Source organism: Microtus pennsylvanicus, chromosome 22 (assembly GCF_037038515.1).
Source record: "Microtus pennsylvanicus isolate mMicPen1 chromosome 22, mMicPen1.hap1, whole genome shotgun sequence".
NCBI lineage: Eukaryota > Metazoa > Chordata > Mammalia > Rodentia > Cricetidae > Microtus > Microtus pennsylvanicus.
The window spans coordinates 9,160,108-9,304,286 of NC_134600.1; the positions used below are offsets into that span (position 1 = coordinate 9,160,108).

A 144,179-nucleotide genomic window follows, 5' to 3' on the forward strand; every position below is an offset into this window, starting at 1 on the left:
CACCAAAAGTACAATGGGAGAAGGGGAGATGAGGTCCTGACCTTTGCGGTTAGTGGTTTAGTAATGGAGATGGGGGCCATAGAGAAGTCCAGGAAGGAGCAAAGGAGCAAGGAGGTTCTATCCTCATGATCACAAGGGAGGAAAATTTCAACAATGAAGGTGTCAATTGCGGGAACTAGCTCTTGTAGACCAGGCTGGCCTCGAACTTACAGAGAGATCCGCCTGCCACTGCCTCCCAAGTGCTGGCTGGGATTAAAGGCGTGCGCCACCACCGCCCGGCTATGTTTTTCTTAAACTTCTTAATTAGATTTATTCATTTTATGTCGTGTGTTTTGCTCGCATGTATGCATGTACACCACCTGCATGCTCGGTGCCTATAGAGGTCAGAAGAGGGCACCAGATCTTCTGGAACCTTCATGTGGGCACCAGGGATCCAACGTCTGTCCCCTGCAAGAACAAATTGTCTTAACTGCTGAGTTAAAGTTAAGTCCCTGTGTTGAAGGTTTTTAAACGGGTAAGTAAAGCGGACATCCCCTGGCTTTAGAAACAGGGCAGGTAGTCGCCAGTCCCCAACTCTGCCTTCTCAGCGATGCAGCTACTTAAAGCTGGGTCTCGGCAACTAACCCTCCGCAAGCACAGAGCTTCCCTGTCGTTGTTCTCCAAACTTGTAAACAGAGCCTCCAGTCTGCGGTTTGCACCGGCGTAGCGGAGCCCCAGCTTTCTTACCCAGGGGGGTGGGGAGACGAGGGACAGGAAGACCGAGAAGCAGCCACACCGCGCGGGCGGCGGGGAGGTGGCGCGCTCGCGGAACAGCCGGCTAAATCCCGCTTCTGATTGGCTGGTGCGGGAGGAGGCGGGGCGCCCTCGGCCTTTTCCTCAGCCCGGTGCTTTCGTTTTCCCCCCAGCGCTGAGTCTGTCGAGGCTCCCGGCGACCGCGGGAACCGCGCCCCTCAGACCCTCTTGGGACGCAGCTGAGCGGCGCAGGGAGATCTGCCCCGACTCGGGCACCCGCGTGCAGTGAGTGAGCGCCGGGTGCGGGTGAGGGCAGAGTGGGGCGCCCCTCCAGGTGCGGGGTCCGCTGCCTGCAGGTGACCTGGCACCGCGCATCACCGGGGACCCTCTGCTTAGCTCATGGCTCTTCTTGGAGCCCTTACCCTGGCCGTCCACACGGTTGGGTAATCGCAATAGACTTGTGCAATTGAAGTGTCTCCCGGAAGACTCTGCACTTTCCCACTTAACCCTTGCTCGCCTCACCGCCTGGCCACTTTCCGTTTTATTCTTTCCGCAGTTGTAGCAGCTCGGTCCCGGCTCCAGAGCCGCTGCCATCCCGTGCGCTGCACGCAACAGGCACCCAATTTGCTGTGTTTGGCGGTTGCTTGCGTTGAATCCCCAGCCTGCACCCGGAGACAGTTCAGTAAGTGTTCTTCACAGTCCAGTAAGTGTTCGTGGAAGTCAATGCATTTGGGATCTCAGTCATGCCCGTAAGCAGTTTTCTGGAACGTAAAAGTGATATGTAGTTACCGAAGCAGCACTAATAGTGTAATTATTACTTAATAATAACTCCCGGGCTACCACGGAGTAGTAAATGTACAGGTGGGTGAAAGCTGTTTTTATCTGGGCGAAACGACTTGAGCCCTGATTGCTCAGTGAGGTTGCCAGACTCAAACTTGTAGGATCGTCATGGGGTTTGACTGTTGCTGCCCAAAGCCTATTGAAACATCCCAGGTTTCAGTAGGACACACTGTTCCATGCTCAGTAACGCTTATGATTTAGGCCATATACCTGGCACTGTCTGGGGTTCAGAGGATGCCAATAGCAAAATGTACCCCCTCCGAGGCGCTGATGCTTACAATACGGTGGGAGACAGTCATGTACTTCACAGGGAAGATTGGAGCTGATGCTGGTAAGAAGCAGGGCAAGCCGATGTGGGTGCAACAGATAGCTTTAGGAAGAAGGGTCGTTTATACAGACAGACCTTTGTTGGCAGCAGCGTGGTCCAGTCTGTGCGGCACAGGCTAGATTGGGAGGGTAGCATGTTTGTTGGAGGTGCAGAGACAGCTGGTCCTAAAACTGCAGAGGAAGAAGTCACCCCCAAACTCTGTTAGAGCCAGGCGTCTCGGGTTTCATGAGAATATGAACTTGGTTCTGGGTTTGTCAGGATGGGTCTCTCGATGGACAGGTTTGTATCCAGTGGAGCTTACACAGGCGCCGTGGCCTGACAGTCCCTCATATTTGGTTTAGGCACGTCCCTAACAGGGCTGGGTAGGACTGATTTGGATGTCAACAAAGGTAAACCAGATGTAAAATATCAATTTGCTCCACAGACGTGCCACATGGTGGGTGGGCTGGAGTTCTTTTTATTGGTACTTGAAATGGCAACTAGTTTAGTAGTCCATTTTCGTGCGGCAGACATGACTTCATTCGTGCCCAAGAATGCGCAGAAGCATGTCTGAATATCCACACACCTCCAGACCCCACCGGATGCAGACCTTCCCCAGAGGTCTGGCAGGACTAGATTTGCATGAAGTGATGCTTGTGTGCACCGGTGCGTGAACTGTTATGTGATGGCCATACAAAATGTGTTCTTAAGAGTTCCTTAAGTTAGGGAATGCCGTGATGCTTCCTATTTATCTATTTTATCCCTTCAAGTGCCGTTTAGTGTGGTTGCTTTGTTCTGACACGGTGACTCCCTGCGTAACCTTGCAAACTAGGCTAGCACTCAGCACGCAGCTCAGGCTGACCTTGAACTCGCGGCCTTTTTGGCTCGGCTTTTCCAAGTGCCCTGATCTCAGGTGTGGTGTGCCAGGCACGGCTATTGTTTCCGTCCAGGGAGATGACACACCGCACATGGTTCAGCTCCGCAGGCTGGCCTCCGACTTCCACTCATAATGTGGTACCACGCATGCAATATATAAAACATAACAATCTTGAAATAAAATACAAGCTTTAAAATGGGCTGTACTTTAGTAGAAAAGTTTTAGGAAGTGCTTGCAATATCTTCATTCTAAGAATGTTTTCTGCTTGTTTGAGAAAAAGTAGAGATTCCTTTGTAAATATTATTGGATCCCCAGCTTACTAGACCTTGTTCCCTCTCCTTTACTTTAACAGAAAAGGTAATGAAGTACAAAGGAAAATATGGGATGGGTCTGGGTGAGAAACGAGTGCTCTGCAGAAAAATCTGTCCAGCGAAGGGGTAGTGTTTTCCCGGGAGGGGTGGCTATCCCTGAAGCAAGCCAGCTAGTGTAGGCCGCGCCGACCTTTGAGTAAAGACCTGGGGATATGTTTTCCGCAGAGGAAAAAAAATGATTCCAAAATTCAATAAAGATGAATATTAAATATAGATATCATCCACGTCGTGCTTTTCAGAGACCGACAGGGTAGAGTAGTGGTTCTCGACCCCCTCGAGAAACCTCTATCTCCAAAGCATATTTGCATTCTGATTCATCACATAGCAAAAGGACAGTTAGGAAGCACCACTGAAAACATTGTATGGTTGGGGATCACCACCACGGGGTACGGCTGTCTTAAAGGGTCTCCGCGTTAGGAAGGGTGAGAGCCCGCTGCTTCAGCGGCTCCGCCCGGAGCCGGAGCTGCCTGTTCACACGCGTGTGTTTTTCCCGCAGACGATGTCTCAGTGGTACGAACTTCAACAGCTGGACTCCAAGTTCCTGGAGCAGGTTCACCAGCTGTACGATGATAGCTTTCCCATGGAAATCAGACAGTACCTGGCCCAGTGGCTGGAAAAGCAAGACTGGTGAGCAAAACCCCCTGGCGAGGGAATGGAGTGTGTTTCAAAGATATCTGTCGGTGAAGTCGCTTTGGAGCTGTGTTTACAGAAACTGAATCTCCCCAGTAGCCATAAAACCAAAGCCATGAGTCTTTAAGTACTTCCCAGTCTTAAACACATTATTTGCTAATGGAAAAACTCTAAACGTTCTGGAAGTATTTGATATAGAAAGTCCAGGCCCCTGTTGGTTTTTTTCTGTCTGGGGATAAATACCACAAATAGTTTTTCTGGACAATCTCTGATACTTTCTATAATTTTTCGTCAGTTGTGTAGAATAGAAATACTATGCAAATTGCTAATAATACTAATAAGACTATGCAATAACATGGTAATAACACTATGCAAATTGCTAATAAAAGCAAGAAGAAAAAAATAAGCCTAAGAAACGTGTTATCTTTGGACACTGTCCGGAAGGGAAGCAGCATTTCTTTCGTGTGTTGTAAATAGTGTCTGGAATGAGCTGTAAATTCCGATCTCCTAGGGAGCACGCTGCCAATGACGATTCCTTTGCCACCATCCGCTTCCATGACCTCCTTTCCCAGCTGGATGATCAGTACAGCCGCTTTTCTCTGGAGAATAACTTTCTGTTGCAGCACAACATAAGGAAAAGCAAGCGCAATCTTCAGGTACGAACTGGCATTGTGCGTTACTGGAAGCATCTCTGCGCTTACTTCAAGCCTCTCCTGTACTTCCGCTCAGCAGATGCTCAGCACATACTCGCTGGTGTTCAGAGAAGTTACAGGGACAAAGGAACTCTCTTTATGTGGCGAACGCTTATAAAATATAAATCAATACAATTTCAATTCATTTTTTTTTCCGAGACAGGGTTTCTCTGTAGCTTTGGAGCCTGTCCTGGAACTAACTCTTGTAGACCAGGCTGGTCTCGAACCCACAGAGATCCACCTGCCTCTGTCTCCCAAGGGCTGGGATTAAAGGCATGCGCCACCACAGCCTGGCGTTCAATTCATTTTATAAACGCACAAAAGATTTCAGGTTTAAGCATCATGCTGTAAAACTTTGTTTCACTAAAAATTGTTGCTATTGAGACCAAAGGAAAGGGGCTTCATTTTCAGAACAGTGAGCTACAGTAACTCACTAAGCTCCAAGAAATTTTAGTGATCAGCTGAATGAATCTTAAGCCCTTGTGGGTCCAGATGAAGATACTCCAGGAAGGTCTGGCCCACTCGGGGCCCAGTGCGTGAGTGACTTGGACCAGAGCCACTTTGCCTTGCTTCTGGCAGACTTGTCTACCACTGGCTCTTCAGATGTGCCCCCAGCGTGCCCTTAGCCTGGCCACCACACTTTTTCTATAGCCTAACACTTTCTTGTTTTAACAGAAACGAAAGGTTTAGTGGGACACAACAAAACATTTCACCCTAGGTAGTTGGAAGCCTTCTATTCTGTTTTCTCTCTGAAGAGGTCTGTGAGCTGCTATCAGTGAGATGGGAAATCATATTAAGTTGATAAAATTTTGTTCCTATTCAGGCTGCTTGGTGGTGAACTTGTGGCTGCCAGTGCTTTGCACAATAGCTTTGATCATGAAAACAGAACGATTGAGATGAATGTTTTTATTCTAGTTACAAGTACAGTTTACTTCAGTTGCTGTGTTGAGGAATTAGTTGGAGACTATCACGAATAGTTCCTATGTCATGCATTGTCTCCTTATTCTAGCAGAAGGCGGTTGGCTTCAGGATTACAGGCAATGGATACTAGAGCATTTAGGAAGAGGTGTGGGTATGGTCAGTGCTCAGAGTGCCTGCTTAGCCTGCCTGAAACTCTGAATTTTTTACACTTAATACTGCCCCAGACCCTCAGGATCCACGTACGAAAATATTTTCTTTTTAAATCAAATTGCTCAGCCGGGCGCTGATGGCGCACACCTTTAATCCCAGCACTCGGGAGGCAGAGGCAGGCGGATGTTTGTGAGTTCGAGACCAGCCTGGTCTACAGAGCTAGTTCCAGGACAGGCTGCAAAGCCACAGAGAAACCCTGTCTCGAAAAAACAAAAAACAAAAAAAAAAAATCAAATTGCTCAAATTTGGTAAGACAAAGTAATTTTTGTCCTAATTTATAAAAGGAGTATTTTTGTTTTTTATAAAAATATGTTACTGGGCGTGGTGGCCAACAGTGGCACATACCTTAATCCCAGCACTCAAGGAGGCAGAGGCAGGCAGACTCTGTGAGTTCCAGGACAGTTACGACTACATAAAGACCCTGTCTCAAAAAACCAAAAACCGCCAGGCGGTGGTGGCCCATGCCTTTATTCCCAGCACTAGGAAGGCAGAGACAGGCGGATCTCTGTGAGTTCAAGGCCAGGCCTGGTCTACAGAGTGAGTTCCAGGACAGGCTCCAAAGCTACAGAGAAACCCTGTCTCGAAAAACCAAAAACAAACAAAAACCAAAACAAAATAACAACAGCAAAAAAAAAAAATCCCTTAAGTCAGATTTAGTAGGCATACGATAAGCTTCTTAAGGAATAGAAAGACTTGTACCAAACAAAGATTTTACAGACTTTCTACTCATGACCACTTTTTATCTGAGAAATTTTTCCACAACTTCATGCGTCTCAGTATATAAAATAGTTAATACTGCTCAGGCATTTATTGATAATAAAAAAAAAAGAATTTATTTTAAAGCAATTCTTTGACATCCTTGCAATTCTACCATTTAATAAAGATGGAATCCAATTTACCTACACAGTCATGAAGTCTATGTCTAATATGATAAAATTAAAAGACCTGAATAAAATTCATTTCCATAAGTAAAGCCCTTGTGTTCCCCAAAGAGCAGAAACTTTGTTTGTCGACTCCAACCCTACTGTCCATCCCAGGCAGCTGTCTGCAGTCAGGCTGTTTTGGACCCTGGCGTTGTGCTGTGTGGAGGCGGATGCTGTGCACAGCGCCCATGCTCCAAATGCTGTGCACAGCGCCCATGCTCGTGTGGTCAGAAGCAAGGCGTTGTGGATTAGACCGGTGCCACACGGAAGCAATGCCAGAATCCACTTCAGTGTCCTTATCTATCCGATTTAATGTACTTGTAGTCTGCATGTTCGGAAACCTTTCACGGTTGCCAAAATCCCAGTGATCCTCATATTCCATTCCATTACCACCTGTGGCTATTCCGAAACTTATTTTTATTTATCCTTATCACCTGTGTCTAGGATAACTTCCAGGAAGATCCCGTACAGATGTCCATGATCATCCATAACTGCCTGAAGGAAGAGAGGAAGATTTTGGAAAATGCCCAGAGATTTAATCAGGTACTTTATTCTAAGCGGTACTGTTAGAAGGGAAATATAAGAAATACATCATGTATTTCACAGATATTGCCAGGGCCTTTCTCAAGTCACTGATAAATACACCTCTGACTTTTTAACTCCAGGAAGCAAGGATGGTCAGAGCCAGGAATTTTCTAGAACCGTGCTTTAAGAAGCACCCTTGTCTAGTGGAGTTGACTCCTAGTGAGAATATGGGCTTGTAATCGAGGTGCTTGCTGGCAGAGGTGGAGATGCCACGCTGCTTGATGACACGGCTGGGCGGGGCCTGTGTGTGAAGAGGGCAGGTCAGGAATGGAGGCAGACAGAATCATCGGGTTGTGTGTGTGTGTGGGGTGGGGGGTGGCCATGGCAGGTGTACTCAGAGTTCCTGAAGACAGGAAAAGCCCCGCAATTCAGGCTGTGAGGGGGGACGGTGAAGAACCACTCTGCAGTTGTGGCTTGAGTCTCTCGGAGAATGCTGCCTGCTGAGGGAGAAGTCAGAGCAAGGCAGGACGAAGACGTTTCTAGGACACGGCAGGTTTGGGAGAGTAAGAGAAAAATCATTAGGAAAATGAAAGCTTCAGTTTGAACGAGATGAAGACGCTCACTGATGTTCAGACATCAAACCATGGATGAATCAGAGTTCTAGTATTACTGGCTTTGGGGTCATGGTTTCGCTAGTCATCCTGTAGGCCTGCCCAGCAACTGGGTTCAGTGAGGCTTTGGCTGTCGCGGCGGCATTTTTCATTCCTTTCTTGAGAAGTGTCGAGGGACTTGAGGACCAGGTAGGCAGGTGGCTGTGAAGCCAATGTCGCACGAGCTCTGGCCAAACCATCCCAAGCCTGGGAGGAGCATGCAGAGGGCACAGTAAAATCTGTGCCTTGTGTGTTTTGTCAGTAGGTAACGAAGTGAACTCCGCTACAGTGGGAAAAGGGGGCAAAGGTCAGTGCTGGCGAAGGCCTTCCTCCCTGCTTTTGTGACCTTTTGCCACAGTCCTGGAGAACCCGTGCTTCCCTCGGGCGTTTAGATACTGTTCGCCTACGATGGCAAAGACGCTTTGACGTGCTACGCATGTAATATTGTTTGTCCTAACCTGAAGCTGCATGGCTCAGTTGGTACCTGTCCTAATGTATGTATATCAGAATTACAGTGAAGGCTGGCTGCCTTGGCTCCTAGCGGAGCAGGCTGACCCCCAGCTGGCGTGTATATAAGAAGCCTGCAGAGGGGGTTTTTCTTTATGCGGAATTTCCATGTTAGCGGCAGCATGCGGTGGCTCTCCTTGTGTGTCAGATACACCAGCTTGACAGAAGGACAGACTGCCCACCTTTGCACACTGGTTTGCCACCCTTCACATTTGACCTCGAGCCTAGGGTAGGCATTGCAGGCAGCAGGGGCAATCTCCGTTCTGCCATACCAGTCCCGCCCTCTGGCTACCTCATAGGGACTTGAAGGCTTGCCCACTTTTGAACTGCTGGTTAAAAATACATACGACTTGGGGGAGAGGTTCATTTTGAGCCACCCCGATGACCTCTGAGGGTTGCACCCTTTGCCAAGGCCCCATTGGATGTGAAGGAAAGTCTCAGTTGTGGGGTCGGGTGGGGGTGCTGCTTAGGGAGCATGAGAGGCACAGTAGACACCCACGCCACGGTGCTCTAGTCTGACATTTCCTTGCCACCCCTCCCCCCACAGCTGACGTCAACATTTTCTTGTCATCATTAAGCACGGATGAGCTGGAAGACAAGCCTGGTGTGTGCATGAAAATAGTGCAGTTTGGGGACAGTGGGATCCGCGGGCTGCGGATGAAACATCCTAATACATGTGTGCGGCTCCAACCGGTTAAAGCAGCCAAACGTGCGAAATTCTGAGTTGCCCCAGAAAGTGGTGTCCCCTGCTAGTTTCCTTCTGTGTACGTGTGCCTGCGTGTGTGTGCACGCACCTATGCGTGAGCACACCGAGGCCCGAGGAGGAGACTTGAGAAGTCTCCTGTTTTCTCCGTCACTCTCCACCGTAATTTTTCAGACAGGTTCTCTAATTGAACCTGGAGCTCTCCTTGGCCTTGGCTGGCTGTCTATGACTTCTCAGGACCTGCCTGTCTCCGCCCTGGGCTTGCAGGAATACAATGACGTGCCTGGGTTTTACACTTGCTGGGTCTTTGAACTCAGGCCCTCTGCATTCATGGCAAGGGCTTTGCTCACTCAGCCGTCTCCTGGGGCTACCTCACCCCCACCCCATTGTTTCTCAATAGAATTTTTAGAAAAAAAATTACATTACACATAGTTTTCTAGGAGACTCTAATGTTTCGTCTGCTGCCTTTGATGCCTCTGTGGCTGCAGTGTTCCTGGGTTGTTAAAAGCTTTAGAGTGGTCTTAATGATCTTGGCATTAAATGGGTGCCAATATGGTCCCAAAGAAGCCATTTCCTAACAGGAGATAGGCGTAGGGCAGAGGAGCGGGGGCAAGAGGGAAATACCAGAGTCACATGAACGGACTGAAACAGGGGGATGCTTGGACTCCACCAAGCATCGTTCATCAATAAGGCAGCTGTAAGGGAGTGTGTCCCATTCTTAACATTTCCTGTCCGCACCCTGGTCACCCAGCTAGCTTTGATAGTTTGGGAGGGGACCAGGAAGTCAGGATCCTCCAGGGACCTTTTCCTCGGTTGGGCACATACGACATGGCACCCACATGGCTTTGAAGCAGACCCCAGCGAATATCTCCTAGAATGGGCAGGAACCTCCTCCTTATGGAGCTACACAGGGAAGTGACTCATTCCGAATGGCCAGAGAAGTCCCTTTCGCGTCGTCACCGTTGTGAGGTGACATACGGGACTCTGGATGCCAGTCCTTTTCACATACTTCTGAAACTGCTGGTAGTCAGATGTCTCAAACTTCTGCTGAAATGAAAACAACAAACAACAACAACAACATAACTTTCTGTGGAGCTTGATAAAAACCAGGGCAGGAAACAGTCACAGACCAGATTTGCTCATGGCTGTCTGTGTGATATCTGCACAATAAAAGGGCATGGAACCGAATTGAGTGCTGAACTATAAAAAGTGTGTTTCACGGTAAGTAGGGTTTATTAGCGGTTGCAAAGGTAGACTTCCTGGGAAATCCGTTCGTGTAATTCTCTGTCTTACAAGATACAAGAAGAAAAAGCCTTGACTTCTCTGCAAAAATTCTAGAGAGTTCTGATAAAGTCTTGAGCCCATGGTTGAGAAAACATCTTACAGATAAGAGCTGGTGGCTTTCTCATTGATGAGCTAAAATACAGTCTCTTCCTCATGGCATGCTCTAGGGACAGTAGTTCACTGGAAAATTCCAGTATGTCAGCAACACGCGGTGCGGGTGACTGGTACTTCCTCTGTGCGTTCGTGCCGTGCTGGTGGTGTTGGCCAACGCAGTTATGACAAAACCACGAGCTCAGTAATTGAAGTGGTTGTGGTGCTGTGCAACCTGTCAGTCATTCCACAGCTTGGGGGAAGAGGAAGGTCAGGCGTTCCGGGCCACACAGAATGTTGAGGGCCACCCCTGTCTGTAGGAAGCTGTTCTAAAATATCCCAAATCCCAACGAGACAAAAAAGCATGCTCATTAAGATCGTCAACTATGAGCTTTCACTGAGTTAGTTAATAATTTTAATGCAGTCCTAATAACAATTGTAATATGTGTTCTAAAGCTGTTCAAGACCATTTTGAAATCCTTGTGAAAAATGAATGGAAATTAATAGCAAGGAATGCCCGAGAAACTCAGATAGAATGGGAGAGAGTGGCAGCATACTATAGCCGTCTATAATGAACCATTCGAGGGTCTGTCTTCTGAGTGGAAAAATGAGCAGGAACAGGAACACTGAGAAATAAACTCAGCCAGAAGTGTGTGTTATGAAGACGGTACCCCAAAGTGCTGGGAAGTTGTAAACTTCCCACTAAATATGGTGAAGATAGAATATGATCGCGTTAAATGTAAGAATCAACTTCTGGGGTAGCATGGTAGTTAGTGTAAGCCTATAATCTCAGGACTTGTGCGAGTGTCTGAGGAGTTCAAGGTCACGCTCAGTTACAGTTCAAGGCTTCTCTGGGTACGGAAGACTGTCTCAGAATGAAAGAATAGATTGTAAATGTTTTGTAGACCTTCGGTTTCAAAGAGGCAGCTCTGCCATGCTTCTTCACAGTAGAGGAACTGTTCTAACGGTCACTACGTAGCCCAGAAAAGCCAGTGGTGCTCAACTGTACAGTGATGCCGAACCGTCTGCCGTGGAGAAGTGTTGTGTGTGCTTGCTCTGACCAAAGCATTACCCAATGGTTGATAAGCTGTTGAAATGTCACGTGATCGTTACTTTGTGCAGTTTTAATGGTTTTCTTTTCTATTAGTTTAAAGAGATAAAATATAAGGTATTTTGAAAGGTAATAGTGAAGACCGAGAAGCAGGAGGGGAAATACATTTGCTTACACCTCTCCGTGGGGCAAGCATTCCTGGTGCCTAGTCAAATCTAGGTCGAGTCCAGGCTGTGAAGGCCATGCAGGCACAGCTGATGGGCACAGCGTTTGCTAGGATCTTGGAGATACAGTTGCTGTCTTACCACTCACCGCTAGGTCCGGAGTATTGTCTGGCCTTGCCCCAGCTTAGGTATGACCCGAGGTGGTGAACACAGGTGCTGATGTCTAAACCCTCTGTCAGGACGCATGACTCCCTCCAGAACCCAGATCTGTATTGACTGTAGATTTTGTAGTGGAACAGCGGCCTCGCTGGTCTCGAGTGGCAGTACCTTTGAATTTTGGTGGACCCCTGAATCACTAGGATGGAGGGAAGGTGGTTCTGACTTAGCCTCTGGATTAGGGCCTGTGATTGCACTTCAGGAAAGCTGTCAGATGAAGGTGTTGCTGGCCTAGAGAGACTTTGAATCACAAGGTCGTAAGGTAATAGTTATGGACTACGTGCATAACCTGTGCGCAGAATTTGACAAACTTGAAGTAATGCTTGCACGCTCCGTTCAATTACACAGATATGTTAATGGAAACTTATACAAACCCTTGGCACGAATACGCCTACCCTTCTTTAGCTTTTATAGTAGTTTGGCAGCATTTTCCAGGGCCTTGAGAAATGAGGGATTTTTGTTCTGTTTTGTTTTAGATTCATATACGGGGAATCGCTAATAAGCCTTAGAGGTAGGCAGGCCACAGGGCACGGGACTGGCTTTGGCGTGTAGGCAAGCGAGTAAGTGTGTCAGAGAAAGGGGTGACTATTAACGGTGTGTTTCCCGTTAAAGGCCCAGGAGGGGAACATTCAGAACACCGTGATGCTGGATAAACAGAAGGAACTGGACAGCAAGGTCAGAAACGTGAAGGACCAAGTCATGGTGAGTACTGAGTGGACACATGCCTTCTTCCACAACTTCCAAGGGGACAGCGTGTCAGTTTCTCCAGGTGTGAACCTAATATAATTTGAAATTATATTAATTAATTAATTAGAACCTAATCTAAGTTGAAAAGAAAAACAATCATTCTAAAGTTCTAAACAGAAGTAGGTAAACTGCTCAGCTCTGTGTCTTATGGCCTCTGCTTTGGGTTCTAAACCCTGAGCTTCTTTCTCTTCCTGTGGCTCATGCGGTCAAGGTTGACTTTGCCCTCTCTGTCCAGTGAGCTGGATGCTGTACTTACCAGCCCTTTCTAGCCACATTTCTTACGGGGTGTCCCTGGAGTTACACGGAGCTCCCTGTGACGCATCTTCTAGAGCAGATTTAGTCTAGGGCTCGGAAGAGGAACAAAACCTATTTCATTCAAATACATCTCAGTACACTTGCCTAGAATGAGGGGTTCTCCCGCAACCTTAAGATAAAGCCCCAAGACGGGAAACAAACAACTGAGGGCCTTCCTGTCCACCCCACTCCATATGACATAAGAAAGGCCCCTTAGCCGAGAGGTTCAGTAGTGCTGGAGGTCTGGGTAACAGGAGCACCTTTCTGAACCCCAAATTCTTGCCACGGCTTTATTCTGCCATCTGTTAGGGAACTGGTCCACTAAAATAGAGAAGTACATGCCCTTAACCTGGGAATGGTCGGGGAAATCCCGAGAAAACATGTAGACACGTGACCAGATCTCAGAAAAACGAGGCTTGTTTGTAGGATGAACAGCATACACTTTGTTCAACTGAGCTGTGTCAAAGAGGACCCTGTTAACCACACAGGCACTCCTGCTGACCCCAGTCACACAGGACACACAGTTCAATGTCCCAGAGGCCCAGGGTGCCATGTTATAATATGTACAGTCAGTGTACCAGAGGGGACAGATGCTGTGTTATAATATATACAGTCAGTGTACCAGAGGGGACAGATGCTGTGTTATAATATATACAGTCAGTGTACCAGAGGGGACAGATGCCATATTATAATATATACAGTCAGTGTACCAGAGGGGACAGATGCTGTGTTATAATATATACAGTCAGTGTACCAGAGGGGACAGATGCTGTGTTATAATATATACAGTCAGTGTACCAGAGGGGACAGATGCTGTGTTATAATATATACAGTCAGTGTACCAGAGGGGACAGATGCCATATTATAATATATACAGTCAGTGTACCAGAGGGGACAGATGCTGTGTTATAATATATACAGTCAGTGTACCAGAGGGGAGAGGATGCTGTGTTATAATATATACAGTCAGTGTACCAGAGGGGACAGATGCTGTGTTATAATATATACAGTCAGTGTACCAGAGGGGACAGGATGCTGTGTTATAATATATACAGTCAGTGTACCAGAGGGGACAGATGCAGTGTTATAATATATACAGTCAGTGTACCAGAGGGGACAGATGCTGTGTTATAATATATACAGTCAGTGTACCAGAGGGGACAGATGCTGTGTTATAATATATACAGTCAGTGTACCAGAGGGGACAGATGCTGTGTTATAATATATACAGTCAGTGTACCAGAGGGGACAGATGCTGTGTTATAATATACAGTCAGTGTACCAGAGGGGACAGATACTGTGTTATAATATATACAGTCAGTGTACCAGAGGGGACAGATACTGTGTTATAATATATACAGTCAGTGTACCAGAGGGGACAGATGCTGTGTTATAATATATACAGTCAGTGTACCAGAGGGGACAGATGCTGTGTTATAATATATACAGTCAGTGTACCAGAGGGGACAGATACTGTGTTATAATATATACAGTCAGTGTACCAGAGGGGACAGGATGCTGTGTTATAATATATACAGTCAGTGTACCAGAGGGGACAGATGCTGTGTTATAATATATACAGTCAGTGTACCAGAGGGGACAGATGCTGTGTTATAATATATACAGTCAGTGTACCAGAGGAGACGGATGCTGTGTTATAATATATACAGTCAGTGTACCAGAGGGGACAGATGCTGTGTTGTATGTACAGTCAGTGTACCAGAGGGGACAGGATGCTGTGTTATAATATATACAGTCAGTGTACCAGAGGGGACAGATGCCATATTATAATATATACAGTCAGTGTACCAGAGGGGACAGATGCTGTGTTATAATATATACAGTCAGTGTACCAGAGGGGACAGATGCTGTGTTATAATATATACAGTCAGTGTACCAGAGGGGACAGATGCTGTGTTATAATATATACAGTCAGTGTACCAGAGGGGACAGATGCTGTGTTATAATATATACAGTCAGTGTACCAGAGGGGACAGATGCTGTGTTGTATGTACAGTCAGTGTACCAGAGGGGACAGGATGCTGTGTTATAATATATACAGTCAGTGTACCAGAGGGGACAGATGCTGTGTTATAATATATACAGTCAGTGTACCAGAGGGGACAGATGCTGTGTTATAATATATACAGTCAGTGTACCAGAGGAGACGGATGCTGTGTTATAATATATACAGTCAGTGTACCAGAGGGGACAGATGCTGTGTTATAATATATACAGTCAGTGTACCAGAGGGGACAGGATGCTGTGTTATAATATGTACAGTCAGTGTACCAGAGGGGACAGATGCTGTGTTATATGTACAGTCAGTGTACCAGAGGGGACAGGATGCTGTGTTATAATATATACAGTCAGTGTACCAGAGGGGACAGGATGACATGTTATAATATATACAGTCAGTGTACCAGAGGAGACAGGATGCTGTGTTATAATATATACAGTCAGTGTACCAGAGGGGACAGATGCTGTGTTATAATATATACAGTCAGTGTACCAGAGGGGACAGGATACTGTGTTATAATATATACAGTCAGTGTACCAGAGGGGACAGGATGCTGTGTTATAATATATACAGTCAGTGTACCAGAGGGGACAGATGCTGTGTTATAATATATACAGTCAGTGTACCAGAGGGAACAGATGCTGTGTTATAATATATACAGTCAGTGTACCAGAGGGGACAGGATACTGTGTTATAATATATACAGTCAGTGTACCAGAGGGGACAGATGCTGTGTTATAATATATACAGTCAGTGTACCAGAGGGGACTGATGCTGTGTTATAATATATACAGTCAGTGTACCAGAGGGGACAGGATACTGTGTTATAATATATACAGTCAGTGTACCAGAGGGGACAGATGCTGTGTTATAATATATACAGTCAGTGTACCAGAGGGGACTGATGCTGTGTTATAATATATACAGTCAGTGTACCAGAGGGGACAGGATGCTGTGTTATAATATATACAGTCAGTGTACCAGAGGGGACAGATGCCATGTTATAATATGTACAGTCAGTGTACCAGAGGGGACAGATGCTGTGTTATAATATATACAGTCAGTGTACCAGAGGGGACAGAATGCTGTGTTATAATATATACAGTCAGTGTACCAGAGGGGAGAGGATGCTGTGTTATAATATATACAGTCAGTGTACCAGAGGGGAGAGGATGCTGTGTTATAATATATACAGTCAGTGTACCAGAGGGGAGAGGATGCTGTGTTATAATATATACAGTCAGTGTACCAGAGGGGAGAGGATGCTGTGTTATAATATATACAGTCAGTGTACCAGAGGGGACAGATGCTGTGTTATAATATATACAGTCAGTGTACCAGAGGGGACAGATGCTGTGTTATAATATATACAGTCAGTGTACCAGAGGGGAGAGGATGCTGTGTTATAATATATACAGTCAGTGTACCAGAGGGGACAGATGCTGTGTTATAATATATACAGTCAGTGTACCAGAGAGGACAGAATGCTGTGTTATAATATATACAGTCAGTGTACCAGAGGGGAGAGGATGCTGTGTTATAATATATACAGTCAGTGTACCAGAGGGGACAGATGCTGTGTTATAATATATACAGTCAGTGTACCAGAGGGGACAGATGCTGTGTTATAATATATACAGTCAGTGTACCAGAGGGGACAGAATGCTGTGTTATAATATATACAGTCAGTGTACCAGAGGGGAGAGGATGCTGTGTTATAATATATACAGTCAGTGTACCAGAGGGGACAGATGCTGTGTTATAATATATACAGTCAGTGTACCAGAGGGGACAGAATGCTGTGTTATAATATATACAGTCAGTGTACCAGAGGGGACAGGATGCTGTGTTATAATATATACAGTCAGTGTACCAGAGGGGACAGATGCTGTGTTATAATATATACAGTCAGTGTACCAGAGGGGACAGGATGCTGTGTTATAATATATACAGTCAGTGTACCAGAGGGAACAGATGCTGTGTTATAATATATACAGTCAGTGTACCAGAGGGGACAGAATGCTGTGTTATATGTACAGTCAGTGTACCAGAGGATCATTCCAGACAGCAAGTCCCCAAGCTAAAGCCACTCTCCTGGTTGTTTCTCCTCTCATCTGATGGCTCTGTCAGTGAGGGGTGTACCGGGCTCCCCTCATTTCATTATCTTCAGTGGGAAGCCTCAGGCTTCTTCCGCCCTCTGAAGTGTTACATTCTTATTATGGAAGTATTTTGTGTTAAAGATGAGAGCTCTACAAGGCCGACTCATCTCTTAGGGTGGTAGAAAACTTATTTATATCTTTATTTGCAGTGCATAGAGCATGAAATCAAGACCCTAGAAGATTTACAGGACGAATATGACTTTAAGTGCAAAACCTCGCAGAATAGAGGTAAGAATTAAAACAGTGTTCTCTGTCTACAGCAGTGAACCTTTGCCAGATGTTTTCTGCATTTCTCCCGTCTACTGTAGTGAACATTTGCCAGATGTTTTCTGCATTTCCCCCGTCTAAAGTAGTGAACATTTGGCAGATGTTTTCTGCATTTCCCCCGTCTACTGTAGTGAACATTTGCCAGATGTTTTCTGCATTTTCCCCTGTCTGCAGTAGTGAACATTTGCCAGATGTTTTCTGCATTTCCCCCATCTACTGTAGTGAACATTTGCCAGATGTTTTTTGTATTTTCCCCTGTCTGCAGTAGTGAACATTTGCCAGATGTTTTTGTATTTTCCCCTGTCTGCAGTAGTGAACATTTGCCAGATGTTTTTTGTATTTTCCCCTGTCTGCAGTAGTGAACATTTGCCAGATGTTTTCTGCATTTCCCCCATCTACTGTAGTGAACATTTGCCAGATGTTTTTTTATTTTCCCCTGTCTGCAGTAGTGAACATTTGCCAGATGTTTTTTGTATTTTCCCCTGTCTGCAGTAGTGAACATTTGCCAGATGTTTTCTGCATTTCCCCCATCTACTGTAGTGAACATTTGCCAGATGTTTTTTGTATTTTTCCCTGTCTGCAGTAGTGAACATTTGCCAGATGTTTTCTGTATTTTTCCCCTGTCTGCAGTAGTGAACATTTGCCAGATGTTTTCTGCATTTTTTCCCTGTCTACAGTAGTGAACATTTGCCAGATGTTTTCTGCATTTTCCCCTGTCTACTGTGGTGAAGGTTTGCCAGATGTTTTCTGTATTTTTCCCTGTCTACAGCAGTGAACGTTTGCCAGATGTTTTTTGATTGGTTGTCTGCTTTGGGCTCCTGATGACCCAGGCCAGTGTGTCTTACGTGCCCAGTTCTGCTGAAGAAGCAGATATTTTTCTTTGCAGCACAATCTTGTGTCGTGTTTAGCAGCATCTGTGGTTCCATCACCAGATGCTCATAGTACTACCCAGAAACCCCCAGTCGTGACGATCAAAATTGTCCCCAGCCTTTGTCAGACGTTTTAAGGGAGGAGAACGCCGTCTTTGTTGACAAAGGTAGAGTGGTACCCAAATGGCGTTTCTGTGTCCTAACTCCGCAGCGCAGCTCGCGTGTGACAGCAACGTCACCTGTTTTAGTGTTGCCTTTTTAAAATGATAACAGAAACTAAAGTGACCCCAAAAGGTCAGGCTGCAGAGCATGGCGCCCGGGTAATCATCTGGTCGGTAGGGACAGATTATTAGTGCGGGGGGAGAAGATGCGGGGCAAAGGGTCCGCAGCTGCTGCTTTCTTGTTTGTCTACTTTTCAAGGCTACTGACGAGATCTGTGTACACTTAAGTAAAGTTTTGCACTAAAACCTGGACCATGACTTAAGTACTAGATTTCCAGTTTTTCATGGGAATTTATAATTTTCCAGTCCACGTGGGTTGCCGAGAACTGGTACTCAGTTTAAGCAGGATGCACTTAGCTGTTTATATACTTAGGAGACGTTTTTCTCATTTTTTTCCCCAGTAAATACTGTCTTAGTATCTTTCCCTATGGCTGTGAGAAAATACTCGAGCGAAAGCAGATTAAGGGAGAAGGGTTTCCTTTTAGCCCTCAGTTCACAGTGCAGTTCCTTACAGTGGGGTGGTCGTCAGCTTGAAGCGGCTGTCACGTCGCATCTACAAGCTGGAAGCAGAGAGAGACAAGGATGCTGCACTCAGGTCCCCTCTTCCCGTTGTGTAGTCCAGGGTCCCTGCCCAGAGACTAGTCCTGCCCACTGCCCGGGTAGGGTTTTCAGTCACTGTAATCCCTCGCAGGCATGCCAGGAGCCTGCCTCCAACACAGGCCTCTGTCCCTGGTGCAGGCATGCTGGGAACCTGTCCCCAACACAGGTGTGTGTCTGTCCCCAGCGCAGGCATGCCGGGAGCCTATCCCCGAGGTGATTCTAGATTCTGTCAAATTATCAATTTTTTTTTTTTTTTGGTTTTTCGAGACAGGGTTTCTCTGTGGTTTTGGATCCTGTCCTGGAACTAGCTCTTGTAGACCAGGCTGGTCTCGAACTCACAGAGATCCGCCTGCCTCTGCCTCCCAAGTGCTGGGATTAAAGGCGTGCACCACCACCGCCCGGCTCAAATTATCAATTAACCTCAAACAAGAGTCAGATTTCGCATTTTTATCACATTTTACGTCAACTCGTGTGACTCTTGCTTTGGTCGGATTGATCTTTTTGCACGTGTATGCCTACCTCCTCTTCCTTCTTTGACAGAAAGTGAAGCCAACGGCGTGGCCAAGAGTGACCAGAAGCAAGAACAGCTGGTACTTCAGAAGATGTTCCTAATGCTGGACAATAAGAGAAAGGTAGCGGCTGCTTCCGGTTTAAACGGGAAAAGAAAGTTCATTCTTTAAATGCATCTTTGTTTGGGGGTGGATAGAGACCACTTATAGGAGCCCCTCCCCTCCTCCCACTGTGTGAGCCCTAGGAACCAAGCTTGGGCTTAGTGAGCATCTTTGCCTGCTGAGCCACCCCACCAGCCTGGAGAAAGTAGACCTCTCCAGCTGAGAATGAAGAGAAACACGCTTTGCTTTAAAAAATCTTCCCAAGTTCAGTAGTTACCAGTGAATTTACACACAACCCTGAGGCTTCCTTTTCCTTTAGGAAATAATTCACAAAATACGAGAGCTGCTGAATGCCATCGAGCTCACGCAGAACGTCCTGATCAACGACGAGTTGGTGGACTGGAAGCGAAGACAGCAGAGCGCCTGTATTGGGGGACCGCCCAATGCTTGCCTCGATCAGCTGCAGAGCTGGTAAGCTGTGCCTGCACTGCAGAGTTTGCAGATGACCTGCTGGATGGCCAGAGAGGGGGCACGGGCAGGGGAACAGGTGCTACTACTGACCTTGGAAGAAAGATCTCAGCCCCTTTCTGGAACCGGCCTCGCTATGATGGCCCTTGAAAACGAAGCAGGCTTCTCTCTCACACAGGGTCCACATTCTCTCTGCGTCTTTGTTTAGAAAGGTCACCCTGGCAGCAGGCTGGAGGACAGAATAGAAACAGAAGCCCACCAGCCAGTTCACTGCTAGCCTGTTACCGTGGTCCAGGGAAGGGCCTCTGAGATCCGCTGAGGATGGAGCAGAGGAACCTTGGAATGGAAAGGAAGGGATGGTGGTCTTAGATGTCACCAGGCACCCCGAGCCAGAGGGCTAGTGGGGTTATTGAGATTGAACTGTTTTTTTTTAATTTATTTATTATGCATACAGTGTATTGCTGCTGGCCTGTATGCCTGCAGCCAGAAGAGGGCACCAGATCTTACTATACTACAGATGGCTGTGAGCCACCATGTGGTTGCTGGGAATTGAACGTAGGTCCTCTAAAAGAGCAGTCAGGACTCTACTTCTGAGCCATCTCTCCAGCCCCGAAATTGAACTATTTTTCTTTTTGAAGTTAAAATTAACATACATCCATTTATCTTCATCCTGTAAATTGTCCATCTGTATCCTAAGTAGCTCATGGGTAGAGGAGAGTTATCCAACCCTGTATGACCTTGTACCTTGTACCCTGAGGATGCTGTTTTCCTAGGCCCTCAGCTGGTCAGCCCTGGGCTATCTGGAGACCGTGGTGGTTGCCATGGGTCACAAAACCTCTTTCTGTGGCACTGACTCTCAGTATGTAGATTGCCATTTTCTCTGTGAGTCACTGTTGGAATGGATCTCGTGGGAGACCCTGGCAGATTCTCCACAGCAAAGCACCCACATCACGATGAGGAGCCCCCCTGGTGATGTGGGTCCGAGTTGGAAAGCCCCCAGGAGAAGTCGGCATTTTCCATGAGGGGCAGGTGTTTTCTCAAAGATTTTCTACTCTGGTTCTCTGAGTAAGTGTGTGGTACCCTGGGTGCCTGCCTCAGAAGTGGGACGCCATTAGCAGTTGACTGTCAGGAAGGAAAAGCCCCAGGGCAGTCACTAGTGTCCTCTTTGGTCAGGCTAGAGGATGTGACCTATGCCACTTCCTTCTTTCCTCTTCTGTCCTAGGCTACCCCAAGCCCAGCCCCTCATAGTGTCTCTAGGAGGCCTTGCCGCGTCAGCCTATCCTTAAAGCAGTGTTTCCTGAGGCATCAGCTCGACTGGTCCCCTGTCTGTCCTCTATGGTTGGCCCTTTTGAAATCCTAGCTACCCTGAAATCAGAGATTACCTGGAGGCCCTGCCCTGCCCGGTAGACTTGCTTTGTGTAGCTGTCTTCATCAGGGTTTCTATTGCTGTGAGAAAGAGAAAAAAAACATGACTAAAAGCAACTTAGAAAGGAAAGGGTTATTTCAGCTCACCACTCTCAGGTCATGCTCTGTAGCTAAGGGAAGTCAGGGCAGGAACCCAAAGCAGGAACCTGGAAGCAGGAACTGAAGCGGAAGCCAAAGAGGGGTGCTGCTTACTGGACTGCTCCCCTTGGCTTGCTCAGACTGCTTCTTATTCACCCCGGGATAACCTGCCCAGGGTTGGCACCACCCACAGTAGGCTGGATCCTCTCATGTTAGACACTGATTGAGAAAATGCCTACAGGCTTGCCTCTGGAGCCTCTGATGGAGGCTCTTTTTCAGTTGAGGTTCCCAGAAAAAATGATAGCCTGTCAAGTTGGCAAAAACCTCCAAGCCTGCAGCTCTCAGAACCGTGTTGCAATTCTTCAGTTGCATGCTAAGTTTTACTCTACAAGTAACTGAGCTGAAGGCTACAGCAGACTCCCACCTCCCCATCTCTCCCTGAGTGTGGATTCTGTGAGTCTCTTGAGGCCAGGCTGCTTTGGGACTGCGGCTCACTGAGACTGAGACTCGTGTCTCTCGTACCTCCCCAGGTTCACCATCGTCGCGGAGAGTCTGCAGCAGGTTCGTCAGCAGCTTAAAAAGCTGGAGGAGCTGGAACAAAAGTTCACCTATGAACCAGATCCGATCACCAAAAACAAGCAGGTCCTGTCAGACCGCACCTTCGTCCTGTTCCAACAGCTCATTCAGAGGTAAGCCCGGAGGACCGGCTGCCTTAGAAAGCCCATCGGTTTGGAAGGCTTTGGTGGGCTGCGCGAGGTTCCTGGCTTCTGCCAATGCCTCTTCTCCTTCTGCCCCTCAGCCAGTCTGTCTGGCTCAACAAGTCTGACCTCAGAATGTCCGTCCTTTCCCTTGTGCTGTGGCTTCCCAGTATGCCTGGCTTTCATATCCGGTCTTCTCATCTCCCGGGGCCCTTCACGGCCTTTCCACCCAGGCTCTGAGACCCACCGAGGCTGTTGGTTTGGTCCTTCATTCCCTGTTAGCCACATGGGTCCCTCGGGCTACTCCTCCATGGCCTCTTTCCCCATCCCCAGTGACCTGGAGGCTGCGCCACACCTAGATCAGACAGTGTGTTTCTTACCTAGTTTGTCAGACTCTCAGAATATTTTCGGGTACTCCGATGTTTTCGGTCCTTCCATTTTTCCATCTATTTCCTCTTTGGGGACAAAAATACCATTCATCTGTTTATTTTTTACCGCGTTAAGTGCGATGACAACTCTGACTTGTCTGCTTTCCTGGACATTTACAGCTCCTTCGTGGTGGAGCGACAGCCATGCATGCCGACTCATCCCCAGAGGCCGCTGGTATTGAAGACCGGGGTGCAGTTCACTGTGAAGTTGAGGTAATGAAGGGATAGTTCCGTATATGCACACGTGCCTGCTTTTTTGCTAATTGCAAAACAGTCCATTTTCATAGTAAGAGGAACTTAGAGCCTCGGAAATGTACATAACAGACCCAGTTCCCAGCAGCCTTCCCCCCATGAGCAGAGGTTCATAATGGAGCTGTGTGAATTCCAGATAGTCACCGCAACAGTGTGTGGCATGTACGTGGTCCTGTGAGTGAATGCTTTCACCAGGCTGGACCAGCGGCCTGGGATCTAAATACCCGTGCACAGCTGCAGCGACCATCCTGTGTCTATCCTCCCATAATCTTGCCATAAATATAAAACGACGTGCGTGCATATTTCACATATAGGCCCATGTACGTAAGTTTTAACAATTTCAGTTTTTAAAACCAGGGTGATATTTGTATGTAGTCTGCTTCTCTCCATGCTGGAGTCGGAGAGACGTTCTGCCAATGCTTTGGCGTATTCTGGGGAGTGGGCCGCATTCAGCAAGTGTTGCCCTGGGGATGAGCAGCTGGGCCCTGCAGCTCTGGCCTCATCTCCTCCAGGAGCGTCTGTGGCAGCACGGGCGGGCGTTGTTTCTCTGGCAGCAGCACAGTCAAGCAAGAGGGAAACCTAGAACTCAGAACCAATAGGAAAGAGGAAACCCCTGTCACCTGCTCCTGATTAGAGGTTGCAAGTCCATCCCATCCCCCACCCCCCTGTGCCGTGGTGTCTAGTTATCAGAGCAGAGGCTCACGGGATCTTAGTCCACTCTCTCTTTCTTCACGGCCAGTGATCGGGTGCCAACCTGCTTTTTTCTGACTAGGGTAGCAGTGGGAATTTCATTTCTTGGCGGTGCTTTATATTTTCTCTCGCTAGCACAGGAAATGAAATACAAGTTTTGTAAAGAGTAGTATCCACTTTTTTTGCCCATATAGTAATTGGTCAAGAGTGGGAATATTGGTTAGATCTGTGTTGGCGGGGTTCTGTACAAAAGCGTTGCTTTCACTAACTTCTGGTTAGAATGTAAAGTCGGCGCTATTAGTCCATTAGTGTTAGAATGTTGTCCCAGGTCATTGTGACTACCCTAACCTAAAAGGGAAAAGAGAGCAGCCTGTACAACTGTTTATAGTTGGGGAATTTACACAAAAAATACATTTTAGTCAACAGGTTTTTTTTTTAAGGTAATGACTGTTGTTTTTCTTTCCAGACTGTTGGTGAAATTGCAAGAGCTGAATTATAACTTGAAAGTGAAAGTCTCATTTGATAAGTAAGATTCCTTTAATCTCATCTAAGATACTATTTAAAATGTTGGTTTTATTAACGTCTCCATCCAATAAGCCAATTGGAAACTCTTCCCAGGACCTAGGGCTGGACTAAGGTCCTGAGACTGGCCGGAGGGGAAAGATGGCTGCTGAGCTGCCGCAGGGCCATCAGGACATCCTAGCAGACTGAAATCACTGGCTGCTTTTCTGAGGGCTGAGAGTGGTGCCTGGAGCAGGTGCTTCCTAGCTTAGAGTAAACAAAAGGACAGAGGAGATTGCCATTGGCAGGTCTATAGCCGGTGCTTCCTAGCTTAGAGTAAACAAAAGGACAGAGGAGATTGCCATTGGCAGGTCTATAGCCAGTGGACTTTGCACATCTCAGCCCCAGAGGAGAGGCCCTTAGTCCAGCACACACCCAAGGTCCAGGCTGTGGTCTGCAGCCAGCTGGGCGATGGTTTCTGGGTGACGTGAGAGACTGGGCTGGGGTGAGGTGGGGCTATGGAGCCTGCTGCACTCATATTAGGGACCCAGCCAGGGGCAGGATCTCTTATGGTGGCAGTCCACATGAAGGAGCCTCTGCATCTCAGTTAGCACTGACCTAGCCATATCGCTTACGCTGGAGAAACACTCTTCCCACCCAGACACCTACTGCTCTTGTCAGACTGTGTCTTGTGCTGGCTCAGTTCATTCCGGAATGCTTTGTCATGATTCAGAGAGGCTTCCTCTGACTTTCTGTCTCTCCCCACCCTGTTACGAGTATTCTTCATGGCACTCTGTGTCCGTGCCTTTCCTGTCGTCGTCTTTGGTAGCAAAACATCCCCCAAATTCAGTAGCTTGAAACCTCAAAGCGTACTATTGCTCACATCGTCTTCTCTTGTCCTCCTTTCCCTCTTCTTACCTGGTCTAGAGGAAGAATGTTAGTGGAGGGAGGTTGTTGGTTCCCGGCCGCCCTGCTAGCTCAGACCCGAAATAATCACACAGAAACTGTATTTATTTAGTATACAATATCCTTTCTGCATGTATGCCTGAAGGCCAGAAGAGGGCACTAGACCTCATCACAGATGGTTGTGAGCCACCATATGGTTGCTGGGAATTGAACTCAGGACCTTTGGAAGAGCAGGCAATGCTCTTAACCGCTGAGCCATCTCACCAGCCCTTAACTCTTACATCTTAATTTAACCCATTTCTATCCATCTGTGTATCACCATGTGGCTGTGGCTTACCTGCTAAAGTTCCCAGCATCCGTCTCCAGCAGCTCCATGGCTTCTCTCTGACTCCCCCCTTCTTTCTCCCAGCATTCAGTTTAGTCTTCCCCACCTACCTAAGTTCTACCCTATCAGGCCAAGGCAGTTTCTTTATTCATTAGCCAATAAAAGCAACACATAGACAAAAGGACCTCCCGCACCAGAAGACATATTTACTGAGTGAACTGCAGGAGGGCAGCAGGCTAGGAAGTCACTGCAGTACCCCCTGCAGCCTGTGCAGCCAGCTTTTATCTTTAATCTATACATCTGTCTAGCCGTCTGCATCTATTAAAACGTATTTCAACTCTACATGTGTGTTTTTTTTTTTTTGCAGAGACGTGAACGAGAAAAACACAGTCAAAGGGTAGGTGAGACGCCTTCTTTGTACTTTGCTCTCTTGTCTGTCTACGGGTTCGAAGCATTTTAAGGCTTTGTGTCTTGCGCTGCACAGATTTCGGAAGTTCAACATCCTGGGCACGCACACAAAAGTGATGAACATGGAAGAGTCCACCAACGGAAGTCTGGCCGCGGAGTTCCGGCACCTGGTAGGCAGAGCAGTTTGCTGTCTGAAAGCTGCCGTTGTCCTTAGGAACTCTCATAGTGTAGTGGCCCCTAGACTCGCGCTACCACAGCATCCTTGTCCCTCCTCGGTGTCCCTCGTCTCCTCACTGTGTGTTTTGACATGCTTACTCCAGAAACACTCTTGGGGCTGTACTGATCTCAGTCAAGTACGTCATCCACTCACATTAATTATGTGAGCACTTGCCTGTGAGTGGTCGCTGTGGCTCCCCACAGTGTTCTCAAGAAAGCCATTCCCACGGTCCATCCTCACCTCTCCCACCTTCCAGGTGTGTAGCAGCCTGATTGCCACTGTAGCAAGAGCCCCAGTCCACAGGTGTGGCGCCTTTTCACTGGGTCCCAGCTTATGAGCCACAGACCTCTTGGCTAGGGAGTTACGTGTGAGGCAAGAGCCTCTGCCCAGCTTGGGCATCCGAGAGTGTCCAGAACAGCCCTTTCAACTTCAAAGACTGAAGTGTGATCTGGGAGACTATGTCGGCCTGGGGTGCCGAGCCTAGCCTGGGAGACCTGGGGTGCTGAGCCTAGCCTTGGAGACTGCTGAGGCAGCCAAGAAGCTGCCTCCTGAGTCTGGGACCATGAAAGAGCTGCGGACGGTGCTGATGTACCATTGCACACGGAAGCGCCGTAGTTCAGGGGCGTCATCTCTTTCTGCGTGCCCACATCCCAGTAGGCTGCTGGAGGAGTCACTTTCCTTCCTGTTCTGCCGATAGTGTCACATACGTCTCTCTGGTCCTGATGGGACTGATTTGTGAACGAAGATATCAACTGTATTGGTTAGCCTTATGTGTAAGTTAACCATGTGGTCTTTTCTTTTACAGCAACTGAAAGAACAGAAAAATGCTGGCAACAGAACTAACGAGGTGAGCATCTCTGGTCTGTGAGGGGGTCCTGACCAGACTGATGTGTTCAGAGAGGACACATCACAGAGGTCCTTAGACCTGACAGGGAAGAGCACTGGGGTGTCGGTGAAAATGCCTCCCTGCCTTTGTACTTTTTGGGTAGAAGGCAGTGTAACCCACAGTCTCAGAGGACCCGCAGAGGCAGCCAACTGGATGGGGCACAATGGGCTTTTGTATTGTGCATATCTGGGTGAAGCCCAGGGATGACACCTACCATGGGCTTCCCCCAGCCCAATCATTAATAAAGAAAATGCTCTACAACCAGATCTTATGGAAGAATTTTCTCAAGTGAGGGTTGCCCCCCCACACTTGTGCTGGGCTGACATGAAACCGTCCAGCAGTGGCTGATACCGAAGACCTGGTGTTGCGAGGGTTCCCTGCCACCGTATCTCCTACATGGTACCATCGCCTTCTCACAGATCCCTTTTACAGCCTGAGCCTTAGGAGTTATGTTTGTGGCGATTGCAAAATGAGAGATGGTTGGACGTAGTGGCGTGCACCTTTAATCCCAGCGTTCAGGAGGCAGAGACAAATGGATCTCTGTGAGTTGGAGGCCAGCCTGGTCTATTAAGGGAGATTCAGGACCATGGCTACACAGAGAAACCCTGTCTCAAAAAAAAAGCAAAGGAAAGCAAATGACAAAAAAGAAAAAGGGAAATGAGAGATTGATAGACAAAATGCTTGTGTCTGGTTCGGTTTGCAATTGTCCTTGGTGCACACACCACTTGCTGTCATTCCACGTCACGACCAGTAGAGGTCACTGAAGCAATGAAGCAAATGGTGGTTTGTGCAGCGTAGCCACCTTCCAGTCAGCTTCCTTAGCTGTCTCTGTCACCTCCTAGGTCTCACAGCTCCCTTTGTGATCCCAAGGCACTTTGGAAGCTCTCCCTTTCTACCCAGCCAATGCGTTTATGACCGCCAAGTTAGTCCTTTCTGTAGAGGCTCTCGCTTGAGAGGCGTGTGCTCTCTGCCTGAGCCTCCATCGCCGCTTGAGCTGTGCGGTCCACGCGGGCAGGCAGATGGTTGGAGGTCAAGAGGATAAACCCATCTGTAGTGCCTTCCCACTGATGTTTCTCTCTCTAAATAGATTTGCTGTAATTACAGACACCTTTGAGAGAACACCTAGGCGCTGGGAACTTTAAAATCTGGGGGAGATTGTTGCACTCTGAAGTCTTCGGGACCACGGTTGATTTTTAGGATCTCTGCGACCTGTTCGTGTTCTGGGAGCTGCAGGGTCAGTGATCAAGCTGCCTTCTTTTCCTCTTCCTAGGGGCCTCTCATTGTCACGGAAGAACTCCACTCCCTTAGCTTTGAGACCCAGCTGTGCCAGCCAGGCCTAGTGATTGACCTTGAGGTGAGATTTACCAAGGGAGAACATGCTTGATTTTTTACTTCCACAGGGTTTTTATTTCAGAGTTAACTTACCTAATTGCAAGAAAAAAAAAAGGCGATCCCTTTAAGAACTTATTATTCTAAAAATTCTGTGTGTATGGATGTTTTATCTGCATGTAGGTCTGTATACCCCATGTATGTCTGGTGCCTGCAGAGGTCAGAAGAGGGCACCAGATCCCCGGGGATCCAAATTACAGACATTCGTGAGCCACCATGTGGGGGTGGGAATCAAACCCTGGTCCTCTGGAAGAGTGACCAGTGCCCTTGACTGCTGAGCCCCCTTTTTTGTCCCCAGGGTGATCTCCTCCAGCTAATACTAAGTTGACATTCGTGATTCGGGAAGCTGGAGGCTTGAATAAACCTTAAAAGAGACGTTTCGTAAAAGAGATGTTCTGATTGAGACAGGAGCTGCTGAGTGTTTGCCTGTGAGTCAAATGCTCTCAAGGTCTCTGTTCCCTTCCAGACCACCTCTCTGCCTGTCGTGGTGATCTCCAACGTCAGCCAGCTCCCCAGCGGCTGGGCTTCCATACTGTGGTACAACATGCTGGTGACGGAACCCAGGGTACGGAAAACACGTTTGCTTTAGTACAGTCACCCAAGGCTGAGCTGCCTGCCGCCTGCTCCCCGTGACCCCGTCCGTGGCTTCACTAAAGACTCGAGGGACTGGCAAAGTAGTCAGGCACATGTGCTGGCCAGTGATTTCCCTCCCATGGGCACGAACGCAGGCAGCCGGTGATCCGATTTCTCTGGTTGTCAAGGGAGTCCCTTGGTGTCGTTTGTTGTAAAATGTCAGCATTTGTTCAGTGAACATGCCCTTGTCTTAGAGGGCGAAGGGACTGCCGATTGGTTGTTGATTCTCAGTAGGAGAAATACTCGTGCTCTCTAAAGTAACCAGGAGCTCTTGTTAAATACAGAATCATTGCTTCCTGGGGAATTCCAGAGTTCAGCTTCATCAGCCTCTAGACACGGCATTTCCGTCAGCCCATCGACACGGAGCTGATATGCCCTTCTTTTGAAAGGCACCTTATGTAATGTATTTGACAACTTCTTACCAAGTCTCTAGCTCAATGCCACTGACGTCGTGCCTGGGTGAAGCTTTTCTAACACCCAGATCCTCTCCTCAACGGACCCCTGGCTTTCTTGTGCTTAGGCACATCCTACTACATCAGCACAGTGCTTGGCACTGTTTTAAACAATGAAGCCACCCACAAAAATCACAAAAGTTCAAAAACCAGAGAGGCCAAAACAATTGCCAGTGGAGATAAAAAGCCAGGACGTCTTCTGTTCCATCTCACTTGGGAACATCAATGCGTGGCTACAAGGTTGCCTCGAGTATCAGTTTTGTAGTTAAAAGGAAATGCTAGTGAGGAAATAGATTCTAACCGTGCTAGCTCGGAGGCTTCTCATTCCCAGCTAGAAGCCTGTGTGTCACAGAAGCTAGCACTGAGCTCTGGGGCCTGTGCTGCTGGTGGCTCCCCTGTGACCCCAGCTTCTGGGTGTTTCTTTCTAGAACCTCTCCTTCTTCCTGAACCCACCGTGCGCGCGCTGGTCCCAGCTCTCCGAGGTGCTGAGCTGGCAGTTTTCATCGGTCACCAAGAGAGGTCTCAACGCCGACCAGCTGAGCATGCTGGGAGAGAAGCTTCTGGGTAAGGTGAACGCCCACCCGCGGCAGCTTTCGCTTTCCATCTGTCTTTATTCTTTCTTTCTTTCCTTCTTTCTTTTTTGTTTTGATTTTTTGAGACAGGGTTCCCCTGTAGCTTTTGGAGCCTGCCTTGGAACTGGCTCTGTAGAGCAGGCTGGCCTCGAACTCATAAAGATCCACCTGTCTCTGCCTCCTGAATGCTGGGATTAAAGGCGTGCGCCACCACCGCCTGACTATTCTGTTTCTTAAAGGTAGGAGAACGTTAAAAATTAGTTGGCTTTTTTATTACAGCCAACTGTAGCCAAGTGAGAGGAATGCTTTGAAAACAAAGTTAAGTCCTGGCAAAGGAGCAGTGAATCCCCCCATGCACACGCAACCCCACCCGCACAGACTCCATATCACCTTCCCACGCACTCCACCCCACTCCCACACACCCCACACCATCCCCACACACCCCACACCACCCCCACGCGCCCCACACCACCCCCACGCACCCCACACCACCCCCACACACCTCACACCACCCACACCCACGCACACCACCACTCTCTTAACATTTCTGGTACAGGATTTCAGGGTAAGTTTTCAGATTATAAAATATGTCACATGAGCCTGAAATGAGTTATCGATGAGACGGACGAGCTCAGACCTGTCCTTAGGGAGTAAGCAAGGAAAGTCCCTGACACAGAATAAAGTTCTAGGCTTAAAAGCCCCAGACTCTCGGGCCAGGCGGGCCCACGTTGCAGGAGGCAGGGTCAGCTCTGTCATCAGGGGAGGCTGGACCAGGACAGGGGATTCTCTCTTAGTGGCTGATGAATGAAAGAGCCAGTCATCGCTGACAGACCTTCCAATGAACGGGAGTATCTGAACCACATCTTTAAGATTCCATCGACTCCGTTGTCCATCACAGACTGCAGCGGAAGTGGGCCCTTCTCAGCCAGGGGACCCTCCGCAGCGCCTTCTCCCCAACTTGCATATTAAGGGAGGTCTCAGGTCTTGCTCCGTATTTGCATTTGATGAGATTCAAGGATTTTTTTCCCTGCTTGTTGCTTACCTGTGGTTTTCCTTAAATGAAGGCAGTGGATTGTAACATTAGGTCAGACCGGGCTGTTGTAGTTCTATGGCTAAGCCTGACTGTGGCTTGCATTAGTCTGAGCCGCTGTCCAATCTGGGAGAAGGCAGAGGGAAACAACAGAAGTCTAAAGTCTAAAGTGAGCGTATGGAGCCAAGTACTAGTTCTGATGATCACGGGGTGATCTTGGTCTTACTTTGAACTGTTCAGCTCATCTGTAGGGCTTTTGGTGGGGGAGACTTCGTGTAGGCAGTTAGGGGAGCAACGGGAAATCATGCTGGGTGGGTTTGGGAGGGAGGGCTTCTCCAGAGAGACTTGCGGGGACAGATACCAGAGTAGCATCAGCTTGGAAGGGAGACCTAAGAGGCAGCAGACGGCTCTGTGATGCTTCAGTCTCCAGCATATTTCCATAGTCAGAAGCCCAGTAATCCCCGCCGTTCCTTCCTGCCGTGAGAATCAAGGCAGCAGACAGGCGTGCTGGCTGGTGCACATCTGTAATCTCAGTGCTGGGAGAGAGAGAGGCAGGGCCAAGGGAGGGGTGATGAGTTTGAGGCCAGGCTGGCTACACAGGGAGAGCCTGTCTTACAAAATAAAGAAGTGAAATACAACCACCACTCATAGGGTTTCGACTATTTGATGGTGTCCACTTGGTCTGTGTAGCTGCCGACCCATTTCCGGTTACTGGACCAGAGAGCCAGTCACCCCTTTGCACTAAGTTCTTCCATCTTGAGCAGCTATATACAAAGTTGTCCATCTGGCTAGAGTGTCCGATCCATTTCAGTCTAATAAAAGGGCTACTTCCCCCTTAGGTCCTAACGCGGGCCCTGACGGTCTCATTCCGTGGACGAGGTTCTGTAAGGTAGGTGCTGCCTGGGTTTTACAGCTCTGACCCCGCGTTCTTTCCACTCTGGGGCGGCTTTCCTATTTCTCGCGGTGGCAGCTCGCTGTTTGCTTGTTCTGGCATGTTCGTCCGCCCCCTCACACCCCCTAGGCCAGTTGTTTACTTTCCTTCGGTTCAGGAGGTTGTTCCAAGCCCGACAGGAAGCACCTGTCTGGGCGATAACATTCTTCCACACCCCAAAGCATCTCCAGTCCCTCACGGCGGCCACTTAATCAGCAGGGTTCTGGCTGAGGCCGTGTGAAATGTGTGCAGTGACCTGTGCAGAACCGCTCGCGCTGAGGGCACTAGAACAGGATGTTGATACCCGGTTGGGCCCCGCCAGCTGGAGCTGAGCCGCTCACACTGGCCCTGACTCCAGTCATCTGGGAGAGCATCCCTGCTGGGGTGCTGCAGTTGGGCCAGGGTGCCAGGGAAAAGGAGAGCGCCAATTAGTCAGTCAGAGGCTAGGGACTCGGGCATCCCCTGCTAAGGGACAGCTGTCACTCGTGCCTGAGCTGGGGCCTCTTTGGAAGGGACAGGGCACGCCACTGCTTTTGTCTAACCAACTGTGCGTTTCTGTGCTTGCAGGAAAATATTAACGATAAAAATTTTTCCTTCTGGCCTTGGATCGACACCATCCTGGAACTCATTAAAAAACACCTGCTCTGCCTCTGGAATGACGGGTAAGGGTCACCGAGGGCTGAACTTGGAAATGGTTTTTAGCATGTGCGCTTAAGGCTGCGACAAGGTCTAAGCTGGGCTTCATTACTTGAGAGGAACTAGGTCTCCTCACAGACGTGCACACGTACAGGAATCACAGCTGTCTGTGAGCACAGCAAACTGTAGGCCAGCCAAGGCTACCCAGCGAGATTCTGTCTTAAAAATAATAGAAGAGGTGCCCTCTTCTGGGCTGCAGACATATACACAGACAGACTATTGTATATATAATAAATAAATAAATATTTAAAAAAAATAATAGAAGAGAAGGGGTTAACTCATTTGTCCCGGGATTAATGGCTATCTCAACCCTAGCTTCCAGTTGACAGGAAGTGCCCCGCCCCGCGCCCTGGTGTCTGCGCTCTGTGCGCTGACACCCAGTTCGCGAGCTTCGGGCAAGGGGGCTGGAGGTTAAAATACACAGACACACACAGAGAGACAGCGACACGGGTCATCCTTGAATTCCCCAAGAACGCCCTCTTTATTGTGTTCAGGGACAGATTATATAGAGACAGCCACGCCCCAGCCAAACCCACCAGAAACCACTCTCCTGCCATCAGGAACTCCTGAAGGTCTCGTGCTCAGAGCAGCTGTAGGTACTCAGATCAGGGGAAAACAAGAAATTCAGGATCTGGGGTCTCACTGATCCCAACAAGGAAGTGCTGGCTGGCGTATAAAAATGCACCCTCTGAGCCCGCATCTCCAGTACGAGATGCATAGACAGTCATTTTCATGGTGTTTAAAATCAGCGAGGACCGGAAGAAGGCCCCTCACTTGTTTACGGAGCTTCATGCCAATGCCGCGTTCCTCTCGGTTCTTACTTGAGCACATCCGTGTGTAAGGGAGAGGCTTCTGTAAGCCTCGGTTAAACATTTTGAATGTGCGTTTTTTATAATACGTTCTGTTTTCTAGTGGCAGCAATTTTCTTAGATTGTTAAGTCAAAATGAAAATTAAAACTCATGGATGAAATACAAAATATTCCTATTAATCACTCTAATGTCCAGGTGCATCATGGGCTTTATCAGCAAGGAGCGAGAACGCGCTCTGCTTAAGGACCAGCAGCCGGGGACGTTCCTGCTGAGGTTCAGTGAGAGCTCCCGGGAAGGCGCCATCACGTTCACGTGGGTGGAGCGGTCGCAGAACGGAGGGGGTGAGTGAAGCGGGTCTGCGCACGCGCAAACCTACCGTCCCTGCATCCATCCCTGCAGAGCGATCAGTTTGGGTAGCTTTGGAACTGAAATCGCGTATCCTATAATTACATAAATAAGCTCCCCACCACCGGGAATACCGGTGTCAAGCTGCCCGGGACACGTGAGAATGATGCCTTTCAGAGCCCAAGGCCAAGTTTTTCCTTTCTCTCGGGTCTGTTGCCTGCAGATCAAGGATATGAGTCAACACTATCTGCACCCCAGTTGTTGGCAGGGATCACATTTCCCACAGTGTAGGATTTCAGACGCAGCCCGCTCCAGGATACCTTGCCTGGGCGAGGACCGACTTTGTGGGCCGCGAGGATGGGGTGCAGCTCCGCCCACCTTCAGGGGAGGGACTTCGTCTCTCTGCCTGTTAGATACCTGTTTAAACAAACGTAGCTCCGAACGCAGCTTTCCTGTGATAAGACGGGGCAGGTGGGAAGAAGGAAAAGTAAACAGTAACAAACCCATGGTTGCTTATGACTTGCCGCTGGAGGGGAAGCAGGGACTTCTTGTTTTCAGGAGATAGAGTCAGAAAGAAGGAATACTCTTCTACTTTTTTTTTTTTCTGATGAAAACAGCCAGAGACTTGGATTCAGGGCCAGTGCCGGCAGTGGGCTCTGAGGTCTGTCCCGTTTTGTTTTTTCCTGGTAGTTCATTTCCCAAGCCCATTGAGAGATGGGGCTAGGAGACCGCTCAAAGAGGAGCAGGGCAGCATGGGCTACAGAATTGTCAGAAACCTGAGGGAGAGCCCCAGCTTGGAGCAACAGGGCACGCTCTGCTCCGAGGTGTCCTGGGCTCCGAACACCTGAAGCACAGCTTATGCCCTGGGAGACTATAGGGAAGAAGTAGCTTGCAGCAACTTGGTTTTGTTTGGAGAGTTGCTTGTTTTAACAAAACGGGGTTTTTCACTATGAAAGAAAAGTAGGAAGGGGGTTCATCTTTAATAACACGATTTGCAGCCCGAGCCCAGTGACCCAGGCAGAGGTATCCGTGGATGGGCATTGCTTTGTTAAAGATGCAAGCTTTGCACTGGAACTAGACCCTGAGCAGAGGGCAGCAAGTGTGTTGTTCCTGAACAAAGGCAGCGCTTGCTTTTCCTCCGAAGGCAGGATTAGAACACAGAGGCCCTGGGTGGACAGACCTCGTGGGCTGTACCTGCTCCTCACCAGACTCTGCCTGCAGGAACTTTAGACCTCTCTGAGGTGCCAGGTACTCAGTCAGCCTCCGTGATTTCCTCCTCCTAGAACCCGACTTCCACGCCGTTGAACCCTACACGAAGAAAGAGCTTTCAGCGGTTACTTTCCCCGACATTATCCGCAATTACAAAGTGATGGCTGCTGAGAATATCCCAGAGAATCCCCTGAAGTACCTGTACCCCAACACTGACAAAGACCATGCCTTTGGGAAGTACTACTCCAGGCCAAAGGAAGGTGAGTGTGCAGCCCGCCGTGGTGCCCCAGATGGGAGAGGACAGCAAGGTCTGTGGTGCTTGGTTGCTCCCAAGCGAGTTCCAAACACATTGGTCCTCACCATCCTATCAGTGGCTCATGATGGCACAGATGCCAGTCCATCGCTTCTGAATTGACTGGGCAGGGTTTTTTTAGACAGCGCCATACACTCAGTACAGCTGAAGTGAAATATCGCTTGGCCTGCTGTGGCTAGTATGCAATGAATACATATTTCTGTTCTGAGGATACTGGGAAAATCCGTGTCTGGTTTTTATATGTTTTATATGTTTGTTACTGCTTTCTCCACGTGAAAGGGTAGAGGGTAGGAACCAAGGCCTGCCTGGGTTCAGGATAAATGAGAGGTCCATTCGGGTGGGCTCAGTTGCTTCTTAGAGCCTGTGGTTGTGAATCTTAGGGGCCAGAGACTTCTCGAATGCAAGTCTGCCTCTCTGGTCATGGGATCACATTCGGGAAAATTCATATTAGACCCGCCCAGTTTTGGAACATGCCAACAAAGCTAGTAGCTGTTTGAAATATGAAGTCTAACTAGCAGTACCTTGACTCTGGGGCAAAGATCCCTTTAGGCTACCCCATGGCTGTGCATATTCCATCAGCTAGACCAGCCTGACCTTGGCATTCCTGGGCTTCATTTGTCTTCCTGCAAGACGACAAGCCTTGGGAAGAGGCAAGTGGCTAGACCCCTGGCCTTCTCTTGGCCGTTTCTCCATTCCTACTAGGGTCTCAGATGACCTTGGCAGGAAGGTCATGACCCCGTACGCGAAGTTGTCAAGTCAGACAGAATGGGTCCATCGAAGCGACGGTTCCGTTCCCTTGTAATTTCTGCTAACGCGAATGCCGTGATGTGTGCTTGCTTCCAGCCCCAGAACCAATGGAGCTTGACGATCCTAAGCGAACGGGCTACATCAAGACCGAGTTGATTTCGGTGTCTGAAGTGTAAGTGAGCTCGGAAGACTGACATTGTCAGAGCCTCACGCCAGCCTGGCTCCTGGCTGGGGCCCTTGGATGGCGTTGGCTCGTAGCTTGCTTTTCTGCTGTAGTTGATGCTGCCATTACAGTTGGACTTTTTGGAAAGATCCTGACTAGCCCCCCGTGTGACTGCTTGCAAGCATTTTACTGCCTTAAGATAAACAGCAACAAAAATCCCAAGCGAAACAGCAATGAACAAAATAAAAATAAAGCGAAGTTGTATGTAAGGAATCTACTTTCTCCCCAGATTGATACTTTGGAAAAGTATGAATAAAATAAACAAAAATGGACGATTTGGGAGAGTAGTTCTTTTCAAGTCAAGAAAAGGCCAGAGTCATAACCGAGATCCACTTCCTCCACTTGCGTTTATTTTGTTGTTTCATTCCACAAAAGGCAGAAAGTTTTGGAAAAGTCACTTGTCAGTTATTTGGCTTGCGGCACTGTCTTGGGGTGAATGGATGTAGTCTTCATGTAAAAACACTCTGTGGAGCAGCCTTATCTGCATACAACCCTCAAGGTAGGGATGAGGGATTCCCCCAGACACCTCTCTGGTGCTTTTCTGTCCAGGGTAAGCCTCAGAAGACTGCCCACGCAGATGACACCGCACACCGCTCACACCGAGGCTCCACCAGGCAGCAGGGGTGTAGGCTTCAGTCTTGACAATCGCTCACTCATGTCTAAAGTTTAGTGTATCCCCCCCCTCCCCGGGGCCGGGCTGGGGACATAAACCTCCCACGATCTGCAGTCTTCCCGACATGTTTTATAAGGTGTACGCTCTTCTGAAATCAAAATACGAAGTGGTCACTCAACGGCGGATAAGAGAGAGTCTCGGTGCATTGCTGCCTGTGTAGCTTGCGGTTAACACTGCCCTCTCTCCTCTCTCTCTTCTAGCCATCCCTCTAGACTTCAGACCACGGACAACCTGCTTCCCATGTCTCCGGAGGAGTTTGATGAGATGTCCCGGATAGTGGGCTCTGATTTCGACAGTATGGTGAGTACCGTGGCCGGCTCGTCCCACCCTGTCTGTGAGGAGCAGCCTTGGGCAGAGAGAAGGCTTTTTAGAGAGATGAGCCTGTATTTAGGACAGCTGCAGCAGCAGCAGCAGGATCTCATCCCTAGTATCCCAGGTGTTCATATTCCCTTCCCCGGGCAGCAGGAAGGCCTAGCTGTACTGACAGTTAACACACTAAGAGACCAAGGTTTTCCCAGGCAGATGTATTCCCATGGCTGCTTAGGGCCTGGGTGAAGGAGTCATCCTTAGGAAGGGCAGATGCTGGTTGGTACAGCAGTTCCGCACTCGCTCACGGGGGCGGGGGGGGGGGACAAGGAGGAGGGGGTGAGAGTTCCACTTGCTATATAGGATGCTAACTCATTCTGCCAGCTTTTGAGGCTGTGAAGGACGGGCATGAGGAACGGTTCAGGGAGGGATCTAAATAGAAACACGGTGTTTGCAAAAGAGACAGTCTTCTTTGGGGAGAATGTCTTTCAGCTGCTCCAGTAGGACCCCTTGCCTTTCAGCCTGAGAGCCGGCATCCCACGTGTTCCGTCTGGGTGACTGGCAGTCTCGCTGATGCTATTTCATTTTAAGCCCCTTGCCACACAGAGTTAGGCCAGTTCGCTAAGTTCCAAAGCTTGCTTGATGCTTTCAAAAATCATTCTCTTAGCTGTAGCAGGCATCAGGCGGTTCTTTACCTAGCAAAAAAACGTGTCCCGTAACGAGAGTCAGAGATGGGGACAGGAGAGAGAGGAAGGCTTCAGCCACGGATGTCCGTGTGCTCAGGGAAAGCCTGTGTCACCTCCGCTGTTGCCTGTCCCTCACATGGGACCTCACAAAGTGGACTGGGAAGCTCAGGAAATGCTTTCGCAGAGCTTCCTGGCTGCCGAGACTGGCGGAGCTAGTGTGGTCACAGAACCGTGCGGAGTTCTGGGAAGCGAGCCTCCGGTCTGTGTACAGCAGCACCCTGATACTGCTGTCAAGGGTGTTTGGCAAATCTCATATGAAAGTGGAATAATGGCAAAGTTTGATTGAGAACGTGTAAACCTGAGCAAAGGGTCTGAAACCAGGGTGCGTTCTCACGCCTCCGCTGCTGCCCAGGAGATCTGCCACGTCACCTCTGCCGCTGTGTGCCAGGCAGAAGCTCTTGGCCTCTGTTAAGGCAAAGGCAAGGCAGTGCTGGGTGGGAAGCCTGTGCCTGGAATTTGGCATACGGTTCCAGCTGCCATCACTGTGGGTCCCCGCGACCTACTAAATCCCTAGTTCCTCCTTTTGTGCAAGGAGCACGACTTTCAGTACGCCGCAGCCGTGAGAACTGGAGAGGGGGGGGCTTCACACCCTCCAACAAATGCCAAGAAATGGGTTCGTAGCCTCCGGATACCGTTCTGTTCTAGCAATTTCATCCGTCTGACTTATGGAACAGATGCATAGGATGTATAGATACAATAAATTAGTTTGTGAGAAATATCAGCTGACCACAGTAGTCTCCAGGTGAACCCCAATGGTCTCAGAACCTCTATAGAGGTCCTGGTCTGATTGGACAAGGTGAGAATGGGATTGGCCTGCAAAGCAGCTTAACGTCACCACAGTGTGCTCCGTCCTCGACCCTCTCCCCGACTTCTGTCCCGTGGTAACTCTCGGGAGTCAGAGTATGAGGGCTGAGTGAGGCGGCTCTGCCTAGAATCCCAGCAGTTACGAGGCCAGGGCAGGAGGAGCTGATGTTGGCGGCCACATTGGGCCACGCAGACATTGTCACAAAACACATGGAAGTAGGTGTGTGCTCCGAGGTGAACTCAGCTGAGCTGGCTTATTTCCATGAGGAGGAGGCAGCCGTAGACTAGAGAGGTAGTGAGGGTGGCTAGCCAAGCCAGCCTTGGCGGTCAGACTCCTGAGGTGACTGTCCATGAGGGCCAGCATCTGAGGACTGGTTTTCTATGCTAGGACTTGGGTATTTATTTATGTAGCATAACGTTCCCATACAGTGGACTTGCCTCTTGGGGCTGGGGTAGAATCCGCTTACTTTCCTAGAGGCCTTTGTCCAGTCTTCATATCAACGCTGCCCGCTAGTTTCTTCTCTGGCACTGGACATTTTATACATGCTTTCTTCGACCAGCCCTGTGTGCTGGGCACTATTAGCCAACTTAGGGTATGAAGAACTTCACAGAGTGGCAGGATTTGGATGCAGGCCCTCTCTCCCGTTCTCCTTCTCTCCCCTGTTCCTGCAGTAGTACGCCATTTTAACTACAGATCTGTGTCAACAAGAGTGCCGTCTAAGAGACAAACCCACCAACACGGCTTTCAGTCTCAAACTGCTTTCCTAGAACTCCCTAGAGGCTTTGGGGTCTAGTGCCTAGGCTGGTGAAGTCTTCCCTGTGAGGCTGCCCTTCACTCCGAAGGGCGTTTAGCAGGACCCTGGCCTCTGCCCTAGAATAGACGCTGCTGGGAGCACCTGCACACGCATACCCTACGACGGCAGGGGCAGCAATGTCTGCAGAGCAGCCAGGGCACGGAACCATCCTGGAGACATCTGGGACCGCCCCCGCATGGGAGCTAGAGTCAGTGGCAGGCCAGTGTCCTCCGACGGACAGCTGGCTGACCACAATCTCCTGTATCCAGGGCCACAGGGCAGGCTAGGGTGGGGAGCTGAAGGGCTCTGTAGTGGCTTTACTTCTCTGACCCACATCTGAATCACGGGCTTTGTTGATTTTGCCTACCCAGCGGCCATTAAGGGACTGTCATCATTTTTCCCTTATCCCTCTCCCCCGGGTGCATGTGGCTCAGCATTCCCCCCTCCCCCCCCCCCCCCCCCGCTTTTGAATGAGCTGATTTACCAGGCTGCTGCCTCGAGACCTGCATTAACAGCAGAAAGCTTTCTGTAGTCTGTCTGGGTTGAGTCACAGATTTAATCCAGAGTCATAACCCATCAGCTTAGGTGGCGGAAGCAGCCCTGAGTAGTTCAGGGAGGCTAGGCCATGCCAGCCCTTCTGGTCCCATGTGGTAATGTGCTGTAGGGGGCATCCCCTTGCTCCGAGGGCAGTGGTGTAAGATACACGAGTCACATGTCATGGCATCCGAGTAATGACCCTAACTGCATTTTGTCTTTTTGCAGATGAGCGCAGTATAAACATGAATTTCTCTCTTCTCTGGAGACATTTTTCTTCCCATCTGTGATTCCCTCCTGCTCCTGTTCCTGTTCCTTCACCTGCTGTGTTTCTAGGGAAATGCAAGAAAGAACAACACGGTTGTTGCCCCCTGTTGCTAGCGAGTGGATATTTCTCTTCGCTAGAAACCCGTTACTCCGAAGGACTTCACGCGTCTTAACTGAAGGTGAACCGGAGAGTCACTTGTGTAAAGTAGATTCTGCGGACAGAGCAGAGACCCGCCCAAGGCGTCAGGACTAGACTGGCAGTGTCTGGGAAAGGTGAGGAGTAGAGTGACCTCTAGTAAATGCTGTGTCATCAGTGCCCAACCGCCACACATCACGGGACAGTCCGCAGTGTGATGTAGGAGCGGTTCTGTCCTGAAGATACTGGCATGCTCCCTCTGCTTTATGGCTGGAAGTCTTCCGCTCTTTTGCCTATGGCACACTTCAAAGCCAACTTTATAATGCAGTGATATGTCAGACGATAGTGGACATCCTTCATCTGAGTGTGGGGGGAACAGGGGTGTTAGCACATCTTCTACACTGGCCTGTAAAACTGCAGGCACGATTGCGCTCTTCGGTGACCTAGCTTTGTTGTTGGCTGCGGTTAAGCGAAAGTAAACACCCACAGAAGAAAGAATGTTTTCCAAATTCTCAAGTAGTTTCTGTTTAATATATACTCCACCAAGCTAAGTGGGTCTTGCTGTCATTTTGGTCACCCGTTGAATAAAACTATCTTTGCACATCCATTAAGGGAGCCAGCTTTTTTAAGGCAAACTTTTTTTTTTAAAGTTGAAATTACAGATCTAGATAAACCCAGCAGTTTTATTCATGTTCTTGAATGGGCTGCCTTTATTATTTCTAGCTGGTTGTCTTCATTAGCCACGAAATTAGAAAAACTAGTAACTGACTTGAATCATTAGCTAAATACGAGGATCAGATAATTCCAAAATACATTCTGTGTCACGGTACTGAACACTCTTTTTCACTGATAACGGGCTTTTTCTGCCAACTATGTTCATATATCGTTCCGTGGTCTGCCCTGTGTTGTCAGACGACTTTGGAGGAACAGTGTTTTATGGTGTGTGCTGTATTTCCACCTTCCTCCGTGGCCCCAGCACAGTTCAGTGGTCCAGGGATTGCGTGGGTTGCCAAGGTTCTTCTGGGCAGCTGTCCCAGACTGCTGTCCGTGCAGCCAGGCTGCGTCCCATTGTCCCTGCCACAGCCGTGTGCTATGGGCTGCACTTAGCATATGCACAGCCCTTTCCGTGGTCCCCAATGGAAGCAGAGGCCTCCTCTCTTTCCGTGTACAGCCTGGGACTGGCTGGGCTCTCACAGACTCTTAAACGGAACAAGAAACAAACCATTTTAAAAGTACTGTGTCTAGATGCTGAGATCTCACTATTGCTTACGTCGTCTACTGAGAACGGTTGCTGTGGTTTCATTCTGTTGAACTAAGACTTTAAAAAAATGTTAAAATGTTAGCCTCCTATTGGTATTTAATATAAAGATATTTAAAATGTCTAGTATTGTGAGTTGGTTTAATATGTATCTCATTGACGTATCAGGCCTATTTTAAAATAAGATTAATGACACTATTTTTCTAAGTGTTACTCTTGCTTACTGTCCTGGTAGCCACAGTGACTCTGGCAGTTTAGGGTAGGCATCATGGTGAGGTCACTCGTGAGGCAGAGGCACAGGGATCGGAAGTGTAAAGCCATTCCTGGCTACGTGGCAAGTCCAAGGCCAGCCTGGGCTACATGAGTTCATAACTCTTGAAAGAAGAGGGAGCAGGGACAAAAGAGAGGTGTCTAACTTAGTGGAAGAAAATCTCTTTAAATTCTTAAGTCACTGACGTAAGAAGTCACCAAACGTCCTAGCTTAAGGATGTTTGCGTTTGAGTATGTCCAGGATGGCATTTTCTAAGAATAGAGCATATATGTCCCACTTCGGATAGACTGATATTACTTAGGCACTGTCTGAGGTGGCATTGCATAAATGGAATCTACTGACTGCCTGAACACTAATGTCGAACATGAAGGCATTGGTCAGTAAACAGAGCAGATCCATGGTGCCCGACGGCTAAAGGGAAGGCACCAGACGATGCTGGAAAGTTGAAAAGTCTTTGACTTTTGGAGCTTGGCAGCTGTCCCCATCTTAAGGGGATGATTTATCTGAGGGCATCTTTTGTTTAAGATTCATTCATTCATTCATCAAATATGTTGAATATCTGTCTTGAACCAGGCATTCCTCTAGATGCGCAGAAGACACTAGTAGACAGAACAAATGCCCCTGTCATAAACGTAAGATGTTCTCAGATACTGGGCTATATGCTCAGCAGACACTTTCCCCACTGAAGCCCAATGGAGATTTTGTGAAGTAAATGTAGCCAGTGGTCAGTGGTTTGGAGCCCTCGTGGCTCTGGCAGTGGACCTAGGTCCAGTTCCCAGCACCCACACGGCATCTATAACCCCAGTCCCAGGAGATCTGATACTTTCTTCTGACCTCCATGGGCGCCAGGCTCATGTGATGTGCAGACGCACACAAAGGCAAAACATGTATACACATAATCTAATTTTTTTAACTAGTCAAAAGCTACTGATCCTGTCAGTGTTACAGGAAAATGCATGTAATTTCCGAGAAATAACATCTAAGCCAATTACAGGAAGCCGAGACTCCTCAGTAGTGTTTTAAAGTCTGGACAGCTCAGTGGTCATCAGCAAGGCGAGGCTCTCAAGTTCCGGGAGTCCAAGCCTGGGCCGTGGACTGTGGACTCTGACTTTAAAGGGACAGTATGATGTAGAAAAATAATCCTAACTTATGACGCTTATACTGAGTACACCAAGTAAAGCTACCCAAAAGGTAGAGATGCCATTATATCTACCATCGAACTCGTGGACTCTGTATTTCATAATGCTGCCGTACTCAGTTCGTTACTGTTGGCATGTTGGCAGCCCTTCCTATGTCTTCTGCGTAAATGATACCTTGGTGCCCTGACAGTCTAGCTTCATAGCAGATCGGCTGCTAGAATGTGAAAGGCAGCAGGAGGCACGGCTGGTCCCGTAAGGCCCAGTCAGGTCAAGCTCCAGAACAGACACGAGCCCTCTGAGCAGTCCTGCAGAGCCTGCCTTTCCGGCCTGTGGCGTTAGCTTCTGTCCCCTCCTTTTAAAACAGCTGCCGTAATTATGACAAAGCCTAGACCCTTCTGTCTCCAAACACTACACCCCCTAGCCTACCCATCCACACCCTTTCACACCCAGATGCTTTCCCATTCGTAAAAAGTGTGTAAGTGCCACCCAGTGCTTCCACGGGCTGCTTCCCTGAACACCCATGAGTTATGAGCATATGTTACCATAGGGACTAACAAATAAAACTAACCTAAACTCCTAAAAAAAAGAGTGCCATGAAAATAGAGTGATCACGGTTAGATGAACAACTAGAACGTTTCCCTGTTGGGGTTATCTGTGAGCTGTGCACTGCCACCAAGTTTCCATCTGCAGACACACGCGTGTTCAGTAGGCGCTGACTCATGTCGCAGGACTTGGTGGCCCCAAAACTCACCCGAGAGACTCTAGTAACTGTTAGCTAATGTAAGTGAAGATATGTACTTACCTGTAACTGTGTGGTAGGGTGCAGGGAGAGAATATTGACTAAGAGTTGCATACCGTGGTCCACTGTTGGGTCCCAGCTTCATCAATAAAAGTGTGGGTTAGATCAAAGAATTCCATGTGTTATTAATAGAATATTAATTATTATTATTATTATTATTTTGGTTTTTTGAGACAGGGTTTCTCCGTAGCTTTGGAGCCTGTCCTGGAGCTAGCTCTTATAGAGCAGGCTGGTCTCGAACTCACAGAGATCTGCCCGCCTCTGCCTCCCGAGTGCTGGGATTAAAGGTGCGTGCCACCACCACCTAGCTATTATTATTATTATTAAAATAATAGAGATGGCCCTAACACCACAGCCACTGTAACCAAGCCGCTTGGTTTGCGGCACAAGACTCTGATAAAATGAAAATGGGAGTGGCATGGTGTTCATAAACCTTTGTGGTTAGGAAACCAGACACTGATTTAACCCCACGAGGACCAGGGCATTCTGGAACGGAGAACCATTTCCATGTGTGGGGGACTCGGGAGCCGCCAGCCGGGCCCACTCAGATCCTGGTGTGGCGGTCCTGGGACAGCTCCCCAGTAGACGTCAGAGCTCCATGGAAACGTGATCTCGTCCAAGGGTACCTGCAATGGTGCAGTGCAGCCCGGTATCCTGATCACTTTAACTGTACAGGCACAGTGCGAGCTTCTGGAGAGCTGAACAAGCCTGCCCATCCCTAGTATCCACAGCTAGGTCCCCACATCCTTGCCCTGGGTCCACACATCCCACGTGACTCTGTGTGTTCCCTGGCCCCTAACAGGCTGGCTGTAAAACAGCTACAGACTCACAACTCAAAAGTGCAGAGAAAAACCTTAGTTATTTTAAGAAAATTCATTTCTCACGGCTTGTTTTCAATACATGTATTTATTAGGCTATAAAAAGCAACACTACCTGATCTCATTTAAAATAAATATTTCCCAATTTTCAGAATACTTACAGTTTATAGTTTGAAGATTTCATTTTGGGAAACGTCGGAAGTAGATACATTCAAAGCTTTGGACTCCCCAGGAGGGACCTAAATCCCACATCAGGTCACCTAGTCCCTGACAGACAGCAGGATCAAGAGCAAATCCAGCTGTGCGGCTAAAGCGCGGTGTATCCCCAGGCATGGGTATTACAACAGGGACAGCAGAAACAGCAGCGTAAACAGAGCTTCAAACCAACATGACCATGTTCCCATGATACAGAAAAATTACACAAGATCGTAAAGCCAAAACAAAACAAAAAAATAAGATCTTTGGAGTTTACTGATGGCAGCAGTAACAGCTCATTCAAGCATTTAAACAAAAGTGTTCTCCTTAATATCAGCCACTAGCAGAGAGCCGGGGCAAGACCTGGCACATAGTCATAACACCGTGAGGGGAAAGAGCCTATTTAACCAGGCCACAAAGACTGTACAAAACGGCACTGATCTTAGAAAAGATACAACTTCTGTTTTCAAATAATATACAGAATAACATTCAGAGAAGCCTCGGAGTCACTGGTGATAGTTAAGTCACGCATCGAACCACACAAAGCCAGTTGCTTCTGGAATAGCGTGAGCTCAGTGGATTCCAACTAAAACGCGGTCACGCCTTAACTTTGGAGCTGATGTCCCTGCGCAGAGTGTAGTGCTTGACTGCCTGTCTCGAGAGGCTTGTGGAAGCAGAACACAGTGGCAGGGCTGGATGCCTGCCCACCATCCTCCCACAGCTCCTGGAACTTAGATCCATGGTGGGGGTGCCTGGCTCAGGGAAGGGGCACTCGTTAAGGGTTTCATCAAGGGGGGCGCTGGCTAGGGAATGGCAGGGGACGGCTGAAAACGGACCACAGCAGCTTGAGGCTACTGGATACTGTGCCGCCAGGCGTCAGGAAACTCGGGTGCAGTTCTGTGTTGATAGCGAGGGTCAGAGACTCTGTGTTAACGTGGTAACCACTGCATCTGTATAGTTGAGAATTCTGCATCTTCCACGGGCAATTTCCAAGAAGTGCATTTGTGTGTGCACACGCATGCACACATGCGCTTCATCACCAGATGTCCTCACTAACAGAGCCCTCGTGTCTCGGAAGTAGAATAGGGTCCACTGTGTTCAATTGCTAGAAAACTGGGTTCTCGCTAAGGTTCCTTTGACCTGTTGTCTAAGTTACTCAGAAATCACTGTTCCAAAACAAAGACATGGGGAGTCTAAATTTACAAGGACGTCATCTTTCCTGACTGGTCGAGTCCGCCCGAGTGTTAGGAACGGGGGGGGGGCAGTGCAGAGTGACCCCCCCAGGCCTCGGGAAGGGACAGCTAGCCTATGCAGACTGTTGCCAGCAGGACTGAAGGGAAATGTCTTCTGCGGCTGTCCCTACACGTGTCCCTGCAACTTTGGTAACGGAGAGCATGTGTGAACTTTTCTCTGTTGTAGAAGCTGAAAGAACGTCCAAGTCTGCAGTAGCACTGACTTTCCTCTTAAGCTAAGTTAGACGCCTGAATCTTGGTTCCTCTTCTGTAGATAACGGCCAGGCTCTGTCTCTGGGCTAGGAATGTGAGCACTGCTGACTTGCCGAGGACACACGAGACTGCAGAGCATGCCGGCACTCACTTTCCCAAGGCCTCAGAGAGGCTGGCCCGAGGACCGTATGAAAGGAAAGGTCTCAAAGGTACTAGAACTATATCCACGCGTATGTTTTGGTCACCAAACGTATCGTCACAGAGTCCCTGATAAAACCTAGTCAGAATTGGCGAGTTCTATGAACGGCTAGCAACTATTTTAGTGTTGAAGGAGTCACCTTGACGCGAGGGTGAGAGGACACATTTTAAATACTCAACCATGTGCGTATAGTTGTTCGAACACTCAAGCTAATCTATATTTAAAGTCTTGAAAACCACACTGGTTTATCTAATGACAGCATCAACCCCGGGGGTAAACTGTACAACGAAGCTTAGCTCATAAATGCCTATGAGGATATCATCACCCGGGGATTGAAAGTTTACAACACACACAACTCATGAGGGCCACACACGTCAGCTAGCATCGGTAACTAACTATTCCTGGACATCAAATTGTGCAACGCAAGAGGTAACTATTGCTCACATTATGAAGGGAGGTTCTTTTATTTCTATTTTTCCCCAAAGACATCAGATTTTGTCCTGTGCGCACAAGGAAGGAAACTCCAGTAACACTGACATGACAAACGCACAGTGCACATCACTGCCAGACAGAAATATACATGTTCTTCATAGCCATGTTCCACAATCGATTAGGTAAGTAACCCAAGCCTCTCGGACCATTACAACAGCCCATCGAGGTTCTTGTGGACAGTCTGATTTTCCTTCCCGTTGTCAGAGTCCCCTTGGGGTGTGTACTGGACTTGGTATTCCTGGAGGATTTTAAAGACGTCGTGGTGTCCGAAGTGCAGCGCTTCGTCCATGGGGGTGTTGTTCCACCTGCAGCACACAGACAGGGGCGTCACTACTCAGCACTGCTGCACAGAGACGGCTGCCCAGCATCCCTGGGCTCTAGGTCCATCCCAGGTCCCCTGGCCACTCAGGGTCAGCGCCATTAGCAGCATCACAAGTGAGTACGGCAAAGGCGCCCAACAGCTGGTCTGAGTGAGCCATCTGGTACCCTGGAGGACAACTGAGGGGCAGAGGGGTCCTGTGAAAAGACCCCGCTTCCATACCCACGTGCTAAGGGAGGGGCACGGAAGCCAAGTCTAGTATTGCGGGTGTTTAAGGCAGTAACACGCATCATCCCAACCTTTCCCAGAAAATTCACGTTCCTGTGAATTCAAAAGTCACAACATCCTCGTGACAACGAATACATGTTAGATAAGCAAGACTTGCCCAGAGGAAGTGACCCTTTTTCGTACCCAGCAAGGGTAGGGGGCTGCAGGCTTAACTGGTCCACCGCCTGACCAGAACTCGTCATCCCCACTGTGAGAGGAAGATGGAGATTCGAGGACAAGCAAAGAGCGGTCACAGCAATGAGTCAGCCCAAGGCCCAGCAGACACCCGACATGCTCCCTGGCTCCTGGCTCCTTCACAACCCATGAGCCCGCCCTCTCAGCTCCCTCTGCTGGTTCCTGTTCCTCCCCCCCTCCCTGCTTTAGCCTCTTTCCTTCATTCTGTATCTCCCCTCAACCTTTCACCTTAATGGGTCACAACATAAAGCAGAGACAACCAAAAGTGCTTAAGTTAGCATTCGGTGTTTCTAGTGGCTGTCCTTGATGTTCAAAATCAGGTAAGTATCACTTTACGTGTCTCTTATGTTTCTCAAAAAACATGGCTCTAAGCCGGGCGGTGGTGGCACACGCCTTTAATCCCAGCATTCGGGAGGCAGAGGCAGGCGGATCTCTGTGATTTCGAGACCAGCGTGGTCTACAAGAGCTAGTTCCAGGACAGGCTCCAAAACCACAGAGAAACCCTGTCTCGAAAAACCAAAAAAACAAAAAAAAACAACAACAACAACAAAAAAAAACACAACATGGCTCTAACATGACCAAATGTTTGTGTTAATCTGTGGGTGGGGGCATCTGCCCAGTCTTCTTTACATCTCTTCCACCACGTAATGAAAAGTCTCTCGGGAAGGAATACACTATTTCACTCCTACTATTGGATCAATAGCTAACGTGACTCTTATCAATGGGAAAATCTGCCCGGGTCTAGGCTTCACTCTGGATGCACAGTTAAATCCACAGCTACCAAGTTAGCCAGCTACCTTTGCCTATAAGACGGACGCTTGTGTTTCCACATTCTCAGAGGCAAATTTGGAGTGGAGGAATTCACATAGTGTTCCCAACGTGCATTGCGTAGGCAGTGTTTGAGTTCTAAGCACAGCGAGACACTTCGGCCTCTTACTCTGACGGGCACTCTGACGGGCACCATCCTGGCAGATGGGGGAGGGCTGTCAACGCAACTAATTTCAATCACTGTTTTTAATGGCCACCGGAAGGGGGAGACAGCCAACACGTCGCCACCTTACAAAATTGCTAGCAAATTTCAGATACTGACACTGGCTTCTCACTTTTTGTACACTGAACCAAGAAGATTTAGTCCCCCCCCCCCAAGAAAAACCCAAAGGCTTAGTAAGCTGGTCAGCTCCCCAGGAGGGTGCTAGCTTACTCCCACCTTCGTGCAGCTCTCGGGCTCCCTTCTGAACCTACTTGTCCAACGGCACCAAGTATGATTGTTCCCTTGCATTCTTCATAGGCTCTGCCTGTCCTCACTGTGCACGCGGCTCACCCAGTCCACTCTAGGAGGGGATGCCCAGGGAGTGGGCACAGCAGTGCCTGTTCAGCACAGTCCGGGCTGGGAAGTGGTCATGTGGGCGAGGGGGGCATGGAGGAGCAGCGTTCTAGGTGGTTCTTCCCACTGCAGCACAACACCCTTCCTCACTCGGTGCCACCCAGTGTCCTTCTCTCCAGTGGACCACTGAAAATTCAGCTTCCACAAAGCCTTCAAAAACTAGCTGTGCCAAATCCAGGGATACCCATCAATGCCAACACACTAAAGATGAACGTTTTTTACAAACTTTCCCACCCCTCAGTGTTGTCTACCGTGTGCCGTTAGTCCTGTGAGAACAGAATTCCCATTTTATCTTTTCAAGTACAAAGCTGTGTCTTCTTCATATGGGCTGACTGATATCTAACCTAAGATTTCCGAATAAGGCAGGCTTTGACGTCACAAGCAAGCCCCTTGATGCATTCACACGTAGCTGTCACTCAACACGACAATCCCACGTATTCAGACTGTGTTATCAATCACACTAGAAGGCAATGCACTCACCTGTCCTTGGGGAAGGGGTTCACCTTGCAAGCTTCCAGCAAAAATTTAACCACTTCCACATGACCTGCAGCCCCCAACACACAAAAAGAGATTTTAGTTTTGAGAAGAACTGAATTCTGTAAAAACTGTAGCAAGCGGTTGGCGGTTCATGCATTACCTTCGGCGGCAGCCACGTGGAGGGCCGTTCTGGAGTCGTAGTCCCGCTGCTCCATGTCCATGGCCGACAGGGCAAACCTGAAAGTCCGAAACAGCCATTCACTACAGGCGGTCAGGTTAACCGGGTGGTAACAGTTACTCCATCCGTTCAGGCCAGGCCGCTCATTCAGATCCCACGCTCTCCCAGCTCCACTAATGGTACCCAGCTCAGCCAGCACAGAGCCGTGGGTGAATGCCACGTGACCGCTCCTCCTTAGCTACTTTCCAGTGAGATGAGCATCAGCTGCCGCTCCCAGAACTAAGCTTCGTCCCATCATGATGCAAATCCAGGATCAGCACCAAAGAGGCAAAAACGCCCATAGTAAAGCAGTGTGCTTCCAGCAGGCTTCCCCTTCTTCGACTACACTGCCTGGAGTTACCCGTGCTGCGAACGCTTTTAAAACAGCATGGAAACCAACTTAGCTCCAAGAGGGAGCTCTCGCTCGGTATTCAGGGGCCCATGGCCTTTCTGGTCCTGGTAACGTGCGCGGCACCGAACACCTACGTCACCAGAGATCCATTACAGCCAACCACTAGCCAGTTAGGGGCCAGTTACCACAAGAAGCAGGTCCGAGACACGGGAAGTGGGGGCCCGCTATAAGTGCAAGTGGGGTTCTTTGTATCTTATTCGGTGACCTGTATTGTAAGTGTGGGTGAGACCTTAAGACCTTCAAACACCTAAAGCCACAGCGCATCCACCCGGCGAGCATACCTCCGGAGGGCAGACACATCTCCAGTGTACGCAGCGAACAGAAGGTTTATTACCGACTTTACCTGCGAACAAAGGAGAGACAGACATTTGCGGGAGAAGGCAGACACTGCTGCTGCCACGTAGGCCCGTGTGCTTCGAACTTCCGCTGTGCTGGTCAATTATCTCAGGGCCATACCTAAAGAATGCACATGGCCTTTTCTTTTACCAGGACCCGTGGAAAAGTCTAGACACAGACTGACGCTCCTAACACCGCCATCTGCAGTTAGGATGACCTGGGAAACCTCACACAGAATGTCTCACTACTGTGAATTAGTGTGCATATGGATAAAGGGCGTATCGCATACTGAAGCCACTCAGGCTACAGCAGTGTGTCGTCCCTGGCAGCATCACTGTCCCCACTAGTTACCGACTGCTTGGCAAATCTGAGAGAGAAGTGTGTTCGTGTCACCGTAAACTTGAGAACAAAGCTGCTCTTCACTGGGAGTCAGGACGAGTGCCCAGGTGACGGATGTAAACTGCGGTGTGCTCAGAACGGAAGACACTGCCTGAGGGTTAACCCCTGCCACAGACGGCTCTAAGGCTTAAGGCGCATCTACTTTCGATACTTATCTGCTTGTTTTTACAGTTAAATGGAAGAGGCTAGTGATCCTAAGACCACTCAGTTATGTCTGCCTCCATTCAGACTGTCTATCCCTATTTATTAAAAACCAGATACTACTAATCATACTCTGCCACGTCTACATACACCATCATACGCTGCCATGTCTGCACCCTGATCACACTCTGCCACGTTTACACCGTTACACCCTGATCACACTCTGCCACGTTTACACAGTTACACCCTGATCACACTCTGCCACGTTTACACCGTTACACCCTGATCACACTCTGCCACGTTTACACCGTTGCACCCTGATCACACTCTGCCACGTTTACACCCTGTAACAACAGCTTGCATTCTGCTGACTCAACCGAACAGGACTCAGCGGTAGACACATTAGTCTATCTGTGACACAGTGTAGCCCAGCTCTCGGTGAACAAAGACACAACCCTGGAACTGTTTCCCTCCAGACGTGAAACCTGACAGCCCCGGAACTGTTTCCGTCTAGACGTGAAACCTGACAGCCCCGGAACTGTTTCCGTCTAGATGTGAAACCTGACAGCCCTGGAACTGTTTCCTTCTAGACTTGAAACCTGACGTGGCCTTCACTCAGTGGCTCCCTCAACAGCTTGGGAACTTGAAAGCCGACTGCTGAACATTGTTGAAGTCATGTAACTTAGCATTTAAAGCTGGACCTAAAAACTAGCCCAAACATTCTTCATGAAAATAAAGGCCATATGGTTGGATATTTCTTAAAACATTAAACTCCCTTGTTGGAGATTCGTGGGCGTATGGGACTCTGTGGAGTCCAGAGGTATGGGACCCTGTCTAGCTACGAGAGCGACACATCACGGCTTACTAGCTATTACCCCTAAAGTTCTCCATGCCTACTGCGTCAGCTCACAAGTTCCCCGCTGCTGCCAGGCACTGCTGCTCCGGAGCCAGTGGGGGATGGGGCTTTCCCCATGAAGATTCTGAAAGTACGTAAAGATTACTCCTCGTGGGAGTGTTTGGCTTCCAGGAAAGGTGGTAGAAAACGGGTCCCATTAGTCTCTTGGTAACTCCGATGGTTCTGCTGGGTTACAAGTCACCACTCACGAACACAGTGCTTGACATGTCCAGAAGAAGGCGTAAGTCATTAGAACAAGTTAGAGACCATTGTTGAGTCACACCACAAGGTGCCGGTGAACCAAGGGCCTTCTAGAGGAGCCATCTCTCCAGCCCAGGACCAGCTCCATCCCCAGCTCCCTTCTGCTGCGGGGCCGAACAACTCTTAAGGCTACTGTTTCCCACTTTCTTTCATTAGCTTCTTTTATACTTTCTGCAGGCCAAGGCCAGGGTGAAGAACCCCACCGACGATCCTAAAACAGCTGTCACAGACAACACCATTGGCCGGATCAAAGCCATTTCCACAACTCCCCTCAGTCTTACTCAAAACACTGGCTTCTCTTGCCTTCAGCTCCTGCCTCCGACCACAGTACTGTTAACCACCGAGTTGTTTCTTCACGGCCCACGCAGGCAGTCTTGTAGACTCCGCTGCTAGGGTCTTCGCTCCTTGCCTCCACTTCCCTCCTGCGCTGGCTCCCTTATGTCTGCCATCACACACACAAAAACCCTTCACTCGGCATTTGGCCCTACAGTTCTCTTTCCAGTCAGTATTTTCTGAATGTTTTTGACTTCCCTGAGAATCACCTTCACATTCTGTGACCAGTAGTCTCCAAGTTCCCGTACCTTCCCTCTCTCACGACTTCTCCCAAGACACTGCAGCTCCCTGAACACCCCTCTCTTGACTGCTATGCCCACTCGCCATCCTGCCTGTAGCACCGTCTCCCTCAGATGGGTTCCCAGGTTCTTCTAGTCAGAATGGCTTCCCCTTTAAGCTCAAGTTCCAATTCTAACTCTATTATTCATTATAAATTATTCCTAATTTCTAACTCATTGGCTCCACCTGACTGTCCAGCTGGCATTTCACATTCAAAATCGGAGACAGGCCTGAGTCCTGGGCCCTCCTGCTGACTGGCCAGCGCCGGGATATCCAACCGGCACGCCACCCTCCTGTCTGAATAGATCTTGGTTTGTGCTGCCTTCCTCTCCTCCAGGATCTCCTAGCCCACCATGACACAGTTCAGGTCTTGTTCATTCTAAACCCCAGAAGTCACCGAGAGTCGATGCTCCACAGGGAGGGTAGCCAGCAGCAGCCTCTTTCACCCACCGAGAGCGTCTACCACACACTACCCACGTCTGTGCTTACCATCCGCACCCAGCTTCTCCCTCCAGCACTGCTGCTCTCGGCCTGCCTAGGCCGCAGCCTTACCTCAGGAGGACTGCGATGGCCTGGCTCCTCCCGCTAACTGCTACCACAGGAGCCCAGAATGGCTGCACATCCGTCACCTCTGCCTTACCTACCGCCTTCCACTCTGCCAGGACGTGCGGGGCTCAAAGGTTTTCGATCCCCTGGTGACACTGCATGCCATTCTCTGTGAATGCCTGACGGCTTTGCCCCACCAGGAAGTTTTTGCTCATTTTGCAGTCAAAGCCTCCACTTCTCCCAGGAACTCTTTTCCCACAGTGAGGAGAGACCCTTTCGCATTACCCAGGTCAACTCCTGAAGACTTGGCCTATCTTTCCTTCACTCTTCACCCCTTCCTGACCCCACCTTTTTTTTTTTTACCACCTTTGTCCCATTACATATAAACTCCATGTGAGCAGAAATCTCCTTTTCTTTCCTGTGACCTGAGTCCGTCGTGGACCCTGACGTGGCCATCAGTACTAACTAAATGAATTCTCTCCTGAAAAGCATCTAACATCCGGTGTTACCACTGCCTGGATCCGAGAAGTGTTAGCCCAGCTCTCAAGGTTCTTCAGTCTTGCTAATCCGTTTTCCCTCTCAATTTCGACACAACAAAGCTGTCCCACTCACGAAGCCCTTGTTCCCGCTCCTGCTTGGGTTGGGCATCTCTGTTCTCACACTGAAGCCGTTCGGACTTCCTGCCTGCACCGCGTATCCCAGGACCCATGGGTAGATGTGTTGCCCCACAACCTGAACATAGTCTGCTCCTCAGCCACAGTGCGTGGGCTCTGAGTACCAGCCCCTCCCCCGTCCATTTCTCAATGAGCTGTCATTGGTGCCCCCTGGAAACACTAGTCCACTAGGTGCCTGTCTGTCTCCTTATGGCATCATCACATATGACCCTACGGTGTATTTCCTTTTAACCCCAGATTCCGGTGTCCATAGCAATACTGTCTTACCCGCAGTCCTCAGCTGCTCCCTTTTCTACACAGTAAAAGTCCTCATGTGGTTTAGTTACTGGACACATAACTATGTGCCTACATGCCTTTGTCCTGGGGTGGGCTTGCTTGTCTTCAGTGCTGGGCCTGAACTCAGGGCCTTGAACACTCGAGAAAGGTGTTGTGCCAAGCCCTTGGCTTTTAAAATCCCCAATTTAGAGCCAGCATCTTTGAAGATAATTCCTGTGCCTTGCTTAGTCCCTTAACCTCTGACAAAAAGAAGGGCCGAAAGATACATTCTTATGAGGCTGAGGACAGGCTTATCTTACAATATAATTAGCCTATCTGAGGCTCACTAACACGTAATCCTCACGCCTGTTTCAATTCGGATAAATACAAACTGAAATGAAACGAGAAAGCAGGGAGAACAAACAGCAGTTCTGTGATACACAGGAGGGACGTCAGCTCGCCTGAACAAAACCGACTAATGGGTACCTAACCATGGAAGTTTATTATTATTCTCATTAAAACAAAACGCCTGAATTTGCTCCAAATCAGTAAAAAAAAAAAAAAAAAAAAGGTTTGCTCACAAAGCATCTCTCAGACAGGAGGTATCACATGTCTGGGTATCATAAATCCCAAACGCCTCGGTTTTCGAGTCCCTACTGGAAGCCCTGGCTGGCTCTGAACTCACGTCCTCCCGTTCAGCCTGCGGGCTCCTGGGATTACAGGGATGTGCCGTCTACACCACCCAGGTTTAGTTTACATAATTCATGGAATGAGGTGTGGGCAGAGCACCAAGAAAGAAAAAGAAACGAACAGCTTCAAGACAGAAGAGGGGCATCATTTACTCAGGGGCAGATGTTTTCCTTCTTGGCTCACTTAGACTGAAACCCTACAGAAGGGCCGTGGTGAGGAAGCTAAAGAAAGGCCCCGTGACGCGCAGCTCTGATGCACGGCCAGGTCAACCCTGAAAACGTGGCCGTGCTAACGGTCAGAGGCTCTTCCCAACCTCCCTCTCCTGACACCAGAGGTCCAGGAAACAGTGGGTTGGTTCACAGGGACTGCCAGAGGCATGGAACCTGCTGGATTCCTTAGTGACGTAAACACAGACCAAACAGGGCAGGAACAGGAACCTCTGCCAATCCAGGGCTCTGACGTTTAGTGCGTACCTCCCCGCAGTGAAAGCTCCCTGAGGACGTGTAGGCATCAAAAGTTTACAAATTCAAGGCTGGGTTCCCGTGTCGTGTGTGCTTTCCAGTCCAACATTCCTTATGTGCTCTTTGTCAGAACTTGCCAGAAGCAGACCTTAGTTTATTTGTACAAAGTCATGACAAGGTGGCACAAAAAATGTTACAGTCCACTTGCGTTCACCCGACTCCGGCATGCTGGGCAGGGTCAGAGCTTACGTTTCCTGCCACAGCTGCGTGAGTGTGTGTGTGTGTACTAAGCCTATCTAAAACATGACAGCAAACCTAACATCCCAACGTCTTCAACTTGTTCTTTTGAATTTCAGAAGGTTCAATTGTGACTTCTGTTTCTCAAATACCCTGCTAACTGCACCCGTAAGTAATAATTATTGAATGTATCGTGTTGAGTTTAAGCAGTGGGTACATTTTGAGAAATTCAACATTTACAGTTATTTTGGGATCCCTGACAGTCCAGATTAAAACACGTAGATTTTATTTATTAAATGCCACAAAGACTAAGAGCCTTGGCTTGAGGTCACACGGACACAATCAGTGATCTGGCCCAGATCAGGCATCTGTGTTCTCAGTTCTAAAGCTGACCAGGACGCAGTCCTCCAGATACCTTATATTCTTAGCCAAAGACGAGAAGGAAACTGAACAAGTTAGCTCTAATTCCTAATGGACCTCTGCTGGGAGAGCTGGGGAAGACTGGGTCCCTGGTTTACTCTTACTCCAATGGCATTTTCTAACTAGCCCATCACCAGCTGCAAACTGTGGTCCCTTGATTTTTCTTCCTCCGTTTGTCCCCATGTAAGACCCAGTTGTTAGACGGCTCTAACGCAAAGCTGAAGCAGGAGGCTATGAGGCTGTCCTGTCTGACCGGCCTGTTCTCCGTTTCTGCTCCCTGCAATATCTGTTGCATGGAATGGATACTCTGCCTGTTAAATAAACCATCGTGACTACAGGTCCTATTTTGTTTTAAAAGTCTCACTCAAAAAATTCTCAGTAACGTGTAATCGAGAAGGCTTGCTATAAAATGACTGCCAGCTAAAACAAATAAACAAAAAGTTGCCATTATGTAGTTACAAAATATAAAAGCGCAAACCATCTCCTCTCCTTGGCTGAGTCAAAGGCTCGGAGCATTAAACAAAAATGCTTTCTCGCCTTGTTGTCAAAACCTGTCTTCCTTTAAGAGTAAAACAGCCACCTCTTAAAGGAACATTTTTAAGTTGCCAGCATGTGGAAACCAAACGCCTTGCCAACGGAGGTAGAAAATAAACCTGTGCGGTGTTTGTTAACAGACATGTCTGTCACTTCTGAGCCACTGGACTATCGGCAGGGACGTGGTGAGAACAGCGTTCCGGGTGCTAGTGCAGTTAGGTGGGCTGAGCGGGAGGCCGTCTGCTCCTAGGGCGTCCAGTGATTGGCGCAGAGCTATTCGTATGCTAAACACCGACAGAGTCCATGCAGCCTGACCTCCTCGGTCAGCTCAGGGGATTACACGCAATCCCTATAGGATGACTGTTGTAGCCATTTTCCCTGCCACAAACACAGGGAGTTCTTCTATGGTAATTTCAATAGAGTAAACAAAGTCACTTTACTCTGAAAGACAGAGTTCCTGCTCTACAGAAATTTCACTTTTAAAATGCAAGGTTAAACATGGCAGTTCCAGACTCTAGTCTACTCTTCATTTAGCTCAAAAATAAACTGCTAAGCAAACCGTCAGTAATGTGAAATCTAGGTCTTGCTAAAAAGTGACTTCCTATTAAATTACAAACAAAAAGGGATTAAGATAATGTTATTTAAAAAAAAGAGCAGTCCCTCTCCTTGGCTGAATCAAAAGCTTTAAGTATTGCTACTGACAGCAAGGCATTTAAGGGACAGGATGGACTGATATCAGAGACAAGTGGCCCAGGAATCTGCCTGACGCCAGGCACCTCAATTAGGCCAAGAGATCTCCAAGCAAACACTGCAATGCCAAGATGCTGTGATAGGAAGTCGGAGATCCCAATTTTTAATGTCAATCAAAATTTTTTTTTAATGATGTGAAAACAAGGGAATAATCCAATTTGATTGTGAATGCAGAGAAGTTGAAGAGTGTATCTTAGTTCTCTGCATTTAATTCTCGAACAAGTGAAGTCCGAGTTTTGGGTTAATTCGAGTACGAAACACTGGCAATAATCGCTTATCTCGGCGGATCGATCCATCGTCTCTGCTACTGCTGGTGACTGGCCTCGGAGATGCGGCGCGCTCAGAAGCATCCTGCTCTTGTGGGGCTATGGGGACCAGAGAGGACTAAGCTGCTCTGGCGGCAGTTTCATTCACTCTGGGCTTCTCCATACACAAGACTGTGAGGCTTCACGGAGATGGGCAATATAGGTGTCATAAAGGACAGGGTACCACACGTGTAGGATGGAAAAGCGCTACGCCTGCTGTTTGTATTGTAACCAAAAAAAAAAAAAAATGAGCCCATCAAACCACTAAACAGTCAAAAAAAAAATCCAAGAGCCAAGTTTAAAAAGAAAAAAAGACATTGGTTAACAAATACAGGTTGCTTCAGTAAAAACACAATCAGGGTCACTGAAGCCCAAGGACGACTTACAAAGACCGTCTTGGGAAAGCAATAAATACAGACAAGATTCTGAAGAAGGGATGGGGCTCTATTTCTTCTGAGAAAGTCATGGCAGTGCTACAGGTAAATTAGGGCTTTCATTCAGGATTGAATGGCCACCCCTTTGAGATGCCCACTGGCAAATGGCCATCCCGAGACACACTGACTGCCTTGATATTAGGGGGACATCCTAATTCTCACGGCTGCACAATGAGCCATACCTAACTCTGCTTCACAGTCTGTGAGTGTTCAGTGTGTACTGTACGGGTCCACGCAGAGATGTGACAATGTGTTTTGGCGAGGAATCTTCCTGGTCTTCTGATCACCACTCACATTACAATGTCAAGAACGTCGAATGTATAGGAAGCTTCTGGATAAAGGGATGCTTTTTACTGTCTGATGTGTGTGTATCCCACATTCTCCAACATCTTTCCTAAGTCGTTATCATCACTTAGCAACTATTCCTATTTAAGCATGGACCATGTTGTTGGCTGCCTCAGCCTTCAGAGTGCTGTGATGATGTAACTGCCCACCATGTTCAGCCTAGCATTGGATTCTTCCAAGAATGCTTTCATTCTCAAAGTACAGGGGTCGGACGTGGCACAGGACGTACTTTATAGACACAGTCCACTTCAGACCAGCACACCAGCGCCAAGTTCTCTAAGTAGAACCACTTGGGGGCAGTGTACAATCTACAAACGTGTCAAGCATGGCTTCTGTGTGGAAAGAATTTCAAGTAGGTTCCAAAGCCAGTATGTTAAAAACCACTGGAAAGCCCTTTCTTTCCCAATCTCTTGCAGTTGCTTTCTGCCTAAATGCAAATTCAAGGTACACTCCCACGACTGTGAACTAGGCAGACAACCACAGCTACCACCCTAGCAGTATCTGAAGGGCATTGCCAAGCCTACTTTCTCCTCCAAATCTGAAACCTTGCAATCTACCTTACCTCTAAGCTCATGATTTATTTTCAACAGGAAGCACCTTCCCCGTGGTTTCCAGGAAAAAAAGCTAGCACAATTTGTAAACCCAACCAGGTCTACAATCTGCCTCTGCCCCTTTTCTGTTTCTTTTTGGTTTTGTTTTCGAGACAGGGTTTCTCTGTGTAGCTTTGGAGCCTGTCCTGGCACTTGCTCTGTAGACCAGACTGGCCTTGAACTCAGAGATCTGCCCGCCTCTGCCTCCCGTGTTCTGTGATTAAAAGCGTGTATCACCACCACAACCTGGTAGATGCTTTTTCATTTTTGGTTTTTTTGAGACAGGGTTTCTCTATGTAACGGTCCTGGCTGTCCTGGAACTCTTCTGTAGACCAGGCTGGTCTTGAACTCAGAGATCCGCTTGCCTCTGCTTCCCAAGGGCTGGGATTAGAAGCGTGCACCACCACCGCCCAGCTAAGCCTCTGCCTTTCTTTCCCTACTGTGTTTTACTGGAGGTGCTTTCCTACCTACCTCTCTAGGGTCTACTCCAACCTCTAGTTCTTGACAGGCTAATTTGCATTCCAAAGCCAGTTAAACAATTCTTTGAAAACAGGAGGCCTTGCGAGCTTACCCACCAAGAATAGAAAAAAAATGTCCATAGCATCTACCCTCATCATTTAAGTGAAATGGCATCTTAATATCATGAGCACCAAGTCTTCCTCTCAGTTCTCTACTGAGCTCAGCATTCCCAACTGCCAGGAACAGTCTGTGTCCTCCACCAGCTCCTGTCCCCTAGCAAAGGGCCCTTCTGCTCTAGCCTACTCAGAAAGAGGAGTCTCTCACGGCTCCACCTGAGGTCTGCCTTGCCGCTCCTCACTGTCTTCTTAAGCAGTAACTTCAGAGCTCTCTTACTCCGTCCTAATGGTCTCATGGTCACAGCTGCACCTTAAGAGCGAACACCCACAGCTCAAACACTGCTGGCGGTCAGATCAACAGCTCTGGCAGGGGAAGAGGATGCTCAAATATGTGACTTCCTTAGATCTAGTCCCACGGGTTCCTGAGAAAGAGGACTGGACTCCTTAACTATACTTGTGCTACATGTACCTATTACAGAGGCAACACTGGAAACAGAGCCAGCGAGAGTGGGTTCCTTCTCACAGGGCAGTTCTAGAATATTCCTAACTGCAGTACTGTATCAGAGCCTTCAGGACAGTGCATTCTGCTGTGATTTTGCTCAATCACCCACCCCCACCCTGTACACTTTCATCATTAAAGTCAAAACCAATTAATTATATACGGACGACTATAACCGACTTTGGTGACCAGGGAAATGTCATCTTCGTCACTGAATCATCATCATAGTTTCGATTCGGTGCAGAGGCTAAACTTACTCTTGGAACGATATCCTATTTGTAATCAAGAACTAGAACAGAAATAAATTCTACTTGGTGTTCTAAGGTATCAGACTTGGTGAAAATCTTAGATAAATTACATTAGGCTAAAAAGACAGTTCAGAGGCAGATGGATTTTAAAAACTAAAACAATTTGTTTGGAATGAAACAAGTTTTAGTGTTAACACTACAGGGGATGTAGTGAGCATTGCAGGCAACGGGAAACAAGCTACCTACAGCCCAAAGGATGCTCTGAGCAGTCGACGGACTTTATCATTCACTTCGGACAGAAGCTTCCGCTCTGGAACAGACTCCCGACCACTCCAGGTCAGGGCTGATCATGCCCACAACTTCCCAAAGCTTTACCTGCCACGCTTAGGTAAAAGGATCTTGGGAGATTTTTTTTTCAGAGCACTGCTAACATGGCCTGTAAGCACCTCTTCCATGATTAAGTTGTAGCGAAATTAACGTACAGAAAACCATAAGGTTTCTTGAAATTCTTGGCCTACAAAGGCCTTCTCAGAGTGTCAGCCCTTTTATTTCCACGGACCATTCTCATTTTAATGGTGACTTATGAACCACACAAGGACAAAGCAGAGTCGTTGTCAAGAATGAGCTGCTCTCTACACTCCTAGAGCTGTGTGAACTTAGGGAATTTAAGAGAACCTGTCCAGAACCTAGAGATGTACCTGTCTCGGGGTCTCCACGAGGGTAAGCATAATTCTCGGAACATGCTATTCACTGGTGGGTAACCTCACAGTAAGCACAGTGTGTGTCAGCTAGTACAGTGATCCTAGAAACCAAATTATTCAAATGTTAACATTATGCAGCCTCTGCTAGTGTTTCACATGCTTTGATGCTGGAGCTGACTGCTAATTGTAGACATAAAAACCAAGGAACAATGACAGAAACCCTGATCATTTAAGCTAACAAGGTAGACACCTGAACAAACCTGGGCCACGTGTGTTCAGGCCCAAACCTTTGGAGGTCTGACCCCAGGAAAATTAGCTCTCGGCTGTACAGCTAAGGCTCATGGGTAAGGCATTTCTCCCTGTTTTAAGGTGTGTCACTTCTAGGGACATGTCATCCTTCCAAACTTGTGATCAGACTACACAGGCTGGCGTGAGCAGAGGTCAAGGGAACAGTGTGCAGCGTCCACATCAGAGGGTTCACAACCGCCTGTGGCTCCAGCTCCAGGAAACGGTGGCACCACCAGGCTCCCCCATTCATGTGTATATACGCCCGCCCCCAACATTACAAAAAACTTTAAAAAGGGTACAAATGAGAAATGAAAGAAATATGGTATCTCTTCATGAAGTCAGCTTTACTCAGACTGGGGTAAGGAAACTTCAGTCACACAGAACTAGGAAACACTTGGTTCCAAAAATATTAAGATAGTGGTTGTGGAGCAGAACAAAATAAAGGGAGTTTTAGAGAAAACAAGACGCGCCTGTGGGGACCATCCACAGCAGCGCACGGAAACACTTAGAGAAGACAAGACGCGCCTGTGGGGACCATCCACAGCAGCGCACGGAAACACTTAGAGAAGACAAGACGCGCCTGTGGCGGACCATCCACAGCAGCGCACGGAAACACTTAGAGAAGACAAGACGCGCCTGTGGCGGACCATCCTCAGCAGCGCACGGAAACACTTAGAGAAGACAAGACGCGCTTGTGGCGGACCATCCTCAGCAGCGCACGGAAACACTTAGAGAAGACAAGACGCGCTTGTGGCGGACCATCCATGACACCACAACTACCCAGCACCTGCAAGCACTCTGGAGAAGATCCAAATGCTTAGCCCACGTCTAACAGTGGTGCCGGACAAAACTTGGCAAAACAACTATTACAGAAAAAGGAAACAACCCTCTCTCTACACAGGGCCCCTAAAGACAGGGTGACAGCATCCAGCGAACATTTACATCTCAGTTCTGAGAGTCATCTCAAACAATTCATTTTTTATTTAAACTGTAAATTATGGGAGCAGACATGAACCCAGAACGCATATACTGCGTATGTAAAGTAATGAAGACTAAACTACACTACGCTGAGTAAAAGAAGTTTGGGCTTTGTAGTTCACGTATGTTCTTAACATAAAAGGCTAAAAGGAAAAAGGAAATAACAAACACCAATACTACTGAATTGAAGTGGAAAGAAAACACGATTTAACGATGAAAATTCCTTCAGGGGTAACCAGGATAAAATTCAAGAAATATCTCATATTCTTCCAGAAGCAAATTATGATATGGAAAGATTAAAAATAAACAGGAACACTTAAAGGTGATACATGTCGGACTCTCCAGTCAGGATTTTAAACTTGAGTGATGAGGAGAACAGCAGTCTAGACACAGAATTCAATTAATTATAGTTTTACACATTATTAATTTCACTAACGCAAAGTTTAAGACTGAAATTATGTTGTCCCGTAGGGGACACTGCACAGTAATGATACAGGCACATGCGAAACATGGAAGACTTAGTTGTGAACTACAACTAAAGAGAGATTTAACAAGATTTGAGTTTTTAATTTCACAATAGAATAGTTCAATCATGACTATTTATACAAGCACAGTGATGCCAATATTCTAGCTTCTTAATTTGGCATGTAGGCAAACAGGATTTAGGATACAGCTAGACTCTTAAGAGCCGAGATTAGTGTATCTATACATCTGTAGGGAACTAGGCGGGTTTCAGCCGAGACGTAGAAACACAACAATCATTTTTCCTCCTTCAAACTTCCTGGAGCTGGGACTGAACCCAGGGTGAGCACACACCACATTGGGCTATACGTCTGCCAGAACAATACTTCTTGGATGGGAACTAAGTCTCACATTTTACAAGTCAATAAGATCTTAGAAAATGAATGCATTTCAAGTGCCCACTATGCTTAACATCTCTGCTCTAAATAAATAAATAAATAAATTTCCCAAACCACAAAGTGAAGAACCGTTTGTCAGATAATCTGCACTAGAGACAAAACAAATCAGGGATTTTGCTGCCGTCATCCACAGACACAGATAATGAGCAGCCTCTTATTTTACATGTTCTGGGGGAAGCCCAAACCCAAAGACAACCAGCTGCTTCTGCCAACACGACTTTGAATTTCAACTACTTCGTGCATTTTTCAATCTTACTTATATTTAACTCGAAAGGAACTTATTTTTAAACCAGTGGTGCAGCATTTATTTTTGGAGTCACACTCCTGCTACGCTGACTTTTTCAGGTTCCGGGGTAATAATTTTATTTTTAGAACTAGGGTGTAATTACGTAACATTCATTTCTAACCTGACTGGTTTTAATTAGCTGCACTATTACTTAACAAAGAACACAATTAAGCCGTTTTAATAAATGTTGATGGTACAATCAACCTGCCTGGTAACTTGCAGTCCTATCATTGCTAATTATGCCTCTCCTTAAAAAGTCTGTGCAAACGAGATTGCGCTATCCACCGGACGGCCACCACGAACAGCTCTGACAGGTACTCTGAGAGAACATTTAGCAGCTGGGTGGGAGCTTCTACCAGGGAGCCTTCGAGATCACATTTAATATCATTTAGTGATTCTCAGCAAATCCAGACGGCACACAAGAACAGAGTAAGTCATAGGATGTCCAAGACTGACAAAGACTCAACTGATTTTCTTTTTTTTAACACAAGAGAACCCTTCAACTGTTTACAGAACACAAATGCAATTATTATGTAACTCAGAGTCTCAAGTACATTGGAGGACAGAGAAGAGTTTCACTATGGGAACAAAAAAAAAATCACCAGATACGCAATATAAAAGCAAAGATGATTTCAGGTAAAAAGTTTTCCTTTCAAAAGTTAAGTCTTTCTAAATATGTAATTTTAATCGTTTACAGTATTAGAATTGAAAACATTCAGCAACGTAAGGTCAATACTTAAAACCCAGCAACACAACTACCTAAAATATTTACGATCAGCCATTTTCGTTTTTAAGCGTTTTCTATTAAGAAATGTAAGGAACGTCCAATTTTGTCAGCTCTATTTATATTAGATAGCAGGTTTTGAAATTTCTTCAAGTGTGACATTTTACAGTATCCACATTAGCAAACTATTGAATCTAGAGGAAAAAACCTTCTAAATACATTTAAATTTCTTCCATTTCTAGGAAATATAAAATGTTTTTTGAAATTGTACTGCAATTTGAAATGAAGCATGAATATATTTAAATATATGTCCATACATAGGTGTCCTCATAAGGTGTCCTCATCAGAGAACGGACTGACTGAGTGAAGAACAGTCTGATCTAAGTCAACCTGAACTAAACTAGACTTCATGGAGCGTGGTAATTAGCTTTTTACACCCCATCTTCAGGTGGCTCTGGCTTCATTACACAATGCATATGCAAGATCTAACAGAAGGTGGCAGAGAACTGAGAGGAGGGGAAAACCACATGTAAGTAAACTAAATTTAAAATTTAAGATTTCACCCTTCAACTTTAGTAGATAAATCAAGACTCTTAAAAAATAAATAACAGGGGCTGGAAAGATGGCTCAGCAGTTAAGAGCACTGACTGCTTCTCCAAGGGACCTGAGTTCAGTTCCCAGCATCCACATGGCAGCTCACAACTGTCTGTAACTGCAGTATTCAACACCCCCACACAGACAGACATGCAGGCAAAATGCCAATGTACACAAAATATTAATGAAGAATAAAGAAAATTCTCATAACTAACTTTGCAGTGAACTGCAAATCAACCTCTAAAGTGAAATGATAGTAGCATTAATTATTTTAAGTGAATAATCCTTCTTTATAATAAACTCTGGAAAGTGCGTAAGGTCACACAAACCTACAGGCAGGCATTCAGACATCCCTGCTTCCCCTGCCCTGGACTTTCCAGACACTGTTCCTTACTCTCCTGGCAGACAGCACCAGCAGCAAATAGGAACAGCAACAAGAAAAACCACAAGTCTTTAAAGTCAACACGAATAGATCTCGTTAAATTGAGACTGGCAAAAATTTTAGTTCTTTATGGCAAACCCTGGAGTAAGAATACAGTGATTCAATAAATCATCACAAAGGACTACACGGGAAGAATAGTTGTCATTTTCATAACCTGAGATGCACACACGTACATGTGCACACACTCAATGTCAGCAGTTCTTTCGCAGGAACAGAACATAAACTATTACACATACCACACTGAACACAATGAAAGCTGTTAACTAGAACTAAAAGTTAATTTGAAATATCACATGTTAATGCTAATTAATGCAAACAAGAGCACTTTCCTATTCAAAAGTTTTAAAATATATTTAGGGAATCCCTCTAAAACAGAAAAATGCCCCAACAATGAATGCGTGCAGTGTGTGCTTTGGATGGTCTCAGAAAGCTCCTGAAGGTAGACGTCTGTATTACAGTCAGCCCACACCACATAAACTCTATTCTGCTGAAAACAATTTTATTCTAAGCAAAGACTAAAAAACACTTTATTGTTTTGGCAGTGATTATCCCCTACTATTTGAACAACAAATAAAATTAGTTGCATTCTTCCTCAGAAGCAGAAACAGCCTGCAAATAGAATAAAAGTGTTTCTGGCTTTTACTTTTATGTGATTGTGTGTGTGTGTGGGGGGGGGGGTGTCAGCCAAGTCTTTCTTTAAATAATTCAAGTACAACCAATGGGAAAATCCCTCCCTACTATACATCATTAAAAATAAAATCTCAAATGACTTTCTGGTATTTTTAGTTTCCTTTCTAGGCAATCTTCAGAACAGTCAATATCTTCACAAAAGATAATTTTTTTCTAAATTAAAACCCCAAGTGTTTTTTTTTTGTTGTTGTTGTTATCTTAAATATCACTGGTGTTTTTACAGATACATATATATTAAAAAAAAACAATAAAATCAGCTTAAAATAAATTTATTGTACAATACAAAAAGTAGGCATACTGGAAAATAAAGGTACATTATTAAATATACAAAGCAAATGAAAAAGCTCAACAACAGAAATGTTTTAATCCAAACACTAAGATAAAATGCACAACATTTATGCTAAAAAGAAAATATTTTAGGAAATACGCATTTCAAATGAAATGTTAATGATGGCCAAAACAAGAAAACGAAAAGAAAAATACGCTATCATGTAAATGCTTGAATATCAAGAATCAATAATGGCAGGAAAAATTAAACCCAACAATCCTGGGTACTTCTCAAAGCATTTTATTTGAGAACACTGAAGGGGCTGAACCACTTCACGAACTGGCAAGGCTTTCCTCTCCTTCTCGTCGAAGTCTGCAGACACAGTACCTTACCCCTCTTACTCTAGTGTCTTCCTACACACTTCTGGACGCTTGTTCCTAACGGTGCTCCTCAAGCACAGCAGCTGACTTGATTCCCCCTCATGGTTGAGTGTGCATCCAAGCACTACCAGCATTATCTACAGGAAGTGCTACAAATTAACAAAGGAATTCTGAAATTTACAAATATGCACATGATATGAAAATTTTGTAAAGTAGAGCCAACTTCTGAATGAAACAGCAAATTCTGAGTACAGAGAATGTCCACGTGAGGGGCAGTGGCAAGACTTACGAGGCATCCAGTTAGGAAATGCATCTGAACACTGGAGCAACAGAGAAGTCTTTTCTAAAAGTCACCATGGAATTATTTAAATACAGAACTTAATACTTAAATTAGTCTGAGGTTTTTAGGTAGCACTTCTGGGGAGAAATTTCTTCTGTTAACACCACAGCTTCCAATCTCAAAACTGCTCACGAGGACTTTTCTACACCTTCCTATTTAGTATCTATGTCAATCAAGTATTGTTTCCTGCGCTGTCCTACTGCACATATGCCTAACTCTAAAAAGATGTAAGGCTTTTATTCTCAACCACTTGCCTAAAATTTACAAGTTTAAAAATGAATTTGAAAAAATAAATTTGAAATTGTGAGGAAAAACAAGATACATGGATGAAGGAAGAAATGCAAATAAATACCATAGAACTTTAGTATTTTTTGGCCAAGTTAAGATTTTAAAAATAATCCATATAATTGTTCTCAATCGGATAAATGGAGCCCATAGTTCTCTTGAAAAGAAGTTTTGATTCTCAATATTGCATTTTTAAAACAAACAGAAGCATTCAGATTTAACAAATATTTTAGTTGCACACGTAATACCTTCAGACTAAATTAATTTCATAAGTATGCTAATAAAAAGTTCAAAAAGAACAAAATTTATGAGATGTAATAATTTATCACAAAAGAAATATTCATTAGCACTTATGAAACACAATAAAATTACTAAAAGCTAAAAAACCAAAATTTACCATTCATACTTAAATACAACAAAAAAATTACATGAATAATATGAAAATACAATCCATTTTGAAGATATTTACTGTCTTTTTCTGAGCAGCTTTCTAACAACAGCACACACCGTTCTCACACACCTACGATTCTTTGGCTGAACTGTTTCAGTGAGCCGACACCCCTAATACACGGGGTTCTGACAGGACGAGGGGTGGCAAAACAAAACAAACACAAAAGCAAAACCAAAACAGGTATTTTAAGATATCTGATAAGTTCTAACTGCATTTTAAATAGTTAGAGCCAATTTATCACTATAACGGACATATGAGTAAACCAAAGCTAATTTTATAATCTACTGCTCTTTTAAATAAAATAATTTGGATTACTTTGCCTGTTTAGTTTTGTATTTAGCATGGAAGTACTTCATTATTGTCACTACCAATATCCTATCGGGTATAGCATAGGATAAATAACTGGAAAAGAAAACAGATCCATTAATACTTTGACATGTAGGTTTTAAAACTCATAACAATGTGGTTATCTGACTATATAGTGAAAATTTTAATGTAATTAAAGAAATTGCATTTTTGTAGTTTTAAAAAATAAAGCAAAATTTGCTTTACTTGTAAATGCTCGTCTAAAAATTAACAAATCTTTTCATTTCTTTATACAAAGATTACAAGCAAAAAAAATTTTTTTAAAGTTTTACGGCTCCAGTACCCAAGGTTGATAACAATGAAAAACTCAAATAAATACTTAAGTTTGGAGGGGGAAAGCCTAGAGTTGTTTCCCAGGTAAGAGCGGAGCTCTTGCAGCTAGAGCCCATGTCTTTAGCGTCTCTCCCCCAGACTCTCCATTCTATACACTACAGTTGTAGAGGTGTCCTCACTCGACTCGGGTGACACTTTTTTCCACACTGTGTCTTTTAAAGCAAGTTCTTGCTGGAGACTCTCATAGTCCAATGGTCCAAAGGAATGCTAGTTGTTCAAGCAACATACACAATTTATTAGTGCACTCGAGTGACGAAAGGTCCATGCTACAAAACGGTATTTTTCAACGAAGGTTATTGAGATCCATCAATATGCTCACCCACCGCCATCTGACATCGTTATGTGTGATTCATGTTGACTGGCAGGAAAGTTCCTGCACTGCCAGCTTTTCAAAGTTCCCAGACAAACTAACACACACATAAGCCAGCACTTACAAAATGTACTCAGCACACATTTAAATTACTACTTGTAAGTGCTTTTCTAATACACTTTCTATATACTAACATATTTCTTCATAGGAAACAAAGGAATGTTATTAAAATTCAACAGCAACTCCTTTGGTCCAATGAAAGAAAAAATTAAGTCCTGATCTTTGGGGGAGGAGGTGGTTCGAGGCAGGGTTTCTCTCTGTAGCTTTGAAGTCTGTCCTAGAACTCTCTATAGACCAGGTTGGCCTCAAACTCACAGGCATCCGCCTGCCTCTGCTTCCCAAGTTCTGGGATTAAAGGTGTGCACCACCACCGCCCAACAAGTCCTGATCTTAATAATAACTCTAAATCTGAAATGATTATGCATAATGAGGTCACAAACAGTGGTAATACGCAAGACCTTAGGGGTATTTAGCATGGAGTAGTAGAGGTTCCTTATTGCCTCTAATCAACATTGTATCATTAAACCTGTTCTGGAAAGTGTTTTATCTCCAGTGGCCTTTTTGTTCTGAAGTTTAATGTACCTTTCTATTTACATATCCATCCACAAAGTAGACAATGAGCTAAACTTAACCCCAAACAATAACTGACAAATATTAACAGTAAAAACAAGGCTTTAACAATTGGACTAATAATACATAAAATCTTCCAATATCTTTTTTAATATAATCAATTATAAAACAATTACATAAAGCAGCAGAAACCAACACTGCTCCTAAGCTAACCATTTCCAGTTTAAATATCAAGAGATGATTTTAGTATCTATGTACTAGTGAAAATAAAAACGGGAACACCTTATTTATTACATGGAACTGCAAGACTGGGGTTGTCTGTGACAGCAGGCGAGGCTGCTCCCTGTCCCAGAGAGCAAAGCAGGAGAAGAAAGGACGGGCTTACCCTCTGATCGCCACCTTCCCTCCGAGGGTCGAGTTTCTTTGCAAAGTGTCTCAGATTATCATAGTTATGGAAGTTACACAGAGAAACAAGATCCTGTGAAGAGTTACACAGAATATGGTTAAGAAATCAGCTACTCCCTGGCTATGTGTATTCATAGTCCAGCAAATTATGCTTATGCTATGCAGCTTCACTACTGTCTCCTAGCAACCATGCTGCTGGCTAGTCAAACAGCCCTATGGTCAGGAAGAGGAACAACTCCTGGCTGACTCCTGGGTAAGAACTGAACATTCTTAGTCACTCAAATTGTCAATTTCTATAACAAAGGATTTTTAACAAGTCATATCAAGGCAACTTGTGTAACCATGAAATTTTTTCTTTTAAAAGTCACTTAACCAAAATACAATTACATTCTTTAGATTTGCAAAATATGTAAGCCTGAACTGTAATCAGAATTTCAATTGGGAAGCCCATAAGCATATAGCACTCAACAAGGGCTTTGGGAAGTAGTAAATGAAAATAAACACAAAAGCTGAAACATTAGCAAGAAGTAGTTGGTAACCACTAAACTAAAAAATAAAAGCATATAATTTTAAAACTTATTCATTTTTATTTGTAATATAAGTTGCTTTAATAACTCAATTGTTAAAAGAGATTTTATTTTTAATTATTGCTGAGTTCTTAAAAATTGAAAATAAATTATAATCTGGGAAATTAAAACACTCAGTTTAAAGAGAGAACTCAGATTTGATCCCAGCACCCACATGGCAGCTCACAGCCATCTGCAACTCCAGCTCTGGGGATACAACACCTTCTAGCCTCCAGAGACACCAGCTACAGAACATATACACCCATACACATACAATGAAACTGTTTAAATAAACATAAAAAACAAAAATCTCTAAAAGAAAATTACATGGGGCCCGGGTTAAAGGCCGTCTGCAGCCTCTCTACAACCACCCCCAACACAACCTAGTGAGCTGGTCCACACAACCTAGTGAGCTAGTCCACATAACCTAGTGAGCTAGTCTACACAACTTAGTGAGCTAGTCCACACAACCTAGTGAGCTAGTCCACATGACCTAGTGAGCTAGTCCACACAACCTAGTGAGCTAGTCCACATAACCTAGTGAGCTAGTCCACATAACCTAGTGAGCTAGTCCACATGACCTAGTGAGCTAGTCCACATGACCTAGTGAGCTGGTCCACAAAACCTAGTGAGCTGGTCCAGACAGGAAACCCCCTGGACACTGGACAGCTCGTATGCCCCCTCCCTTCCCCTCTGTGCACTAAGGACACGAGCTCACATGACAGAAGTGAATTCCCCTCCCCCCCTCTGTGCACTAAGGACACGAGCTCACATGACAGAAGTGAATTCCCCTCCCCCCCTCTGTGCACTAGGACACGTGCTCACATGACATCTGTGCACTAAGGACACGTGCTCACATGACAGAAGTGAATTCCCCTCCCCCCCTCTGTGCACTAGGACACGTGCTCACATGACATCTGTGCACTAAGGACACGTGCTCACATGACAGAAGTGAATTCCCCTCCCCCCCCTCTGTGCACTAAGGACACGTGCTCACAGACATCTGTGCACTAAGGACACGTGCTCACATGACATCTGTGCACTAAGGACACGTGCTCACATGACAGAAGTGAATTCCCCTCCCCCCCTCTGTGCACTAAGGACACGAGCTCACATGACAGAAGTGAATCCCCTTGACACTGTTTCCCATCTTGTCCAGAGGCGGAGACCAGCACATCATGCCCATGACATTGGGGACAACTAACAGAATTCCTCCAGCAACTCCAGATTTTGCAGGAAGACCAACCTGAAAATAATTTAAAAGGAGCATTCATATAAATATTTTGGTAAACAAAAGTTACGTTTGAGAACTGTTCCACGATTAGGGCACATGTAAGATCAACCTTGAAACTCTGAGTTCAATCCCTGCGTCCTACGTGGAAGGGGAGGACTGCTCCTCCAGGCTTTCCTCAGACCCCCGCAGGGTGCAAGGACACCTCCAACCCTTCCCCTTCCCAGTAAGTCAGTAATTCCCAACCCTTCACCTTCCACATAAATAAATGCAAAAATATTTTATGTAATAGTGTATACCCAAATAAGATAACGTCTACATTAAAAGTACTGCATAGATATATTTATGATACAGTAAATAAGGTTCAAATAAGCTTGGAATATAGTGCAACACTGGAAAAAATTGAAAGACATTTTGTAAACTAAATGTAACTTAAAAGTGCTTGAATCTGAACTGTGGGGCTATGAATGCTGCTATTTCACAGAGTCCTAGTTTCTAATTATCCTAAAAAAGCATACTGATTCTAAAAATATTTCATAAATTAAAAAATAATGAGGAATTGCATCTTCATGAGATTTTCTAGAGTATATTGTCAGAGAAATAGCCAAGGAATAGAGAAATGTTAATACAAATTAATCCTCTTCAAAAAACTTAAATTTATATTATGCAAGATGGAATCACTGCATAATGGTGGAACAATTAAGATAAAGTACAAATCAGCAGAGCCAGAGAAACATTCATTAGTGGACTACTGAGAGTCAGACGTCAAGTGCTTGACAGAACTGCAGCCATCTTGTAAAAACTAATGAGACAAGCGAACGAAACAATCAGATCAGGTCTGCCAGCTTATAAGAAATACAAGGGAAAACAGAGCAGGTACAGAGGAAAATCTATTCTGAAAAAAACATACAGGAATAAATGACTCAACGTTTTCAAGTAAAAATAAGTTAAAAAGAGATCATGAAAAAAAAGTAATTATTTACTTTCCAAATCAAACAAAATGTAGAACTATATAAATCATAATTTATAGTACTTAAATTTAGTAGTATTGCTAAATGATAACATTAACTGTTTTCTACGCAACAGTGAAGTTTTATGGCACTAGAATGCTGTGCTGTGCATTTATAATTCCATACTAGAGTATAACAAGACTGAAAAGCAAGTCTGCACACAGATGAGACAAGGTTGGTCATGGACTGATAATGATCAAAGGTGAATGATGAATAACATGAGATGCATTTCTCTGTTTTACTGCATTTGAAAACTGCAGGATCTGCAAAATGGCCCTGAATGGTAAAGGAGCAAAACGCTGAGTACAGCAGCCTGAGTGCAGTCTTGGAACCAAGGCGTGGGCACTGGTGGAATATGGAAAAGACAAGTTTCTTAAAAAAAGGAGAAAGTTCCAAAAACTGTATTTGGAAGGGCATTATGATGTAAGCTTGTGTTTTGACAGAGAAACACAAACACAGAGAAACCTGTCTCAGAAAAAGTTTACTTTTCACACTCTTAAGCAAGGACTCAGGCTTTGCATGTGCATTTCCTGAGTTTAGGACTTCTTGAGGTACAACCCACCCTAATGCCAAGCATCAGCAAGAAGCCCACAGCAAGTATGGACTAACCTTGTATCGTGAGTGGATTCTTAAGGACAGCTCGCACACTAGTTAACTCTACTTCTTACTCATGTGTAACCAATTAACCTTGGAAACAAGCCTCTCTCCAGAAGTAAAGCAGCTTTAGAAGCAAAGTTCAAACTGCATTTTTAAAAGCACCAGTCTAGACTAGTTCCTTGCAAGAGAAAACTAATCAGCAATTACTTACATGGAATGCAAACTGCCCTGAGAAATCATACATGCCGCAGGAATGCATCAGACTCAGTGTATTCCGAACGGCCTCAGGACTGAGGACTCTTTCGCCGGTAATCGGGCAGAACCCGCCATTAGCCAGTGTTGCGGCCATCACACTGGCTGACTCACAGGTCACTTCAATGGAGCATAGCTAAAAAAAAGAAAAAAAACGAGTTATAAAAATTTAGTTCACGAAAAAAAAATTTAGTTCACGGTACTTTTATCTCACCTGCCTTCTATGACAAGCCATTTTATCTGATATCGCCTACAAATCTGAAATACGGCTTCAAAAGAGATGATTTTACTCTAACTTGAAGCCATTTCTAAGATTTCAACTGACCAAAGTTCTAGTCGTTTTAAGATTTATTCAGAGTTCTCCAAATTTATGATACTGTAAATGCCATCAAAATAACACATGAAAGCCAAGGGCAGACTCGGCAGCAGGACTTGCGCCTTCCATATTAACCACGCTGAGTTTGATCCCAGCACTGAAGTATAACATCAACAGCATTAACAATTTACCTCACAAACCCAAGTTTACCTCTAAACCTAAAATAATATTTCTCCAATTTTATTTTTAATTACCAGCAACCAAAACTGGATGGAAGCGGGGAAGGCTAATTTCCCTAACTGCAGAATCAAGTTACAGTGGCCCACTGAGCAAAGACTTAGTAGGAAAATGCTTTCTAAAAAGAATTCAGATTTAGCCAGGTATGTTTGTACACACCTTTAATACCAGAACTGAGCAGATCTCTGTGAGCTGGAGGCCAGCCTGGTCTACACTGTGAGTTCTAGGCCAGCCAGACCCCATCTCAAAACAGAGGAAGTAGAATCCCAGTATTATTGCTTGAGTAGGGAAACATTTTCAGAAATAAAATTTAAACTCCCATGACCATTTCCTAGTTTATACTTAATATTAATCAGAATTTTGCTCACCGTGGAGGATTTAAATTCCCATTATCATTGCCTAAGTAGAGAAATGCTTACAAAAACAAAACGTAAATTCCCTTAATCATTTCCTAATTCATAATCAGTATTAACCAAATTCTGTTTATCATAAATAATAGTCTCCTAACTGGACAATGCCAAATTTAAGAACAATTTCTTAATAGCTTGATGCTCACTTAGTAAAATTCAGTTCTCTATAGAAAAGAGTACCTCTATGGTTATCTCTTAATTTCTTCCTGCACTAAAGAATCAAAATTTCACAATAGATTCTCAAACTGTAATAGACAAAATTAACTGTTGGAAGCAGTGAGACCCCAGATCCTGAATTTCTTGTAATCTCCTGATCTGAGTGCCTACAGCTGCTCTGAGCACGAGACCTTCAGGAGTTCCCAATGGCAGGAGAGTGGTTTCTGGTGGGTTTGGCTGGGGCGTGGCTGTCTCTATAAAATCTGCCCCTGAACACAATAAAGGGGGCATTCTTGGGGAATTCAAGGATGACCCGTGTCGCTGTCTCTCTGTCTGTGTGTGTCTGTGTATTTTAACCTCCAGCCCCCTTGCCCAAAGCTTGTGAACTGGGTAATAGCACACCGAGCGTAGACACGGGGGCACAGTACACGACAACTAACGTTTTATTGGCTAGAATAAAACTGACATTATTTTCAAATGATCGTTTCAAGGAGTCACACACATCTCATGCTATGTTCAATGCTGTACTTGCTGGTGGATGAAAGAGGGCTCAGAACCCAAATAGGTCATTATTGAATTAAATTTTACATGGAAAGATAGGATTCCCAATACAGCTTTCACACTGAGTAAACAGATATCTAGGACCTGTACTTCCAACAAACTTCATTACCAACCTCCCGTAAACATCTTATAAGGATACCAGAAGGTTAGAATTCAAAGTGTCTTCGTAAGTCAAATACAAACTAAATAGAAATTTACAAAACCTAGTCTATGCATATTCCCATTACAACTTTATTGTGTAGAAATACACAGGGAGGGAGGGATTTCAAAGAAGGCTCTACTAAACTGATATCTGTACCACAGAAATGATGTGTGCAGGATGCTGAAGGCATGTGCTCAGCAATCCTCGGCTCCAATTAAATCAGGATCAAAAGACACAGTGAGAGCAGAAAGTAAGACAGCACAGCAGAGTGACATTTTAAAATACTGACAGAAGCCCTCTGAAAACCAAATAGGTTTGCGTACGCAAAATAAACACTAGGAGAGCAGAGCAGGCAACGAGTTTCTGGATATGCCCCCCCCCCCCCACGCCTTGATCTGCATGTGTGTCTACACTGTTCTCCTTGCTCCATTCCCATGTGTGGGTCTTTAGCACACGACATTAAACAGCCTTTCATGACATGAAATTTATTTTCTCATGGCCTAGAGTCAGTGTTTCTAAGACATCACATTTTGTAAAACTTGATACATCTATTTACAAAGATAAATTATACAATCAATTACCTGGAAATAAAAATCTAGAATCCCAACCATGTCTGTGCCTTCCGGAAAACACTAAAAAAAGCAAATTCAAATATAGGAAAGCAATGAAAACTCAGGCAAACAAAAAAATACATCAGTGTTAAGTTTAAGATATATAAAATATTTCAGTTTGCATAAAAGTAGTCTATAGAATATATATATATAAAGAAGTTATACCATGTTATATAAATTCCTAAATTCTATTTTAAGAGACAAAGATTAAGTAATTGTAATTTATCATCATACTGAATCAGTCTCTTAAAGTTCTTTAAAAAACAAGGTTTATCAGCACTAGTCAGACACTGCACTTCAGATTAAAATGCAGCAAACTTGGATGAGCATTCACACTAACACTGTCAATCAAGAGCATTCACACTAACACTGTCAATCAAGAGCATTCACACTAACACTGTCAATCAAGAGCATTCACACTAACACTGTCAATCAAGAGCATTCACACTAACACTGACAATCAAGAGCATTCACACTAACACTGTGAATCAAGAGCATTCACACTAACACTGACAATCAAGAGCATTCACACTAACACTGACAATCAAGAGCATTCACACTAACACTGTGAATCAAGAGCATTCACACTAACACTGACAATCAAGAGCATTCACACTAACACTGACAATCAAGAGCATTCACACTAACACTGTGAATCAAGAGCATTCACACTAACACTGACAATCAAGAGCATTCACACTAACACTGACAATCAAGAGCATTCACACTAACACTGACAATCAAGAGCATTCACACTAACACTGTCAATCAAGAGCATTCACACTAACACTGACAATCAAGAGCATTCACACTAACACTGACAATCAAGAGCATTCACACTAACACTGTCAATCAAGAGCATTCACACTAACACTGTCAATCAAGAGCATTCACACTAACACTGTCAATCAAGAGCATTCACACTAACACTGTCAATCAAGAGCATTCACACTAACACTGACAATCAAGAGCATTCACACTAACACTGTGAATCAAGAGCATTCACACTAACACTGACAATCAAGAGCATTCACACTAACACTGACAATCAAGAGCATTCACACTAACACTGTGAATCAAGAGCATTCACACTAACACTGACAATCAAGAGCATTCACACTAACACTGACAATCAAGAGCATTCACACTAACACTGACAATCAAGAGCATTCACACTAACACTGTCAATCAAGAGCATTCACACTAACACTGACAATCAAGAGCATTCACACTAACACTGACAATCAAGAGCATTCACACTAACACTGTCAATCAAGAGCATTCACACTAACACTGACAATCAAGAGCATTCACACTAACACTGACAATCAAGAGCATTCACACTAACACTGTCAATCAAGAGCATTCACACTAACACTGACAATCAAGAGCATTCACACTAACACTGACAATCAAGAGCATTCACACTAACACTGACAATCAAGAGCATTCACACTAATACTAACAATCAAGAGCATTCACACTAACACTGTCAATCAAGAGCATTCACACTAACACTGTCAATCAAGTACTTGAATACTACCAGACACATAAAATCAATTTAACAGTAGCATGAGTAATCTGCTATCAACTGAGAATTCAAAAGGGCTTTGTCAAAACTTTTCACTTTAAACCATTAAAGGCTACTGCTAAGTTCTTAGATGTCATTTTATTACACAAAATATCCTTGAATAGAAATAAAAATTTAAAAACCTTCTTTTCTTTTAAGTAATATCCAATTGCAAAATTTCGGTCTCCACTTTCTCGTTCAGACTGAAACCTAAAAGAAAAAAGTTTACGTAACTTTTTGATTTCTTCTCTAAGATCAAGAGCAGCCTGGAAACTCTACTTCCAATCTCCCTCCCCCCACCTCCAAATTGTCCTGGGTCCTGGTAGTTGGATGGCCGGTTCCCCTCCCTCATCTCCTTCCAGTCCCTCCCCCAACACCTCCCAACCCAATTGTTCCTCCTTTCTCTTCAGAGAAGGGAAGACACCCCATGTATATCAGCCAGCCAGGGCATAGCAAGCTGCAGTAAAACTAGGCACTTCCTCTCCTATTGAGTTTAGTTGAGGCAACCCAGAAGGAGGTAACAGAGAGCCAAGAGACTGTCCCTGCTCCCACTGTTAGGGAAGCCCCATAAGAAGACCCAGCCACACAACTCTAACCTATGTGCAGAAGACACAGGTCAGTCCTATGCAAGCTCTCTGTGAGCCCCTAGGAGCCCAGGTTAGTTGATTCTATGGTTTTCTTATAGGACCCCTCTGCACCTATAATCCTTCCTCCCCCTCTTCTACAGGATTCTGAGAACCGCCTAAGGTTTGGCTGTGGCTTCTAAGCCTTTTAAATGTTTCTTTCAGGTAATTTAGACCTGACTAACTACCTCTAATGACCAAATTCTAAGTAATTAACTATTGGCTGAAGTAAGTTCTAGAGCCACAAGGAGACCATGTGCATGTACCTACATACATGTATATGTGTGCTTGAATATGTGTATATATAAAAAGTAAAACAGTACTGAAAATAAAATTCTATAGTCTAATTATCAGGTGAATTTAAAGAAGTCTGACCAACTGTAAAAGCCCAAGTAACAAATTAGACTCACGTTGCATTACTGAATCCAACATATTCATTACCAGCCATCTTATTCAAAAACTGCATCACCTATAAACCAAATTAGGAGTATTAGTAACCAGAATTAAACACTTGAGGGATGTAATGCAAAAGCATGATTCTGTGTTGTACTTACATAGTCAAACTTCTCAGCATTATTTACTCCTTGCTGCAAGGAAACAAAGGCAAACACGTTACCACGACACTTGCAGAGCTGAGTATGGAGCTAACACAATACACGTCCCCTCGCTACCATGGTATTCAAGGCACTGCACATTGTCTCACATCTAGGAAACCCTCTACAACAACAGTACTTCAACTCTGTACACGTCAACACCCAATGTTGAAAAAAACTCAAAATTTACAAAGGGAATATATATTTTAAAAACATATTTACTAATCTCAGAGCTAGAGAATACAAATAACCCTGGGACCCCTTATCTTTCGTAACAGCACATGGTTTGCTAAAATGTTAATTTCAGTTTCAAAAAGTTTTAAAATTTCACCCTTATAACATAGTTAGTAATATAGAAAGCATGATTTTCAATTAACAACAATGTATTTTTTTAAAAGCAAAGTCTTTAAACCAGTACTGAGTGAGAAAACTGAGCTGTCACACCCGACTGATCTCTTTAGTGCTGCTATAAGCAGATGCTGACTACAGTCTACGAGCATGGGCAGAGCTCAACTCAGTGACTCTCACTTCTAATGATTCTATTTAACATTAAGCCAATTAAGAGTGAGGAAGATGTATTGTTTCATTACTTCTAGCTCTGACGTGTTATCTAGCACAAATGTTATTAGGAAAACGCCTGTGCAATGTAGATCAGTTCAAGTAGCCAAATGGTTTCATTTTACCTCGGCGAAGTTTACAAAGCAGTAAGCTGAAGATCTGAAATCAAACGTATTGATTGGTGATGTGCACCCAACAGAAACAATACATCGCTAATCTCTAAAACATTTTAAAAAGCAATTTGTTAAGAATCTACCCTCAAGGTTCCGAAGCGTTATTTACGATGTTGTTACAGGGAGTTTATTCCAGAGTGTCATCTACTGAACAAAGCTAGTTCCATTCTCCCTATGAGAAGTCTAGTTATGACTGGTAAATATATAAAATCCTACAAATCAAGCTATTTAGAAAGTACAATCACACGTACATAATCAGCAACAGAAACACCAGAGTGTGTCATCAAAATTAGACATTAACCAAACTTAAATAATGCAAAAATAACTTAATGACAGCTAGATTAAACCCTTTTGTTGTAAGAGGGGTTATATATTTTCTCTAAAGCATCCTGACATTTTAAAAGTTTTCTTATACCAGAATCTAAAATGTAGACATGTAACTCCAAAGCTGTTCAATGAAAAATAATTAAAAGAAGAAATTACCAACTTCATTGAACTGTTGCAGTTGTCAAAATATTCCATAGATCCTAATGCTGTAAAATATGTAACAACATTTAAGCCACGAAAACCTTTTTAACCTTCGAGAAAGCACACAAAAAAGCACAACTGTGTTGTCACATGGACCATCACCGGATACACAACTGATCAGATAAAATAAACTAGTTACCTGAGCTACCCTGCAAAATTAATACAAGTTTTCTTCATTGAATTTAAAGTTTAACATTTCACCCCTAGACTTGGTCACATACTTGGTTTATTTTATGGCTTCCAAAAATTGAATTTTGCTTTTAAATTGTTTTTAAGAAACAACTTAGCATGCCTTCAATTCCAACACTCAAGAGCAAGAGCCAGAGGCAGGTGTATCTCTCTGAGTTCAAGGCCAGCCTGGTCTAAGGAAGGAGTTCCAGAACAGCCAGGAATACACACAGAGAAACAACTGTCTCGAAATACAAAAACGAAAAAATGAAAAAGGAAATATCCAACCTTTACTGTATTATTTGTTACATTCAGATTCCATTATTAAATAATGTTTTTAATAGGTATCTGAAATGTTCTAAGCAGATTTATCTAAGTAGGAAATAATAAAATACTGAATGATCACATGGACTAAAGAGTATCTCCTATTTATATGTAAAGGCATTTGATTACTGATGTTTGTTCTTCTCTCTACCCTGGAAATGGTGTTTAACTTTTTGACTCCTTACAGTCTAGGTGTCCCCATTATCCCTTGGAAAGATTTCATGTACCAGATGAATAGATCGGATGGATGGGACCTAATTATAAAACTGAAGCATTGAGTAAAAAGCTTTTATGCAAAGCTCTTAGGAAAAAAACATATACACAAAACAAAAGAAAAGTGCTTTGCCGAAGAAAAGAAAAACTGAAAAAGGACCATCAGGTTTGCTACAGTGTAGTCATCTGAGGAAAGAAGGAACAGCGACTATAAAACTGGAGCAGGTGATGGGTAAACGGGGCTGGGCATTCGATTCTGTTCATGAGTGAGTTTGTCGTAGTAATATGTTTGAAAGAAGATGTCAATTTGCTAATCATCTTGCAGAATTTGTATGATTATCTTGTAGGGCATTTTCTTTTGTCTTCAAAATCATAACTGATCTGTGGTTCATATGCCAATTGATCATTCCTACTGACAGAACCCTGCGCGAGTTCTCGCACTAGCGCTTATACAGACATCAAGGCCCTTTCGCATAGTCAATGAGCAGACTGACGCGGAACAAGGTTTTGTTACAGCAAACTATACTCCCTCCTCCACAACTGGGATCTTATCACATAGCAATCAATACTGTACCTATGCTCAACCTGCATAAGTCTTATTTCAATTTTGTTAAACTAAACAAGGAAACAACCTAGAATAGTGTTATTGGTAATAACAATTCTTACCAGGCATTACTTTAATTCACAGGCTCAGTATTACTAACTTCAGTACTTTAAAGTATTGCCTCATTAGCAACCAAGGCTTTTACCACAGAGCAGTGAACTGTAACAAGTATGGACAACATGAGATGGCCTTTCTTCTGGAAAACGGGAACTATCCAAACCAAAAGCAAAGTATTTTAAGAGGGGCACATAGGAAACATATATGGAAGGAGAAGTTCTTAAACTACCAGCACTCCTTGCCCTTAACCCTTTGTGCCAGGGATGTAGCTATTTCAGCATGGCACCCACAGTACAAGCACTGCTACATGCTGTGCTGTTTGAATTCTGAAAACATAAACTGAAAGAATTAATGTAACTATGTTGGGAGTAATTTTAGACCTGATTTTATAATATGTTTATGAATGTATTCATGTAACTGTACAACAACAAATATACTTGGCAACACTAAAAAATGTTTCATTTAACAGCCAACATGTTAGCCAATTATTATGCAATGTAGTCATAAAGAGTGGGCATGCAAGTCAATTAGTTATTAGAGATCACAAAAGAAGCAGAGAGAGGCGATGGAAAATGATTTTATAAAAGTCTTGGTTTGATCTTGTCACAGAGGAATCTTCTGAAACTAAACAGCACCAAACTACAAATTAGTACTAAAAATAAAAAATAACTGTTCTATATCTGGGTTTTAGTGCTTTTTGGAGACAGGGCCCTACTACTACCTCTGGCTGGCCTAGAACTCACGATCTACACAAAGCTGACATAAAATCCACAGCTATCCACCTGCTTTTCCTTCAGGGCACTAGGGTAAAGACAAGTACCAGTGTGCCCTGCTGATACAGCATTTTTATAGATTATCTCTTTTGAACAGCTCGATTAACTCGGCTGGAAAAAACAAACTCTACCTTTCATTTAAAAAAAAATAAAAAACCCTCAAATTTGTCTACTAATATAAATGTTAAGTAAATAAAGCACTAAACTCCTGTGCTGTAAATATACCAAGCCCAGGGCACCTTGCACTATACGACCTGAGGGGTAAGTTGACTAGGAAACCAGCTGCAATACGGCCAGTGTGACAAACTGAAGACAGCAGAGATGAATTAGATTTGTCTTGAGGTTTTACAGAGCAACACTTTAAAATCTTTAATGTTTTAATTAAAAAATGGCTGCTTCCCAAAACGGAAGTTGAGGGAACACACAACTTTTTCAAGTGGTGAAACTTAGAAACAACCACTAGAACAGACATAAATTTAGAAAATCATATAGCTTACCAAATTTCTAAAATCAAAATGCAATAGTGACATCGTTTTAGAATACGTTGCCCTAAGTTTCCTACCCCAATATTCAAGGCATCAGACTTTAACTTTTAAGATAAACCTAGGTCGTTTTTATCACTGAAAAACAAAAACACGAGAGACATGTCTTTTCATCTAAACATAACTACCCTCTTGTTCTTATTCTTTCCTTTAAACCACACAATCACACATTATCATCATGAGATAGTTAAACAGATTTTAACAAAGTATTCCCTTAAACATAGCAGCTACTATAGGAGAAAAGCAAGTAAGAATAACCCTTATGTCTTTGTAATTATGTGCATTTTCAGTGCAAAATTACATTTGTTTTCAAAAAGGTATTTACCTATATAGCTTTGTTTAAAATTTTAAATATTGGAGTTTTCCTATAAGCTTAGTGGTTAAGAATTAATGCAACAGGTTCCTTCTGTCCAAATCCTCCTTTTTCCACAATCTGCTAATCCTTTTGAACATTTGCTCTGCCTCTTCCCCCATTTCCTGAGGATCACCACCAACCCTACAAGGAAAAAATATCAATACTACAAAATTATGAAATAAAGAGTCTTACTAAAGACTCTACTTTTTTTGGAGGGGTGTAACATGAGATTTGTTGCAATGGTACCATAACAAAGCCCCGAACTTTGAATGAAAAAAACAAAGCAAACAGTCTTAAGGTCAAGTAAAGAGATGACAGCTGCGGAACGAGACCTGCTTTAGGCGCGCAAGTTCAAGCTCCCCGGAAGGAGCATGTTTGCAATCAAAGAGCAGGCACCAACTAGTGTCTACATGATGGCTATGAATAACTATTTAAAAAATAGATGCAGTTTTTGTACAAGTTAAAAAACGCAGCGTTTCTGCTTTCATAACTGCTAAAGTCAAAGACAGCAGTAAGTGGAAAGGCAACCCCCCCACGTTAAATATGGCACAGTAAATGCTAATACATAATAGAACACAAACCAGATTCCACTGGTGATACAATCCATCCAGCGTCCATTTCCTGTAAGTAAGACGACTGGGCTGTTTGGCTAGGTTTTGTTAACTTCACACCATTTCCATTTTATAAATACATAATCATTCAGAGGCTGCGTACGGATACCCAACCAATCAATTCTTTCTTTATCCTAAGGGAATGTCTTCTTTTTAGGGCAGTTTTACAGCTGTATTAAGCTTATACCTTTAAGATTTACATTATGTTCAGTTAAAAAAATACTTGTGAAACATAGTCTGAAAACAAAGACTCAAAGATAATGAGTTTAAATATGAACTGCCAACTTTTCTGGTAAATTTAAATTTTACAAGTTTAAAACTGACCGAAGTCACAAATAGAAGACAACTTTTCTTTACTACTGGGCCCTGACCCGACTTTTGTTGTGTGTGCTCTTTACTGCTCCTAAACGCTCACACTAACTTGGACCGACGTGGTCTATGACACATGACACACCATGGGAAGTGAGACTCATGAGGTGACGGTGTGGTGTGACCAGACATGCACTTCCGCATGCGGCATGTCAGTGCACCTGACTCAGCCCACAGTCATGAAACAAAAGGGGTTGAACTGCATGCAGTGGAGAAGACGGTCTGTAAATCATTTCACAAGCGTCCTCTGAAGAGACCCTACTGGTGTGCCATGCTGACCTCCTCCACCCCTTTGTGACAGGACCTCAATTCTGCCGAGCTACCTCTAAGTCACATGTAACTGAGGAATCCTCAACACGACAGCCCCTCCACTGCAGTCGTTGAGATGAAATCCATGAATCATCCTCAGGAAAGTCAGTGAGCCCACTAAAATAAAGGTAATCTTATGGACTCTGGACATTTACTGGATTCAGCGACAAAGGCCCACTTGTGTATGTATATGTTTACCTAAGGACACCTAAGCACAGTGTGCCTTCTATATAACTGCACTGCTATGTTCTACAATAATTTTCACCTCAGGATAACTGGAGAGCAGAAACTCAACTCAAACTAGCTACATTAAAAGATATTTGGCTATAAAATCTAGTTAGAGCCAAGTGGGCCAATGCTTATAAATCACTGCCCTAAAAGAACGTATTTTTAAGAGAGCAGCTTTAAACCTCTCTGAGTTAATGTAGGGCTTCTACTATAGCTGGATGAGCTCCTGAGGACTGGGCTATGCCTGTAATTTACCCTTCAGCGTTTTGTCTGCATCCACAGTACCCCAACTATAGTATCCATATACAAGTCCATCAGTTATGTTTTATTCTAACCTGAAATAGACAGGCACAAATTTACTGAGGAACATAAGTGTCCCAAACACAAAATTCATTTTAATAAGTAACACAAATAGAAATTAAAAATAAAAAGGGGGGTGTGTTTGAAATTGTGTGATAAATATAAGTCTATCACACAACAGAACCATTTTGAAATACTTATTTCAAAACATTAGCTTCCAATTATTGAAGCAATATAAACACTAACATAAAAAGTCACATACAATGCAAACACAGAAACGTAAGTAATGTAATAATTGGAAGAAGCCTTATTTCTTTTACTTATGACATGATAAAAGTAAAACAAATGAAACAAATTTAAATGAAAATTGCGATCCCAGCTTGAGGATAAAAATAATTTACTTCTTTTAATATAATAAATATATTTTGTCTTAAACAAAAATTAGAACATTTTCTCCAGCATTTAACTAATAAAAATATTATACAGAAAATGCTTCTAGAAAAAAATTTTACTCTTTCTAGAAGAGAAAAAAAAAAGATTAAAAACCTTAAAAGAAACACCTCAGTGCCTACTGATCAAAAGCTTTATATGGAGAAGTGAACTAATGGCTGGGATTCATGGTGAGTCCAATGGTTTTCATTTTATCCTTGAAATGACATCACGGGGGGAGGGGGGGAGACACGGACTGATAACCCTAACCCAATACAACAAGACTATTTTATTAATATCAAGGAAAATGTATCATAGTCCTACACAAACAATCCAAAATACATATTTATTCCTTAGTTATTAAAACATTTGACTAGGTTAAGAGGAAAGGTCGACATTTTACCTTTATCAGTGAAGTGACAACGATGGCCCCAGCATTTACCATAGGGTTGTGTGGTTTATCTGAAAACATAAAGCAACAGCACTGTTTCAGATATTTGGCACCACTTCCTCGGATGCACACGTACTTTTCTGCAGTAGGATTGTTTGGAGCAAGGTACATATAAACCAGTTGTTCACACCTAGGATTCTGCTGATACCACATTACAGTAAAAAAAGGATTCACACAGCAGTTGTAAAAAGTAATTTTAAAAGCACATCCAATTTTTTAACCCTGCCATTTCAGTCTCAATCTTTATCTCAGCGTTCTAATGATTGAATATATCTCAGTTACTATTAAAGTTCACAAAATGCATACATCAGCTGACCCCTAATGAACTTTATATTACAAATAATCTTGAAAAAGCCCATCTGGTATGACTCCAATTTTACTGTTTAAAAAGGTTCTTGTATTTATGCACACATATATGCATGTGTGTGTATATCCACTGAAGAACAACACAAACACTAGTAATACACCTAAATAATAAAACTATACTCACTTTACATATATCCTCTGTACCTTCAACACTTCTTATACAGTTTTTTGAAAGATGTATTTTTATTTTCTGTGTTTGCCTGCATGTATATATGTGCACCACATACATAATTAGTTTCTGGAAAGGGCCAGAGAGGGCTGTCAGATCCCCTGGAATTAGAGCTGCAGACAGTTTTGAGCTACCATGTGGGTGTTTGAAACTGAACCTGGGTCCTCTGCAAGAACAGCAAGTGCTCTTAACCACTGGCCCATCTCTCCAGTCTTTTTAAATAAAATTTAACTTTTAAATTAACCCATAATCCTAACCTTTTCTAAATCTTGAATTGATTTTTAATTAACTTATTTCAATTCTTAAATTTAAAATTAATTTTTTTCATTGGTCCTGTGGAGCCGTCACAGGATCTCCCAAAATTGGTTAGGATCTTGCTTATTGATGCAAATTTTTTAAATTAATTTTTAAATTCTTAAACTTTTAAAAATTGAAATTCTTTAAATTCTTAATTGTAATTCTTAAGTTGATTAAACTTAAAAGCTTAGCAATTTTAATTCTTAAATGAAATTTTAAAAGCTTAACTTATGACGTTAGCATTCACTGAACAGTGAATCATGAACGCACACTGCAGTCCATTACAAATACTCACTTGAGAAAGACTTCCAGCAAAGTGTGGCAGTGTTCTTCTTTCCTAACCCCAGGCTGGGCTACCTGAGCTCCGGCCTCAAATAACAAAACAAACACCTACTTCCCCGTGGCAATGATTTATCTCCTCAGGGATAAGCTTATTGAACCTGACAGACATTTACCTGTACTATACACACCATTGGTTTCCTTACATTATCAGGTTACATTCCATAACACAAGCCTCTAGCTAAACCTGTAAGCTCTGAGAAAGCAGTCAAATGGTTCCGCAAAATAATAAACAGTCACCATGGGACCCAGCCATTCCGCTTAGCCATGTAACCAAGAAAAGTCTAATGTCCAATCAGCTGAAAGGTTTATTAATCATGGAATATTATAAAAAGGAATAAACTACATGAACCTTAATCATATTAAGCTAAGTCATGAAAAAATAAATATTAAGTGATCCCATTTAACTGGAGTTTCTCGAATAAATGAATCTATAGACAGAAATATACTGCCAGGTTCCAGGGCTAAAGAGAGACGGAATAACGAGTGAACATGGAATTTGTTGTGGAGGTGGTCACAGCGTTCCCACTTGACAGGCATGAATATAGTAAAAGCTACTGCGCTGTATACTTTTGCTACTGTTTTTGTTCTGAAACACTGTAAGTAACCCAGTCTGTCCTCAAACTCATGACGACTCATCCCTACAACTGATCTGCAGACTCCCAACCCTAGCTTCGAGCTGTGCACCTTCAATGAATAAACTGTGCTATTATGACTTGGATCATTGAAGGTAAGGATATTTTCCAAGACTGCCATCTCCACAGATGTGTTTCCTCACGATGATAGAAAGTATCAGCCAACGCCAATCTCAGGACAGAAAGTATTTACATCTCAAACACTTTAAACATATTACATATTCTTACAGGGTTACTACAACTGTTGCTTATCTGTTCATACTTACACTAATCTTTATTATTACAACCTTCCATAGCAAGAGTGATAATTATTACCATGTAATTCTGATCAGCTCTGTTTCCATAGCTACAATCTACTAGTGAAATTTTAAGTGAGAAAATGATCTTCAAACTGTTCTGTATGGGGTCTGGTGCAAACCAAGATTCAATAACACAACATCCCCTGAGGACTCAGGAACAAATGGGGACCCTAAGCCTTCTTCTGGCCATCAAGACCTCTGGTTTAGTTTCCCATTTCAAGTCATGAAGAACTAGTACTAAAACCTTGAGCTCTCATCACAGCTGTTTTCATGGCCCATACTACCACATTTTAAAACCATTCATAAACACGGCAAAAATTATTAATAATGCTAAATTTATTTACCCAAACATTTTTTAATTTTTCATAAGATGCTATGTTATTTTACATGTATGGGGGGGTGTTTTTCCTGGACGTACGTATGTCTCTGCACAATGTATGTGCCTGGGGTGGAGGCAGCCAGAAGAGGCGCTGAGATGCCCTGGAACTGACACTGTAGTTAGCTGTTAGTCCACCATGCAGTGTTGGGAAACACATTTTGTTCTCTCAAAGATAAGCCAGTGCTCTTAATCCCTAAGCATTTAAACAGCCTCTCAAAAAGATGTCTAATATTCAAATTCTACATTTGTTTTTAGATGTTTAAATACCTTCCTAAAAATCAATGTATCTGCCAGAATGACTTAGATTATTCCCCTTGCCTTCCAAAAGAAAGAGCTCATTATATTATAAAATATTTTATATTCCAGGGATAACAGAACGAGTTGTTATTAAACCTGGATGTCAAAGGGCCTAATAAATATTTAAGAATATAATATCCTCAATAAAATTGCCAATATATGCTAATTTATATCAGCATAAAATTATGGTAAAAAAACAGCAAAGATTATGGTAAAATACAAAAAACTGTATGCCCTTTTATAGTATATGACGTTTATTTAAGAGTGGTTATACATTCATTCTATGGACAAATTGAGGTCAGAGCCTCTAACAATAAAACTGGTAAGGAGATTGAACCTAGCTATTTCTTTACCTTTGCCAAACAGGCTCTTTTAACTCAAATAATTAGCAACACACTCAGAGTAATTATGAGCACCCCAGAACTATGAGCTGCTCCCACTGGACTATTCTTAAGAACATTCTAAACATTTTCAAACGTTAACAGAAACCCTCGATAGGTGACTATAATGTAACTTATTTACTTATTAATGGACAAGGCTCATGTAGCCAAGGCTGCCCTCGAATGCTATGGGCTGAGAGCATTGCCGAGTTCCATCTCCTATCTGCTAGGATTACAAGTGTGCACCGTACCAGCTGTGGAATGCATTTCCTGCCCTTACCTCCCTACTGCTCTTGCTAATGGTGTAACATAAAAAAAAAAAACCCTCTAAAGATTAAAGAAACTCGACGTCAAGTTTTAAAAAAATAGGAAAAGATTTCTTCAAAAGCAGAATTCAAATTACTTAGAGTTAAGCAAAAAATGAGTTATTTCTTTCTCTAACCAACTTGTAAACATTCCTTACCATCTTCATTCAGAAATAGTTTGTTGAATCTCAATCCACTTGGCTCTTTCCCAACATAGCGATGCACATACTCAGTCCCCAGATCATTAACTGCAATGGCGTATTTCAGGGGCTTCACACAGGACTGGAGACAAAAGGGGACTTTGGTATCTCCAATAGAATGCCTAGTCAAGTAGATTTAGAAAACAATTAGCATCAGCTGGAAACAGCTGCATGACTAGACTCTTTTTATATTATTAATTCTAATCCATAAACATTTTTAATTCAACCGTAAATGTTTACTTCAACATTAAGGAAGTTTAGGGGCTGGCTACATGACGCTGAGGGAAAGGTGCCCACCACCAAGCCTGACAACCGGAGTGTAATCGCTGGGACCCACGGTAATGAGGTTATCCTCAGGTTATCTTCTCATCTTCATAAGAGAGAGAGAGAGAGAGCGTGTGTGAGCGTGTGTGAATATAAACATTAAAAGAATATGTTGAAGAGGGATACTGCAAAGAAAACGGCAAAAGCTTAAATTAGTCAAAGTAAGTTTTATTAGGTGTTAAATCAGTATGTTTTTCTTACTACCACCTGATTTCAGAGTAAACTAGGCCTTTTAAAAATTACACCTTAGAAAAATTAACATGTTCATTTATAATAAAAAAACTTAACGCTTTTTTATTATAACTTAAGGACACTTCAGATTAGATAATTAAAATCACAGATGAAGAAGTTTTCAACTTTACCTTAAGAAGAAAAACCTAAAGTTTCTACATTTACCTGACTTGTAGCCTCAAACTTTAGGGTACCGCCAAGCATGGTGGCACATGCCTATAACCAAATCAGAAGCAGAGGCATGAAGATACAAAGTCTGAAAATAGCCTATGCTACAGAGTTAAGTTCTAGGCCAGCCCAGCCACATAAAGAAACTGGTGTTCAAAATCGAATAGATAAAATAAAATGAAATTGCATCACTAATGTAAATTCATCAAGTTGTATGAACAATACCTACAAGCTACATATATTTTTTAAAATTTATTTAGTTTTTACACAGGAGTTCTCTGTCGTCATGCACACATCAGATCCCATTACCATTACAGATGGCTGTGAGACACCATGTGGGTGCTGGGAATTGAACTCAGGATCTTTAGGAAGAGCAGCCTTAACTGCTGAGCCACTTCACCAGCCCCAGTTACATACACCTTTATGTTGTTATAGTTTCACTTTTAAAAGTAATTTTAAAGACAAATATAATATGTACTGGCTCACAAGTAGCTTTTAGACATAAAGCAAAGAAAAATCAGCCTACAGTCCACAACCCCAGAGAACAAAGAGGACCCTGAGAGAGACAAACATGGAACTGCACAGGAAGAGAAAAAGACAAGATCTCCCAAGTAACTGGGAGCGTGGGGTCACAGAACAGGGTAGACAGGGAGAGGTGAGGAAGGGAGGGTAGCGAACAAAACTGCATAGCTAAATAAAAACAATTTTTAAAAAGTAATTTTAAGGAAAGATTATATTTCTAAGCTAAATTCTTTTAGTGGGAAGAACACTGAGACTTATGGCATAACTGTTCTAACATAAAATTAGAACTTGACAATGACTCTGACTTCCAGCAAAATAAAAGTATTTTTTGCATTTTCACACTGAAGCAGACGTGTGCACATGTGTGGCTGACACCAAGCCCTTCATCTTCTCCATTTTACTAAAGCAGCCTCCCACTCAACACGGAGCTCGCTACTCCCTAGTTCTGTAGCCTGTTTGCATCGAGGATCTCTCTGCCCCTCCCCACTGCTGGGATTACGGGGAGTCACATTTGCCCATGAGTCTGTGCCCAAGACCACCTCTGGTCTCCCCGCTTGCACACTAAACACTTTACTCACCAAGCATCATCTCCTAAACCCCCTCCCCCCAAAAAATAGTTCTTGAAAAAACATTCCCACACTTCAGCATTTTTCCAAAGGTTTTCATCCAGATTTTAAAGTCAAATATTTCTCTTTATAGTTCTCCCTCATAATAACACTTTCTGATAATTCTGCAAGAAGCCTCATCATTGGCTGCTTCTCAAATACAGTTTCCATGTATATAATGCATATAAAAGACTATATTTTGCAGCTGACTTTTACTTTGCAAATTGACTGATAATGTGATAGGTTATGCTACGTAAGTTCAAGACCAGTCTCAAAATCATGTTTCTTTCTGCTTCATGACTATTGTTATACAAAATTTAAGGGTTAAAGTTGGTCTCCATGGAATTTTAAATAAACTTACCTTTGCCCATCTACTGTACAGACAGATACACCCCACAAATCAGGACTGAACTTGGCCAGCTGAGGAATATAATCAGCAACCTATCCAAAACATTGGAAAGACATTAAGAGACACAAGCTGGGCAGTGTTTTCTCTCTACCTGGCCTTTAATGATACTTGTGAAAACTAAGAGCACCATCCACAAACCCCAGCACCTGCACGACGTCGGGTGGCTTCTCCCTGCTCTCTAATTCCCAATGCAATCGTTCTTCCTATACAGACTAAAGAACTAAAGACATTTTTAAAAAAGGAAAAACCTAACAGCTTTCAACCTTGTAACACTGAGATTATATGAAAATCTCTGCTGCTACTTGGAGAACTTGGTTGGGGGGACTAATGGGTGCCTTATCTGTGGGACAGGGGTGTTACAGGTTCTTCTGAAGCACAGGCTGACAGGGTGGGCCCACACTTGCTTACACAGTGAGGCTTCCTCTGAATTCCTGATTCTTTCTCCAGCTCCTATATGATGGGATTATAGGTAGGGGGACTACCGTGCTTGATTTTCCCTGGATAATTTTTAAAAACTAGAAATATTTTACTTTATATTAATGGATATCAAGTCTGCAGCAATGTCAGTCATCCTTATTAATTAAAAAAATGCAAAGCCACTTCAGTCATTTTCCAAATTAAATTTCTTTTAAAACTTGGTTTCACTCTAGGCAGAATAAAAAAAAGAAGTAAAGTACTTAACATGGTTTAAAAAGCACCAAATCTAGTGGCTTGACTCGCTCTCTTAATTTGTAAACAAAATACCCAGGTTATTCCCTTTACACCAAAGGTTTCTATCAGGAAAACGTGTATCCAACCCTTACCTTCCCTCCAGACTGCTTTTTGGCGCTCTCATACAACTCATCAATGTGGGAGGTGAAGGACATAAAGTCAGGAATAACAAACTTCCTCCTAAAGGCTTGTGTCAACAAGACAATGTTGCTCTGAACGCACCTGCGAAATGCGACAGAAAGACAGAGTGGGCGCCTGTCAGTCATCACCCCTGCTAGCAGCACTAACTGGGAATAGTAACAGGTACCGCTAAAGGAGGTACGGCACACAAGTCAGAATTGACTTAAAATTAAGACATACTCTCCCTAGGTTATTTTTTCTGTCCAGCTTACCTGAACAGATCAGAAATAAATTAGATGTGCCTAAAATTGTGCCAGGCACTAAAACAGCAGTGCATTCTTTGAGGTCTGAGCATTAGAACAAGCTTCACATCCTACTATAACTGATAAATACTCATTATGAGATTAACATATATGGTTAACAAAAACTAGTCTTTAAAACACCATAAACAAGATTATGAGTATTTTTCAATTTTAACATCTTTCTTAGCTTCTGTATAACTACTGGGTAGTATTTCACAAAAACTTCAAGTAATTGCATATATATTCCCTGAATAACACTTTGAAAGCACTCATCAATTTTCGTAAGTGAAAAATGTTAAGATGTTTATAAAGATAATGTACACTTTACAATAAACTTCTTATGAAGTAGTATATTAAATTTTATATTAGCAAAACCAAAAGCTTGATGTAAATGTAACACATTACAGAATAAAAAATGTTTCAGTGTTAAAAATTATCTCAAAGACACAGTAAGCACTCTGGTGATCTTAACCAACATTCTGCTTTCTTCTGAAAGTGATTCAGGCAAAAGCATGTCAGTGTAACCTTTAAGATGGTGCAGCAGTACATTTTAAACTCATGAATGTCAAGATACAACAAAACTATAATTAATACTCCACGGCAAGGCCCATAATATGATTAAAAAAAAATGCCAGGTGGTAATGGCGCATTTAATCCTAGCACTTGGGAGGCAGAGCCAGGTCAATTTCTTGAGTTCAAGGACAGCCTGGACTAAACATTAAGTCCCAGTACAACCAGGGCTACAAGGAGAAACCTTGTATCAAAAACACCAACAGACAGACAGATAGATAATTGGCAAACAGACAGACAAAAATAAAAAAGTTTAAGTCAGACCGTTGCTATGAGAAGATATTAATGTAACTGGATTCCTCATAGATAAATGATACAATACTAAATTAGCATTCATGGACGAAAAAGAAAAATAATGGGCATTATTAATGATGAGCATGTTTAACCTTAAAAATATCAATACTTTCTGAAGAGCTTCCCCGCTTCATGGATAAGTAAATAAAATTAAGAGGTTGAGTAGTACACCAATAAATATTCTCATGGGTTAAATATTTAATTTTTAAATAGCTTCTAAAATTCAACTTCCAAAAATAATGCTGTAAGGGAAATATAACAAGGATACCTTTCTCAAATGAAAAAGCTTAAGGTACTTGTGAAAATTAAATCACTTATTATTTTTAAACCAAAATACTTCATTTTTAAGAAGTTACAAATAAAATATACCAAGCAAATTTAATTGGTTAACCCATTACTATTTCCCCCACTATTATTTTAAATGCTTAAAACTAATCAGGGGCTGGAGAGCTGGCTCGGTGGTTAGGAGCATGATTGCTTTCCCAGCTGTGTTCAATTCCTAGCACCCACATGATGGCTCACAGCTGTCTGCTACACCAATTCCAAGAGATACAACGCCCTCTCCTGGTCTCTATATGCATGTGACGCATAGAAACACCTATACACATAAATCTGAAAATAAAATTTAAAAAAATTAATCACCACATTTAAGAGGATTTAGTCAACAAAACTATACCATTAAGTTTGGATATGGTGTTCTAGCATAAGGCATCAGCAAAAACCATGGCAACAGCCTTACCCCCCCCCCCCCACACACACACACGCACGCACTCACACACATATTTTAAATGTACATTGGTGTTTTGGGCATGGGTGTCAGATCCCGGAACTGGAGTTACAGGTAGTTGTAAGCTGCCATGTGGGTGCTAGGAACTGAACCCGGGTCCTCTGGAAGAAGAGTTGGTGCTCTTAACCCCTGAGTGGTAAGTTACCACGATAGACAGTTTCAGCCTTCAGAAATACTCACAGTGAGTATTCAGAACTACACACAGTGAGGGATGCTCAAACAGTGAAGACTTGGTGTACTATAAAGCAGAAGTTGTTTAAACTGAGGAAAAATTACCTTTGCCTTTCAGCAGACAAAAATCCTTCTCTGTGCTTTGTCCCATCACTTTCTCGACAATCAGGTGTTACAAATACTATGTACATAAATGTATTACAAACTGTTTTCTCACAGAACTTTTCATTAATAATATGAGTTTTTAGAAAACCAAATAATTACAAATGCACACCACTTGTCTCTAAAAACAAGTCCAAAAACTATGATCACACATACAAAGAGGTCTAAAAATGAATGAGTGAATAGCACAGTTTCTTCCCCTGTAACTTTAATGAATATTGAAATAAAGACATTGATTATATAGAAAGGCACAGACAGCCTCCAACTTTCAAATGCTAAAATTCATTTTTCATTTTTACAAAAGTCACAACACTGGTTTCTCTACTGTAAAGGCTAATAGATATATTCTAGGAAAAAATTTCAACACTTCCACTCAAATCTGAACTATCTACCTCTGTAAATTCTTCTCTCAGGAGAAAGGAATTCCATGTTTTAACACCTCCTTTCCAGCAGCATGGAGATGAGACTATTTTTGAAATCCCCAGCTAGGTAACTTCATATACTGGAAATCAGAGAAGAAATCTCTGTGGAGTAACCACATTTTTTTTTATTTTTTTCTTCTTTTTGGTTTTTCTCTCTGTAGCTTTGGAACCTGTCCTAGAACTTGCATTGTAGACCAGGCCAACCTCGAACTCACAGAGATCCACCTGCCTCTGCCTCCCAAGTATTGGGATTAAAGGCGTGCGCCACCATCGCCCAGCATAACCACTTTTCTAAGTGACCTGAAAATGCTCATAGTCAGAGGTTGAGTCACCTCATTCTAGAACTGAAAAGAAAACTCATTCAACTACGACCCACTACACAGACTACTGTGCTTCCATGTCAGGTTGTCAACTACGACCCACCACACAGACTACTGTGCTTCCATGTCAGGTTGGGGACTGCCTATAAATAAAATTATAGATTTTTAAAACTTGAGTTTGTGTTTGAAAGTTGTGGAAATTATTATATATTAATTCAATTACAAACAGAATTTTATGATTGTGGTTCTTAAGGTTCATAACTAAGAGAATATTTAAACTGCTTTTAATTTCATAATGAAACAATGTTCATAAAACATGTTTTAAAGCAGGTTTAAATGTGCAGTTTAGTGCTTTCCCTTAACAAATCCAAAGCGAGGTCACTAGACTACTACTACTCACAAGCCCGCCTTCAGTTACCTGTACTCACAGATGAACTAGAACACTTCCCAAAGTTACCTGTACTCACGGATGAACTAGAACACTTCCCAAAGTTACCTGTACTCACAGAGAACTAGAACACTTCCCAAAGTTACCTGTACTCACGGATGAACTAGAACACTTCCCAAAGGCACCACTATCAAGAAAGAGGACTTTGCACAGATAGTTCCTTAGACAAATCCTTACTCCAGTGGCACAAATGCATCTAGAGGTGAATCCATACCCTTTACAAAACAGAACAGGTCGACAGACTCAGATTCCTCATACCAGCTGCAAAGTAAGCTGGACTGCTACACATTAAACTTGGCTGCACTAAGAGAACCAAGAGTCTTCTGCTGAGAATTCAGAATTGGCAGAAGTGTCACAAGTATGCCAGAAACTTCAGAGACCCTTACTTAAATATTTACCTTATCCCTCCCAAGGATTCTGGGATACCACTAAGTGAGTCTAGAACAAATCATTCAACCAACCAAAGAAAGGTAGTCAAACACACACACACACACACACACACACACACACACACACACACGCGCGCACACACACTTTTAAAATAAATGTAGAAATTCCTTGGATCCAGGGCTGGAGAGATGGCTCAGAGGTTAAGAACATGGACTGCTCTTACAGAGGTCCTGAGCTCAATTCCCAGCAACCATGCGGTGGCTCACAATCAACTGTAATGAGATCTGGCGCCCTCTCCTGGTGTGCAAGCACACATATAGGCAGAACAGTATATACACAATAAAAGAATAAATCTTTAAAAAAAAATAGAAGAAATTCCTTGGCTCCATCTTAACTTAAGCCTGTAGCTTAAGGAAAAAAAGTCTTAAGAGTTGTTGAAAATTTTATACTGCTTTCTATTAACTATCAGTAAATTAAAATATTATTTGATTGTTTAGGAACAATTATAAACATGTTCTCTATTAAAGCTAAAACAGGGGCTGGAGAGATTCTTCCAATGGATCCAGGTTCAATCCCAGCACCCAAAGGGCAGCTGACAATTGTCTGCAGCTCTAGTTCCAGGGGATCTTTTAGAGACACACATGCAGGCAGAACACCAATGCATAGGAAATAAAAATAAATCATTAAAGAAAACTCTTAAGGCTAATACAAATACAGTAAAGAAGATTAAGAAACAGATCTGTAAATACAACAATGTCAAAGTGTTCTCATACAACCAAATCAAGGTTTTAATTTTCAAAGCTGTCTTCAGTTCTCAACTGTTTTGCAAAAAAAAAAAAAAAAAAAAAAAAGACAATAGCTCCAAACCCATTCATGAATACATTTGAAAGAATCAGAATCAGGTGATGCAAATATGGTTTACAAAGTTGTGTAAAATCCTCTCTTGCTCATCATCGAAATCACCATATGAAAGCAAACTTACAGACTAAATTGAAAAAGTCAGCAAATAATGTAGACAGAGCAGAACACTCTAGGCACAAAACAGCATTGATAGCTAAGCTTCATTAAAGCAGATTAGAACTTCCATGTGCGCCATCATCACTGTTTTCAGAGACATGGTATCTACAAACCACTTCTCAGTTACACTAAAGCACTGGTCTTTAAAACGTAAAACTGTTTTAAAAGCACAATCAGCATACAGCATAGCAAATCACCATTGAAGGTTTGGCAGAAATTTTTACTTTTTAAAAAGATCTTTGTCTAGCATGACACCATCTGACGTTGTCTGAAGAGTTAATCTTAACATATCCATACACTCTTTCAACCTGGGGTCAGACGTTCGCAATCCTGTAGATTTGAGTGCCTGTTTTTAAAAAAATAAGAGTTTGTAAATACACAGCGCGGACAATGTGCACATGCTTATCCAACTCTACGTGTCATTCCTGTACATAAAGGTTTCTACGCAAGCCTTGATCAATCACTATCATCCACTTTCTGGACAAGTTTCTCACTTTTTCTTTCTTTCACTGATTACCTCGAAGTGAACATAGTAATAATTTGAAAACAAGAGAAACACTGTCGGAACCTACAGGTCAGATAAACTTGAAGACTATGTTTCAGGAGTAGTATGTAACTGACTTAGGATCACTTCTGTGAAGGCTGAGAGAAAACTATAAAAACTTACTGTGATAAACTTGTGAACGGGTATCTTTTCTTGTCCTTCAGCAATTGTATAGAACAGCAAATCTTCCAAGCTAGGTAACAGACCCTGCTTTATTTTACTAAAGGAGAAGGAAAAGAATACAAAATTAATCCTTGTGTGAATATTCTAATGGATGAAAATCAAGTTCATTATTAAATAACCACTGTACTAAACTATAGTGGAGATAAAAACTATAGTGGAGATAATACAATCATAAGTACTATAGCCATAATAAACACTGATTCCCCAAAGTCAAATCAGTATCATTAGAAATCACACTGGAAAAAAGTTAAAAAAAAAAAAAAAAAACATTCATTAATAGTTTTCAATTCCAGGTCATTTTTATTATCACATACATATGTGACTTTAAATCTAGGTTCTGCTTATGTAAGAAAACATACAGTATGTCTCCTCAAGTCTGGCTTATTCCACTTAGTGTGATGACTTCTAGTTACATGCATTCCCTGCAAATGATTTCACTGTATTTTACAGCTCAATAAAATTCCACATACATGCACAACATTCGTGTTACCGATCTACACTTCCTGGTAATTGTAAATACTACGGCAGTAAAAGTCATGGCTGTGCTGAGTCTGACAGACTGACAGAGTGTGAGCACTAATTGGTAGTAGCTGTAGTTGTTTTCTTCCATGTGCAAGCAAGTGTGCAAGCGCCTGCCGAGGCCAGAAGAGGGCATCGGGTATCACGGACCTGGAGTTGCAGCAGTTGTGAGATTTCTCACTTGTGTACTGGGAACCAAACTTGGGTCCTCTGGAAAACACCAAGTGCTCTTAACCACTGGGTGGTATCTCACATTTAGATAGATAGATAGATAGATAGATAGATGGATGGATGGATGGATGGATGGATGGATGGATGGATAGATAGATAGATAGATAGATAGATACATACATACATACATACATACATACATACAAACAAACAAGAACAGCCGGGCAATGGTGGTTTAAGCCTTTAATCCCATCACTCAGAGAGGCACAGGCAGTCGGGTTTCTGTGAGTTGAAAGCCATACTAGTCTACAAAATGAGTTCCAGGACAGGACAGACTCCAAAGCTACAGAGAAACCCTGTCTCGAAAAAAGAAAAATAAAACAAAAGACACAACAAAAACCCTAACAGATCATGTCTGTTTATACTGTTTATGCTGTTGAACAGATCTGTTCTACATGTCTAAATGATTCCTAGTTTAAACATTATGAACAGTTCTGAATTTCAGTAAGTCTACTAGTATTTCGTTGTTTTCTACTAACATTACTTCCCAACTCTTAGTGTGATACAGTGTGACACACACACACACACGCACACCTGTCCTAAAGACAATGAAATAGTTGGGCAGTGGTGGCATACACCTTTAATCCTAGCACTTGGGAAGCAAAGGCAGGAGGAGCTCTTGTGAGTTCAAGGCCAGCCTGGCCTTGAGAGTGAGCTCTAGGAGAGCCAAGGTTGTTACAGAGAAACCCTGTCTTGAAAAAGCACCCCCAAAAACAATGAAACAGCTGACTCACAAGCATAAACATTTATACATAAGGCATATAAACTATCTCCTAAAAGGAACATCAATATTGGCATTGGCATCATGTAGATTTGTTTCCAAAGCACTGCGGCACCAACCCCGGAGTCTGTAAATGCTGTATTAGTATCACGTGTGAGTTCAAGCAGGCCTGGAGCATGAAGGAAGTCCAGATACAACTTCCGGGCGTCTGGTGATCCTACTTAGGGCCTTGGCTTGCGTGGCAAACGCTTTTATACCTGAGCCATCACTCTCACTGGCCCCAACCTTCAAAAACAACAACAAAAAGCCCTGAAAGTATATCAATTTATCAATACTAGTATGTTTTAAAAATTAATTTTTATAAGATGCTAATGGCATACCCTGACACAATTTTGACCTCAGACAACTTTTTTTAAAAAGTACCTATTTTTTCTTTTCTTTGCCTCTGCCTCCCGAGTGCTGGGATTAAAGGCGTGCGCCACCACCACCCGGCCAATATTTTAACAATAACTGAAAATCACTTACATACTGTGCTGTGTTTTGAAAAAATTCTTATTTAGTTCATTCTAATTAATGATCTGGTGACAGAAATACAAGTCTTACAAAAGTACTGCATAATTTCTAGTACTAACCAAATGCACCTGCTGACAAAAGTGAGCACCACTATCTCTCTGCTCAGAGAGACTCAGAACCTTCCCAAGGGCGCACAACAGCAGAAACCAATCCTGAATCTGCTTCTCTGAATGTGGGGTTGGAATTTACTACTGCACTACTCTGAATTATTACCTTAATTCCTGCTCTCCTAAGGCACAAGCGAGTTTTCTAGGTTTACATAAGAGTTCAATAATACTGATGACCCAATATTTAAAGAAAAATTGAACCAGCTGTCAAAATCAGTGAATGATAACATACCAATTATTTACGGGAAATGGCTTTTCAGATAAAACTTTAGATAATGGCAGTTTATTACTTTAAAAACTGCAGAATAAGCTTTCTCCATATTTATCACATCAGTAAATGGTATTTACTTTGCCTAAAAGCTATGTAAATAACACTAAATATATGCTTCTTTCACTTATGTGACATAGTGAAAAAAAATTAAAACGGCCCTTTATTGCCACAGCTAGCAAAGTGAGTAAATATTTACTTGCTTAAAAGAGAAGAAACTTAATTTGTATCCATAGGAAAAAATGTAAGCCATGTCTAAGATACATGACCATAAAACTTGTACCTGTAATCCCTGCACTCGGGAGGCCAGAGAAAGCAGGAGACTAAATTCAAGGTCAGTCAGGGCTACAGAGCAAGGCTCTGTCCAAAACAAAACAAAAAAACCAATGAACCCCCACAGAATTACTACAACTTGAACCAAACACTCCCCCAAACTTTCAAGAAAGCAGAAATCACATCAAAGAGTGCTCTTGCTTTATAATTCTCTCCTCTGGATTATTGTCTTTTTGGTATTGTTATTATGTTATACATCATAACCATGTATTTTACTACTAGAATTTAAAGGCTAAACACTATTCTTAGAAACTATATGCTAGATGAGTATTTTTTCCAGCCTTGTCATAGCTTCAGCTGTCAACCTGACACAAATCTAGAGTCTCTGGGGAAGAGGGACCCTCAACTAGTGAGCAGGTTAGACTGGCCTGTGCTCATGTCTGTGAGATATTTTCTTAGTGGCTAGTTCAAGTAGGAGGCCAAGTGGACCTGCACCTTCTCAAAGAGGCACCTGCAGAAGCCAGTAGCTTCCTCTGTGGCTTATGCTCTAAGCTCTGGCCTTAACCTGTAAGATGAAATAAATCCTTTATATTTCCTGCCCAATTTACGGCCGGGTATGGTCTGTGCTGGCTAGTTATACACCCATTTGACAAAAGCTAGAGTCATTGGGAGTCAGAAACCTCAACTGGGAAAATGCCAGCACATTGGTGGTGGGCAAGGTTCTGGTACCTCTGCTGGACTGATGATTGAGGTGGTAGTGCCGCCCCCTTGGTCAGAGGGTGTGTGACAAGTCCTCCACAGGAGCACTCCCCCATGGCCTCTGGTCAGCTCTTGCCCTGACTGCCCTTGAGGACCTCAATATGAAAGGATAAGCAAAATAAATCCTTTCCTCCCAAGTTGCTATTGGTAATGGTATTTTATCACAGTAGAGACCTGAACTAATAAATGTGTATATCACAGCAACAGAAACCAAACTAAGAATTGTTAAAACACTCTTTCACAAAGCAAGGAAATTATTTTAAACAAATAGTACTTTGGTACCACTACAGTAGACTTATTCAGAACTAAATTATAGGAAGAAGATAAAAACAGGCTTCGATTGTAAGTAAGGGGAAATGAAATGACTCTGAAAAAATAAGCGGCCCTCTTCAGGTATGAACTGCTATTATCCAAGTATTTAAATAGAGGCAACAAACAACCTTTACAGAAGTGGGGGAGGGGCAGCAGCTAGAGAGATGGACTTTTAAGGTCTCTCCCAAACTTAAACTTACAGAAGATCAATTAATTCAATACAGTGTTTCACAAAACTGTCAAAAGCAATTGGTGGGGAGGGGGCGACTATGAACTTGGTTAGGTAATTTACTCTTCTAGGAAATTTTGTGAAATAAAAAATGAGGTAGAATTAAATGATCTTTGAAGTCATTTCCCAATTCTAATTGTTAATGAGTTGCTAAAAATAACATCATAAACTCTAATAAAATCATAATTTTACATAATATTTACACATCCTTATTTTACAAATACATTCTTAACATAAAAACTATGGATGGTACACCATGTTGCTGAACTGTATACCCAAAACTGGCTAAAATGCTCAACTTTACACTAGGTTTATTTTACTGTAGTAATTTAAAAATTGAGCACAGAAGGTGAAAGTCAGGGAGAATTGTTAAAATGAAGAGAATAAAACTAATCTATCCTAAGAAAACCAGTTTTGAATGAAGCAAAGCCAATCAGAGTATCAGAGATGCTCTACACTGAAATACACTTCCGTGCAGGGCAGGCAAGCGAGGACGGTGGTTTCTCGCTCCTGGAGATGAAGCTCGTTCACTACCCACTACTGACCTGAGACTCTAAGAACCAGAGAGCTCAAGGAAACTGGGACCCCACAGTATTCTGCTTTCAACAAGAAAGTTTATCGGAACTTGTCTTAAGCTTGTGTTAAGGCATCACTCTATCAAAGCTTCCTACTCAACAAAAAAATATTTCAGACATTATTGTTTTAACATGGCAGAAGAATACTCAATGTCTCCAAGGAGACTTAACAACAAAACCAGATTAGAATTCAGATGTTTTAGAGAAACACTGTCTCGAAAAACCAAAAAAAAATTTCAGATGTCTGAGGATTTTAGTCTGCATTGGCAGTAATGGGTGAGAAAAACGAGCTGCCCAAATCCAACATCAATTACTTTATGCAATTGTCACAGCACAATACTTATTATTCTTATACAACCAGAAATGAGATGTCGGGAGAGCAATAGCAGCAGGCTATGGAAATTTAACTGATAAGGGTCTTCCGTTTTTTAAGACGTTTCCACTCACAAGGGAAATCCTGCTTACACGCAGCTATTAAGAGGTGGGAAACAACGGCCATTCTCACAAGCACAACAAACACGGTCATTTGTGCTCCGTCTGTCCAACACTTTTCCTAAGCTTTCTTTAAAACTTAAGATCATAGAAAATTGTGTTCTAACAACCTTAACACTCCATTTCCTTACAGCTTTAAGAAATGGTTAATTTACTTACCTATCCCATTGACGCCGAGCAAGAGAACCCGTTACATCTTACTGCATTTTAATACAGGACTGGTCATACCTTTCTACAAGTGAAGTATCTTGCTCCAATATGTAAGATACTATATTAAAAATATTAGGGAATATATTTTTCTATACTTCAGTTTATTGTGTTAGCCTAGACTCCCTAAAAATATGAATAATTTGAGTTCCTCCTAAGTTAAAAAAATTCTCCAAAAAAACTGTACTCTTTTAATAACCCCTACCCAAAAAGAAAAAAAAAATCAAAGGAAGTACCTGTCAGTCAAACTATCAAGACAAGTTTAGAATCTTTTAAACTGTACCAGAAATGAGTAGATGAAAATACATCCCCAAATCCTGAAATTATCAACTGGGATTCATTATACCAAAACAAGCTCTATGCTTAAGTAATACTTTCAGGTAAACGTTTCTTCAGAACCGGGTGGAGAATAAACACAGCGGAGAATGGAGGCCCAAAAGGAACCGCCTCACCTCTGCTTAGGCGTAGGCAGGAGGCTGTCATTTCAGACACTGTTCCTATGCATGGTTTCATAACCAATCAGCTAGCTCTACAATGGACTAGTCTAGGGAGAAAGTGGGAGTGAGTGACTGTCTATGGGCAACTGTGTGCAGCATTGACAGACACCGACAGTCACAGATTTTAATTAAATATGCTCGAAGTGTTCCTTTTTTTTTTTAAGATTTTTTTATTTATTATGTACAGTGTTCTGCCTGCATGTCAGCCTTCAAGCCAGAAGAGGGCACTAGATCTCATTGCAGAGGGTTGTGAACCACCATGTGGATGCTGGGAATTGAACTCAGGACCTCTGGGAGAGCGGCCAGAGTTCTTCCGCTGAGCGGTCAAGCGTTCCTGTTGCTAGTAGGTAACTTAGGTGAAAATATCCAAATAACTAAAGTATGCCCGTGATTTATACAGGATTTGATATTGTTCAACCATTTAGAGTATCGTATTTTTTTTAAACCTCAAATATTACAAGAATAGTTTTTTTAAAACCAACTTCAAATGTCCTAAAAACTGAAGAAACCCAAGGCTCTTTACAAACTTGCTCTTCAAGGTGACATTTACTTCTCAGAGGAAACCAATGCCCTTCTTCCCTCTGGGGGCTAGATATCATTGCCCCATTTTCCAAAAAAAAAAAAAAAAAGAGATGAAATTGGGAGCTAGAGAGAGATGGCTCAGTGGTAAAAAAACACCGGCTGCTCTTGCAGAGGACCCAGGTTCAGCTCCCAGCACCCACAGGGTGGCTGGCTTACAGCAATCCATAACTCCAGTTCCAAGGGATCCAGAGCCCTCTTCTGACTTATGACGGCACCAGGCACGTGTATGATGTACATACATACATGCAGACAAAACACATTAAAAAATAATAATTAAAAAAATTTTCACTTGGTAGTTCCCTAAATTTTGTGGGTGACAAACTTTTCAATATAACAAAGCTGCAAACAAGAAGTTAAAATTTCAGGACTCAAATTTCTGTGACTATACTCAAATTATGTAAAGTCTGTTTAAATTAGTATCATGTGGTTACTTACAGATCATACACAGGTTTATCAATGACGAGATGCATGGTTTAATGTAAATATTAGGCTTCAAAAATATGACATAAAGTTACTGGCACTTTCTTCCCATTAATTTACAGGGCTGAAAGGTGGTTTAGAAGCATGACATGTGCAAAGTCTGGGCTCAATCCCCTGCACAGCAAAAACCAAACCAACAGGAGAACGTCCAATTTAAAGCTTACTCCTAGGAAAATCTCACAGAGAGATAGCTAAGAAGCACAAAGGGAAAAATGAGACCTTCTGTCCTGACTCTAAAGGACTGGCAGGTTACTTTTAAAAGACAACTTCTTTAAGTGTGAGTTTGTCCACGTGGATGTGTGTGTGCACGCATGTGCAGGAGCCTGCAGAGGCCAGGAGTGGGTGCTGGATCTCCTGCAGCTGGAGTTCCAGGGCTGGGCATGATGCTGGGGATCTGAGCTCGGGTCCGCTGGGAGAGCCGGAAGCACTCCTAACAGCTGAGTCATCTCTCCAGTCTGAACTGTCAATGTTAACCTTTAGAAATCAAAGCAGATGCAATTCAGGAGGATGATGAAAGTATCTGCCACCTCGTTCAGAAGTTCTTATTACCCAATACCAAAATATTATCTACATCTGCCAAATACTGTCTCAATTTCATTTTCAGTACTCTTTGAAGTACATATTATTAAATCTTACTTTGAAATTCAATTTTCACAAAAGGCAATGCAGTAATGTTTGCGCTCCTCACACTCCATCTACTAAAAGTAGAACTATGAAAATATGCCATACCATACAATTTGAAGCTAGGTGAAATCACTTTCGGGTGCACTTTATTTTTAAATTCAAATACTCTTGTGTAATAAAAGCATATTTTTGTAAAATTCCAGACTTCCTGGAGACATGCAAACATAATTACTAAATAAGGGGCATGTAGTTTTTCAGCAACCACCAAACAGCTCTCCAAAATCGTGAGCAAATCCATACCTATCCACCAGCAATGCAAGGACTCTCTTTCCTACCACTTGGGGTAAGTGTACTCAACAGCTGTCACACTGATGGGGAGCAGTCCCCTGGCTATTTCAATGGAATGTTTTCAATATTGCACCCTATAAAAATAAGGTTTTGTAAAAAGTACATCTAGTATTTCATCTACCTAATCCTTTCTCCTAATAAAATGTTAAACCAAAGATAATTTAATGCATGTGTGCTTTTAATAAAGCACACACACACACACACGGGTGCGTGCACCAGCCTTTCCTAATGATCATTCACTAAAATAAAGACATTTCTGGGCTTTGCTGAAATTAAGAGTGTCACACTTAACAAATAAGATATAAATCTGATTTCTTTTTAAAATGTCTGTTAAGCCAGCAAGCAAGTTAACCAAAGCACTTTGCCACAACACATTTGTAACTGATAATGTTCATTCTAATCCATATTGTTTTTGCTTTCCTTTCTTTCTTTCTTTCTTTCTTTCTTTCTTTCTTTCTTTCTTTTTCTTTCTTTCTTTGTTTTTTTGGTTTTTTGAGACAAGGTTCTTTGTAGCCTGTCCTGGAACCAGCTCTTGTAGGCCAGGCTGGCCTCAAACTCAGAGATCCGCCTGTTTCTGCAAGTGCTGGGACCGAAGGCCTGCACTGCCAACCACCCGGCCCATATTGTTTTCTGAAAGTGATACCCTACGTTAAGATTTGAAATTCAATTTCACAGGGTGCAAAGCAGACAATTAGGGGGAAAATGGTGAATTTGGCCATACCAATTTTAAAATTCGAGTCATGTCAAATATAAACATGAGAACTAAGCTTGGCTTAAGAACTAAGGTATTGTCTGCACAAAGGGGAGCATCAGAGCTAAAGGAATGCAAGTCCTGTGGAGAAGGTAAAGTGGGGGAAGGAATAAAGATCTCAGCGATGAAGGAAACCCCAAAGTGGTCAGGAAAGGAGACTGAACAAAGAAGCCAGGCACGCTGTGTGGTTTTTAGTGATGAGGTGCATGAAATGAAGACCTCCAGAGCAAGCTTGGGCAAAGGTCACTGCGGTTACCTTTCAGTATTAAAATATCCGTCATCTAACAACCTGATCAGACTGAAGGTCTGTCACAATACAGGACAAGGTGATAGGGGTTCAAAGAGTTTTACTGGTTTTTGGAAAAAAGATAAGACAACTTGATGCCATTCCAACATCTATAAGATAAGGTTAATAAAATATAAGGAAAAAAAAGCAATAGGAACTTCCAGGGAGTGCTGTGGTTGAGAATTACATTTGCTCTGGCCTGGTTTCCCAGCAATGTTTAAAGATGGAAACTGTTCAAAACACACAGTTTCATGTAAGACACGTTTCTTTCAAGACAAGCTTTCTCTGGGAACTAAAAATAAAAACTGCCACGTGAGTCTGAAGTTCAAAGATGGACAACCACAACAGGGCTTCAGGGTAAAAGAAAGTCTGATTTCGTGAAGAAAGCTGTAGAGTGAGCACATGCCCAACACCATTCTGAGCCTTGTAGAAAGCAGCAACTCTTGATCCGCACAGGGCTGTTTCTGGGTAACACTATAAAATCTGGCAGTCCCCAGAGCGTTGGCAAAGCAGATGGACTGCTGACTGAGGAAGACCTATGCCTTGGAGGCTGGGCTGGGCATTCGGAAAGGTCAAATAGGAGCTGACCTATAGAGGGAAACACTTCTCACGCAGAAAATGGTGCGCTTGAGAGAGGAAAGCCTGATCAAAACTTTTGGAAAACAGATCGAATAGAAACTTCGTTCAAATCATAATGCTTTTTTTCCTATTTTCCCTTTACAAGCATTCATGCCGTTTGTGGTTTGAACCTTGGTTGAAAGCTCTCAGGACTATCATCCTTTCTGAATTGGTTTTGAACCTGTTTAGTTGCTATCTGAATTGTGGTGCAAACACAAGCACACACTAGTCTAGTCCCTTAACTAAAGCAAACAAGGTTATCTTATTGGCACTTAACATTCTCCAGGAATCTGAGCAAATCTTCTTGGGGAATTCCCTCCCCTAAACTGGCCTCTTCTGCTGGGCAAGAAGAGGGGAACAGGATGGGACATTAGCCAGAAGAGCATTCCTAAGATACTGCCCTGAGATGATTTATTAATATTATTAATAGGGCAATGGAACCAGAAACTTCTGGGGAAACAAGACACGAGAGTTCGATTTCCTAGCTGACTTTTTAAAAGGTGGGGGGAGACGACAGAACCAGACATACTTTTAATAGAAGGCCCCTCCCATCCTGCAACCTGGACATTAACTACTCAAAGGGAGCAAATGCACTGGCAGTTCTGCTAAGTGTAAACCTGTGTTTTGTGCCACCAGCCTGGTAAGCAAGATTTGGGCAAAGTGAGCCCTGTATGTGATTAAACATATGTAATACATGTTTTACTTTCTAAAAACATTACAGGTATAACTTTAACCAAGTCTAGGTTTAAAAAAACGAAACACCGAAAGGGATCTAAGGCATTTAATCCAGCACATTTCAATAATGTGCCCACGATCATCAAGCTGGATTGTGGCACAAAGCCATTATCACAGACTACCACAAATTCTGTCCATCATTAAGCGCTTTTGTTTGTTTGGCTGGCTTTGAAATAGCATTTTTCCACTCCGGGAAAAGAACCAGGAATGTTTTAGGAAGGTCCCTGCATCAATTACAGGAAACATTAAGCAGGCCCGAGCTTGAGGTTATCAAATTCACACTTTCAGTTTGACTTACGCTACTGGGCAGATCTGGAAAAAGAGGTACAAAGCAGGAACAAGACACACCATGTCAGGGTCAAGCCAGAAAAATAGGATACAGGAAAAGCCTAAAAGTCAACGTTTACCTAGATGGGAAAGCTAAATCTACTTATGTTAAACAAAAGCGTTCAGGAAAGTGTCATATTTAAGAAATCTCAATTTTGTTCTGGCTAAAGTTCCCACGCTATACACACAATGAGTCAACATCCTATTACAATCAATTCCCCGGTTTCTGCGTGTTTATGCCATACTTCATTTTCGCTCTTAAAAAAAATATCTGTCAACCTCACACACAGTAGACATCGGACAAGCGATTGCTGGTCCCCGTAGGAACAGGTGGCCCGTGCTGCGTGCCTCATCCTCTAGGCCACATGTCCCTACTCCGCCTAATCTCATTTCTGAAGCATTATTTCCGGTGGCCCAGATGGCTCCACGCACGCCAAAACGATCCACCTCCGAAGGCTTAAGAGCTCTCTGCCACATCTGGCATCCAGTGGGATGGTGGCAGAGGCTTAGAGGCGGCGGGCAGTGGGGAAAGGGACCTGGAAAAAGGTGAGCCGGGAGGGCGGAGAGCGCCCGACTCCTCAATGTCACCGGCGAGAGATGGATGGTGGTGTGGGCATCACCCTCGCAGAGCCCGGAGGCGGGCCAGGGTGGCGGCCGCGAGCCGGGGCGCTGAGCACGCGGCCGAGGGCAGGGGGCAGGGGGGGCAGCGGCAGGCCAGCCCCGCCGGGCGCTCGCCGGTCGTCCCGGGGCGACCCGCGCGGACGCGGAGGGGAAGTGGGAGCGGGCGGAGGGGCGCGGGCGGGGCCTGATCACATGGCGCAGGCAGCCGTCGCCGGCCCGCCTGGCATCGCTTTCTTTCTCTTCCGCGAACCCCGGCTGCCCCGCCGCCCGGCCGCCGCCCACCGCCCCGGGCCCGACCGACCCCTCCTCGGCTCTCCCCCACGCCACTCACTTGTCGCCCGCGGCCACCATCTCCTTGCCCTCGCTGTTGCCGAAAGCGTCCGTCTCCCCGGGGCTGTCCTTGGGGCCCGGTGCCGGCGCGGCTGCGGGAGGCGACGCCCCGGGTTGCTGCTGCTGCTGCTGCTGCTGGGGCGCCGCGCCTCCCTTGCCCAGCTCCTGCAGGATCTCCGAGGGCGAGCTGGACAGGCCGCCAGCGCCGGGGCCCTTGGCGCGGCCGCCCCCGCCCCACCACGGGTGGAGCCGCGCGGCGGCCACCAGGCCCGCGGCCGGCCGGTTCCCGCTCCGGGGACGCCGGCACAGGGTGCCGAGGGGCTGCGCGCGCCGCAGGGAGGCTCCGACGGCGGCGGGCGGCCGCCGGAGCAGCTCGCGCAGCATCGCCGAGCCTTGCAGCCGCATCATTGCCGCCGGCGCCCGCTGGGTCAGAAGAGGATGCTCCTGGCGTGGGCGGCCGCGCTCCTCCCGGAACGGCCTGGCGCGCGGAGGAGAGAGGACTGGGAAGAGAAAAGGTCCGCGGCGGGGTGTGGCCCCTGCTCCGCCGCCGCCGCTGCTTCCGAGCCTCCCGGTCGCCGCCTCCGAGCCTCCCGGTCCTCGCCGCTCCTCCGGCCGCCGCGAGCTCCGCACTGAGGCGGACGCGCAGGGGAGGGCCGGAGACATTCCGCGCTCACCCGCCGGGGGCGGGAAGACGCCGCCGGCCCGCCCCCTGCGAGCTCCCCCATTGGCTCAGCCTGCCGACCCCGCTCCCGATTGGCCAGCGGAGCTGTCAAGTTGAGTGTGGGCGCCCGTGCGCAGTCCCGCGGGGTCCGGGAGGGCGGGGAGAAGGGCGACTGACGTGTGGGGCCCCCGCAGCAGGCCGGCCCCGCCGGCGAGGCTCCCCCCCCACGCCCTTCTTCTCGGGCCGCCTGAGGCCACGCTAGGCGTGGACCGCGGCTCCGGGATCCGGCCGCTCACCGGGCAGGTGCGCTCGCGGGCGGGATGAGCGGCCTCCAGCTCCCGGGGCCGAGCCGCGCAGTCCTGGAGCCCGGCCGGGCCGGGCCGTGGCGGGTCGCCTGGTCCACGCCTACTGCTCGCCCCCCGGCTAGTGCTGGGGGGAACGTGTCCGCCCTTCTGAGGGCATCGGTCCTGCCCAGGCAGCCCTGACGAGCTCCATCCCTCTCACAAGTGTGCTTAAAACTTTCCATGGTTGGCTACTGCCCAGAAGTGAAATGTTTTGGAAAAAATGAGCAAAATCTTGTCAGCTATGCTTCTTAAGACATTTTAGAACGTTGGCGCGTAGGGGCAACGAGAAGAGAAAAAGCCAGAGGAGGGTGGCTCTCCTCTCCTAATTTTTTTTTTCCACGCACAGCAATTTTCCACATGTTTCGAACGGCGAAAATTTCATTGGGGCTAGTTGGCTTGAAAGCAAAATTGCAGATACCTTTTTTTATATTTTAAAAGCTGCCAGATTAGTCTGAAATACAAGCATCTGAATATTATTTCTCAAAACCGGTTCAGCCCAGCATCCCTTTGTCCGTTTATACTTTTAGATCTGTGGGTCATCCAATAGCTCCTGGGCCTGCGCACACATTTCTCTCCGGAATAAAAATGTTTTAAAACTATTTACTAAGACAGGTTTAAGTGCGTAGATTCACCAGGATATTTTTAGGAGGATGGGCAGGGGGTAAGGTCCATTATTAATTCTCCAGATCGAGTATCTGATGACTGTTTAATGTGGAACTAGATTAGTCGAATGTGACTAATCACGCCTTGTGTTACACACAGGTTTGCCCTGCTTAAGATGTGTCCCCCCCCCACACCTTTTTTTTTTTTTTAAAAAATCTGCTCTTTAAATGGGAAAAATGTGGGGAAAGTAACGTTGTAGAAAAAAACAGAATTGTAAATTACTTGTGTGGCTTTTATTATTGTCTAATGTGAATATGGGTGGCTTGAAAGAAACCTGTCCCAAAGGGAGTGGCACTATTATGAGGTGCGGCCCTCCTGGAGGAAGTGTGTCACTGTGGGAGTGGACTTTGAGATATCTTTTGCTCAAGTTTCCCTCGGTGTGACAGCGAGCTGACTTCCTGTTGCCTCTGAATCACTCAGCTCCGGCACCACGTCCGTTTACACGCCATGCTCCCTGTGAGGAGCATACTGAACGGAAACCCGAAAGCTGTAAGCGAGCCGCCCCAATTAGATATTTTCTTTATAACAGTTGTTGTGGTTATGGTGTCTCTTCACAGCAATAGAAACCCAAACTAAGACAGTGAACTTGTCAAAAATATAAGAGCGAATCAAAAAGTGATGTACCTAGGAGAAATAATCACATTTTTGGGGAAGAAGGTAGCACATAATAGCCCTAAACACATCTAACTTTTCCCCTGCTCTATGGATGGCGTACAGACCTTAGTGTTTAGTTTCTTAGAAACGGCTAGTGTTCTGTTCTTACTGCCTCCTTTTTCCTACTAATCCAGGCTACACAAACATGAGGACCTGAGGGTCAGATCCCAGGCTGGAACCCCAGCCCTGGAGTTGGGGTGGAGTGGGGTGGGGCGGATCCCTGGGACTCAGTGCTAGGCACTCTAGCAGAACTGGTGAGTTCTGGGACCTCTGACTTCACACAGGGGCAAGCACACTGTACACGTAAATACACACAACATAGGAAAGGAAAAAAAAAATAATAAAAGTAAAAAAAAAAAGGCACCCGGGGCTGGAAAGATGGCTCAGCAGTTAAGAGCACTGACTATTCTTCCAGAGGACCTGGGTTCGATTCCCAGCATCACATGGTAGCTCACAACTGTCTGTAACTCCAGTTCCAGGGAATCCGATGCCCTCATACAGACATGCATTCAGGAAAAACACCACTGTACATAAGAATAAATTATTGAGGGGGCTGGAGAGATGGCTCAGAGGTTAAGAGCATTGCCTGCTCTTCCAAAGGTCCTGAGTTCAATTCCAAGCAACCACATGGTGGCTCACAACCATCTGTAATGACGTCTGGTGCCCTCTTCTGGCCTTCAGACATACACGCAGACTGAATATTGTATGCATAATAAATAAATAAATAAATAAATAAATAATTTTTTAAAAAAGAGAAGGCTCCTATTGGTAGAGTCTTTTCTAGAGTTTCTACTTTTCAGAGCACACTGATGAGAAAGGGTGACTTCTATCACTCAGGAGACCTGCGTCTACTGAAGAAATAATGAAATAATAAAGCGAAATGCTGCAGCCGATTGAAACTATTACCAACAGAGTAAAAATAGGACAGAGGACTTGGATTCTTTTCTTCATTTTATATATTTTTATCTTCCGTGGTATTTTAATTATGCGACTTTGGAAACAGTGTTTCTATTGTGTTAAAGGTAAGTAGCACCTTCTACCCAAACTGTTCTATCAAAACACTTTACATGCCCAGTAATAATCTGAGGAACTACGTTCAAGAAGAAACATTCTCCAGGTTAGTGTGTGCTTAGGCTGTCAGAGACCGGCTTGGACCTCTGCTTTGCCAAGTGGGATGGGGCTCCACGACCCTGGTGAGGTTATCATCAGCCACCCAAGGGAGAAACTGGAATGTGTGCATTTAGCTTCTGCTCTAGCCTGAAGAATGCTGTGCTCGGCCCTGGATACTTGTGTCCTTCATGGTCAGGAAAGGCTACTGCCTCAAGATGGCAACCTAACTTCTCTATAGCTTTCCGATCTTCATCTTCACAAATCGCGAGTTTAGTGTTTGTTGTCCAAGGGCAAAAATAGAAAGTAATTCTCCTTAGACCAGCAGATCTCAACGAGTGGGTCACAACCCCTATGGTGGGGGGGTCGGACGACCCTTTTACAAGGGTCACCTAAGGCCATTGGAAAACACAGATATTTACATTACTCTTCATAACAGTAGCAACATGACAGTTAATGAAGTAGCAACAACACTAATTTTATGGTTGGGGGGATGTCACCACAACATGAGGAACTGTGCTAACGGGTCTCAGCATCAGGAGGTCTGAGAACCAACACCTTAGACAAAAGCCCGGCCGACCCGCCTATCATTCTTTCTGTCGATTTGTTTGAAATCCCAGTGGAAAGATAGAAGGCTCGGGAACCTTCGAACCACCTTCTGCTGCTACTCCTGCTTTTCCAGGCCTACTTAGGCCTTGCTGAAAAATCCCCCTGAACTGAATGAATCCCCATGATCTTAGATCTACATTCTTATAAATCTCTCATTTATAAAATGAGGGTCCCGCTAGCATCTATAGGACTGTGGCAGGGATTTGATGAGCAACAGATGTAAGCGCTCGGAGCAACACCAGTGATGCTCGGCTAGCCCTCATTGTCGTCGGGGGGCAAACTGTTGTGCCAAGCAATCAGTTCTGGTCCATTGTTGAAAAGCCAGAGAGGAAATTATTTTTAAGCCATCTCGGAAAGGGAGAATACTATTTAAAGAATTAAAACTAACACCCCTGAATGAGATCATTTATTTACTTTTCAGAAAGCAATTTTCGAAATATCTTAAAATAGGAAGGGAATGCTGCAGAGATTGATTTTTTTTTTAAAGCTGCACTCGATTCCTGAGGTGCCGCTACTTACAAATGACCTAAGCGTTGACAAAGAATCGCTGGGGGCAGGGGCGTGTGAATCTACATGTTATGTGTAACTATCCCAGCATATAGAAATTACATTTTAAAATCTGCCGTTTTAAGCTTTTCCGTTGACCTTCTCAAATATGTTGTCCATATAAACCAAATCACCCCTTTCTTAATTGTAATTGCATACAAAAATAATGGAATTTCATTAACTAGGAGCAACACGTTTGTTTGGACAGCCTAGCTGAAAATACCCTCTTTCAGAGGCTCCCCTGGCGGCTAAACTGGGAACTGCGGATCAGACAGTTTCATTCAGAGCCCTAAGGTGAACCTTTTGGGTAGCTGAGTTCATAAGTAGTTACTGTTTGTACTTAGACCACACTGAAAACCAGGGAGCCTCCAACTGGTCATTAAATTTCAAAGAGAATTATTTTTCTGTGGATGCATAGAAAACTTACATCAAATGCCCTCATCCCATAGATATGACAGTCTATGTATGCACTAGCGCCTGCCCATGGCTATTTACTATTTGTAAATAGTGTGAAAATTAGTCCGATGATTCCTGATCATGAAGAAAATGTGCTCTGTTATATAAACTGTAGGACTGTCCCCAACTACTTGTGTCTCTCACAAACAGACACTTTATAATGTCGTTTGGATTTCAGACTTGGCGTTGATGGAAGATACAAGGACACCACATGCCAGGACCCCACGGTGTCATCATCTGGGTCTACCATCTCTCTTCCCTTGTCAAGTCTGACTGTGTGTCCAGGGGAAGGATTTCTTCTTTACGTGGCTATCCCAAGGGCTGACGAATGCTGTGACGAGAAAGGAACCTTACTGTAACTGAGCTCTGAAAATAGCCATTTGAATTTGAAAACTCAGGCAAATATGGGGTATTATACCCCACTTTTACTCTATCTGGAATAGTGCAAGAAGAGCTTTTGTGTCAGGGTTGAAAGCCATCGTGGCTCTCTGGCAATATTAGAAATGAAAAGTTATTAAAGCGACTCTTGAATTTAATTTTTCAATCAATGCTGAGTAATATAACTGAAGATGGATGCTTAAAAGAAATCCCACACTAGCTCAGAATTGAGAACAATAGAGGGTTATTTATTTAGGGGTAGACTCACAATATCCTCTGCTGGAAAAGAACAGCAACAGAATCCCGCAGCTGGGAAAAGAGACCCAATGCGTGCTTTACATAGGCTTAAATAGTATACAAGGACACGCCCAAGGGGGCGGGTAACTTAAAGGCTACTGGCGGTAGGATTTCCTACAGCATGCATCTAGTAAGCAAGGGAGCTACATTGTAAATATTTTTCAAGAGGACACTCCACATGAAACTATTGCCTATAAGACACAACACTGGCGAATCTCTAACTGAAAACTTTTTAGAGAAAACTATTCAATAATTCTTTCATCAATAAAGCATGAAGTTAAAATTCTTTCTTTAAAGGTTGAAGATATAATTTATCTTTGGAATAGTCCAGTGGCACATGTCAACTGCTTCATTTTATGACTAGAAAAAATGTAAGTTAAATTGGGCCATGGTAATTAGTAATAGAGTTGGTGGAGACACACCCTCCAGCTAGACCTGGCCCTTGACCTCATTGCTTTTGAACCGTCAAAGAAATGCCTACGTAAGCTATGTTTACAAACACAAAAGCACCCAAGTGCTCAAAACAACTTCTTTGCTAGTAATTTCCTCACCTGTGGAACTAGGTAACATGAGCAAAGAAGATCAGGTGTAGCACAAGAGGGAGTAGGGATACTGTAGCAAGGAGGAGTTGCAATTCTCCATCAAAAGGGCAACAACTAATCTACCCAGCAAAACCTAGCTAGCATGGGCACTGTTATCTAGACCTTGGGATTTTCCAAGTGATATAGATAAGCACGTTTTAAAACTAAAGTACATGCCATGGCTTTTAAATGCAAGAGTTCATTCATTCTGGGGGGTGGGTGGAGCGAGACAGCACTCAGAATGTCTGTAATAATCATCTGGCTCATAGGGATATTTCTCCTCTACCGTGAATAGCCCACATGGTAAGAGCGGTGTAACATTTCTTGATGTCTGTTTCCCAGCACTGTTTTTGTTTCCCATTATTGGTCCCGACCAGACACGAACATTGAATTGCTTTGAATCTACAGCTACCATCCCACTATCAGGAAGAGATCCCACCTCATAGCAAACCCAGATGACCAAAGCCAATTAAAGGGGAGAGAAAGAAAAAGACGTGGGAAGCTCCATGGCACTCTGGGGCTAATGGCTCACCTGTGGGACTTCCTGTCCCACACCTGAATTGTCACCTTCTTATTTAAATGAGTTCTATTAAGTTTGGGCTTCCATTAAGAAATTCTACTGATTCAGAGCCACATCCTAGAATGGGTCAAGCCGACAGAGGCAAGTAGACGTCAATCGTCAATTCTTTTTTTTTTTTTAGACGTCAATTCTTTGAGGTTCTCTCTGCCCTGGTATGTCAAGTCGGCAGAGAAGACTGGCCATCAGGGTATCTTTCTCTCTCTTTGGCTTAAGTAGAATTTATTACAGCCCCGAACTTGCTCACATATTTAACGACTTATTTTAATGTTAGGTGAATGAGTGCTTTCATGCATGTACCATGTGTGTGCTGGTGTCTACAGATATCTGAAGAGGGCATTACATTCCCTAGAATTGACTTATAGACAGTTGTGAGTTGCCCGTGTGGGTGCTGGGAACTGGACCCCAATCCTCTATAAAAGCAGTAAGTGTTCTTAACTGCTTAGCTATTGCTCCAGCCCCTCATCCTTGTTCTAGCTATAGTAAATTACATATCTATGTTTCAACCAGTTTATACTTGATGACTCTTCCGTTATTTAGGGACCACCTATGACTCCTTATATCATTTAAAAACAAAGATAAATAGGAGATACAGTAAACATTATAAAACCTAATCAAGCTCAGGTTTGAACACAGAGTGAGTCCCTTTAACTTCACATATGCTTTCTTTTTCTCCTGTAGGAGGAGGGCCTGCTTGTTCTTAGCTTTGCCTCAAAATAATCACACAGAAACCATATTCATTAAAACACCACTTGGCCCATTAGCTCTAGCTTCTTATAAGCTAACTCTTATATTAATTTAACCCATTTCTAGTAATCTGTGTAACACCGCGTGGCAGTGGCTTACCAGGTAAAATTCCCAACGTCTGTCTCCAGCCGATCCATGGCATCTCTCTGACTCCGCCCTTCTTCCTCCCAGCATTCAGTTCAATCTCCCCACCTAGCTAAGTTCTGCCCTGTCAACAGGCCAAGGCAGTTTCTTTATTCATTAACCAAGAAAAGCAACACACAGACAGATGGACCTCCCACACCACTCTCCCTGCCCCCACCAAAATGTTGAGCTATACTGAGACAATTACCTTAACCTTCCTGCTCTCTGAGTGTCTTTGTTTGCTTTCTATTGCTGTGATAAAACATTCTGACCAAAAGCGATTTGGGGAGAAAATGGTGGTTCTGTCTTATACTTCCATATCACAATCTATCACTGAAGGAAGTCCGGGCAAGAACTCAAAGCACGAACGTGGGGGCAAGAACAGATGTAGAAGCTCTAGACTCATGCTGCTTTTCAAAGTAAACAAGGGAGATTGTGTGGAAGGGATCAAGCTGGAGAGGTAGCCAATGCATATTTTATGTAAGGTACTCTGAGAAACCATTGATGATTCAGTCTGTACTCTAGCCATGAAGTAGATGGAGCAATGCAAAGGCAGGGTGTCCGTGAAATCTAAACCTTGAAAATGTTTCAAATTTTAAACTATTTAGTTCTAGGTTATATTCACTTTCAGAATATATATTATCCACTTGAAATATGTAAAATAACATAGTCGAAACTGAGGCAGGAGGATCGGGCTAGTCTAAGCTCTGTACTGAAAACATGTCATAAATGGATTTTTTTCAACAATAAAAAAAAATCCCATGAAGTTATGTAATTGGCAGGGAGTGTACATAGCTGGCAATGGTCACATTAAATGACGTCTCCCACTCTGAAAAACAAATATTGTTGTTTTCGCTCATTTGTGAGTCCTAAATTTTATGTAGATACAAACAAGGACACATGTATACATGACATTAAAAATAGAAGCAGACTTTCTAGGGGAACAAAAGGGCCTGATGGAAGGAAGACGTGAGAAAGACAAAGGAGAGTAAGACAGAGGGGGTCATGCTCAAAGCATTGTATACACTTGCAGAAAAAAATGGCCTTACATAATTCTGCATAAAAAGTAAAACAATAAGCAAACCAAAAAAGCCCACTGTGCAATTTTCCTCCCTCCCCTCCTCTCTGACTCTGTTCCTGCCAATGTCTGAAACTGTCTGCCTGGGTGCTTTCGAAAGTAAGTTTGTCATTTTGAGCATATGTAATTTTGAGGTTGTTACCGCAGCAAAATAAATTCTGCTCTAACTGAACCATCGGCTATGGGAGAAAGGTAGGAGAAAGCCCTTCAGATGGGAGAAGCCAGTCTTCTGGCAGCCCGTTAAAAGGTCATCCCATAAATGTCCATTTAAAAAAGCGTATGCCCAAAATACTTGAATCCATGAATTTAAGTAAGCGCATTTTATGCTTTGGTTACTGCATCTCTTTCTTGTCCTCCGTTATTTCCACAACTTATTCCAAAGTCGACAAGTGTAATTCGAGCCAATAAAAAGATGCCTCCACAATCCATCCTCTTACGTATTCTGCCAGAGGCCACCTCGCTGTGTGCTGTGTTCTCAAGGGAGGACACGAGCCTCCAGAGGCATCTGTACTGTCGGAAGGTATTGGCCAAACCTCTTGCTGAAACTGGCGGGCGTATTCCGCCTCAAGAGGCGTGATGCTAAGGAAAAGCTTGCACTTTGGCGTTAGACAGGCTTCGACTTGAATTCCTGCATTCCGTTTGGTTTCGCCTTCTAGCTAACACCGAGTGCTTTTTTAACAGAACTTTCTAGAAATAGTGTCTTTTTTAAAAATTTTTTTTATTGAAAAAAGTTTCCGCCTCCTCCCAGCCTCCCATTTCCCTCCCCCCCCCCAAGAAATAGTGTCTTAATTCAAGAGAGTGATTGAAATATGAAGACCCATGAGGGGCACAAGTAGGAACATTGTGTGAACGAGCACACAAGCTTTGCTGGTATCCTCTGAGAAGGGACGCTGGTTTATACAGGCAGGCAGGCAAGGAGGGAATGAGGAACGGAAAGGTCTAGACATGACGGGCAGGAGGCCAAAGGCTCATGAATGGGCCCCTTAGCCTAAGATGCCACAGAGAGGAAAAAAAAAAAGAGAGAGAGAGCGTGGACGTGAGGATGAAGATCCCAGAAATAGTTTCCTCATAATTGCAGTTTTCTTCATCTCTGCAAAGTGGGCCACTGGCATGCCGTTAATGAATGTATTTGGTAGGATCGGCCCACACGTTGAGAAGAAAATCAAGTCTTTTTTACAGTGAGAAAGTCAATAAATAATGTTAATTTCAAGTCTAAAGAATAAACTTTTGTTAGACAGGGGGTGCTGGCGCCCACCTTTAATCCCAGCACTCAAGAGGCAGAGGCAGGCAGATCTCTGTGGGTTTGAGGCCAGCCTGATCAACAAAGTGAGTTCCAGGACAGGCAGAGCTGTTACACAAAGAAGCCCTGTCTCAAAAAAAAAAAACCCAATATATATATATATATATATATATATATATATATATACACATATATACATACATATACATATATATATATAATAAACTTTTATTTCTTCACTGAAACATTTGACAGTGTGTCTTTTGCTCAGGGTCTTTCTGATCTGGGACCTAGGACACTAACCATCATTTAACTGGCTGACCTGGACAAATGTCCTGATCTGTCAGTGCCTCTGCTCCACATCTGGAATTAGCTGGCCAGTATGACCTCCAGGTGCCCCCCGGGTCCCAGTTCTTGACTCTGAGCCCTGGTTACATGGACTTGTGGGTTTCGTCTGGAGAGTAGTAGACACACAGCGAATGAATTCTCGTGTCTATCTCCCCCCCCCAACACAGATCATGGGATTTGCAGATGACATATTCAGAATACCAAATATGGTTAAAGTATGCTTAAATGTAGCGCCTACCAGTGACTAGACGAAAGCTATAAACGGCTTAGCATATGGCAGTTTTGCAAGAGCAATAAGGGCTGTATACTGCTAAGTTAATAATCAAAGAAATATTGGGGCACAGTATGAAATATTGGGGCAATGATATGCTTAGCCGAAGGGCCCGGTGCTATCATGAGCCTCGGGGATAGGGGTGTCACATGTCAGGATATGGGGCAATAGCTCTGTAGCTGGGAAAACGTCAGCCACGGCGGTTTCCCTCCCAGGGGTGCATGCTTCTAGAATATAAAGGCAATGATATCTGACCATAATTCACACACCGTACGGTTGACTGACACTCAGACTCACGGCAGGGGACTGACAGCATTGAAAGCACAAGTTTGCACTGTTGGTAGCAACAGCCGTTGGCTCTGAAGACCCCTGGTGGTCCCACTCCTCTGATAGTCTGCAGGACCTGGCTGTGGAACACCCTTAGCGTGGACTTCCAAAGAGTCACAGTCTGCAGGACCTGGCTGTGGAACTCCCTTAGCATGGACTTCCAAAGAGTCACAGTCTGCAGGACGGGGCTGTGGAACTCTCTTAGCGTGGACTTCCAAAGAGTCATTAGAGAAAAGAGACAACGTCATGTAGAGAGAAAGCAGGTGGATGGCATCAATACAGTCAGAAATAGTTTTCAAGTCATCCTTACATGGTTCTGTTTTAGTGTGTGTGTGTGTGTGTGTGTGTGTGTGTGTGTGTGTGTGTGTGCGCGCGCCTTTCTAAGGTTATCCACGTTCTCCTTCTCTCTAAATAATACAATTATTTTACTCCTAGCAACCAACCACTTCCTGGAAAACAATCTGCCAAGATGCTGAAAACAGGCCTTTTGCACATGTAACATTGACTTTTAAAATGTTTTAAAGATTTTAAGAACAGAATCGGAGAATAGTTTTAATCATGCAAGGCTGTATCCAGTATCCGTCAGGTGACAAGCCGGGGTCATGGACATTCTTGCTGTGGAAACATGCGTTAGTTCTTCCTGGCTCTCTGCAGTCTGAGAGGACATCCCTTACCTGCAGAAATGCAAAACCAGCCGGGAAGCTCTTAGGAAGGGCGTGCTGAACCCTATGCAGTCAGTGCACAGCAGAAGGAAGAATACACATTTTATTGCATCTTTTTGAACTCGGGGTAAGTTTACATCATCTCAAAGGACCTGAGTTTTCTTGTTTGTAAGTGAAGGGCACAGTAGACACTTCTCACAGCTGTTATGAGAAATAAATAGTGCATGCCAACAGATGTTAGCTTCTGGCCCATCGCAATTCATGACCTTCCAAACAGGAGCCAAAATGGTCCTTCTCAAATATAGCTTGGGTACTGTTATTCTCCAACTAAAACCCCTCCAACGACATGCCACCCACTTCGGGTAAAATGAAAAATTCATGTTTACTTCAAGGCCTTTCTGATTCCGAGTTTTAGCCACGTCTTTAGCTGGCCTCCCGCGGAAATTTCTGTGTTTCGGTTGTGGCTGTCTCCTTTCAGGTCTTCAAACTCTGCCAGCCTCAGCTCATGGTTCCCTTAGAGTCCTGACACAGTGGGAGATTTGCGGGGTTTATCTCCTGTAACGTGCATAAAGTCTCTCCTGTCTTCGATATGAGCCATTTAATATTTTATAAATGTTATGTAAAATGCTATATAAGAACAGCTCCTAACCCGCCATTCAGTCCCATTCCTGCCTTGAAGGCCCTTCTAAATGGTCATCCGGGGAGCTATCCGCATTGGCTCACACTATTTGTTCTGCTTTGAACGCTCATCTTTCCTTTTCGCTTCTGGCAAAACCCTAATCACTTACTCTTCAGCTTAAATGTCAGCTCCCCTTGTGGCAACCTATTCGTTCCTCTCAAGAAAATGAATAATTTTGTGTGGCTATTTCTCCCTGCTGGGCATTACGGTTTTTACGTGGTTGAGCTTCTCAGTGCTTCGGTCTGGGTGAGAGAAGGCATGGGGAAGCGTTTGTCACTGGAACTCATGAGTTAATGGTCATGCCCGGTCTTGTGGCTCATGCCTGCAACCCCAGCACCCCAGAGACTGGAACAGGAGGACCGCCATGAGTTCAAGGCCAGCCTAGGCTACAGTGAGTGATTCTGCCTCAAAAAGCAAAATGCAAAACGAAATGAGTTTTAGAGTTCTGAGCAATAGAGTTCTGCCCTGCTGGAGAACAGTGCCCCCGCCAATCTGACGGCGATTCTTGAGCATCTTTCTTAAGTCAGAAGCAAAAGAGGATGAGCCTGCTTCTCTCAAAGGTATTCTTGGTATCCTGGGCCTTTTCTATGCTCTATGGGACTCACTTCCTTTTCTCATCCCATCTATTTCCTTTTAGCATTCCCAGAGGGTTCTGGAGCAAATGATACTTTACTCAGGAGAAATTCGAAGCTAGGGATGTAGTAGCTCAGCTGCTAAGCTAAATGTCACATACACCAGCTGCGGGAGCGTACGCCTCTGATTTCAGCACTGAGAAAGCAGAAGCAGGATTGAAGTTCAAGGTCATCCTCAATGGCATCCTGAGTTTGAGGCCACCCGAGATGCACGAGACCTAGGGGTGGGGGTGAGCTGTGAGAAAACGGGGTGGAGGATGAAGGAAAGTACCGCGAACAGAAGAGAGAGCACGCATGCGCAAGAGCACAGCCCATAAGAAAGCTGTTACATGGCCCTTGCCTTCCACCTTCTTGTCCGCTGCAAGCGCGCGTGCTCATCTCCCACAGGGCTGGTTTCTGTCTTTAGCTGTCCCCCGGGCTCATCTCTGAGGGGAACACAGCATCCTTTTCTGTTTGGTTGGGTTGGTCCAGGGTTGGTCTTGTCGTTAGTCATCACTGAACAGCGGTGACTCTGCAGTCCCTTCCCTGCAGTGAACGAGGCTCTTGCTAGGAATCCCCATCCTTCCGGCATTAACTAGGTGACCTCTGGATTCCCTGCCTTTGTCTACGTTGAGTTGAGCGTTTCCCTTTGAATTTTCTTGGCCACCTTGAGTCTTCCTTGCTGTACGGTTTTTTTTTCTTAGTTTCCTCCCCTTGGCCAGCGTCTCCTTCTTCTGAGGAGGGTCTTCGCTTAGCAGGCCGTCACTTCTATTTGCGCGTGAAAGGTTACTCAGGGAGTTCTTGTAGAGAGTATCCCAGGTGTTTGAACGGCAGAAGAGCAGGCTGGCTGTGTCCTCAGGGCGAGAGCTCTCGCTTGGCTTGTGCAAGACCCCCTGTTTTCTCCCAGAACCAGGGGACAATAAATATATCGCATTCGCTTTCTGCTTCAATAACACAATACCTGAGACCAAAACTTTCAAAAGAGGCTATCCTTTTGACTCGTGGGTTCAGAAGTTCCGTCTACGCCGACAGGGTTGCTTTTAGGTCTACGATATGACATTACATCAGAGCTGAGGAAACCCGCAGCTCATGGGGACCAGGAAGCACAAGAGGTAGGAGAGAAACGAGCAGAAGATATGATGTACTCTTCAAGGGCAGGCCCCCAGTGACCTACGTAATCCTATAGGGCCCCACCCCTGATATACATCACCTCACAATAATACCATCAGGAGCTCACTGATTGGCTAGACTAGGTGGCCAGTAAACCCCAGGGGTTTCCCCTACCCCTGCGTGCCCCATTTGGGGGTCATTAACACGTTACCACACACACACACACACACACACCCTTTTCATATGTGCTGGAGGATTTGAACTCTGACCCCCCCCCATTGTTTTAAAGGACACTAAATGATTTAACATCCCAATCCATATTGCTCAATGGGAAGCTGCTGCCCAGTCCCTGGGCTTTGCCCTCGGCGTGTGGACGCCTGACGTCGTGGAAGGGAGGGGAGTACAGGGTTCCCACTCTCAGGCGTGTTTATTTCGACAGAGTTTTATGTGTTCCAGGGTCAACGCCAACTTGATACACAGCAGAGGATGAGCTTGCCCCCAGAGCTAAGATTACAGGATGCGCTGCCACGCTCAGTTTACACAGGGCTGCGGATGAAACCCAGCACTCTTTCTGCGGGAGGAGCTACATCCGCCGGCCCCTCAGCCGGTTCTATGCATGCTGAAGGCTGGGCCTGTGAATTCATTCTTCTTCTTTGCCTTTTAACCTGATGACATACTAGTGCCTTATAAAGAGTTCGTATACTCTGTTTGGGAGCTGGAAATCACGGGATGCGTATGAAGGGGACGAGTGCCAATGCAAATTTTCTGTTTTGCATAGTTTTGCTTCTCAGTTGTTTGACTTTACAGATGTGAAGTCCAGGGACTCTGGAGGGCCAACCATGGGAGTGTTAACCTACGCTTAGGTGAGGTTCTGCATCCTAACAGCCATCAGGCAGCTGAGGTAGGTGGTCTTCCTCCCATCTTCCAGGGGGAGAGGAGAGCTTTTCTATGCTTCCATAGGAGCAGGGTGTGCTTTCAGACATTTAAGAGGAAGGTGGTAAACTACAACCTTATTCGTTATCTTTCCCCACATAACACCCTGAGCAGCCTAGCTCATCGCTAGACCTCACAGAGGTGTAGGTAACCTGTTGTCTTTTCTCACATCACACCCTGAGCATCCTAGAGCATCCCTGGACCCCACAGAGGTGAGGGTAACCTGTTATCTTTTCTCACGTCACATCCCGAGCATCCTAGCGCATCGCTGGACCCCATAGAGGTGAGGGTAACCTGTTATCTTTTCTCACGTCACATCCCGAACATCCTAGCGCATCGCTGGACTCCATAGAGGTGTAGGTAACCCGTTATCTTTTCTCATATAGCATCCTAGCACATCCTGGACCCCGCAGAGGTGTCTGTAGGTTTCTGCTTCCTGATGAGAACTAGGAAAAGAGACCCTCCCTGGACTAGGGAGAGGGAATTGGGCAGCACAGCCAATGCCTTTTTAGCACTATTTCTAGGTAGCCACACCAAGGAAAAAGGCTTGAACATTCGTGAAAATATGCAGAAACTGGCTTATTACGAAGCATGTGTAAATAATCCTAGGTTATACAGAACACATAATAGCTTATTCAATGAAAAAACATGGAGGTAGAAAAATGACTTCGAGCGTAGGGGTTTAGGAAGGGAAAAAATGAAAGGAATTCAGGTAAAAATCTAAGCTACAATAAAATGAGTCTTGGTAGTCATTTAAGAATTTCAAGCCAAACAAACGGGTAGCTCTCAGAAGGAGGCCTGTGCGATGCTCTCGCTTTGAAAGAGGCTCCTGGTGAGCATTCCAGAAAACCCCGGAGACGCTGTGCTCAGGGCACAAGAGTAGTCTGTGTTGAAAATGCAGGAGCCAGACATGACACATACGTAGAAAACGACCAAAAGCTAACAAGGCGGCACAGAGGGGCTCATTCTTCGTTCTCCCACACCCCTCTCGGCCTCTCTCAGCCTCTTAGCCGAGAAAGAGCTGAGGAGTTAGAAAACCTCGATTCCACTCTGTCTCCACTACAACCTCATTCAACCAGCACACTTCCAACCCCGATTCTGCTAAAAGGCGTCTCCGCCAAGGCTGAAACTTAAAGCCGTGTTCATTGTCTTCCTCTTTTGGATCACTTCAAGAAAAGATTTACTGATCTTTAATGTCACTATTTCATTGTTTTTGTTGGGGGGGGTGGCTCCATTAAAATGATTTATTTTATTATGAGTAAACCAGCATGAAACCATGCCTTTCATCTAAACAAGCCGCTATTCTGGTGGGATGACGGAAGCTGGGGATTGTGTAATTTGGGGCCAGACTTCTGTCGACAAGCATAGCGTGTTTACTTATACTCTAGTGGTTGAGAGAGGGCATCTTTCTCCTTGGATGTGTTTAAAGAGGGGACGGAACACAGAGATCCGATGCTTCTTACTGTTTAGATGGGTTTTTGAGCCAAGATGATGAAGAGGAGAGAAAACTCTTGAAACTGGGTGGTAGGGGTAGGGGTGAGGTCTCAGAGTCAAGCTGCCCTACCTCGAAGCTGTGAGCTTGACAGCGAGGTGGGGGGTGACTAGGGAGTGCACCTCTTGACAAGGGGACTGGATGGTTAACAGGCTTACCTCCACAGTGGTGGTGGAGTCTTCAGGGAAGCTGGAGTGAGGTGGGTCTTTGGCCGAAGGGACTCTAACGAAGTGGAGAAAAGCTGTTTCTCCCTGTGAAACGCTTCCCTGTGGCTCTCGGGAGTAAGAAGAAGACAAAGTTTTTAAACTATTGAGAGTTGTATATGAGGCCCGTCTAGCCCACAACTCTTGCATTGGGACATCCAAGAAAAGCCTTCTTGATGACCCATCCCCACTCCTGAGCAGTGGAGAGTGGCCTGGTGAGTTGTAGATCTGGGGACACAACTGTTTGACACCCAGTTGGGTGACTTTTGTCTTATTTATTTATTTATTTATTTATTTATTTATTTATTTTATTTATATTTATTTTGGGGACAGGGTTTCACTGTGAGCCATATCTGTCCTAGAACTTGCTCTGTAGACCAGGCTGGCCTTGAGCTCGCAGAGATCCGCCTGCCTCTGCCTCTGCCTCTGCCTCCCGAGTGCTGGCCTTAAAGATGTGCGCCACCACCTCCTGGCACATTGGGTGGTTTTATTTTTCTTATGGGATTTGCCTGCCTTTGGAATCTAGAGGGGTCACTGTATAAACCTATCATCATCCTGTACCCTAGCCCTGCAGCCTCCCTGTCTAACCTGTCGTTGTCCTGTACCCTAGAAGAGCAGCTTCCCTGTTTAAACTGTCATTGTCCTATATCCTAGAAGAGCAGCTTCCGTGTCTAAACTGTCATTGTCCTGTATCCTAGAAGAGCAGCTTCCCCGTCTAACCTGTCTTTGTCCTGTATCCTAGAAGAGCAGCTTCCCCGTCTAACCTGTCTTTGTCCTGTATCCTAGCAATGCAGCCTCTAAACTCAGGTCATTGCTCCGGCCTCCTCTCGTCCTTTTCCTCGTTGCCTTGTTACTGCTTCTATTATAGTCCACTTAAAAACAAATGGAATGGGGTGTGGAGGCCACACCTGTAATACAGCTCACGAGGATTAGCAGTGCAAGGCCAACCTGGGCTATATGAGATCCTGTCTCCCATGGAGACCAGAAGGCTTATCTTCCGCAAGTGTCTTACCCTACCTCCTAGAACAAAACTTCACTCAAATAGGGTCTCAGGACTCAGGTTCAGGTCTCAGCCACCTGAATTTCCATCCATGGTGTCTCGAACAAGCTAGAACTCTCTCAGGGGGCTTGAGAAGCAGGTGGTAACTAGTGTTCAGAGGTCAACCCACCAGAGGCACGGTTATCGGATGGAGGATTTATCCTGTCCAGACAAGGTCTGTATGACCTTCGGCACTGAAAACTGGGGTTCACTTTTGCTGAAGCAGCTTAGAGTCTCCCCAATACCTGCACGGTAGTGTGTAATCTCATGTGATGTGAACAATGTCATCTCATGATTGCATCTCAATCTCAGGGGCACATACGTCTGTGGGTGGCCAGGCGGATGACTTTTCATTTGGCAATGTAGTTTTGATATATAGAATATATACTGGACCATGCTTCATAATCGGATCTGTTGTCCCATAAGGACTGTGGACATGTAGAGGCCTGTCTTGTTCTTGTGTTTACTGGATGGTGTGACATCTGAACACTGGTTGCAATCTGTTTCTCATGGCCCCTAACAGAACTCTTTTGGTGTGTGTAAGGGCGATTCAAGACGGGGTTTCTCTGTGTAACAGTCCTGGCTGTCCTGGAACTCACTTTGTAGACCAGGCTGACCTGGAACTCACTGAGATCCACCTGTCTCTGCCTCCCAAGTGCTGGGATTAAAGGCGTGTGCCACCACTGCCTGGCCAAACTAGAACTCTTAAGACTTAGCTTCTTCATTTAAAATGTTGATCATGACGCTTAGGCCATGAGATTTAATCATTACAAGACACAATGTGAATTCCCATGTGAATGTTGCGTGTGTAAATGAATGTTGACGGTCATTATTGTTAGCAATCAGAGTTTATCAGGGTGAGCATGGTTCAGAGGGACAGTGACTAACGCTTGTTGCTTTGCCACTAAAAAGGAGTGGATTCCTTTTCTTTTGATTGTATTTCAGGAGCCTTTTGACATAGGCACCAACTCCAAAGACAAGGCACAGAGGCCGCAGGATCCGCGCAGCCTGTGCACCCAGGAACTCAGGGTGAGGTGGATTTCATCCCCCGCATTGGCTGCTGGCCAACCCATGGATCACTAGGGAAGACAGAGAGCTGACTTTCTTTTCAGCATAACTAGCAATTTAGCCACCTCTGGGGAACCCATCTGCAACATTATATATCAAGTAATCTGTATTTAAGGTGCAAGTCAGTATTATTAAAATATATAGATGGTCTCAAATTGACATCTCTCCACCTTCCATTCCCTCCTATGTTCCAGATATTATCCTCCCCCCCCCCCCCCGTCACCTTTGTGTGGCAGGCTCTTCTTTACAGCTGAGTCTGACATTGAATCTCTGATCCCCTGCCTTTACCTCCCACGCACAGATTAGAGACATGTACAGCCACCTGTGGTTTCTGTGGTAATGAGGGCCGAACCGAGGTTATGTGCCTGGGAGCTACGTGCCCAGCTCCCATGTTTTTACTTCTTAAGTTAATTTCTTTTCGAAATGCTTCTCCGTGTAATTTTTTTTGTAAATCATGCTCTTTGAACACTACTTAATAAAATGGGTTCCTGAGCCTCCTACGTGTGTATCTTATCTCAGAGGAAACAAAAGGACTTTACTCCCCCAAGGACAGTTTTTATGGCCCCTGAAACTGAGGCCTTTGCCTCAAGCTCACCATGTGTTCAGTTAACAACAGTACGGAGTAGTTCTTATTCTTATTAGTATCTTCAAAATATTTAATCCCAAGATCATGAAAAAACTAATAGAAATGGATTCACCAAAAATCATACCCCATAATAATTTCTTTTGAATTTTCTGTTTGTGAAACTTTTGCATTAACGTGATTTCTTTGGGTTTTCTGTTTTGCTTTTTGAATTAATTTTTTTTTTTTAGGTTCGTACGCCACGTCCTGGGTTTCATCAAAGAGCCTTCCTACTTGTGTGTCCTCGGACTTTGTGCTCAGTTTCCCCTCCTTGGTGGCCTTCCCCAGCTGGCCTCCTTTCTTCTTCAAGTTACTCCCCCATTCTGCTTTCTTATGATGTGGATTCCAAATTGTGTAGGGGGCTACAGGATCTGTTGCTGCTCTTGCTAGTGTTGTTGAGACGGGGTCCGATATGAAAAATAACCTAATCCCTTCACTTTTGAGACATGATCTTATGGACCCCAGGTTGACCCCAAACTGGCAACGACATTGAGCTTGGGATCCTCTTGTCTTTGCCTCTCAAGGGCTTACATCATAGACTTGCACCACCATGCTGGGTTTATGTAGCGCTGATGATCCAGCCTCAGGCTTTGGGCATGCTAAGTAGGCATTCTACCAACTGAGCTGGGTCCCCAGCCCCTATTTTAATGTTTATTATGTTAGGTGAAGCATAGTATCGCCGTCCCAATTTTTCCGATTGTTAGAAAATGGTTATGAGACAGATGGCAACTCCAACTTCAATTTGATGAAATTCTGAACTTGTGCTACCCTCAAATGGCACAATATCTCCAAGGGCTGCTGTCACAGTTTTAGAAAGATTGGCATCAAACTGCCGAACATTCCTCAGTAAGTTCCACTCTCCACCCAATAATGACTCCGCTCTCAGAGAAGTCTCCCATGGCTGTGATCTGGATACCTGGCTCATGCGGAGCCTGTGGGCTAGAAGCAGGTTGAGAATCTTGAGGGAGAGTCTCTGCCTCTCTGCCTCTGTCACACAGGCAATATATTCTGGAATCAAGATCCGATCAGTGGAGGCCCAAGATCACTTAGCCTTTTTGAAGGTAAGACAGTGGGCATATTGTGTTTTCTAATGCCTTTAAACATCATCTAGGGGCTAGAGAGATGTGTCTGAAGGTGATAATACTTCGTGCTCTCGTAGAGGACCTGGGCTTGGTTCCCAGCACCCACATGGTGGCTCACAGCCATCCATAATTCCATCTTAGAGGACCTATGGCAAACAGAACATTTATATACATAAAATAAATACTTAAAAAGGACTTTTAAAGATCTCATCTAGTACAGTTGTGGCATCTAACTAGCATGTACAAAGTCCTGGGTTCAATCCCTAGGGGTGGAAAAAAACCAGTCAACTCTCACCAGGGTTGTTAGACACATTTGGAAATGTGTGGGAAGCATGTTGGTTGCCACAGTGACTGGCAGACAGCAGAGGGAGAAGGAAGATGCTTTTAAAATTCAGAGGGGTAAAACGAGGGATGCTAAAATCTCCTACCATGTATAATGCCAGTATGCATAGTGAAGACCTGTCCAGATATCACAACAGTCACACCCCCCCCCCAACCTTAAGAAACGTTTGTCCCCCAACAGCCCATGGCGGAAATCCAGCAGGATGACTTAGAGAGGATCTCCCAGAGGTTCAACAGGCCTACCTTCCTCTGCGGGGTGACAGACATATCTCAGGAACTCCTCTAGGCTGAGCAAAAGCTTAGCCAGCCTACCTCTCCTCTTCCCAGCCCTCAGGAAAGGCAGGCAATGCTGGCTGCCCTTCAGATGACTTGAAAGGCACCAAAAGTCACGGGGTGTGTATGGAAACTCCCACTTACTCAATTAATCAGACTTGTGAAACCATCTGCACAGGAAGGCGGGGGGTGGTGGGGGGTGGTGGTTCAGAGAGAGCCCAAAGAAGAAATTTAAAAATTAAATATTGTCTCTAGAAAACATTTAAAAATAACAACAACAACAAAAACCCAGCACTAAGCATAGCATGGGTTGATTTATCAGATTATCTGGCCTCAAAGAAAATAGATGAGAAGCAATTGGTTGTGACCTGAGCCTAGGAGGAGAAGAAATTGAGATAAGGACTGAGATATGAAAGTAGGAGAAAGAAGGGACCCAGTTTTAGCCACATGATCCCTGCATTGTCACCACCATAAGCTTTCAAGGGCAAATGCTCAATAGCCTGCCCTTTCCGAGGGGCCCTAGCCATTTCTGCCCACGTCCACGATGCTTTCTGCAGTGCGCGTTCACTGAGTTTGACAGCTACTGTTACCTCCAAGGAGTTTTCCAAAAGCTCTCGGGTTCCAGGGCCCGAATTAGACATGCCCACACAATGGCTGGTTTGTGTTTTAGGCTCGCAGGACAATTTCTACGAACACGAGCACACAAGTCGCTTTCTTCCCTCAGGAGGACAGCTTCCAGGTGTTTCAGAGGAAACTGGACCTGGGTAAAATTAAAGTGGACTTTAAACTCTCCCTCAGAGCGGTGTTTGAAGAGATTAGGCCGTGGGCTCTTTTTTTTTTTTATGGGGAACCATACATTTTAAGACTTGAAAGGTCGTAAATGAGAATGAACTTGTCCGAGTAGTAAGTGACCGCGGATCGCACTGAGACTTGGTGGTTTTCCTCATCTAACGCGATGTTTTCTCTGTCTCTGTCTCTCTCTGTCTCTGTCTCTCTCTGTCTCTCTCTCTCTGTCTCTCTCTCTGTGTGTGTGTGTGTGTGTGTGTGTGTGTGTGTGGTGCTGAGGGCTGAGGGCAGAACTCTGTATACGCTACCACAGTCCCCTGTTTTTTAGAACAAGGCTTTACTAGCCGAGTCCGGCCCCCTGAACTTACACTCCTGATTTCACCCGCAAGGACTGGGGTTACAGGCACATTCCACCATCTCGCTAGTAATTCCTTACTTGTTTTTGTTTTGAGACAGGCTCTCCCACTACGAAGTCTTAGCTGGCCTTAGCTCATTACATACACCATTCTGGCTTTGAGCTTGTAGTGATCCCGGACTCTCCCAAAGTTCAGGATTATAAACTCATGTTGCTGGACCTGGCAATATGATTCTTCTCTTTCTCTTTTTCCTTTTTTTTCCCCAGCTAATTTCTTAAAACATTACTGATATTCAGTACTATGCTTATAAATCTTACGTATATATTTATTTTACATCCTGAATGCAGCTTCCCCTCCTTCCTCTCCCTCCAATCCCCTACCGCCTCCCACCCCTCCATCGACCCTTGCTTTCTTTCTCTTCAGAAAAGGGCAAGCAACCCGTGGACATCAGCCAGTCATGGCAGATAAAGTTACCCTAAGGCTAGGTACCTCCTCTTTAAGTCCCGGTGAGGCAATCCAGGAGAAGGAAAAGGGTCCCCAAAGCAGGCAACAGAGTCAGAGACAGCCCCTGCTTCCACTGTTGGGAGACCCCCAAGAAGACCAAGCTACACAATTGTAACATTTATGCACAGGACCTAAGGGAGCCTCACGCAGGCTCTGTGGTTGTCGGTTCCGTCTCTATGAGCTCTGCAGCCCAGGTTAATTGATTCTGTAGGGTTTCCTGGGATGTTCTTGATTCCTCTTGCTCCTACCATCCCTTCTCCCCCTCTTCTGCAGTATTTCCCCAGGCTCTGCCTAATACTCGGCTGTGGGTCTTCATCTGTTTCTATTGGCTGCTGGATGAAGCCTCTCTGATAACACTTGGGTTAGACCCTAATCTATGAGTATAGAAGAATATATCTAGGAATCATTTCGTTGACTTTATTTATTTATTTATTTTTTGCCAGTTATGTTCGGTTCTTTCCTGGGTCTCTGGGTCATCCTGGCCCTCCAGGCAGTATCAGGGGTGAGCTTCCTCTCATGGTACGGGTCTCAAGCTGACCCAGTCATCTGTGGACCACTTCTGGAATCCCTGCGCCACCTTTCCCCCAGCACATCTCGTAGGTAGGACAAATCGCAGGTCGAGGGTTTTGTGGCTGGGTTGGGCGTCCCAATCCGTCCACTGGAAGGGCAAGAGGATTCTGAAGTAGAATGCAAAGGTGGCCAAGACTGAGGGTTTTGTTTATTTGACATATTAAAGTAGATGAAGCTCTTCTGTTAAACCTGTTGCTTAGATCTTATTTTCAATCACAGGATGTGCATCTGGAAGTTTTGAAAGTGATTTGTATGACATTTATTTGTGTTGGGGCTGGGATGTGTGTGTGTGTGCCAATACATGCACATGGCCTATGGTGTGTGTGTGCCTATACATGTACATGGCCTATGGTGTGTGTGTGTGTGTGTGCCTCTACATGTACATGGTCTATGGTGTATTGTGTGGATATACATGTCCATGGTCTATGGTATGTATGTGCCTATACATGTACATGGCCTATGGTGTATGTGTGTGTGCCTATACATGTGTGTGTGCCTATACATGTGTGTGTGACTATACATGTACATGGCCTATGGTGTGTGTGTGTGTGTGTGCCTCTACATGTACATGGTCTATGGTGTATTGTGTGGTTATACATGTCCATGGTCTATGGTATGTGTGTGCCTATACATGTACATGGCCTATGGTGTGTGTGTGTGCCTATACATGTGTGTGTGTGACTATACATGTACATGGCCTATGGTGTGTGTGTGTGTGTGCCTATACATGTGTGTGTGTGACTATACATGTACATGGCCTATGGTGTGTGTGTGTGTGCCTATACATGTGTGTGTGTGTGTGACTATACATGTACATGGCCTATGGTGTGTGTGTGCCTCTACATGCACAGGATCTATGGTGTGTGTGTATAAATCAGAGGGCAACTTGCAGGACTCAGTTCTCTCCCTACCACTGTGGGTACCAGCGATCACACTCAGCTCCACTACGCTGTATGTTTCTGCAGATTGGTAAGGGAAGACTGATTGTAGGGAGAGATAACACCCTTCCACCACAGCATGGGGAAGGCGAGTAACATCGGATGTGGCATCTGTGCCCCTGGTTGCTCACCCGCTGTCTGCATGCCTGTGTAGTGCTCTGAGTAGCTGGCCCTGGCAGCCTTACCCTCCTCTGGGACTGGGGTGTTCTCCTTCTAGGTTTCAATGCTATGTTTGTTAATCATGATGTTTTCGGGGACTCTTTGTTCTCTCCTTGCTAGCATCCCTTTTCGGCTCGCCCCTCCCCCACCCTTTAAAAAATCACTTCCTACATTCTCCCCCTCATCCCATCTGCTCCTTCAGGGAGGGATTAGAATTCGAGGAAAGCAATGGGGGCTGGGGCTGGATGGTGGGAGGGATGGCATTCCATGCCAGGCTCCCCAGCTCCTGGTCACTAGCTGACTCGCGAATGGCACCCAGGTTGGATGGATGAATAAAAACATTTTGAAAGTACATGTTGCTTTCACTGTTAAGAAATCCAAGTTTATAAGGTTTGATCAGTGGTCGTCGGAGTCCTGGAATCTCGAGAGGAGTCCCCCTGTTGGCAGAGCGAGCTCTGAGTCAGTGTCATGAGCCCAAACTGTAAGAAGAAACAAAACCTTTCTGTTGTGTTCTTTTATCGAGTATTGTGGAGAATTTCAAACACAGGGAAGCTCATTGAACCTCCTTGGATGAACAGCTTCCTCAGCAAATTAGTTCAAGTCCTAACCCGTACAAAAACCACGCAGTTTCTCAAAGGAAACATCCCGGCTAACATTCTGTAACTCACGAAACCATGGACCCTTGGTAATACTGGGCCTTCAGTGGCCAGAGCGTGCATCAGTGCCTCACTTGAAGGCTGACTCTAGAGTCTCCCTGCCGGAAGCCTCTAAAAAGTGTGGGTGAATTTGAAATAAACCTTCTGAAATTTCAAAATGCTCCCCCTTTCTCAAACATGCATCATCGATTTCTTGTTTTTGGTATCCATGTCATTAATAACAACAACGTCGCTTAAAACATTTATGGACCAGATAGAACTATGGTAATAACCATTACCAAATATGGTAATAAAACTAGCAATACAGGGACACCTTCGTCCCGAAAGGAGAAAGACAAAGACATCTCAGAATTTATTTATTTTAAGGGAGGTAAACCCCACAACTCAGGTGCTGGACTCTGCATGCGTCTTCCAATTGGGCACAGTGCTCTCCTGGGGTGAATTCAAAGGCTCATCCTGGTGGCTAAAAGCCATGGTTGTGGATAAAGCCTGCTGATGGGCAGGGAAGAAGTGATAGACAGAAATTCAATAGTATAAAGCCATCACTATAACAGCTGCTCTAGAGGACTGCGTGGCGTGTGTTTATGCAGAGATAGCAAGAGGAGAAAGATAGCAAATGTGACAAGATTTTGGAAATTGCTGAGTGCACCCTATCATGGGTTTCTTTTCACTCTTTTTTGGGGGGCCACCACCCAGCTTCCAAGTAAACACACACAAAGTCTTATTCTTACTTATGAATACCCAGCCTTAACCTGGCTTGTTTCTAATCAGCATTTCTTAACTTGTGTTATCCCATCTACCTTTGGCCTTGGGCTTTTATCATTGTGTATTTCTGTATAGCTTTCTTCTTCCTCTGTAGCTTGTGTGGCTGGGTGACTGGGCTCTGGCATCCTCCTCTCCTTGTCTAGCTTGCTCCTTTTCCCCAGATTTTTCCTCTTTAGTCTCTCTGCCTGCCAGTCCCCGCCTATCCTTTCTCCTGCCTCGCTATTGGCCTTTCAGCTCTTTATTGGACCAATCAGGTGGTTTAGACAGGCAAAGTAACACAGCTTCACGGAGTAAAGCAAATGCAGCAGCAACAAAAGAAACACATCTTTACATGGTTAAACAAATGTCAAGAGTACCAATGTAACATACCTTAACATACTATCCCACAACACCCTATAGTTTTGTTTCAACCCCTTCAGAGACTCAAAAATGATACATTATGAGAAAATGGTTGACTAGGCATTTTCTGTGGAGCCTGAGTCTGTAAAGTCAGGCTTAATTTACCAGATCCAATCCGCAAAATGCTCTTCTTCCTAACCTTTGGACAGTAGACAAGGCAACCTCTCACAATGGCCATAATCTTCAGTGTGGGTCACAATCAACACACCCTTCAGCTGTGATCAAATCGGTAGATAGTCGTTCTGGAGAATAGAGGCAAAGCTATTTTTTATTCACTCACTGATTAATTGATTTTCCAATCCCTACCGGGTCCAGTGTATTAGAGGCGCTATAGAAAAGCCGTGAACAAGACAAAGTGAGCCTTGAAAAGGCTCAGAGTTTGAACCACTCAGAGGCAGGGGCCTTGGTGAGCACAGAGATAAAGCAAGGGATCTCGTGAAGGAAGTGAAGCGGATCTCAGATTCCTGAGGCAAACGAGAGATTCTATGGCCTGAACAGTAAGAAACGCTGAGTAAGCAGCAGGTAAAAACGAACCCAGGATGAGAAGACGCGAAGACCACACAAGTACTCAAGCAGGGAGGCAGCAAGCGAAAGCCGCTACAGCTACTCTGTTTCAGAGGCAGGAGTGAAGTAACTGCAGGCGGAGCAGAGTGAGCAAGAGAAAAAGGGGCCTCTGGGGGGAGCATGCCGTGGGAGACCCCCTAGAGGAGCAGGTAGTTGCAATCCGCGGGATCACCAGGAGATCCCACTACAGGTGGGAGAGAGTGAAGGCAGAAGAGGCTATGGCTGAAGCCCCGTAGGGGTGCTGTGGGGTGCATTCAAGGGTCAGGGATGAAGAAGGAGGAAGGTGGAGACACCCAGATGCATTTTACATGGAAGAAAGATTCACTAATGGGTGGCTCTGAGGTATGAGGGAGTAGTTGGAGAAAGAATATGAATGAAGCCAAGTGTGCTCACGCATGCCTATGATCCTGCACTAGCAACTCTTGAGTTAGGAGGATTACAGAGAGAGAGAGAGACAGACAGACAGACTCAGTCAGCCAGCGGTCCAGCATCAGTTTCAGCTCTGCAAGGAAAACGAGTAAGATATAAAACGCCCACAGTGGACTTTTTGTTTTGTTTTGGATTTTTGTTTGTTTGTTTTGTTTTGTTTTGTTTTCCTTTCTCACTCCTTGGGAGAGATCTGCTGGGAAGTAGTCTTAAGCAAGCCAGGCTTCCCCAAGGCACACTAAGTCCCAAGGCAGGCGTTCCCCCATCCTTGGTTAAGCAAAGGAGGAGAAAGAGAACCGTGAGAGAAACCTCCAGATCCTGCATTCTTTTGGTTCGCCTGCCTCATCTTTCTCTTTCCTGACTCCATCCCCAGAATGGGGCTCCCTGTACCCCAGGGTGGCCTGGAGCCTACAATCCTTCTGTCCCTTCTGTCGCTGCACCCAGCCTGTTGTTTTGATCGCGTTCTGGTATGATGGGTTTTTAATGTGTCTTTTGGATTTCTAAAGTGATCTGAATTCCAAAGACTGAAATTTTCTCAGTTTAAATTTGCTTGCATTCCCAGAAGCTGGCAGGATTCCTGGATTCTGAAAAAAAAAAATCAAGATAAAATACCTTACCAAAAACATTTGGATACCAGCTTTTGCCAAGAGGACATGTTTATGACATGCTATCATATTTTACCCTCGTATGCGACTGCATGCTTCGAGCTCCTTCTGGTTTAAAAATGAAGAGGCGAAGGGATAATTGATCGTTCCCAGGAATGCAACAAAATGTGCTTTATTTTGAAATCCTTAAATATATGATTACAAAGTAAATGAGAAGCAAGAGTAATCACATTTATATTTTTATTTTTGTTATTTATTTATTTATTGGTGTGTGGTTTAACTAAAAAACAAAATTGTGACTCTGAAAGCCTTCCCAGCCTACTTTTATACCATGGAAACATCCTCTTCCTTCCTAACACCACAGCTCTTAGTGTGGGTATGGTAGAACTAGTCCAAAGATTTTTGTTTCCATTCGTTTTGGAGCGAGGCGCTCCCACACTAAATCAGGATCTTCTGAAGCTCACTGTGTAGCTCAGTCTGGCTTATAATGTGTGGCAATCGCCCACCTCAGTCTCTGAGGTACCAGGATTAGCGGCGTGAGCCACCAAGCTCAGCTGAGACCTCTCTTCCAAGACCCGTCTTCCAGTGCTAGGGGGATGCACAGGCTGGCGCCCTGAGTTCAAGTCTCCAGTGCCCATCCAAAACAGAGACGTTGGGCGTGGCTTGCTTATGTGGCTGTCACCCCAGCTCTGTGGAAGTCAGGGGGAGCAGGAGTGTTGGGGTTCTCTGGCTGCCACCTAGCTCCAGGTTCAATGGCAGACCTTGTCTTGAGAGAATAGGGTGGAGCGTGATAAAGCAGGATGCCCAGTGTGGTCTCCCCAACTCCTGAAAGCCTATAGCCTTGGTGCGTATGCGTGCGTGCGTGCGTGCGTGAGTGCGTGCGTGAGTGCGTGCGAGCGAGCGAGAATGGGTGTGCGCGCGTGTACATATGGATGCCAGAGTTTGATCTTGTGTCTTCCTCTATCACTGTTCCATCTAACTTTTTGAGATAGGATCTGTCACTGAACCGAGAAACCACCGGCTAGCAGAGTTGGCCAGTGAGAGCTTCCCATCTGTTTCTCCGGCACCGGGATTGCAGGTGTACAACGACAAGCCTGGCTTTTTTTTTAAATGTGGGGGCTGGGGAGCCATCTCTGCTTCTTGTGCTTTCTTGGCAAGCATTTGGCTGGCTGCACAATCGCTGTAGCCCCTAAGAGCTGTTAAGAGCCATGTCTAAGGTCTATTTCTCCTGTTCAATGGCTGATCAGTGGAAGGGCCCATATGACGAGGGAGTCTATGGTATAGCGTGTTTTGGTCCATGTCTAGTTATGAAATTAGAAGCAGAATTTTAGCACCTGATCAACTGCCCTAAAATTCTTTCACTGTGAAGACGAGAACGAGGAACACCTTCACAGGCGCCTGAGTTCCAATAGCCCTGAGATTGGAGGAATGGCCATCTCAGGCCAGTTTGCCTCTGAGGCAGTTTCCAGACCATTCTGCACTCCGTGGTGTTTTATTTGCCGTAACATAATTGTTTGCAGGAAAGCAGCAAGGGGAAAAGAATTATTCTCCATTTAGGATTCAGGAAACAGATTCTCGGCATGTGGTAGCAAGTCATTCGATAACAAATAACTGAACAAGTTTTGCTAACCCGAAGGTGGAGCTACCTTCTACCCTACACCGCCGCCACAGAGCAACAGTAACTGCTCTATGAAGTCAGAAATGTGTTTGACCCTGAGTCGTGAGGACAGTCTAGGAGTCTGGCAAGAGAGAGAGAGTCGTATTGCCAAGGCCTGGGAGAGCCGTGCTGGCTCTGCTTCCTCGGGATGGATTTAAGTAAATTCACAGAAGAGTAAGGAGCAGATCCGTGAGACTGAGCCTTCTTATCCCGCCAACCGTTTCTTTCCCCCACAAGAGAGAGAAGGGAGTAGATGAGCTGAGAAACAATGTCTAAAGAAGCCCCTGGAGCTGTGTAATTCTTGCTTTTACCTGCAGCGGTGGCTTAGATGCCAAATTGGGTTGAGGCAACAAAATACATAGGCCAGAGGAAGGGAGGTGTCTAGATTCCTCGAGGAGTAGACCCAAGATGAATACGAAAATGTCTGTTTCTGTGGGAGGACTAGAGATAGTTGGAACAGGTTAGTTCCAAGTAGTTAAGCGTTAGTGAAAACACAGCAAGCTAAAACTCATTTGATTGGTGTGTTAATGTCTAAAATTATTGTATTCTTTGATGGTAAAATGATGCTTTTAAACAAGAAGCTAACCTCTCTTCATTTGGAAAAATTCTACAAGTTCAATATATATAAAGCCTTCCTTGCCATTATAGCTCACGTCATAGCCTTGTTTACCCAAGGAATCCATAAACTCAAAGGGCACACAGGTCAGGCAGGTGAACTGCAGAAGGCAGGGCATAGAGACACAGGCATATTTTACACAAATGAAGGGACGGCAAAGAGTTCCTGGCTAGTCAAATGAGGCTGAGAACTGGCTATCAACTGACGACTCTTTCTGATCATGTGACACATTGCCCCCTGGTGGAGATTTCCTCCATCCTGGCTTTGGTTTTTAAGGGACAAGGTGACAGCTAATTTCTCTGTGGTGACTTTCCGTCAGGAAGACTGTCCCGCTGGGTGGGAGAATTGCCCACTTCCAATATCCGTGCCAAGGCTGTCTTGGTTTGGCAGCGAAGACCAAAGCGAAATTCAACGCTGACATATTCTCTTTAGAGTATTCAAACACAGAAAAATAAACATTCAGCGCGTACATATTTTAATACTAATTGGTACAACACAGACTTATTATAAAGAATTAATTATCGAATAATCAGGGTGTATGTTGGGCATTGTTAAAGCAAAGAGTTCCAAAAACACTGGATAAGGGTCTTGGACTATTGTGCTTGCAGGATTGAGCGTCTGGACCAGGATTTAGGCAGGCAGCTGTCCAAATTCCTAACTGGTACTAAAAAAGACCTCCAATTCCATTTTCTCATCTGTAAAATATAGAGATAATAATACTATCTGTCCTGCAGGGCTAGAAGGGCACCTTGCCTCCCATATCTCTAGGGCTTGGGAGGTTTCTTGGTTTTGGTTTTGGTTTTTTGAGACAGGGTTTCTCTGTGTAGTCCTGGCCGTCCTGGAATTCACTTTTGTAGACCATGCTGGCCTTGAACTTGGAGACCTGCCTTCCTCTTCCTGGGATTAAAGGCAGGCGCCACCACCTCCTGGAAGGAAAGGGTTTCCGACCTCTGAATTCACTAAGGTCTGGGTTTGTCGTCAGGACAGGCAGGTAGGACTGGCTTATCTGGGGAGCACACCCAGGGCCCCGAATGGGTGTGGTTCCTCTGTGACTTCCTCATTCTCTACTCCAGGGTTGATTTCTGTTTGACTTTGCCTTCCCAGGTCTGGAGCCAAGCACGTGAGAGTACACGACTTTGGGGGGAGGCGGTTTCCCCATATTTAGAACGTACGAAAGCTGTGTCCGGTTTACCCATATTTAGAGCGTATGAAAGCTGTGTCCGGTTTACCCATATTTAGAGCGTTTGAAAGCCGTGTCTGCTTAAAGAAGCCTGGATACTGCACGTTGCTAGAAAATCGCTAGAGTCCGGCAGAAAGAACTGCGTCAAGGGGAACCTTCTAGAGGGTGGAGTGCTTTTTTTTTTTTTTTTTAAATCCTTCCCTCAGTCATTACTTTCCTATGCGTACCTGACTCATACCCGAAGGGCATTTCTGCCTGTCAGAGGAATGCCTACCAGCCATCCGAACCCACTAACCGCTGCTTGATGATGGGAAAATAACACACGGAGATCCTCAACCGACAACTTTAGATCTCAAATCACGGCATATTTGCACTGCCAATGGTGTGTTCACGTGCGTGGTGGAGAGAAATACATAGGAAAAGACAAGTGCACGTTTTTATAGAACAAATAGAAAATGTTAGTACACTTCCAAGACTTTCTAAGTCATTCTATGTGAAGAAAAATACGTATAAAACTTTTCTCTGTGGCTTTGGAGCCTGTCCCGGAACTAGCTCTTGTAGACCAGGCTGGCCTCGAACTCACAGAGATCTGCCTGCCTCTGCCTCCCGAGTGCTGGGATTAAAGGCGTGCGCCACCACCGCCCGGCACATATAAAACTTAAAACCTTAACTCAGTGGTGAATCTGCACGAAACTATTGGCTGCAGGTTTATTTCTGCCATGAAATGCAATCCTAAAGTTGGATTTCCAAAGTCCTTCACTGACAGGAAGAACGGCCCAATGGAGATACAGTACCTTAGCTCAGTTGTACAAAACCTTCCAGTCACACAGTACTGTAAAAAGCCTCAGTTGCTGTGCAAGCGTGGACCTTCCAAGGCCCTTCTGACACCATTCCCCTGACTCAGGGTTGTTTGTCCTAAGAGCATCTGCTGTCTCGTCCTTGAACGTCCCTTCACCCACCGCTGTTCTGCCCACTCACCCAGCCGGTGCCACCTTCCTGAAGTCTCTCCTTATTGACTTGGCATTCGACTAACCGGGGTGTGTCGCGTTCCCTGTCACTTTGGAGAGCCCAAGCGTCTGCTCTGAATCATTTACCAGTGTGTTTCATAAGAACGCCTCGCCTCCGCAGCCAATCCTGGGGTTCCCTGCTGGGTAAGTCTCTTTATCCACTCGCAATGGAATGTTACAGTCAATGTCCTGGCCCACAGCCCAGGGTGGAAAGGTTTCAGCTACCTGAAGAGATCGAATCTGCAAACTTCTGAGGCGATACCACCAGATACTAGAATCCTTACTCTTAGTGCCCTGACTAACATCAAGGACATAAAGGAGCAGGCGTTTATTATATGATTAAAAAAAAACCACAGTCAATAATATCTCCTCCCCTTTTAAGTCAAGAGAGGCCCTTTAAGTGAACTTTCATTGCGAAGAGTAGAAAGAAAACTCAGGTTTTCACGGAGAAGCCAAGGGAGGATCAGATGCCTCCAATACTTTTCAGTTGGCCATGGAAGAGGAAAACAGGTTGTTTTCCTGATCCCAAGCCGCATGTTGGTTCTTGTTCAATGCATTAGTAACCCACACGGGTGCCCATTTATCTTGATCTCTGGCGTTTTTACAGCTGTTCTTTATCCATGAAATACAGTCCGTGGTGAGTTTTGTTTAACCCCTTCCAGAGTATTTCCAGTGCCGGCTGGAGAGATGGTTCAGCAATGAGGAGCACTTGGTGCTCTTGCGGAGGACCTGGGCTACATTCCCAGCACCAACATGGTTGCTTACACTCATTTCTAACTCCAGCTCCAGGGGATACCCTCTCCTGACCTCCCCAAGCCCTGCACACGTAGGGTGCTGTTACATACATGCAGATAAAATATTCATACACATAAAATAAATAAACCTTTCCCCCAAACATTGGGTGTTACAATTTCATTAGAATACCATTTTTTTATTAATGAAATAGGATTTAGCTATCAATGTTTTCTACCACTATGCTGAGTGTGCACACGATTTCAATAGCGTTATGCTCTATGGTAGATCCCCACAGAGCTTAGAAAGAAGTGAGCCCGTGCACCTCCTCCCTCCTCTTTTTAAAAATAAAAACAAAGAGCCGGGCGGTGGTGGTGCACGCCTTTAATCCCAGCACTCAGGAGGCAGAGGCAGGTGGATCTCTGTGAGTTCGAGACCAGCTTGGTCTACAAGAGCTAGTTCCAGGACAGGCTCCAAAACCACAGAGAAACCCTGTCTCGAAAAACCAAAATAATAATAATAATAATAATAATAAAATAAAAAATAAAAACAAATAAGAACAAGGACAGTAAGCTCAGAAGGAGGAGCCAGAGAGGCAGACATCTCTGAGAAGCCCATGGAGAGGCAAGCTCAAGGAAGGATGATTGAGTCCGAGTTCCATGGGCAGCCACAGAGAGGCCACAGTGACCCTGATGACATCTTTGGATGGAATAGTAATAAGAAGCACAGCTGTGCAGAGGGCCGGGGTGCTGAGGACAGCAGCGGAAACACGGGTACAGGTGCACAACATTTCCCCAAAAAGTTTGGCTGTAGGCTCTAGAGGATAGACTGAAAGCGTTTGTTTCTCAATCAAGGCAACTTGAATATACCCGGAGGCTAAGGATGAAAGTCGCTGGCTGCATTTATAGTATAAGAGACCATGCCCACGCAGGCTGGTATCTTAAAGGCTATTGACTGAAGGAGCGAGAGGAGCCCCCACAGCACACTGAGTTTCTTTACATAGTTCAGGATCACCCGTATAGAGAGTGGCATCACCCACAGTGGGGTGAGATCTCTTATATCAATTAAAAATCAAGACAATCCCTTGTAGACATCCCCACTGATCAGTGTGACATAGGAACTTTCTCAACTGTGATATTCTTTCAAGACAGTTCAAGGGAATATCAAGTGAAAGCTAACCAGGACAGTTGGTGAGCAGTTTAGGCTCTGGTTAGCCATAATAGAGTTTGGCAAAGTCCTGAAGTCTTTCTCTTCAGAGGAGTCCCATACTTTACAGAGTGTTGGGGATCCTTCCCCAACCTCCTCGGTTATGGATGACCCTGGGTAGTACCGCAGAAATCAGGACACAGGTGATGCAGAGCAAGAGATACAACTGCATATTTTATTTGCAAAGCCAGTGTTCTTTTTATAATACTCAAATCACGATTCGAACTAGGTTCCCATAATACATGAAAATAGTTTCATAGACTAGTCACTTGGTTGTGACTAATTTCGAGGGCTTCGTGCCCTAGCTAATCTAAACAAAAAGCTCGGTGTTATGGGGATAACTCTTGTTGTAATATAATATGTAAAAACACCTT

General features: G+C 44.6%; 2 protein-coding genes across 5 annotated transcripts; one reads left to right on the forward strand and one right to left on the reverse strand.

The window, feature by feature from the left end:
- The first annotated feature begins 855 nt into the window (after positions 1 to 855).
- Stat1 (signal transducer and activator of transcription 1) lies at positions 856 to 41,755 on the forward strand. 2 transcript variants are annotated; one of them, XM_075955990.1, is made up of 25 exons: positions 856 to 1,017; positions 1,289 to 1,414; positions 3,624 to 3,754; positions 4,269 to 4,413; positions 6,948 to 7,046; positions 12,306 to 12,395; positions 17,063 to 17,141; positions 19,411 to 19,502; positions 19,801 to 19,952; positions 21,983 to 22,141; positions 22,699 to 22,791; positions 23,987 to 24,046; positions 25,620 to 25,649; positions 25,737 to 25,830; positions 26,683 to 26,724; positions 28,034 to 28,117; positions 28,619 to 28,717; positions 29,666 to 29,801; positions 31,679 to 31,728; positions 32,338 to 32,432; positions 33,472 to 33,617; positions 34,905 to 35,090; positions 35,987 to 36,062; positions 36,987 to 37,086; positions 40,199 to 41,755. In XM_075955990.1, exons 3-25 carry the CDS (start codon positions 3,627 to 3,629, stop codon positions 40,211 to 40,213), a joined length of 2,250 nt encoding a protein of 749 aa, XP_075812105.1. In that variant the 5' UTR covers positions 856 to 1,017; positions 1,289 to 1,414; positions 3,624 to 3,626; the 3' UTR covers positions 40,214 to 41,755. The 2 variants fall into 2 exon arrangements, with proteins under 2 accessions (XP_075812105.1, XP_075812106.1); XM_075955991.1 differs by having other exon boundaries at positions 884 to 1,021.
- A 2,972-nt stretch (positions 41,756 to 44,727) lies between these two features.
- On the reverse strand, positions 44,728 to 110,206 carry Gls (glutaminase). 3 transcript variants are annotated; one of them, XM_075955987.1, is made up of 18 exons: positions 109,558 to 110,205; positions 98,032 to 98,128; positions 97,589 to 97,710; positions 92,454 to 92,583; positions 91,603 to 91,682; positions 89,350 to 89,513; positions 85,678 to 85,736; positions 78,695 to 78,727; positions 78,551 to 78,609; positions 77,661 to 77,727; positions 75,918 to 75,968; positions 73,474 to 73,650; positions 71,539 to 71,670; positions 69,839 to 69,931; positions 50,542 to 50,603; positions 49,792 to 49,868; positions 49,635 to 49,698; positions 44,728 to 47,294 (listed from the first exon to the last, which is right to left on the reverse strand). In XM_075955987.1, exons 1-18 carry the CDS (start codon positions 109,962 to 109,964, stop codon positions 47,138 to 47,140), a joined length of 2,031 nt encoding a protein of 676 aa, XP_075812102.1. In that variant the 5' UTR covers positions 109,965 to 110,205; the 3' UTR covers positions 44,728 to 47,137. The 3 variants fall into 3 exon arrangements, with proteins under 3 accessions (XP_075812102.1, XP_075812104.1, XP_075812103.1); XM_075955989.1 differs by lacking the exon at positions 49,635 to 49,698 and having other exon boundaries at positions 46,938 to 47,294; positions 109,558 to 110,206; XM_075955988.1 differs by lacking the exons at positions 44,728 to 47,294; positions 49,635 to 49,698; positions 49,792 to 49,868; positions 50,542 to 50,603 and adding an exon at positions 66,344 to 68,720 and having other exon boundaries at positions 109,558 to 110,206.
- Positions 110,207 to 144,179: the final 33,973 nt, after the last annotated feature.

Coding starts and splice junctions, on each gene's coding strand:
- Stat1 (XM_075955990.1), top strand. CDS start 3,627: ATGTCTCAGTGGTACGAACTTCAACAGCTGGACTCCAAGTTCCTGGAG. Junction 3,755..4,268: donor TGGCTGGAAAAGCAAGACTG/GTGAGCAAAACC, acceptor CCGATCTCCTAG/GGAGCACGCTGCCAATGACG. Junction 24,047..25,619: donor GTGAAAGTCTCATTTGATAA/GTAAGATTCCTT, acceptor TTTTTTTTGCAG/AGACGTGAACGAGAAAAACA.
- Gls (XM_075955989.1), bottom strand. CDS start 109,964: ATGATGCGGCTGCAAGGCTCGGCGATGCTGCGCGAGCTGCTCCGGCGG. Junction 78,610..78,694: donor ATGCTGAGAAGTTTGACTAT/GTAAGTACAACA, acceptor TTTGGTTTATAG/GTGATGCAGTTTTTGAATAA. Junction 50,604..69,838: donor GGGAAGGTGGCGATCAGAGG/GTAAGCCCGTCC, acceptor CTTTGTTCGCAG/GTAAAGTCGGTAATAAACCT.